Source organism: Pagrus pagrus, assembly GCF_965226575.1.
Source record: "Pagrus pagrus genome assembly, chromosome: 23".
NCBI lineage: Eukaryota > Metazoa > Chordata > Actinopteri > Spariformes > Sparidae > Pagrus > Pagrus pagrus.
This window is the reverse complement of record NC_140205.1, coordinates 12,991,509-13,113,365: the sequence shown is the minus strand read 5'-3', so window position 1 is coordinate 13,113,365 and position 121,857 is coordinate 12,991,509. Positions and strand designations below refer to the sequence as shown.

Sequence of the window (121,857 nt, the reverse complement as noted above, 5' to 3'; positions counted from 1 at the left end):
GGCATTCACTCAATGGAGAACGTCGATAGGCATTTACTCAATGGAGAGCGCCAGTGTTGTGTCAAATCTGTTATCCCACTGATGTTTTTCCTCTTATCAGGGGGACTTGAGCCGGTTAAAAACTGGCGTTCTCTCTACTAGATAACATTTGATCTGCTTTGATTTGCTTTGACTGAACATTGAATAAAAACACGTCAAGTCAAACAAGTCTTACTTGATAAACCACCCTGCACAGATTTATGTCGTACTCATATTTAAAACTTGCATTTCACTTAAACTAATTGTTCAAAACTTAAAGCAACATTATGTAGAAATCCACTGTGCTCCAGACTGAAATATCTCAACAGCTATCGGTTGGATTGCAATTAAACTGAACATTGATGCCCGACTCTGAATAAACTGTAAGAACTTTGATGATCCCGACTATTCATCCAGCGCCTTCGTCAAGTCAAATTTTTAACTTGTTCTATAGTTTGACATATGACCAAATACATGGTGCGTATGACCCCCATCATTCTCAGCTGTACTTTGTGTTTAATGCTAATTTGCAAATGAAACTTATGTTAGACAAAGACAGTATAGTATACTATACAATAGTTTGTTATAGGCTAGTTTAGCTAGATCAATAGCATGTAATCATTACACACATGAGAGTTACTGCAAAATATTGAATGTCTTTTTTTAATTAAAGATGTCTTCAGTTATTGATTTTACAATTTTAACTGTAAGTAACACTGTTTTGGAGAATTGACATAATGTGCAGCAGGATGATGCAGCGACAACACCGGCAGCTGCAGGGCCACAGTTCTTGTAAGCACTTATGTCTGCAAGCAACTTGCAGCAGAAGAAATGCCTTTAAGCTGATTCTGACCTCTGACATCCATGTGCAGACTGCAACAAAAGAAAAAGGTAATTTCACCTGTTGAGATCAATAATGTCTCAAATGATTATTAGTTCTGGTACTGTGCTTGAAAGGCCTCTGTGTTAAGTGGCGTCTGGATTGAGTATCTGCGGCTCCTCTCGTATCACTGCCAGTGGAGGCAACTTTCATTTTTTTAGGTTCACTGCATCTCGGAGCAGAAGATTGAAGATTATTCTGTTCTTTGTAGCAGATTGAGTTTGTGTGCGTGTGTGAGGGAGCGTGTGTGAGGATAGGAAGTTCAACTAATCCTTGATATGCAGTGTAACTTTCCCCCCAAAAATCCAGTATATCTTGTAAATAGACTATAGTGCTGGTTATACAATCCTTCACAGGTAGGTGAGTGGGTTTTTGTCCTCAAAGGACCCTTTGTTCCAGGCTTTGAAGCCTCAGAGGTTCTCTTTTTACTTTTAATTGCAGTTTAAGTCCTTATATAGAATCAGAGTTTCTCATTTTGTAACTTCAGTAAAGGCATATATGTATGAACAAGTGTAAAAAAGGCCATTTATTTTGAAAATATTGTCAACACCAAATGCATACAACAATATAACAATCAGAAAAAGATATATAAGATCACAGAGCTGAATCAGCACCTCTTTAATAGTTTTAAAACATATTTTCTCCTGTTATTTTGACCTTTTTGATATCGACAGAGGTTCAGTGTGTGTCTAATGTGTATGTCTAATGTATATCAGTAGATGGCACTATGTGATCAGAGTTGGACACATGCCAGATGAGGCAACACCTCAGCCGAGTGAATTTGCATTTTCAGTTTGCACTTCCTTCATGATAATGAGTTCCAAGTGTGCAGATAGTGTGAGAGGGAAACTATTTAACATAAAGGCAAATGAGAAACAAGAAAACTTCCCGAGCGATAGTTACAGTCCACTGTCTGAAGTGTTACCCTGGACAGACTGTTACTACAATCGACCAGTAGGTGGCAGCATACCACCACAATTCCATGATGGTTGTTTTCCCTTCCCATCCTCATCACTTTCCAGATGTTGATTCCTCTTGCTTATATTTGTTGGATTTTTCTTTTATTTATTAGGATCTGTAACACAAACAAAAACATGACAATCTTACAAACAAATATCATTGCATGGAAGACAAGATAATACGCCTGTCCCATATTTAACTGGAATAATACTTTTTTTCTTTTTAGCACATCAAATAGAAAACTAACATTTTTTTAATGACATTTTGGATATACTCTATCACTATATCGGGAAATAGTTTAACAAGTAGCCTACTGGAAAAGGTTAACCTTTGATTATTATTATGAATAATAATAAACAAAAAGTGGGCTGTCGAGTATTTTGTTTATAGTCAATAAAAAAATCGCTTTATTAACAGAATTTAAATAAACACTGACACATGGAGTAATGTCACACTGGCTGCAAGGTGTGTGTCTTTCATTAAAAAACAACAACAAAATCACATTCATCTCAATTTAGTAAACAATATACAAAATACAGCATTTTAAATGTTGACAGTAGGGAGAATGAAACAAGACACACTTCTCGCTTTTCTCAGGCTGCATGTTTTAAAACTTGCCCCCCCACCCCTTTCTTTTCTCCAGTTGATAATAATCCGGTCATTCATTTCTTGACCGTGAACGTCTCAGCGGTTTGGAGAAAAAAACAGAAGAAGAAGAAGAAGAAAAGAAAGACGTGACAGAATAAAGCAAACCTTTTTTTTTTTTTTTTTTAAACTACTGGCTTCGGATCTACTAATAAATGAATAAAAAGGCTAAATTACCTCGTGAAGGTATGACGGAGAGGGTAAGAAAAAATTCCTTCAGTCCAACATCTTGTTTTTATTTTATTTTTTGTAATAAAGTGTTTATTTATTTGGCAGCGATTTTAATTTTTTGATGAAAACACGTAATTGCGTTTCCTTTTTGTCTCATAATAACACAAATAATCTGTGAGATATTTACAGTTACATGTTGCACGTCATTTTACTGTATGCACACACTTTCATATTCCATTTTTCTCTATAATCTATTTTATACATTTTTTTAAAAAAGAGGTGCATGTAAATATATATTTAAGGCTCATTTAAAATGTGATGCTGAAGGTCCAGTTCACATTCTGCCATGAAGGATGCTGAAGCTTTTTTTTGTTCCCTGGTGATGACACACATTCACACAAACGTTATGTTTAATTTTGCACCAGTGCAGTTCCTCTGCTTTCATTTCCTTTTTAATATGATGGGTAGTTTACTTGGAAAAATTATTATAAGAGTATTTTAAAGATTAATAAGAGAGGGGGGGAGACGCTTGTGGTCGGATATGGAGCAGGGTATCACAGGGAAAAGTAGGAGGAACATTATGGGAATGTGTATGAATGTTATTATTATTATTATTATCATGGTTCCTGCTTGCTGTTATCTTTGCGTTAAAGCGCCAAGTTCACGCAACAGAGCGCACTCATCTTGCGGTGGAGAGGACACGTCCCGTTACTGGAAGGTGACAACAACAACAACAACAACAACAACAGCGCGCGACTGTCGGTGAAACTTCCCAAACACAAAAGGCGGAACACCAGGACCACAAAACGTTTGAAAAAAACAACAAAAAAAAGGAGGGAGAAGCAAACTTTTTTTAAAAACAAACACTTTCTTGTTTAGAAAGCAGGTGGCCCCTGACGTCACACGGGGTCGCAGTACGCCCAAAAATAACAACACACCTCCGCGCACAAGCAAGTGCCTCCCCTGGGGGGTGGGGTGGGGGGGTGAGGGGGGTGTTTCTAGTCCCAAATATACTTGTGCTTGCCGGGGATACGGCTTGATGTGTGTTTGAATCGTAACGAGAGAAAAAAAAAAAAAGAGAGGAAAGGAAAAAAAAAAAAAAAAAACAAGCCGCGTCTTCCTCGCATTGCGCGTCATTCAAACAGGACTCAGTGTACTGCTTTTCCCCGTGTTGCATTAGTAATAACAGCGGCGTTGACGGGAGACAGCAGGAGAGAGAGAGAGTGTGTGTGTGTGTCTCCGACAGCGGTGCCCAGCGGAGGAATATTCCAGCCTGTGTGTTTTTTTTTTATTTACTCTGCAGCTTGTTGTTCGGCTTTTTGCTCTGCGTTATGGTGAACCTGGACAGTCACGTGTGAAGATTTCTGTGCAGAGTACAGAGGACGACGACTTCTCACCTGGCGTGTCCCTTTGACTTTACCGCGAGGGGGAAATATACCTGCCATTTTTTTTTCTCTCCTGGTAAGTTTTTCAAGCCCAAGAGCTTATTCCTTCTCCGCACTCTTTGACTTTTTGTGTGTGTGTGTGTGTTACTGCCCTGTCCAACTGCACTTGAATTAGGAAGTGGTCCGCCGGCCACAAGTTTCTCTTGTGTTGCTAGCTTTAGCGTTTGTGCAACTTTAGTATTAGTATTAGTATTATTATTAACACTCAGTGGACTTCCGCCGTGCTTTTTAATTAGGGGGCAGCTGTTTACATTTTCACCCGGCAGACCTCGGCTTGCTCATGTGGGGACCTTCGGACAGCTCCGGTCAGCCTTTGCCTGGTCTGAACGCTCAACACTCACTTTTTTTAAAAAAACACACCCGACTTATTGTTAAAATTAAAAAAACCGCCGGCTTGCAAATTGTAGCTCACAAACATTTTTTTTTTTAAATTTAATTAAGTTTCCAAGTGATAAATGTCACATCTGCAAGCTAATTTTCAAGCGTATTCTGTACTTAAACGTGCTGCATTGGGTGATATAATTCATAACTGCACCATTAGATTTGTATTTGAGCCTTAAACGCCTTTTAATAACATATAATGTCAGATTATATATATGCATTGAAAGCTATTTAGAGTCTGCTGTGATTTATTGCTTGTTGCTGAATTGCACTAATTAATAAAAATCTAAAGTAAACAGTAAATTGCTTATGTGTAAATGCAACTTTTTAGATAAAATCTATGTGGCATCTTTATTTGTCAAATGGGATGAATGCATTCCTTCAGTGTTGTAGATTTGATATTATCACCTGTGACACACAGGGCTTGTAAATAGCTTTAAAAGCATTTTTCCATCTTTTCAAAACACCTTTCTTACACTTTCTCAAGCTCGAGCCCCGTGCGTTTAAAAAATATGAAGCAAATAGATTTAAAGCAAAGTGCTGCGGTGTAGTTATCAATGCTTTATCTGCATGATCCATATCTATGATTATCAGCAGTCAACACCTTACCGTGCTTTGCTCGCTCCACTTTTACATCCCATCTTTTTTCCATGTCCAGAAACAAACAGTGAAGCTGGTAGCAAATCAGTTTTCACAATCATTAACCTCCAATATTAACTCATGAAGCTAAACATAAAAAAAAAAGCTTCTGCTTCTATGTCACTCTCTTGTGTCTTGCCACTGTCGCCCAAATATCAATAGATGTAACTTTTTTTTTTTTTTTTTTTGGTAAAGAAAGGATAAGAAGGTATAGTGGGAGCTGCTGAACTCTCCGGGCCTGTCCTCTGATCAGCTTTCACCCCTGGATTAGCTGGATCGACCCTCCTTGTTCGAGCCGCAGGGTGCACAGGTGTTCCCTCCTCAGTTATGCAGGTGTGGGCCAGTTCCCCCCTCACTCAGCAGCTCTCACTCTTCAAAGGCCAGGCGGCAATAAATGCCCCTTGTGAAATATGTCAGCGACAGTGCACAATCAGCCCCTTTGTTGGAGTGCCCCTGTAATCATTTCTTAAAGCAAGTTTAAAACAGTCCATACTCTGGTGTTTACTTGCGAGGTCACTTGATTTTCGTAAAACAGGATGCTTTTTTTCCCTCAAGGCAAAGGGAGAGATGGAGGGAGTCTTGCCATTAGTCTCCCTCCGTGACTGACCGTTGTTGGGAGCAGTGCACTTATTACCCCGACTCTCCCCACTCTGCGTCCATTTTTTGATTGCTGCATTTATCATTGAGCGGTCGTGCTCTACATTATGGTAATAGGAAAATGAATGTCCTCCTCAGGATTAATGTGTATACCCTGTCATACGTTTCAATCATTTATCAAAATTAAGATTCAGCTTTCAGCTCAGTGAACACCAGTTGATGCATGATTTTATCTCAGATATGGAAATTGTTGCTTCCAGCCGAGCTGAAGGAGAAAATGCTTTGCAATTTGTTTTTGCGGTCTTTGTGAAAACTTTGTGTGCGTTTCACTGTGAATGTAGAAAACCTGCTCGCGAGGCAGAGCTCGGCGCAGGAAGTGCAAAAGTCCAGAAAGTGGATTTTTTATGCACAGATCGCATCATTTCTGTTTTGACTCATAGGCAATGAAACACTTGCTCACTTTTGGATTAGCTTTTGAATTGCACCATCACCCATCCCCCAACACCTCTGTAATGAACCAGACTTGCCCGCTCAACCCTTGAGGTGTTGCTGCATTTGGGGGAGAAATGGGGTAAAAAAAAAAATGCAGAAAAATCAAGGGAGTGGTGCACCAGCTTCACTTTTCTAAACATCTCGCCGAGCTCATCCACAGTGTGTTTTCATATCTGGCTAACTTGGCCCCGTCACAAAGCTTAAAGGCAATTAAATGGCAAAATGTCCAGGTTCTATCCCCGTTAACTTCATGGAAATGTTTCCATGACAACCTCCATGCAAGTTAAAGCAACCAGAAGTGATCAAGTCCCTTTCCCCCCCCCCCTCCCTCCCACTTCAGCTCCCCGTCCCTCCCTCCCCCCTGTAAAGAGTGGAATTTGTGTTGACAGTTTTGGCCTTTAATGGCACTTTTGTGCCGCTCCAAAGTATTTGTTTACCGGGATCATATGCTGCAAGCTGTCAGACTCGGAGAGATTGACTTCTTAAGATAAAAGAGTGCATTACATGCTTAAGAGGCCACCCTTTCGCACTGTAATTATCCACATCACAGTAATGATGTTTTGTGTGCCACGGTTACTAAGAGTCTTGAGACAGCTCAGACTTTTTTAGTTACGCTCTGGGTCACTTCTTAAGCCCGACTCGACACTGCTGTTGTTGCGAGCGAGGAACGTTGTGACTGTTTGGCCGGAGAAAGCCGTGCAGGGTGGGGTCAGGGGATGAGGATTAGAGGGGAGATTGCAGGCTGCCCACACAAGGGTGAGCTAAGAGCTATCTGAGGAAAGAGTCAGACTTTTGTTTAATCTCAGTTCGTAGCCTCATGCAGAATTTGTTCGAGTTTATTTTTCAGGGTTTTTTAATGTTTGCATGGCCAAGTTGTATATTTACTCGCCAAAACAATCAAGTGTCAGATATGTCTTGCAGAGATTGTTTTTGCAAATACCACGTCCTACGTCATCATACCTCCCTCCAAGGACTGTAAAGCCACAAACAAATGACCTGGCTCCCGTCAAGCCAAGACGCTTTTATCTGTGTCAGAGAGGGACGTGCATGCAGAGTTATAAAACAAACAGTTCGTTTATGTTCCCCTAAAGCGGTGTGAAATAATTTATGCCTTTTCATAAGGTTTAGAGTTCACCTCTTGGCACCATAGTCTCGACCTTGTGTAGTTAATAGTCTCCCGTCGAGCTGCCTGTAACTCGAGCTGACCTGTCAGTCTGTTTATCCAATAAACTCATGCACTCATTTGAATCTCAGTACACCCGGCTGCAGCCACAGTTTTTTTTTCCTGCCCTACGCTGAGTAAACAATTGCGTGTTTACTCACTGGTCAGTGTTGTGTGAAGGTACGATGGCTTTTTTATTCAAGTCACGGTCGGATGGACAGTGTCCTGGTGTGAAAAAATGTGTTGGGTTTTTGGGGGGGGGGGTCTTGACCTGAATTAAAGATGGAGGGTCACTCGTGGTAAAAGGCAAGGTCACTGATGTCCAGGCCGCATTCAGCCGTCAGCCTGTCAGTCGTAAACAGTCAAACATGATGTGAGACAGCACTGAGGCTATCAGTGGTAGCCAACCGAACCATTGTTTCAAGGGCCTTTTTATTAAGGCATCTTTTTGGTAAACGCATAAAGGTTTGATTTATCATACGTTGCACGTTTGACAGTACAAAAACTGACTAAACGACACTTCTTCCGGTCATCTCCAGCCAGAGTAATGTCTACCAAGTGACAACCAAAGTGTAATGATCTAGAAAAAAATATTAGTTTTTAAATCAGCATAATATTACAGGTAATGTTGAGATATATCCCCGTCATAAACACACACAAAACAGTTACTGCCTCACATCTCCAAGACCTTTCCTCCTTACACAGAGAGACACAGAGAGAAAAAAAATGTTTATTTCCAACATGTTGTGAGAGGGGGAAAAAAAACATGGAGGGGGGGATTCGTGACAGTAACAGTTTTTGACAGGCACATTAGGCTGCAGAAAGAGCATCCAGCTCGGGGCTGAGGGCATATGGTGCTGCCTTCTGCCGGCGTAGCTCTAGACCAAGTTACAACACTCGCGCAGGGTCACGACTGTCTCAGGTTTGTTCCTTCTGTCTCATCTAAATAAAAACAGGGGGGAAAAAAATGGAAAGTGGGGGGTTGGGTGGTGGTGGCGGCGGCATTGAGCGGGTTTGGCGGGCAGGGGTGTCCGTACAGTAGCTGTGTCATTTAGTAAAGGACAAAAGGAATTTTTCCAGTCGAGCCCTTTGGGTCAGGACATAATTTGGTCGAAATGTGCAGGGGAGACGTTTGACATTTTCAGCATCTCTTTTTACATTTGGGTTGTTTCACATCACAGCAGCGCACACTCGGCCACAATTTGTGTTTCTGGCATTGCAAATACACATTTGGACAACAGCAGTTATCTGGTTACAAGCAAGTACAGTGTAGTGATTTTATCTCCTTTCACCATCTGAACACCCAGCTCGCTCTCTTGGATGGCAACCCCTAATCCTCCTCTAAACAATGACCATGTTTTAGCCACACTGGCTCTGTTCGGCTTTCTCCTCTGTAATGTGGAGAGGATGGACTTGGATAATGTGTAGGATGACGCAGGGCTCTGGTCTGAAGACAGCGGATCGGTGGGAGGGTAATTACAGGCTACCGTGCGGCTCTCCGGATTTTCCCTGGATCACAGCTACAGGCCTCGAAGCTGAGCCTCCAATGCTGAGCGAAATAAAATGGCCACAACATATGGAGGTAGCAAAAACAATGGTTTATTTTTATGATATTTGATGAGTGGTTTTTAATTTAGATTGTCACTTCTGGCAAGCAGCAGGGCAGATGGTGCAAACTCGAGTGCCCATTAGAGCCTAAATACCTCCAGGCAGCTGTTGGTCATAAACTTTTTCTTTTTTTTTTTTTCTTTCTCTGGCATGTTTTTTTTTTCTCTGCATTTTCTCTCTTTAACACGGCCCGGGTCAAGAGGAGTCAAACCTGTTACAACACCTGTTTCTACATATGCAAATCTGTTGTTTTGTCATTTCATTAGGCAAAGCAAAAAGACAAGGGTCCCTTGTGGTTGCAAATGCGACTGGCATCGGGCCCAGTTGGCATGCTGCACAGCAGAGAGATGCTCGAGGCGGGGTGAGGGGAGGGACGAGAAGTTGGGTTACCGCAGCGAAGCGACTCAGCCGTCGGATGCCTTCACATTACAGCTTAATCTGGATGGCTTCCTAAAATTCTTAGTCAAAGTTGTCTTGGAATTTAGGGGGAGAGGTAACTCCCCCTCCCATTATCTGTCTTTATCTTCCCTGTAAAGAGTAGCTGTAAGAGAATGACGAAGGACATGCCCAGTAGCCAAAAACTGGCACACGCGTGTCTGGCAACACGCCTCCTTTCCCCCTCACCCCTCAGCGTCCTCGTCTCCCCCCTCCCTCCCTCCCTACTCCTCCTCCTCCTCCCATCCTCATCCCTTCATCATCTGGCGCTCTCCCGCAGCGCTCGCCTCTTAACCACATGTGCCAGTGCCGGGTCTGCTCTTGCTCCGGGGCTAATTGTTCACTGGTAAACTGCATGCTTGTTGGTGGGGGTCTCCCCCCTTCAACCAGACACACTGCTACAAAGCAGGATGGTGGTGGCGGTGATGATGGCGGTGGGTGGGGTGGCGTGTGTGTGTGTGAGGAGGGGGGGGGGCAGATCATGATCTCTCCATGCAGTTTATTTTCCCCGTATAAGTCTGAAGATTGTCGGTTGTAATCCGGCCTGTGCGCTGAATGCAACAAATACACCATGAAATTAAAGGTTATTGCGGGAGCGTAATGCAAAAGCTCTGTTCAAGATTACCGAAGCTGTTTGCAGACCTGGGGAGAGTGAGAAGGGGGGGCAGCAGAGTGTGCTTTTTTTTTCCTGACAGTCCAAGAATCTCCCTCTGAGAACTGGATTGGTTTGTCAGTTTTTGACAGATGTATATTAATGCTCTTAGATTTGCCACCCAGTTGTGTAAAAAGCCTTCAGGACACTTCCTCTAGAGTAACTTTAAAGGTAGAAATTGCATGATTTTTTTCTAGTTGTCCAGTATGACTAACCTGTGCCCAGTCTAATCCATTGTACCTTCTTCTAATCTAGTGCTTTTCATGAGTGCCTTCCTCAACCTAGACCGAAGAGTTAGATGGATGGATGGATGGATTGAAAGACCCTGGGACTAGTCCCTTCACTGAGCTAATCTCATCTGATAACTCGGGCCTTCCTCCTCCTCCCTCTCCTTTCTTTTCTCCCTCTCTCTGTCGTCCTCCTCCCCTTCTCCTCTACCGTGGCTTGGTGGGTCTGATTTGTAGTTCTTCTCCTCTCCCTCTCTCTCTCTCTCTCCGCACAGACGGCATTAAAGCCAGGCCCCACAAGCCCCCTCTGATATGGGAGAGTTCATTAGAGATGTGCCTTTGATGGGCAGCCTTTTCATGTGACTACCGGTTTTTCAAATACCTTGATGTAGAAGCTTAAGAAGGCATTGTGCAGTAAGCCCTCCTTTTGATGCGACTTATTTAGATCTGCATAGTAAATCAGGGGGGAGTAAATAACCAGCCAACAGATGGAAGCAAGGAGATAAGGCAGCGGCGAACAATCGCATTTGTATTTTGTTATGATGTTGACAGCAGCTAAAATTCACTAATCTAGAGCCACTGATCTGCATTTCAAAGAAATCTCATTTAGCAGCGGGGAGGATAAAGTTCCTCTCATTGTGTCTATTTTATTGCATTCTTCGCTAATTTATCTGCCCACAGATTTAACGTGCAGGGCTTGGTGGTAGGAGCTGGCGTCCGCGCGTTGCATAGGGGGTCTTAAATACTGTGAAAGCGGTTACGTCTAGACTGTGAGCTGAGGGTAATTACACGTCTGACCATGAATAGAATGAGTTTGAAGACTCATCTTTCTTCGGGCGGGCCTGAATTGCTCGACTAACACTGATAAGGAGCATTTGGTCCCCACAGAAATATTGCCAGCGACTTTCCATAACGCCTCCCCCCTCTTTTTCCAACACCAAGGATGGTATTTACTTTTAAGATAAAGTTATTGTATACAGTAATCTGACTTGTTAGCATAATGTCCTCTTTCATCCGGGACCCTCCTTTTTCTGCACTGTGGAGGTATTTGTGGTCCGGGGTCTTAAATAGTTTATCTTGACTTAGTGCACGAGCGCTTTATGTAAATATCAGCCTATAGCATTATTAGGCCTTCATGAATACTTGAATGCATTTGCCATATTTATAAGTTGATAGAATTTACCAGTGGTTTTATATTTGGCATAAAGATATGTGTGGTATTTGTAAATCCCCACGAATTGGAGGTCATACGGACTAATAGCATTCCTAATGCTTTTCCAGTGAATAAAATATGACATCTGCATAGCCCAGAGGTGTGCTCGGCAGCAAATAATTTGAGGTAAAGGGGCATTAAGTTGAAATAATGTTTTATATCTAAATTATGTTTCAAATTATTTGTTTTTTTTACTCCACCGTAAGGTTGGCTGTTTGAATCGTCCCATGCAGCGTGGCTCTTTCAAGACCTCCGCACAGTTTTGTTGATCTTACTTTATGTACATATTAAGGTTGTCAAAAGTGTTTTTACTTTTTTTGATACCTTGATAACATATAACAGGTTTAGGGTTAGAGGTGAGATATGATTTCCCCGTTCAACAGTATCGAAAGTAAAAAAAAAACTGACTTATAATCAGATTTTCAAACTAAGTAGTAACATTTTTACAAATATGTTTGTATATATTCAGTGAATTTTTCTGTACCAGTGCAGTGTGCAGGTTGTTAATAATAAAACAAACAATGAAACAGTATCCTTTTTGTGTGCCTAGAACTTTCTTTTCTTTTCTCTTTTTGCCCTGGTATTGAAAGAGGTATCAAATATTGATTTGATTGCATGCCAGCTATTTTTGATTTTGATTTTGAAGTCACTTTTAAGAAAAAACGTGAAACATTTGCAGGTTCCAGCTTCTTAAATGTAAGGATTATCTTCTTTTCTTTGTCATACGTGAAAAAATAAATTATGAGTCTTTAGTTTTGGACTGTTGGTTGGACAAAAGAAGCAATTCGAAGATGTCACTTTGTTCTCCATGAAGCTGTCGTGATCATTTTTTTCACCCTTTTTGACATATTATTGATTAAACAATTGATGCATTTATCATAAAAATATTCAGCAGATAAATTAATAATTAAAAACAGTATTTGTTGCAGCTCCTGTACGCACACAATACAATTTAATCATATGATTATGTAATGCCCTCTTTGAGTCTACACTTGTCAAACTGTTTTATGTCTGTTTTCTCAGTAACAGTGCATTCTTTGGGCGCTCACCCCCTCCCTCCTCAAACCCTCTCACCCCATTCTGAGTAAATGTTGCACGGCAATCTGTGCAACATTTTCCACAAACTCAAAACAGTGAAAAATTATAGCAGTTGGCATGTTTTGTTTTCAGCTGTGCTCTTCTGAGCTGAGGGCTTTTTGTACAGTTCAGAGAGCACATTCCTTAGGATTCAGCAGTCGTTGGTTGCCTGTAGGGGTCATTGGAATTCTGGGAGAATAAAAGAGAGAGAGAAAAAAAAAAATCTTGGAGAGGAACATCCAGGCCGTTTTGTGCCCCTCGTGCCCCCAGCAGCAGCAGAAATTTGCCTCCATGACGCTCTTCAATGAGGGGAATTAAATATTTTCCCCCCTGATGTTCTGAATGTGATGTATGTGCAGTAAAAACGTCCAGAGCAATCTGTGGCTGCAGTCGTGGTATTGTACACTCCTGCTGGAGTGATTAACACAAAAAATAATCATTACTAATGGTTTCTAAATTATACGGATGCCATAACATGTGTACTTAGATGCAGACAGCTGAATGGACCTACATGAGAAATCAATGGTGTCAGGTTAACAGTGTGATTTACTTGGCGGTGAGAGCTCGAGCCTTCCAGGCACTGCACCTTTTCACTTGAGAGAGAGTGAGGGAGTGTGTGTGTGTGTGTGTGTGTGTGGTGGATGAGGTGGGGGGGGTGTGGGGACTGTAGCTGCATCTGTACTGTACGTTGCCTGTTTGTGCATGCACTCACACACACACACACACACATGTTCTCATGCTTCACAGCAAAATCCAGGTGCACTTTGTTGTTCTAAACTTTATTGCTTTCACCTACATACAGTACAATAGTTATGCAAGACGCATTCTAGCCCACACATGTCCGCACCGGCACTGAATGTGCCAAGGAAATGTTAAAAAAAGCAGATCAGCTTTACTTGACTGGATTTGGACTAATAGTATACTTTCTGTTTTGTCTCACCTTCAGGTAGCTGACATCGCTGGATTCCCTCCACTCCTGTGACGGACAACAACAGCAAGTTCTCTCCCCAAGGGTGAGTATTTGAACATGGTCCCTTCATGTCCATCTGTCAAAGAGTCCTCAACCTTGGGAGAGATTAGAGTAGCATTAGCAGTGTCTTTTCAAGGATCAGTGTTAAAATGAACAGTAACCTACAGTGTATTCTCAAGATCATCCATCTTTCAAAGTGAAACTCTTCTGAAGGAACGTCTTAAAATGATAAACTGATTTTGTTTTTTTATCAACACACTAACTGTGTCTGTGGCGGTGCGGTTAGATTATTGTTAGCCCCACTGTGTTCGGGTGATTGTAGTGGCTAGTGGAGGTCAAGGGGGCCCCCATTCCCTCGCTCAAATGTAACAAATCTTCATCTTGTCCACCTTGATAGAATTCCCCCTCCACTGGGCAACCTTTCAGTTGTGCCTGTTTGGTTTTCACACCCCAAGGATTTTCAATCTACTCTAACTTAGAAGTTATGATATGCATTATGGCGGACAAATGTGGGAGAGCTTGGATATCAGTTTTTCTTTTTAAATGTATTTTGTTGATGTCTTGATTGAGATTTGTAGCGGAACATAACAGAAAACGTGAACAGGGTTATTTCAGCTCTAACCTGATGTTAGTGTACCTGGTCTGCATTACTCTGCTGTCTAAACTAGAGGCAGTAATGCAGCTTTGTTCATAATTTCAGTCCAAAACAACTATTTTCCTGTTTTTTCCTTTCAGGATCAAATATGTGCACTCTGCGCCCGTAGAAAACAGCAGACGACACACACTGTAAAGTCCAAAGTGGTAAGTGAAAGCAGTTTTCATTGTTCTTGCATGCCTGATGTCGGTGTTGTGTGTTTTTCCCCCCTGATTAATGTGTCCACTGTAATGACTCACATCAGTCATAACTGCCGGTGCGTTTAGAAAAACACAGTCCTGGGTGCTGAATGACAAAACAGCAGAGCCAGGTACGAGGAAAGTAGACCTATTAGTAAATATTTTTCTTATGGGCTTAGCATTTCAAGCTTCATATTCATGTGTGAAAAGCTGTGTGAAGGACCTAACTTTTCACATCATTTAGCGCCATTACAAATAAAATGGCATCATTTAAAAAGATGTTTTTAAATGTTTTTTGCATTTCTCAAACACAGTGTTTTTTAACAGAATATTAAAACTTACGAGTAACATTTATGGGTGATATCAAATATTATGTTATTCAGTCGATATCCAATAAATCTTCATTATCGATTAATCCGTCTATCATTTTCTCTATTAATCAATTAGTTGTTTGGCCCATAAAATGTCAGAAAATGGTGAAATCTGTGGATAACCTTTTTCCAAAGCCAAAAGATGACATACTTACGTACTACAATGACTCAAACAGATTAATCGAGTATCAATAATTGACAACTAGTTGAGGGATATTTTAATCGTTGCAGCTCTTTTATTTACTAACTATTTGATTGAGGCTTCATCTTTGTGGTTCTGACATGATCATAGCTCCATTTTACAAGCTAATGAGACTATATGGTGTTTGTCACCAGGTAACTATACAAAAGAGTGTGAGGAATCTCAGGTCGCATAATGGGAGTCACCAATTATATCTCCAGCGTGGCCTTTCTGTTGATTGGATCCCTCATATACTCACACAGACACATTTCCAAAGACTTTCAGGGAGTGATGGAGAGAAAAAACACAGTAAAACTTATATTTGTTGGTTTGGAAATATATAATGTATATGAAAAAATAGCAGTATGCACTACTCCAAAGCTTAAACATATACGGTCAGTGTTTTATCAGATATATAAAGTAAACATGTCAAAAAAAAGATCAAGTTTTCGGTCAAATAAGTGTTGCTTGTGTGTTTTAAATGGGATGATTAGCTACAGGTGTGTTCCATGTGCTGTCACACAGATATTTAAAACCGATAACAAATGATTTTGTCTTGTTCTTTATTTTGTTTTCGTTGGTATTTAGTTCCCCTTTTGTGCCAGGGATACAGAAATCTTCATTGTGCGAAACAACTGAACTTGTTTAAAGTCATTCAGCCCTTCCTTAATCTATTTTGAAAGAGAATATGAATCCTGATCATAATTTAAAAACACTGAAATAGTCGAGAGCAGAGAGGTGCAAAGTGACTTTATATTGGTTGGTGATCTTTGCTTTGAACCTGGAAATTGACATGAGTTTATTTAGCTGTTCTGCTTCCAACCTTAGGGAGAATATCTGTTTATCTCAGTATGTCATTGTGCAGTAGCACCTTTGAGGTAAAGATATGATTTAAGTGTATGGGTGGGAGCAAAGTACTGGGTGGCATGGCTGCAGAGCCAGGTCCACCTCCCCAAGAGTCCCATCATTCCAGGGTGGAGCAGAGTCCAGATTTCCTCTCCCTACCTAAAAGAGATTTAAATATTAGTTCTTAATTTGTCTAGTATTCAGTAAAATCTTCAAAGATGAAGTCTTACTGCATATCTGCTGGCCTAAAAAAGTCCTTCTAATCATCGCAAAAAAGTGTAATTGCCCCAACACTGCGAGCTGTTCTTCCAGCGCAGACGTATATAAAAATCTACAGCAATTAAATATATCTTTGGCCGCTTTAAAAAAAAGCTGAAGTTCGGACTGAACAGCCCTCTGCTCACATTTCCAGTTTGAAATTGATTTCTTGTCATAGATCAGAGACCTCTTGTCATTCCATTTCCAATCCTCAAATGGTTTCCCTGAGCCTGCTAACTGTCGTCCCTGCGAGTGGGCAAACAGGGGGAACCTCCACGGGTCTTTACCCTGGGCACTCAGAGCAGTCGAGGGGGTAGAAGCAGAAATCAAAGGGACTCGGATCATTCCCCATTGGCAGCCCCCATTGTCTAGCTGATTTGGGATTGGTGCAGAAGGTGAAAACTGCAGGGTGGAGCGTGGGGGTGGATGGAGATCAGGCAAAGCAACCCCCTTTTTTTCCTAATCTTTATCCACCATTAACCCCAGTGCCCCAGTGTGTGGCTGAGATCAGGGCCATTGGTCAATCCCCCATTCACTGCCACCCAGAATATTTTAAAGTTAAGCCTCCCTCGCTTAACAAAAAAAGTCTTACTCATCAAAGGTTTACTTTCCCTCTCTTCCTTCCTTTCGCTCTCAGTCCAGAGGATCTGCTGCCGTTCTTCATGCACCCTTCTCTCTATGGTCCACTGTTTTGTCTTCACACTTAGGCACGGGGGAGGGAGAGAAGTTTTTGGAAGTTCCCCAACTTTCCATATTTTGATTTAATGAGGTTTGGTTTGGGGCCTGATAGTGTCGTGCTGTGTGCAAATTGGTGTAAAAGTGGACGGACCAATGACATCCTGCCCTTTGCTGATCCCTCGGATTAGGAGCTGTCCTGTTTTTTAAATAGACATCCGGAATCGTACTTAAGTTATATCCGCAGAGGAAATATTTTTCACACCTGATATATATATATTCCAAGCTCTTTTTTTTTTCCTTACTGCTGAGATCGCCCCATATGAAAACCATCAGACATTGCAAATATAACAAGGCTGAATTCAGTCCAGAACTCCAACTCCATCTGAACCTTTCAGATGTCTTTTCTTAGTGTCAGGTATTTACCTCGCATGAATCTGATGTGAAAGAGAAACGACTGGGGGGGAAAAAACAAGAGAGGATGTGGAGGAGCGAAGAAAAGAGATTGCATGCAGAGTGTTTGTCCAGAGTGCACATTTGCCATGAGAATGGAGTTAGAAAGTGGGGAGGTGAGGAGGCTCAGAATGAGTATTGCCATCATTCCTTAAGGAGAAGATAAAGAGGCTCAATGAGTCTATTGATCCTTGTCGCTGCTTCTGCTCCCCTTCTCTCTTTCTTTCTCCATATCCCTCACTCTTAGCTTTTATCCAGTTGTTTAAAATGCCAAATCTTGATACGATTTTGGAAATTATTATCGAGAAAAACAGTACATTTCTCAGCAAAGGCGGTCTCAGCATGCTTTGGGGCCCCTCTAAAAGCTCTGTAAACCTCATAGTAGAGATGATGGATACTTTAGAAATGACTGATTGCAAATATTGCGTGCGCCACCTTAATTTCTAATGAGCAGGGATCTAGTGTTTCTTCATGTTATTCTTTCCCCGCAATTTAATTGGAGGAACCTCGGGTGCGGATGCCGGACCCGATGGCATCTCTCCAAGAGCCCGAGATTATTGTGAAACCTAACCCGAGGCAGGCATGACATCAGAGCAGCCTGACACGAGCTTGAACTCCTCATTTCAGGTGGGAAGAATTACGAGTGGCTTCAGCTCGCAGGTGATCGTGTCCAATGAATCGGTCGCACACAGTCGCGCATTCTTCTCCCGAGGTCGAAATGCTGATTGTCTTGACAGATTGAACTCGTGTGTTATCACCAAACTGTCACGCAGGGCCTCATTTTTCAGCCTGCACACATAGCCCTCAGTTTATGTTAGCCCTTCACAGTCCAGTGTTTTATAATGATATTGACATAAACTGAATCTGCACTATTTTAACCCACTGATGATCTCTATTTATATCAGAGAGTTAGAGTGTGTGGAGCTATCTTGAGCTGCCGTCAAATCAGTGCTGAATTCCTACTATCTGAAACAAAATGCAAACATTATGTTAATATTGTCACATACCGTATGTTATCCACAGAAATTGGTTTCTAGGAAACACATCTGTGTTTTTTGCACTTACATCCACCTCAGAATAAATTGTGACAGTGGGGATTTTGGCTTCCTGTGGTGAAATAAGACTTACATTGTTTAACTAATCAGACACATAGGATTGTTTGTTCTGTTTCATGCCATGTATGTAATGAGATTTAGCTTCATGTGTATTAACATGAAAAGACAGCAGCATTGAAATTGTTTCACTCAGAATGTATTTATATATATTAATATATATATATATATGGCATTATAAGTTATAATTGCATAAGAAGTCCAAACACTTGAACACTTTTTCATTAAGTATTTCCATTTTTGTTGTCTATAAGGCAACATTTTTTAGATTCCGTCTTGAGATGAGTACCATCCTCCTCTTTCACGCACTTTTCTTTCTTTTCTTTTTTTCTTCTTTTTGAGTAAAAAGTTTCTAATCAAACCACACGGTCACAGCCACTGAAAAAGCTTTTACTCCAGAGGCAACAAGCCAAGTCCCTTTGTTCATCGTGATCACTTGATCGCCGGTTGAAAAGGGATACAGGCGGCAGTGAAATCCTACAAGAGCTTGGAATCTTAACTTCCCTGCCGCAAACCACAAGCCCAGACAGTGCAAACCGTTACTACCTGGTTGGAGGCGAAATGGGCAGAAAGCATCCGTGATGTGTGTGTGCGGGAAAAAAAAAAACACACTCACCCAGCATGCTCGATTTGGGTCATAGAGCTGACAGACAGTGGAATGTGAATGTGTGTATGTTGACAAACTCCACTGCACTCTGAATGGGGTTTGTGATTACACCTCATCATGCGTGCTGCATCGGTCCTGTCCCCGGCCCCCCGATCCTTCTCCCTCTCTCTCTCACTCTGCCTCCCTCTCTCTCCCCATTTCTCCCTCTCTCACCACAGTGCCTCTTGGGCAATCATGTGGTCACACTACCTGACTCCTTGCTGCTCAAGAGTGCAGTTGACAAAAACAGCCCGAGGCCCGTCATGTGGAAAAGATTCAGTCGGCACACAGCATACATTCTAACCCCCCCAACTCACCTCACCCAACAACTCCTCACTTTCTCCCGCTAAGTAACCGAGGCACCGGGGTGTTTCCTCCTTCTGCTCACCTGTGAAGGGAAATGGCACGGCTCTCCTCCTGTCTGCGTGTGTGCGTGAGTGGATATTTTTTGCAAGTTTGTGGCCACGGTGCGTGGATGCCGCTAGTACGCTTTCGTCAAACCCCCCCCTGCTCGCTTGCCCTCCCACACTCTGAGAGGTGCAGGCAGTTTCTCTTTGTCAGTCGAGTTGCACTCCTCATGTCATGTAACATAAAGCTGGCGGTCAGTGAGCACTCTCAGCTGTCAGTCAGCTTGGTGGTCCTGGCCTGTCGAGCCGCTCACCTGTGTTTATTGGACAAGACCTGCTCCATACTGCCCAGGGAGAACACCCTGTCTCCCTCCCTATTCTTTTCCTCTTTCTCCTTTTCTCTTTCACTTTGTTTATGTCCATATCTATCATTCTCTTTGTCTGTCTTTCTTGCACAATATTTCACCTCTCTCTTTTATTTTGTAAACCCACTCCTAGCCTTTCCTCCCTGTTCTTCTCCCCCGCTGTCCTGTACAGTTTATTTTCTCTGGCTTTCTTCCCTGCTTCTCTTTTTCTTCCATCCTTTTGTTTCCCCTCTCCCTCCTCTCCCGCTGTCCGTTTTTATTTCGTATTATTTTGGGACCTCTTTGTCAGCCCCTCGCTTTAAAGCTGCGCCGTCTCTTCGGCGGCGGTGTTCATCTCTTCTCTGCACCTGGCTGAGCACACACCGCCGCTGCACCACTGATTGAAACTTGTGTCTCAAAGTTGCTAATGTTCACTGAAGCATTATATTGTAGATAAAGTAAATAAACTAGGTTACCGTGGGAGAAATCTCTGGAATAGACTGCAGCGCGCGCACACACACACGTAACCTTGCACACACATAAACAGACACACATGCATCAAGTGAATGGCTGCAAAAGGTGTCAGTGATGCTGAGGTGCGAGTGGAGTGGGGAGATATTTTCTATGGCTCAGGAATTTCACAAGTTTAATGTTTTTTGAGGAGCTCGCTTCAGTAACAGTTGGATTCAAGGGCCTGCAGTCAAGTGGCCGCTCATATTGTCAGTCCATAGTGTAAAGTCAGTATGCAGTATAACTTTATAACGCGAAGGACATTTATTTTTCCCCGGAAGCCGTACTTAACCAGATAGCTTTCACAGATGTTCAAAAAGTCTTTTAAGAAAAGTTATTAACTCACCCACAGCCAAAGGTAGTCTTGATCATTTCTTTTATTCACGTCTTCTTTGCTCTGAACTCTGTAATTCTACTTTTCTTTTCAGAAGTTCTTTCAAACCAGTCCAATTCAAATGATTTTTTTTTTTTTGTTAGAAGGACTTATTAGCCTGGCTATTTAGCATATTGGTTAAATGCAAAGGGCTGACTCTCTGCGGCTACAGGGGTTTTTTAAACCGGCGTCCACTGAATCATCCCTCAGTTTAGAGCGCTAGCGAGGCACCAAAGCCGCACGTCCAAAGAACATTCACATTACCACCTGGTATTGTTCAAAACTCCCTTGTATGCGCCGTGCTTCCATTCTGTGCAGTAAAGTGGTATAGGTGACATGGTAATACATTTGCATTGTGCCCAGTGATAAATACCCCAACCAGGTCTCACTCACTCTGATGCTTCCCAATGTGGTCGGACAGCGGCTGTATTGTCAAAGGCACGGGGGTCATTCAAAACCTCCCCTTCTGCCTTTTGTCGAATATTTCCGCGCGGGTGATAGTTTTCTCATTTATTTAGTGAATAGTCGACGGGGCGAAGAAGAAAGAGAGTTTTACATTATGGAAATGATGGAATGGGTTATAATCTCCCACATATTCATCATGGCAGACATTGGACCCTTGTGATACTGTCCTCCATTTGGCCATTGTTCTGGTTCTCTTTCCGCGCACTGTTCGCCTCAATGGGCGAAGCAGGCTTTAATCCCGTCTCTCTTTGGAATGAGAATGTTTACCAGCTATCATTCAATAAGGAGCCAGGAGTGTGACACACATCCTTCTGTCGGTAAATGTGTGAATGCGTGAGGAGCAGATACAGAAGAAATGTCCATGTACATGGAGCGATTGGACATTTGTCTCAAAACATTCTTGCCTGATTTCCCTGCCTCACTGTATACATTACATTACATTTCATAAGAAATAAGCCCCGAACAGACCTTTGGAGAACACACAACAACACATTGACATGGCAATGTTGGGTAATTATTGCCTGTAAATAGGGATTAAGGCTGCGGATGTTGACAGTAAATTGGCTCTCAGAGCGTGTGTTTAACACACCTTTGTATGGATCAGACACATTCTTGCAAAGAGTGAAGGTGTCTGCACATAAACCCCCTCCTCCTCCTCCTCTTTCACATGTATTTACAGTTCACCAGTAAATACAGGCTTATTCTCCTCACTCACTTATCTCTTATTGTGAAAGGACGCACAAGCGAGCTAATGAGATTTCTACATATGAAAAAAAAAAATCCAGGGAAGCAAAGATGTTTGTCTGGCTTTTCCCAGCGCTTCCTTCACCCCCCCTCCAAATTGTTTTCCCTTCAAAGTCTTGACAGCGTTAGGGATTAGTGCCATAGCTGCTAACAATCATTAGTGTGTTTTCACCATTGTGCCACGCACTGTTTTCTCCCACCACCACCTCCCCCAGCCTCACCTCCTGCGTGCGTCTCCTGCTTTTCGTGCCGAGCGAAGAAATGAAAAACAATCGTTACGACCTCCAGCGACCCCTCGTGACGCACAGTCAGTTAAATGGTTTGTAAGACGTTTAATTACCAAATGGTATAATCGTTATTCATCTCATCATTAGATGTATGATATTAAGTGAATTGCCTCCCCTGGGTCCCTGTGTTTCACAGATCAATAGATTTAGATGGAGCTTGAAGGGGATGTGGGAGGGTGTGGGGGGCTGTTAAAAACACTTCTGAGGCTCCTGATATGAACACATGCATTGTTTGTGTGATGCACAGTGGTGACATTCACTCATTTATTTATGCAATTAGCTTTTATATAGGTTTAATTATGCTAATTTCCATGTCTGCACCCTGGAATGGCAGTATGTCACTTTTTTTTTAATGGATTTACGGCTCCTGGGTTTATTTTGATGGTGAAAGGACATGAAACAATGGACAAGGTTATGGCACCCTGCGCAGACTTCCCATCGGCAGAGTGCTTGCGTTTGCACTTTGGGACACTTTGTTGGTATCGAGCATTGTTTGAAGGCATTGTGGAGATTGCTAATGCAGCGTGTACACCTCTGAGGCCCAGTAGCCTGCAGCTTGATATCGCCTGTATTCCCAATGTGAATATGGCTGAGTGGTGATCGGGGACTCGCTGCACCACAAGCTGCTATTCAGTGCAGCCGGCACTAGCAGCCCGAGTTAATTGTCCATTATCTACTATTATCTAAGCTCTACCCCTCTCTCTCTCTTTCATTCTCCCTCGCTCACTCACAATTCTAGCCGTCACCACCAGTTTCACTCACTCAATATGCTGCACCCACTGCCTTTTCCCCCCCCTACCTACTCTAGCAACCTCATACCAGTGTTGTAGCCAAGTCCTGGCAACTGAGTTCAAATAGTAATAATGATTCCCTTTGTTCCTGAGGTACCTCAAACAGGATTGTGAACATGAAGTCAGGAAAGCTTCATGTTCATTTCTTGTCTTATCATCTCTACTTGAGTGGGAGGCACTCTTGTGTCTAATATTCCCATCCAGATTTCATTTATTTAGGAAAAGATGCAGATGTAAAGAATATATTTAATTACTACTAAAAGTGTGTTTTTCTCTTATTTAGGATGAATAAACACTATTAATTTCCAAAAGTGGGCTTTCTTCTTCTTCTGCCTTCAGTTTGATAAGGTGATAGATCTATCTGCTGAGGAATCCTCAGAAATTTCACTTGATGGCACTGTTTTCCTTTTTGCTCCAGCTGAAGCAACAGGGCATGTTTTATGTATGCTGGGCACAATGTGAAAAGCCTGGCTGTGCCACAGATATGTGTGTCTTCCCTTCTCTTCTTGTCCCTGGGCACCGAGAAACATGCAGGAACACTGACAAACAATAAAATCATGCACTATACATTTAAAAAAAAAAATCATTGAGCTTCAGATAAAATGGTTGAAAAGCAAGTACACATTGGCACAGTTACTGTACTGTCAGTCATTAATTTTTTGTGTGTTTTGGGAGATTTTCTTTTGCTTTATAGCTCCTCTCTTTAAAAAAGTTCAAGTTTTTTTTCTGTATCTTAAATCTTGACAGCTTGGGAATTGTAATATATATTTTAATGTAAATCTTAACTATAAAAAGCAACTGTAATTCTGTTACCATTCAGCCGTTTAAATTAATTAGATTGCATTCCTCCTGCGCTGCCAGGCGTTGCTTTAATAATTGCATCAACAAGATGATACATACTATAAGGCCTGGAGTGTTTCTGCAGCTCATTTTAATCCACACCTACCTCTCATCCACCACTTGATATAGTTGAATCTTCACCTGCAATTAGTCTCCAGATAATAGACCCCCCACACACACATGCATACACACACATACAGGGTTTTAATTTCTGCTAGTGCTGTAGTTTTTTAATGTTGTAGTACACTTTTTATTTATTTTTAAAGTATAACATTTAGTTAAAAGGGACAAATGGTTGCCCTCTGTCTTTTTCACCCCCTCCTTTCTAAAGTGAGGTTAAACTGAGTTTAAGCAGGGGTTGGATGGATGGACTAGGTGTGTAGGGTGGTAGGGATCAAGCTCATATTAAGTGCTCACAAAGCAAATGGCTCAGCAGTAGGAAGCGTTGGTGTGCTGGCCCTGCCTCATGAGCAGCCTGTAAAGACGCAATACATCACAGTGAAAAATAACTACAGCTTGTATTTCGCCGTCGCGCGCATCATAAATAAAGGTGTGCCACGTATAATTGAGGCTCGTGCGCAGGGAGCTCGGCTGGAGATGAGAAATGGAAATCTGTGTACTGGTAAATAGATAATCACACAAAAGTAATTGAGGTTTTCAAACCCCAATCTAGTCTGCCAGCGTGAGCTCGTTTGCATGTTAATCACGTCAGTGATTTCCCTTCATCACAGGGAAGTCCGCGCACACTTCCATAACCAGCTTTTAATTGCATTTAAAATGTCACAGAGGTGGAACACATGTAATTTAGCCAGAACTGTGTCCAAATTAATGGGTACTACTGAGACGCTCCATTGGACAGGGTTGGAAATGAGAGAGGCTGTCCATTGTTTGGGTCTTCATTAGAGATGCCTCAGTCTTCCACTCGCTCCACGATAACATCTCTATAGAACCTTTTTTGAAGTGTATATCAAGACTTCAAAATGAAATCTGACAAGTATTTTGTGAACGACTTAACACTACAATAGATGCCAACTTCTTGCAAAATAAGCCAAATGGATGGACATTAAAAAGGTGGAAAAAGAGACATCAAAGGGAGAGAGCACAAAGCCAAAGTGTTGGGGCTTTAAATTGAGAAAGAAAGAGAGGACTAGTTTATTTTTCTTTCATCACCAGGTGTTCTTTGGCGTATAAATTACCAAGATGATGTTTCCATAACACAGCTTAGGGCACTCCAGAGAGGGGAAACCTGCAAAACAGACCTATTTAATTTTTCATAGAGGTGGACCATCAGGAGCAATAAGCCAATATTCATCTTCCCCCTTTTCCAGATGCCTTCTACACCACTGTATCTCACCAAAACCGAAGCCCCTCTTTTTTTCCCAAAAAAGAAAAAGTTCTGCCGAGACCTACATGAAAGGAAGGAACTGTTGAAATGTTAATTTTACCATCTGCTGTCGAGGCCTGCTACCTTTTTGTGTGCGTCTGTGTGTGTGTGTGTGTGTGTGTGTGTGTGTGTGTGCGTGAGTGCGTGTGCATTTTCTTTTTTTCCCTGCCTCCTTTAATTCCCAGTAGTTCTGTTCTGTTTCATGAATGTGCTGCTATTTTGGCTGTTTGAAGTCATGGGGTCTCTGCGAGCATGGCTTTGACTGGCTAGAAAATACAATGCCACATGGCGGATGGTGGAGACTGTCCATTAGTTTCCTGTTTAAAGCCGTGGTCCCTCCTGGTAACCCTGTTTCTTATACCAGTCCCCAGGCTCCAGTTACGCTCCCATGCCAACCTCCAGCCTGTCAGTCTCTCCTGCTGACTTGCCCATGCTCTTTCCTTCCTGAGTGCGCGTCTTTGGGGACTTATTTAGTCTGTTTATCTTAATGCTGAGGATTTTAATCACTCATTTACAAGACCCCCAGCACCTTTATCTAATCAAAGTGTTTTTTTTTCTCCTTCAGCACACATTATTGCTAGTTTTCCTGTAAGCTCGATAAACCCCCCAGCACATCCAAGACAGAAAATGAATTTCTCAACAACTGCATCCCGTCTTCTCATCACAAAAGTTGACACTTTTAAAAGCAAAAAGTATATCGCCAGGTTTACTGTGAAGATTTTGCCAAATGGATGGATTCCATTGTGAGATTTGATAGTTGGCAATTAGGGTGAGACATCCTGTGTGCAGAGTTGCTTAGCATTTTCCTTGGCCGGGACCAGATTGTTTAGTCTGCTCTCATTGTGAGCTGTTTCTGAGCTGCAGTTGACGGTTGTTTGCAGAGCGCCGGGGGAAAATGTGAGAGGGGCCAGTGCCTTTTCTCTATTTATTTATTTTCCCCGTCCTTGGAGCTGGAATCTGATTTGTGTTCATGTTTCTCTATTCTCTCTGAGCGGTTTTTAAGTGTGGCTGCTGAAATCTAGACTCTGTATGACCTCACTGCGCGGCCTGTGTTTCATTAATGACCAGCCCTGTGGTTTGGGGAGAGGAATATTTTTCATATGACACCGCCTTGCATTAGTGCGGAGCGGCAGCAGCTGCACAACCACAAAACCATCCAATTTTGTGGCTTTGAAAGGTGTGAAAAGTTCAGCTCCCTATAGCAAGCATTGCATTTATAATTACGCTCGGTGTATGCAAGAGTGCGCGTATATGTGTCAAGGAGCGGAACTACTGAAGACTTGTAAAAGAAACAAAAAAAAAGTCACCTGCTAATGAAACATTTGTCTTTCATTCTCCTTGGCAACTTGTTAAGTAAACAGTGGAGATATATTTCAGAGTGAGACGTTTACACACTTACAGATTTGACATGCTCTGCCTTAGAGAAGCCACCTAAAATAACAAGCAGAAATTCAAAGTGGAGTAGGTAGCATTTTGACAGCTTGATTCACTTGTAATAAATATTTCATTTCAACATGGTTTTATACTGTTTGGACCCTTAGAGTCCCTAATACAAGCAAGTCTTTTTAAGTCCTTCCCTTTTTTTTTTCCAAGTGCCACATCTGGCATAAGAGGTATTTCTTCGCAGATTGATTGATTTCCCAGGCTTTGTTGGAAGCGACTCACGCAAAGCCACACAGCAATTGACTAAGAAGCATGCAACAATTCACAGACACACGTAGCAAGCCCCTGCACCCCTCCTCTTCACCCCCCCCCCCCCCCCCCCCCCCAAAAAAAAACCCAGACACTAGACTACTGTAACTCTGTTTTGTACCTTGCAGGATATTGAATATCCAAAAGGAAACCTCAGATTTGTCCCGTCCCAAAAACAAAGAGCCCTTGTGCTGCCGCCCTCCTCTTTTCTTTCCCCTCTCACTTTAAAACCATACTGGTACTGTCATCATAACACAACAAACTTCTTTGAATACAGAAGATAGCATGTGTTTATTTCCAGCCATTCATCATAGTGCACTCCTATATAGCCCCGGCAGCGTTAAGTGTTGTGTAGTCAGCTTGAAGGCAGGAGGTGGAACAGGGAGAGATTGAGGTTAGTCACCAAGGCTCGGGGAGAGTGAACAAAGGAGAAGATTACCTAATAGTCCTGCTATGTATTTGAAGTGGAGCCTGCTGTTTGTTTGGGGAGGTTCGGGCCTGGATGTGCAGGGAGATGTCTCACAGGCAGCTGATGGGTACTTTTAAGCTGTCAGAAACATCCCCTTTGCTATTCGTCTTCCCGAGTAGATGGCAACAGGCTTCGACAGGGGCAAAAGGCAATACAGAGAGAAAGTTAATGATGTTTCCCAAGTTCGCAAAGTGTTGAAAACGCTGCCTCAAAGTATAATTGGGTGCCTTTTGCGTAAATTAAAAGTCACCCTTGATAATGGTTTGACAAGTGTTTTAGCCCACGGATGCACGCTCATGCTCTATTTTGGGACCTGGTGTTATGAGATCTCTAATGAGTCTGCTCTCCATTTGTGTATGTTTTGTAAACAACAGTCTTGCAGGTTGTCAGTGAGAATAAAGTTCTATATTGTGCTCACGGCAGAAATGAATTCTTAGTCACAACACAAACATCATCAACCTGGTGTAAACTACTTAATTACGTTCCAAGACTGTGTTAAACAAACCGAAACGAGCAGAATTATGTGCATCTGCTAGTAATTTATTTGTTTTTTATCATTTTCTTTGAATAACGCTCATTAAGAGAACTCAACACCCACATAGTGTTGGAAATGTGCACAGATTTCTTTATTAAAGTAAGGTATTGAAGTGAACATCTCTCAAAACCAATAATACACCTTTCTTGTTTAAATCCCTCAAAGATGTTTTTGGTCAAAAGAACTCAAATCATTTCATTGGTAAATTTAAAAAATGATGTCGCTCATTTTCCTTTTTTTTTTAATTCCTGTAAATTGCAGTCATCCTTTCTCCTGTGATTTCTGAACAAACAATTACAACTCCTGATTCCCTGAAATCCCTGCCAGCCGTTTCTGTTTTGATAAATTGTACATCTAGTCCTATTTTCAAAGTCATCAGCGATTGCTTTTTTGCCACTCAGAGTACAGAACATGGACAGCTTTTAAAGGTAGTGAGTAGGTCTGATAAGTGGCTCAATCCTTGTACTAAAGCATTTTTACTGAAGGTTTAATAGCTACTGTATAATGAATTATAATGTATTCTCTCCGATTGCAAATGTCCTCTAATATAGCCCCTCTGCCGTAGCGAAAAAGTCCATCTGAATGTTATTGTGGCCAGCTTTTTAAGAATACAAATCAATTGCATGATTTTAAGTAGTTAGAGTCATACTTTTGTTGTAAATTTCCCCCAATGCCAAATGGAACGCTGCTTGTATAGCCGGAATAGCTAACCAATTTCAAGTAGTGACATCATGGTCAGTTCCAAGTCGACTGTATGTTTTATTGTAAAATACAACTGTTCATCCGAACATTTCAGCCTAGTTTGAACTCATTGAAAAGCAATAGGCTTATGAGTCATCTTGCTGTTCCAATTTAATGGAACATACCTTTCAATGACAGCGTGTACCAGCACATCATCAAAGTGAAACTTCCAAAGTTCCGCTTAACTTGTTGCCGAAATAGTTTCTCGTTTTCAAGAAAATTGCAGTGCGCCGAGTCTCAAGAAGTGTATCAGGGGATCTTCCCTGAAGGAAAAATTGCCACTTGCATACTTGTCTTTGACCAAAGTGAAGCCCTCACCCACTCCAGGGGAACATGTGCTGTTTAGGAAGATATAAAGGAGTAATTTTATTACTCGGTACATCTCCCCTCAGAAGCCATTTCATTTCTCCTTTTCAGCCTCCACAGAAGCCTTTATTTGATCTCATATTCCAGAGTATGACTGCCTCAAACCGGTCGGACTCCGTTTATTTTCATTTGGAAAACACATTTAGTGTTGGAGGGGTGGCAGAGGATGGAAGTGGAGAGCAGGGGGTTCTGCTGTGGAAGGGACTGAGGCAAGTTTCTCTATCACATGTTAATGTCCTTCTGCAGGGATTTTTGCACTGTGCCTGATTGTTGGGAGCCAAACTTTATATTTCGTGCCGCTCGGCGTGATCAGTCCGACTTCTTTCAGTGTAATCAAGCAAAATCTTTCAAATATGTCCAGTTTTAGTCCTCCTCCCCCCCTCACAAATACTTCCTTCAAATAAGTGTAAAGTTTGCATCCATGCAGTGAAACTGATACAGCTGGATACCCTTTACTCAGTGCTTTGAAACTGCAGATCAGTGGGAAAGTGTGCCATTTATTAGGCAGCCCACTTAGGCAGCCCAGATGTAGCTGGTCACTTGAGAGGGAGACGTCCTCATAAACTCTGAGCCTTGAGAGCGGGCACAGCACCCAACTGTAGAGTCCAAATTAACCAACCCACCCACACTCGTTCTTAAACTCCACATCTTTGGCTATTTGCTAAATCCTGAACCAATGCAGCTGTCTTCCCAAATTTCCTGAAAACTTCTCTCCCTTATTTATCATTGTCTTTGCCTGCAGCACCTATATCCTCTCCAGCCCGTCTCTGGTGACAGCACAATGAAAACAATTTTTTGAAAAGTGTCGTTTCAGTGCTATGGAAGTCCCACTCACCTAAATAGTTCCTTCTCTATGTCTGTCTCTGTGTTTTTCTCCTTTTTTTTTGTGGTGGGGGGATATCGTAGCCTCCACTGGGCTCAGTTCCACACAATGAATTACCTCCAGATGTAATTCCTATCCCCCCGCCCTTCGCCCTCAAATTAGTGGCTAGTAAAAATTAGGTTTGAATTAGCCGCGGTGCAGAGAATAGAAGAGTTTGAAATTTCCATATAATGAGTTTATTATTCTTTGCTGGAACGCCGTTTTCCTGAATTAATTTGATCAGTGGGGTTTTAGGTGTTATTGGTGTCTAGTTGAATGGTGTTTTAGTCATGAATGGAGAGCCACTGTGTCAGCGGTAAGTTAGACGGAGGAGGTAATCAGAGGAGAGAACGCTTCTGGAGATGATTTCCAAACTTTCTCCATTATCAAATTCATGGTCAGTGTTTAATGTTTCTGTCATCCCGCATGGAAGTGTTTTTCATCACCACTCACAGATGCATCGACAGGATTCCTCGGATCGGAGATAGTGGTTGTTGCGTCGCATATACAGGTGTTGTGCTCTTTTGACTGCCAGCGAAGCTTGTCTTGCTGCCATTCAACTGTATAGCCGAGGTTCTGGGAATGACAATGTGTTTGGCAGAGCTGGAGCTGTGGGCTCCTCAGACACGACAGATCACTGTCACAAATGGGTTTCAGATTCATCCCTAACAGGAAATCTGAATGCGTGAAACGACTATTGTATATCACTTTTTTATTTTTCTGTTCCATCATCTTGACAACATGGCCAGGAACAGGAAAAAAACATCCTCTAAGAAGGAATGTAATTGAAACCGCAGCTGCCTTTACTATATGATAATATCTACTACTGTGAAAAAAGGGCAGTTGTCTGCCATGCTCGACTCTTTCATCTAATTCCAATCTACTGTATAACAGGTAAACTGCTGTGAGCCGCACTTGCTTGTTTAAATTTACCCGGCTCAGGCGAGCCTTTGATTTCAGCAACTCGTTTAATTCAAATACGCTTTTGAAGAAAAGCTTTTTTTTTTTAAGAAGGTGGGGGGGGGTTGGGCGTTGGAGGCAGCTGTGGTGGTGGGAAAATGAGAGGAGGCACAGGAGGGCCAATTTAACCTCGAGTGTCTGTCGCTAGTCTACCAGCTCCTTCGTTTCAAGAGGCCCGGTCAGCTTGAACTGTCTGACTTCTGTCATTTCGATCTCTTTTTATTTTTCTGCTGTAATGTATACTTTAATTCCCGCCCGCCCGCTGTCTGTGTGTAGCGGCTGCGTCGGCAGAAGCAGCTGGAGGGGAGGTGCAGGTATCATTAAGCCTTGGAGAGGCACCAGCGGAACGCTGCTGAGTGCTATACGTGGCTCCTCGCAGCGCGTGTTGATATTTTTTTGGGCCCAGCGAATGTACAGCCTGGTTTATTTTCAATAGGAACCTGAGGCCGGGGCTTGGCCAGAGAGACCCCCCCCCCCCCTCCGGGCTGCTTACTCGGGCTGTTGATATTGAGTCAAGCAAACACTCTCTCAGGGATGTCCTGTTGGGCACTCAGCCAAAGTCGCAAATGGAAGTCACATGTGGAGACTCCCAAAGGAAGGCAATGAGGCCTCAATTCACACCCTACTTTTTTTCCTTGTATAAGTTTTATTAAAAGCAGTCCTTATCCTTGCATTTGTCTTATTCACTGATTTAGAAATGGCACATTTCCTAAAATAGCTACAATTTCTCAGAACAACAAGCAAAACAAAATCACCACATGTGTTATTGTGATTGCAGTAATCAGGCCCCTCTCTACCTTCATTCACTGCTCTCATCTTTTTGCAGTGGAATACATATGCAAATATATTTGGACACTGTCATTATCAGCCACTTAATAGGCATTTCATTAGGGATTTTCTGAATGCACAGCGCAAGGCAAGTTGCCATGGATACCCCTGGTGCTTAAGTACAGTATATTAAAATGGTGCTGCCTTCCAACCACTTATATAATCACCGGTCCGTAATGGTCTCTGCTCTCTGGCCATAAGCAACGTATCGTGTGATCAGCGTTGCCCAGGACTATAAAAGAGCCCTACCCCCTCATTATGGCTTATTTGGCTTCTTTTATATTTATTTGTAGGCCGGACTAAGTGGCTCATGAATTGTGCTTGTGGAACATTTGTGTGACAACTAATGACTGGTGCTGGTGTGCGGGCTCTGTTGGCTCACATGTGTGGTGTGCTTCTCTTCTTTGAAACAACGGTTATCACTGTGTGGGAGTTTTTGGGGGCAGTTGAACATATTTTAGCAGACGATAAAATCACTTCATTTTGTCTGACTGGCTCTTAAATGTACGATTGAACGATGGAGGAGGGAAGTCAAACAGTTAACCTCCCAACACGAAGTGAACACCATTGATATTAGTAAAAAGTCTTTTTTTCCGCCTGCACCACTTCTGTCTCTTTGTCTTTTTTGCTCTTTCCACTACGGCTGGGTGATTATGGCCTTAAAAAATAATATTGCAATATTTTTTGGCTATATCACGATGCATATCAAATAGATGTATAACTTGATATTTTGATATCTCCTCAAAAACGGTTAATTCATTCTAGGACTGGCTGTCAAAATTAAGTATCACAATATATTTGACCAAATACCTCAATATCTACATTGCGACAGTACTGTAAGGAAGACTATTGGTCCTTTTACAAAATATCGACACAATGAGATTTTTGATGAATAATCATCAGTAATGTGGATATAATATCAAAATATTAAAACAATGCAGCCTTTTATAACCAGGAAAAGACAACACTTAGGCCAAGTTACATATCACAATACCAATATAATATCGATATATTGCCAGCTCTATGTTATTTAAATGGTCATGCGTGCTTTTATTTAAACACATACTTTCAATTCTATCATTAGCCAGCAAGTGTTAGGCTAATGGTTGGCTGTTAAAGGGTTAATAGAGTGATTCATATGGCTGAAGGCAGGGCTGCTCCTGACTGACAGACCTCATGTACTTTGTGGTGGCTTGGTACTAAAGTGATGGTGGCAGAAATGACGAGGAAAACCGCCGCGATGGGCGCTTGACTTTGTCTAATGCCCCAGAGGCGATGCACTTCACTGTGACTTTAATTGAAAATTAATAGTTAGTGGTAGTGGTGAAAACGATAGCAGAGACGGGAAGCAGCATCCCTCGCCACCGTCGTTACAGATCCGCTGCTTCCCCCTACTGCCGCTGCTGCTGCCGCTGCCGCTGCCGCTGCTGCTGCTGCTGCTGCCAGGGTTGGTAACCAGCTGCTGCCACCATCACCCCTCCCCACTGTACCCACCACTACACATGTCTGTCTCTCCCTCTCCTCCCCCCCTTTTCTCTCTCTTTCACTGTTCTGCTGCCACCACATCAAGACGCTGGTGGGCCCGTTCGTCTCCGTTGACCTTGGCAGCAGAAAGCACAGGAAGAAGAGACGTAGGGAGTAAATACCTGAAGGGAGGAGGCACACAGTTGTCACAGATGTGTAGAAATAGGCGGCATAGCGTTCCCCCTAGTGAAGCCAATGTTTCTAAGGCCAGGGGCCTCTTGTTTGTCTTTTCCAGTGAGGCACTCTGAGTAGTTTATTAAAGGGGCTGAAGGAGCTTTCTAGCCTGAAGCCCTGAGCGCTGAAAGAGAAATGGGAGAAATTACTGGCATAATGTGGATGCTTAGAGCAATTAACAGCAGTTGTTTCATGCTAGCCCCCTTTGCCTCTCTGTGTTGCTGTCTTTTTTTCTCTCTCTCACTTGCTTGCTTTGCACTCTTGTCCCCCCCGTCCCTCCACCGCTCTCTCTCTCTCTCTCTCTCTCTCTCTCTTGCTTCAGCTCCCACCGTCTCTCTCGCTCTGCCATGATTGTTTAGTGTTTACCCTCCCTGCCTCAGAGCTCAGACAGTTGACACTAATGAAAATGCTGCATCTTTTGGTCTGTGTTGGTCTCTAAATAATGATATCATACGGCTGAAATATGCTCCAGCGGAGCCCGGGAGATAATGTGCTATTCAGAGGCTGTTAAATCACGCCAGTGCACCGCTCAGAGCTGCAAGTTCAAGTGGTCTTTACCCCGCGTTAGGGGCTACATCTTTTCCTAAATAAATCTGTCATAGTTGCCCTGGGTGCCTCTCTTTAAGACATTAAAGTTCTTGCACTCTCTATAACCCCATGCTGTGGCTGCCTGTATGCCTGCACATGTGTGTATGTGTATAACTATGAATTTAATTTTGGAGTTGCATCTGCAAGATTTAGATGAGTGTTTGTATTTGATTCTGTATATATGGCACAAACTTGTGTAGGCAGATGTATCGAAAAGAAATAGAGAAAAAAAAAAAGGTCCCCTCTTGTATTAAATCTCTCAGGTCCATGTGGCAGAGCGAGCTGGTGGCAGATGGACTGGCTTTCTGCATCTGCTGTATGCAGACTGGGGGCTTTGTACTCCTCTCTCCTGGGGAAGACCGAGCCTTTCTTCTTGCCAGTAGATTCCTGTCTGTTGGAGCGACTAAGGAAAACATCTGTGGCATGCAAGGGAGAGAGAGAGAGAAAAGGAGAGAGAGAGAGAGAGAGAAAAAAAATTGACAAAAGCATTGGCAAACACCATTAGCCCTAAATGTTCCAGCTCATTGCCTGTTGTGCATTGTTTACAGTGGAAGGAAACATGGTGATACATCAGCTCGGCTTCTTCAGCTCGCTTTGGCTGCTCGCCGGCTTCTTAGGCAGCGGGTACCGGCGGTTTTTGCGGTCCCAGTCAGAGATACTGAACTAATTCATTAGGAGAGACTTGTTCACATGTGTGAAGCCTGGTGTAAGACATCTGTACAGACACGTTTGCCTTTTTATCAAGTGGTAAACCAAGCATTTAAAAACTGGCTGGTGAAAGAGCTGTGAAATCTTTGTCAACTTCACGTTATTTAAAACACTTATCATAGGTTCGGTGCTGTGATGTTTAGTTTGGTTTGGTCAGGTACATTGTTTAATGCTTAAAAAGGTACGTAAAGTGTAGACAGAGAGTCTCAGAAAGCATCATCTTGGTGTTTTCTCTAAGATAAAAGTGAGGGAGCATTCGGCATGTGGAGGTCTCCCCACTTCTGAACCTTTGTGGTCTCCCTCCCCTTTCAGATTCCTCTACAAAACGCCTCTTCTGAACTCCCCTCATACACATACACGCACACACACACATATACACACACAGACACACAGAGTTACACCCCCCACCACCACCACCATTCCTTTGCCAATTCTCGCCACCCTCCGCCCCCTCCTCTCCGCTCCCCACGACCAGCCCCCCTACCCCACCGATCAAGCCACTGGTTTTTGTGTACTATTGGTCCTCAGGCGTCAAAACAATCCAGCGGGGCTGCCTGACTTGTTTTAATTAGGCAGCACTGAAACGGCAACTGTCTCTCAGACGTGACCAGGCAGAGGTGCTCTCCCCTCGCACTACTGTAAATACCGCTGTAAATACTTCTCTGGTGATGTCTTTGACAGTAAGCGTCAGCTAGTTTCTCTTTACTTTTTTTTTTTCTTCTTCTTTCCCCCCCTTTTTTTCCCCTCACTTTTGATGCTCTGTGGCATTTTCCCCCTCTCTTCATTTTCGATAATGCTTCCAGGCTTCTGAGAATACTTCTTCAAATGCTTCTTACCGAGGAGAGTGGATTTCTCACTCATTGTTTAAAAGGTAGGTCATTTTATCCGTCACTCTCTCCCTCTCTCTTCTGCAGTCGTGGACTATTTCTGACTTTGTTTTGCTGGATTTGTACTTGTGGTATAGTAGCAGTGTTTTTGGATAGCGTGTCACTTGGTAATGCATGGATGTGATATGGCTAATTGTTTTTAAGAGCCCTATACACTCTCTGCCGGAGCACGGCGTGGAGGCTACCGACTGCCGCTCAGCCCTTCACTAATCCCATTCAGACTCTTTACATCTACACACACACACACTTTGACACGCACACAATCAGAGGTGAAAGGAAAAGCGCTGAACTGCGCTAGAATAAAGCCTGACACACATACCTCTGCGACAAATGCACCTCTCGTAGCAGCGTCCTCCAGCCCTGCTCCCGTCTCCGTTTTTCCCTCTCGTCTCAACGATGCCGGGTAGAGCGAAGCAAGAGAGCCAGTCCGGCAGGTTGTGTGTAAGAGAGTGTGTGTATGTGTGTGTGTGTGTGTGTGTGCACTTGTACGAGAGAGAGAGGGAGGGAGAGTGAAACAGAGAGCGTTCAGAGAAGCAGATGTGCGATCAGAGCGAGAGCAGCGCGAGCATGCAGCCGAGATGCAAGGGGAGAGCCGGCGAAGCATCCTGCGAGGAGCCACAGCACTCCTCGTGTGAAGATCCCCTCACACACACACACACACACACACACTCTCTCATTCACACACAGGACCCACCCACACACACACAGACTACCTGCACACACATTCGCAGCAGAAAAACAAAATTTTCTTTATACTTACTTGCAAAAACTGATGTTAATAAATGTGATCAGATTTGAAAAATTAAAAGAGCAAAAATAGAGATGAAACTAATAATCGCCGCGTCTCTCATTTCCGATAAAATGTGGAATGAAATGATAAGTACTGTTTTCCAGTAATTGTGATATATTTCATCAGCGGCAGGCAAAAGAAATGATGGTCTAATTATTTCCAGTGTGGAGAGAGAAAGAAGCCACCGTGTCTCTGTCATAAATTTCCATTTTGTACACTACCCCCCCACCCCTCCACCCCCATCCATTCACACACACATATGCACTCACACACACACACACACACGCTCCCTCCGCTGTCCCCTCTCCCACTCTTTTCCCTCTCTCCCCCAACTCAAGCCTCTCCTATCGGGCCCGCATGTCCGACCCGCACAGGGGGCCCCCGGTCGGTAATTGCCCCGGTGACAACTGGAAATGATAGAATAATTGTCAGGAGAGGCGTCTGGGCTTTCTTTTTTTTTAATGGGGCGAGGGTGATTTAAGTATGCATGAATGGCACGGCGGTGGTGGTGGTGGTGGTGAGGTGGCGAGAGAGAGGAGAGGAGAGGGAGCGGAGGGGGGGGACTGGGGCGGGGGCTGGCGGTGAGGGGGGAGCAGGCTTGTTTATGATGCCATCCCCCATAAACACGGCTGAAGTGATGACACAGATAGTGTTGCCTCTCCACGGGGTGACACCAGTCGACTTGCGGCCGTCGCTGCTAGACACCCACGGCGTTGGTAGAGGCAAGCACTCTGTTCTCTGGTCAAGCTCTCTGGCACTCCTCACCTTCAGGTAAAAAAAAAAAAAAAAAAAGAGAAAAAAAGTGAGGCAGACTCTATCCATCCATCCATCCATCTATCCATCCATCATCCAACCATCCACCCATCAATCCTGTGTCATCCGTAGTCGACTCCAGGCTCTTGGCTGTGTTTAATGGTTGTGTTTTATTGCCGGGCTGTGTCTCCTCGCCTTCCCCCGCTGGTTCATCCCACTGTGTAACCGTGCAGCCTTGGTCTGCGGGCTCTGTTAATCTGCTGCTTAATTAGTGCTGATGAATGGCTCAGTGTGTGTGCCTGTGTGTGCATGCGTACAAGTGTGCTCGCGCGCGCGTGTGTGCACCGATGTGGCTTTGTGTGTCCGCGCGAGTGTGTGTGTGTGTGCGTGCGACTGTGGACTCACTTGCTGTGGCTCTTGCATTAGTTGGTCGAAGTGTTGTGGTGTTTTTTAGGATACGCTGCCTGCTTGCTTAGCTAATCATTGATCATTAAAATCAAGAGGACAGGGATTCAGCACTATGGTTAAACAGAATAAAAGGGCACCACTGCTGTATAACCTTTCATAAGCTAATAACAATCAAATATTAATCAGTTGCAGATGTGTGTTTTTGAGAGGGCAAAGCTTTTAGTGGAAGTTTGACTTATTTGTTTTTCGCCCATCTCTTGGTGCGGGTGGAGGAAAAAAAAAACTCTTTGGAGCAGATGTTTAGTTTGAAGTGGCGAGAGGTCACAAGACTGATAATCGGTGAAGCACTAATTATCTTTATCAAAGGCGAGTAGGATAATTTGTTTACTTAAATATTGATGAGGGTGAGCAAGGCATGGTATTGGGCTATTGTGGGCATATTATTAACATTTCATAGGGCTTTGTGCAGGAATGCGAAAGGGACTCCTCTTCATAATTTAATACCCTAATGCATAATGAGCTATGTGATTAGTTCACATGGAGAATTGGCCAAACTCCATTTTGAAGGCAGATAATTTACATTGTTCTCCAGAGTCTGGCATATAATAGGTTCTTTAGCGCAATAAAATTAAATGCTACACATTTTATATTTCAGCTTACAAATCCCCCTGGCAATATCCAGTTTTGACTCTTTTTTTTCTGTTGTTTTTTTTTTTTCTTCTTCCTCTTTTCACGTCTGTCTGATTTTGTAATAGAGAAATTGAAGGGGGAAATGAATTTTAAAATTGTTTAACTAAAGCACATGTTTACCTACATGTTTTATTTAGAATGCACACCGGCCAATTAACACCGTTCATTAGCCGAGCCGCGTTATTTGTTTTGAAAGTTTAACCAATCACTTTGTTATGCTAATTGTGATGTAATTTAATTTGAGTTCCCGTAATGATGATGCCGCTATTATCCACATAAATGATGCAGTTAAGCAGCACGGGCCTCATTTGCATGTGCTTGAAGGGGAGAGAGGCTGAAAGGAGCCGGCTCCCGTATCACTCCGCTTTAATTTTCCACCTCTGTTCACTCCTGCCCTATGGGTCTTCCTGGCCTGTCGCTTGCTATTGATGATCAGCACTTTTATCTGAATTTTTTTTTTTATGATAAAGAAACCTTTATTTGTCTGCTAACAGATTCATAGAGAAGATAAATTAAATGATGGAGACATGAGACTTAAAATGTATTTCTTGGCGGATGTATCAGACATTAAACAACACGCCTACACACAGTTGCATGCCCATGACTTCTAATTTTGAATGGTTAGTGTGAGTGGGGGCATTATTCAGATGTGGATTGAATAGTCTGGTGTGTTTTCAGAATGGAGAGGTGCAGTCAGGCAGTGCATGCTGTCAACCAATCTCTGTATATTTTTGTAAAAATCAATTTCTTAATCCTAAGAGGAGCAGGAGTGATCCTTTCTTCTCTGCAGTTTTAAAGTCCCCAACCGGGCATGGAGAAAGTGTGACTAAGCCGGTGTTAAAGACTGCCCATTATCTATTTTGTCGTGGCTTCGTCTTTGGTAATTTTCCTGTGGAAAGATTATTTTTTCTCCTGACCAGTCCCCCCCCCACCTCCACTGTTATGCTCCTAATTGGTTACATAAATCTTGTCTGGTATGAATGAGAAATGTTGCGGTGTTGTCAACTGCAATCTTCACCCTTATTTACCAATTCATTAAGATCTATCGATGCAGGACTGCTGAGGGGGAATGACAACATAAATCAGAGCTGGAGACATAATGGCCCTAATCAACCAGAAATAACTGGAAACGTCACAATGAGCTATGTCTCTGAAGCTGCGCCGGCCGCGGCTGGCTCTCCTGCGCCTGTCCGCTGGACGAGGCACGCTGTGTAGAGGGACGGCAGAGTCAGGCCATCCGACTGTCATTACATCCTCTGATATTTCTCCTCTCCCATCGACAAGGCGCCGGACCGGCGTAAAGAATTTGTCCATTTTCTCTTCTTTTTTGTTTTTCCCAACTCTCGCTCCGTAAGTCCTGGTCGCTTTAGTTCAGGTGGAGGATAAAATGTCTTTTTCTGAGGGGAACACTTCCACGCATGAGGTCTATAAATACACTTAGGTCGGAAGTACCCTGCTTTCACCAGCATGCACCTCCTCTACTCTTGGTTAAGATGATTGGACGAGACAATGAGGCCTCCCCTCTTTATAGGTCAATTAGCCCTGATTAGGTGGGCCGAGTTAATTAATGGAATTGGCAAATATGCAAATGAGAGCCGACTGATCAGCTTTCGTCACTGTCTCGTTCACCCACGGCGGCGGGGCTGTCTCCTGCCTCAGCAGAATGAGGTGGCTGATGGGTAACGTGTAAACGATATGGGACGAGCCTAAATGCAGGAGAAAACTAGTTTCTCTCCTCCTCTTTTTCTCTGTCTGTGAGGGGCGTGCTGCTGCAGTCACATATTTAACAAGTGGGCATTTAAGACATTTGATAAACTGTAAATTAAATTTCATCTTTAAAATATTTTCTCCCTTATTTTACTGAATGATTCATTATTGATTTTAATTGAACAGTTTGATGTTGCCTTGCTGTTCTCCTTTTTTCTTCATAATTGGATAGCCTCTGTACAATATCTGTTTTGCCATTGTCGTATTTCAGAGCTGGTTGTATTCATATAAAATGAATTTGTATTAACATAGTATCATGCACACTATTCATGAGTGCTTCTTGCATTTGATTCTAAGGAGACATTGTGCAGACCGTACAATTGAACATGCACTTTACACCCTTTCCTCTGGCTTTCTTTGTCATTTTTTCCCTCTTTCTGTACTCCACAAACACTGACTCTGACACACACTCACACTCCATTTAGGGACACTTACACACTGTGGCAAATAGTCTGTCTTTTATCTTATTCTGTCTCATCTCCTTATTGTAAATAGAAGAGAATTAAGTTCTGAACATTCTTGACTGAATGTCTCCTATCACAGAACTACGATTTATTGTCAGCTCAAATGAAGAATTGAAATATGACTGAGGGTTTTCTCAATGTAGGGCTCATTGGACAGGAGATAACCACATTTGATTCTGTTGCTTTGAATAATGTTAATCCCGGAAAAAAGCAAAGTCCATTATTCATATTCATCTCTTTTCATTTGGCCCCACTCCTGATTTTGTAAATATGATTTCTTCAGCCCCTTTTTTTCCAAAGCAATCTTCATTCACCGGTGAAACACTTTTGAAATTCCTCTATCTGAGAGCAGAAACCATTACCATACACAGGTTTATAAGAAGTAGTCATTAATGCTCTTTTATGGCGGCCCTTTAGTGCCAAAAAGGAAGCTTTTAATTCTAAGGCACGGCAGCCTGGCTTGCCTTCCTTAATCCAGGGGGGGACTGGGTTTTGTCGAACGTAGCTTCCAAGTGGTCGTTTTTCCATCTCCGACTCACTCGCTTGAAGCTGAAGACTGTAATAAACTGCTTGTGGTGTCGCTGTGCGTTGACAACTCGCAACCACAAGAAATTACAGTACACACCCAAGTACAAACAAACAAATGATCATAATCAAAGACTCTCTGAAGACATAAATTTATGGTACGACTTGCATAAAAGTATTCAAGACGACTGATTAAGTTATTTTATACTTTTTGCTTTTAGATTAAATTCATCATTTCTTAAATGCAGTTCTTCTCCTTCTTTTTGAGTCAGCACATATGTGGCATTTTGATTTATTAAGCAATCTGAAGTATTGAATATGTGAGCCCCTGCCCAGTTACTTCTTTATTTTGTATGCACAGTAACTTATGGCAATGATGAATTAATTTCACTCAAGCACAGAATGTGTGATTATTTTAAATGGTAACCATATCTCCACTTGATCACAGAGCTGTGAGGAGTCAGCAGACTGTGAAATGTAATTTCTATTATTTTATTTTTTTTGGTATTTTGATCTCACAAACCAAAAGAATTTCCAGGCAGCCACCTGAAATGTGAACTGATAATGAACGGACGTCTGGGATCACAGATTTACCGGTCATTTTTTTTTTCCCTTTTTCTTTTTCGTCATCCTAATGAAAACATTTTTTTTTTTTTTTGCAACTCATGCATATAAAATGAGAGAACGGATCAGTGTTCTAGATAGAGACACAGCACTGGAGAACATCCTCACACTGAAAATAGATAGCCCAGAGAGTCAGAACAAAAACCAGTGTCAAGCCCGTTGTGTGTTAACAACATAACGTGTGTGTGTGTGTGTGTGTGTGTGCTTGTGTGTGTGTGTGTGTGTTAAATTCCCCAGTGTTCCCCAGACAGTGTTGGAGCACAGCAGACAGCTGTGTATTCCCACTAGATGGATGGCCAGTGTCATAGTGTGTGTTTACTGCACATGATAGAGCGGTAGACAGGCCAGGTAATGAGGCTACATTAAGGGCTTTTAGAGCTCGCAAACAAAGATGGAGGGCTGCTTCTTTCCCCTTTAATGATAGGTGTGTGTGTGTGTGTGTGTGTGTGTGTGTGTGTATGTGCGAAAGAGAGAGAGAGAGAGAGTGCACGTGAGTGTGAGAGGCAATGAAAGGTTCAATTCGCCTTACACCTTTGTTGTGTCACTTCTCGGAAGAAAGAGGAGAAATTCTCCCAATCTCTGGGCCAAATGTGTCGTCAGGACCCTTTCTCAGATTCAGCACCTGATGGAGGAGACAGATTTGCGTAGTGCAGGATTCGAGAGTAAATATTTGCTCAAGCTGAAGAGGAATAGCAAGCGAGGGTATGGTTGCACAAGGAATGAGACAAAAGCCGGAGTTGGACCGAAGCTTTGCAAATAAAGTGTCTGTCTGTGTCTATCTTTGCTTAATCAGGAAATGCCTTTCCCTTCCATTGAGCCTCCACCTTAATAGAAATGTTGGAGCCATCAGCGATCGTTGGCGACGGTAAATTTAGAGAGCACAGAGTTATCTCCGTCTCTCACTATCTTTCCACCACCCCACAACCTAAACACTTAGTATCACTATCATCTTCCTTCCCAAAGCTATACATCTACAGAATTACCAGCGTATTACCAGGGCAATAACAGCCTTCCTCTCTGTTTCCGATCACGATAATAAGTGGTCTGGGTTCTCCCTCATTGGAAGATTATGGCTTGAGGAAATGGCATCAAATAGCGGGTGTGTTGAAATGCAGGACACCGGCAATTTATGGGATGTCAAACACACGTGCGGGCAAGCCGGCAGCCCTCACTCATGCGGCATTAAAGCCTGCCTGCACCGGCGCAGATCAGACAGAGCGAGGGCCCCGGTCGATACTGTCGCTGGGGGTGGTGCGGCTCCTTCCGACCCAGTTGGTTTAGGACAGGCTGAGCCGGGGTCAGGGCTGGTACCCCTCAGGGAGAGAGGGGTACAGGGCATGGCAGTCGGCACACACAAATGCAGATACACATGTGCATATAGTTACACCCTGAGGTGTCGAGTATTGTCACTCTCTGTCTCTCTTGAGTATTGTGTGTGAGTGTGTGTGTGTGTCTATCTGTGACAGTTCCATCACCCCCACAGTCGGATCCGCAGCTCGGTAGCCCGCTCATCATTGCAGCCTGGCTGTGTTTCTAATTGACATTCTAATTGGCAGATTTGAATGCCGCCTTTAGATGGCTAATTAATTTATCTCACCGCTGTCATTAAGGTTAAAGCACCATCTGATCTCTGCGAATATACTTTGCATATATCTGCATTATCATTATGTTGCAGTTAGACATATTGCACCGATTTTATTTTGGAGGAGGGAGGGAAGATTATGGCGCCGAGATTAAGCCGGCTGTTGGGCTTTTATTGTTTGTGTATTGAATTCAAATTATACGTCCTGATTCTTTTTTTTTTTTTTTGTACCAAATCTACGATGTCTGATTTCTTTTTTTGCCCTTTTCTTTTTATAATATTAATGTTTCATACCTCGGTAATTACATTAAAAGCAAATTTCATTGGTTTGTTAATATCAAAGTAGCAATTTTCCCTGGACTTTCCTTGCATTCAGATGTTATTAAAAATCCTTATTTCCTCGTCTCATATATCTTCCAAGTTTTCCGAACATCCGTCGCCGGTCCGAGAAAGAAAGCCGAAAAAAACGGGAGAGAGAGAGAGAGAGATCCAGGCTCCATTAGAATGTTCATAAAATTGTAGTAAAGGCAATCAGACAGTCTTTCTCTGAATATTTTAAACATCGGGCATGTAAAATTTATGCCTAATTTGAATACTTATTAGCCGGCTGATCTCGGCTGCAGCCTTGAGTTTCTTATGCTGAGATTCATCACCGGATTGGATGTCACATTGTGCCAGTCTTCCCCCCCCCTCCGCCCCCTCCGCCACCTCCACCACCTTCCTCCCTCCCTCCCTCCTTCCCTCCCTCCCTCCCACTCACTCTCCTTTTCTCTCTCTTTCACTCTCATTCTTTTCATCTGTCTCTCTCCGTCACCCCCCACCCTCTCTGCTCCTCTCTCTCTCTCTCTCTCCCTCTCTCTGTCTTTCTTCGGTGTGTCTCTCTCCATCAGTAGTGAGCGGCGCGGTGTTAAACAGGGGCCTGTTTGTTCACAAGCACGCCTTGTCCTGGCCTCTTCCCTATTTACTTGTGTCCCGGGCAGCTGTCGCCCTGCTCTGTGTAACAGCTCAGCCCCTGTTTGTTCTCCCTGCCTGGATCCTGTTTATCCTGGCTGTGGACATCCTTTAAGGCCTGTCCTGTATCTGCCCCTCGTCAAACACACACACACTGGCACACACAAACACATTAAAGGACGTGTACACACTTATATTAAAACTGCATTTACTGGCTGTAGTATACACACGGTACCCATGTGAGCTGGGCGCAGATGCACACACAATCATAATTCTTTTGTTGCATGCGTGTGCATTAGGTTGCTCTTGCAGTTGCTCTTTTCATTCAAAGAAAGCTGTGTTTTAAATTTGTTTTAAACTTCCTCCATAAGGCAGTGATGGTTTTATTAATCCTTTGAAATATTAATTGTCTCAAATGTTCTTCACATTCCAATTTTAAATATTAAAACTAATTATTTTCCAAACAGAGACGGCACAAAACCCATAATTCTGGAGTGCATTTAGAGTTGCCGTTCAAGTGTCTTTTTTATTTTATTGTGAGAACGTCGACTGATGTTGGTGGGGCTCCTCTCTGCCCCAGCGAAGGTACAGAGCATTAAATGCGAGGGGGAAATGATAAAACATTTATTACTGGAGAGAGAGGAGGTAATATGCATAATTTATGCTGTTTTTAGCACAATCATTAGTGATATTCGTGATAGATTTTTTTCCCCTTTTCTTCCCTTCTCTTTTCTCTCTCTTTCACCAGTTTTCCATATCTAATAGATGCAGAGGAAATTAATTCAGAATCCTAAAAATGTATTTAAAATTTTTGTCTTGAATTGTAGATCTCCCCCCCCACCACAAACTTTGATTGCAGCTCAATGTTGGTTTAATTGTGTCCCGTTGAGAGATGTGTTTTAAATGTCACAAAATAAATTAGTGTATATAAGGTTTGATTAAAGAAAAGGGGAAAAGGAAGCCAATGAATGACATATGAGAAGCCTGTGAGGCAGATTTTTATTTAGCCACTGCAAAGATGACAAACCCATTATAGTGCTCATCACCAGCCCTGCACCATGTGATTTGGTAGCCTCCTCCTCCTCTTTCACTCCGCCACCAAATTTTAATTTTGCATGATTAGCTTTGCGTCATTAGGCAACTTCATTCAGATACGACACTCACTAAAAAAATCTGACAGCTTCAAGACGGCAAATATTTTAGGAGTGCCTGCTTCTGTTTTTCTGTCTGTGTTAGCCTGGCTGTCCTAAAGTGTGAGGGTGATATTAAGAATTAAGCTCATTTGTGAATCAGGCTCATTTTTGGCTTTAATTTACCACAAATGTGTTTTTATTTAAAAATGCAAAAATAATGCAACTTTTTATTAAAGCTTAAGATTTATGCACAAATTTTAGTGGATAAAACAGCCACATTTCGGCACCCCTCCCATTTTAAATAGCACCAGGACATGCATCTCTTTGTATTGCTTCATTTACACAATGAATGCATAATTGCTCCTCCTGCATCCTCCCCCCACCTTTCTCCTTTCCCCCCTCCCTCTTCTTTAAATGCTTTAATTTGCAGAGGGGGACTGAGGGCTTGATAATGGAAGCATAAAAAAAAAAAAAAAAAAAAAAAAAATAGGAGGGAAAAAAGGGGGGAATTGTAACAAGAAGAGCCCTAACCGGTGCCTCTTAATCACTTCTAGGTTTTAAATCATGATGATGCAGGAGTCGGCCACAGAGACAATAAGCAACAGTTCAATGAGTCAAAATGGAATGAGCACCCTAAGCAGCAGCCAATTAGAGGCTGGCAGTAGAGATGGGAGATCAAGCGCTGGTGACACGAGCAGCGAAGTAAGCACAGTCGAGCTGCTGCATCTGCAACAACAGCAGGTAAGTTGTGTTTCTCCCCCGTCTCGTCTCTCTGCCGCTCTCTCTCTCGCTCTCTCTCTCACTCTGTTTCCCCCTCGCTCTCCCACTCTGCTCTGCTCTGCTCTGCTCTCTTCTCAGGCAGCGCTGGGGTTTTTCTTCCTAGGCAGGAGGCACAATGAAGTATTATTTTTGCATTATTTTTCTGTTGTTTTTTTTTTTAGCACGTTGGAAAAACATTGTTTATCTAATCGGCTGTTTGTGTTGTTGGTAAATTTTCTCGGTTGTGCTGTCGGCACATTTTTGCCTGAAGCTTTTTGCCTGTAGAGTGATGAAAATGTTTTCCAGAGACTGTTTGACTTGATTTTTGTTGTTGTTTTTGCGCTGGCATTTCAATTTGTATATACAGAGAGCTTGTAGCAGCCATGTGAGGCCATGTGAGAGTGTGTGCGTGTGTGTGCGTGCATGTAAGAGTGTGTGCAATAGATAGAGAAAGGGAGAGAATGTGTGTGTTGGAGCATCGTACGGACCGGTTTGGGTAGTGTGCGTGTGTGTGTGTGTGTCATGGCAGTGCTGTATCCACCAGAGGGCCTCCTAACTCGGCACTAGTTGGAGGCTCACATACAGATGCAGACGCTCCAACTATAGACACACCAGCACCACAGAAACCTTTGACTGGGCCACTTTGTCTTACTTTTCTTAACTAGAAATGAATTTTTAAAACATACTTTGAGATCATTTTCTCTCTGACTGACGTGATGATATTCTTCACTTCTGTTGGTTATTTATTGTATTGATTTTAACTGCATTGCTTCAGGTGGAGGCACCTCGAACTAATCCCAAACATCTTTAACTTTCCCCTCCTCATCCCCATGTTTTATTGTCCTGGCTCTATTCTCCTCAGTCAGAGTAAGAATGAATGAACTGCATGGGGGGTGGGGGGGTCGGGGAGTTGTGAAAGTCAGTCACCAGCTGAGTAAAGGAGTCAAGTGTCTCTCGTGTCTTTTCACGGTGAATGATGGCTTTGACAGTTCGCCAAAAGAGCAGTGGGAGCCGAGGTCAGAGGGCCATGCTGCGGGGCGGATGGGGGACAACGCTGCGGGTCCGTAATGATGCGCGCTGCCCTTTCCATTTGATGGGAATTTTTCATGCAAGTGTGTGTATACGTGTGTGCATTTGGAGGCAGCTGAAAGCCTGTGGTCACTTCAGTCGGTCGGGGGCGATACAATAGATGACGATGTGTTCCTGTGTGCAAAACGTAGCATGTCCTGCAGCCAACCTCTGCCATCCCCCATACCAAACACCCATCCTCCATCCACTGCACAACCCCAGTGGTCCCGCTGGTGGCTGTAACGGCATCATAGCACCGTGGCCTTACCCCCCATTTATCACCACTCTGCCACTCTTCTTATACACACTCACACACCTGATTGGGGTCAATTCTCTAGCTCTCTGTCATCACTCTTTTACATTTGAAGGTATTGGGCAGAGGACTGCTTTCTCTCTGTGTTGATACTCTCTGCAGATAGAGGGTGAAATAGAAAGAGATAGAGAGCAGGATAAGAAGCTACTGTTGTACTATAGTGCAGTAAATTGCACTAGACAGCAGAAAGTATTTCTTTTGTACAAAACTTTGAAGGATTTTATTTTAAAATGTTGTTTTTTGGATAACAATTCATTTTGAATACTAAAAAAATCAAAAAGTGGAAAGCAGGAATAGTGGCAACTGATCTGAGAAATGTTTTGTGAATTTTATTTTATTGAAAATTGCTTACATCTGTGTAAACAGTAAGAGATCTAATATGAGACATTACCAAGATTAGACTGATTGACATAAGAAGAGTAAACTGTGTGAACGTGTGCACGTAAATGTGAACTCAGTAAATCATCTAAAAACAAAGAGAAGCTGTGCGTTTTAAAAAAAGAAGAAGAAGAGAAAAAAAAGGCCAGAGCTCCGAGAGAGAAAAGAAGCGACGTAAGCATAAAGTGTCTAGTTAAGTGTCTGAGATGTACGTACGGCTAAGAGCTCCGTGGTGGTGGGTGGGAAGGTGGGGCTGGGGGTGGTAGTGGGAGTGTGTGTGTGTGTGTGTGTGTGTGTGTGTGTGTGTGACAGTGTGCGCCTTGTAAAGAGGCCAGCCCAGGCCTTCTCCCAGCCCAGAGACAGACACATTGAAATGAGCAGTCCAGCTAACAGGTCTCTGGAGGCTTTTTAAAACAGGGGCCTTGTGCTGTTAACTTCACACACACTTCCTGTGGCGCGCTCACACCGCATCTCTTCAGAGAGCGGAGATGGATGGAAGTTTTTTTTTTTTTTTTTTTTTTAATGCATTTGTTAGCACGGAGCTGTACTATTTTGCAGCTGTTAGCGTGCTGATGTGAACAAGGTGATATTGTGATGCGAATGACAGCATGCATGTGTGGTCATATAGTCATACGTCCATCCATGCTTGCTTTTTCCTTTCCTTTTTTTTCTTTTTTCCTTTTTTTTTTTTCTCATTTTTTTGCACCTGTGTGCAGCTCAAAAAAATTCCAATCCATGTCTGCTCTGAGTCCATTTTGAAGGAAGGCTGTTGGGTGTAATTTTCCACCCATATTTGGAATGACATTGAGTGGTCCGGTGGGTATAGACGCTCCAGTCTCTCATCACGCTGCTGGGGGGATGATTAATAATAAGCACTGATGAATTCTCCACTGTCCCTGTGGGTTCTGCCATTACCTAGCAGCTCCAAAATACCACCTGCAGCTATAATTAGAAAAGCTGCATCTTAAGGTCTCGTTGCCTTAGATTCGGCCAAAGGCTCATAGGACACAGATCAAGACGAAGTTACACAGGAGCCATTTTTCCCATATTCAAATATTGATAGTTTGGTAATTCTGTATATTCAGGTCCTTGTGATAAACATTGTTTTACAGATAATAAGGCCCTTTAAAGTGCTTGTATTATTAAGAGTGTGTTCATTTCAATAAAACAACAAATATAGGTTTAACAATGACATATTAGGTAAGTCAATTAAACTCAATAAATGTTTTTGTAATGCTATCATTAAAGGTGCACTATGTAGTTTTAGGGAAGAAATTTTAATCAGAAGAGAAAGGTCTACCTAAACAAACTGAATTAAAACGAACTCTTCATTTTCATGACTGAATAAACTGAATAGACAAAGTGACCTTTAAGGACAACACAACTTCATACTCTTTTACTTTGTTTATATTTGGCGTACCCTGCCACCTTTCTAGCTTCAGACAATTGAATTGAATTATTGCTTCATGAATATTGTAAATATTAAAACTCTGAGTTTGAATTTATTCTTCAAAACTACACACTTTGTTGGTAAGCAGTCTATAAACTTAACACATTTCTGTTAAGTGCTTAATAAACATGTTTATGATGCAATTATTAACATTTATACAATCTTAATGTCAGTAAGCATCGTATAAGGACTAAGGTCTTTATTATCTATTAACTAACACTGATTTCAAGGACTTTAACATGAAGTGTCACCAATAATTTTTCCCACATGTCATGCACTTACTTATATTTGATGGTAAATCCTGTACACAATCTTTATTGTGTTCAGTGTGAAAGCCACACACTCCGTCTTATCCGTGCATCTGAATAATAACTACTGTGTCACAATTGAATTTTCAACCCCTAATTTCTGTCAGGGTTTCATCACCCTCATTCCCAAGGTTGTCTAAATAGGCCTAATTTGATTTGAGATCACAGATTAGATACCCACTGTATCTGATTGCAATTTGCCAGCTGCAGATATGTATCAGAGCAAATGATGAATGTTGCACAGCCCTAATTACTATGCTAAAATGATCACTATAAAAGCTCCCCTGTTTAAAAAAATGTGCTGAGCTCATATTACCAATCAATTTATCATTGTAGTCAGTAGTCAGTCTTATGTTTTAATATTCAATGTTGCTGTGTATGTACACGGGAGCTATATGCATTGATCTTTGGATCTATACCATAATGTCCCATAATGAGGCTGTTAGTTGATTACAGTGGTCTGTAGACTTAATCCTGCCAAGGTTATCAGTGGGATTGATGAGCCAATATGCGGGACTCACTGCCCCCTCTAAATGGGCTCACTACTGTACTGAAGCGTATTGATATTCAGAGCAAGATGGAGGCTTCGGCTTATCTATTGTGGTCAGGTCAGTTGTTTTAACCAAAGACCTCTGGATATCTGCTGGGACAACCTTCTGTCACTGCAGCCCACTACTCATCCAGATCACTGACTCATTTATCTCAGACATAAAAGGAGAAATCTTGCATTTAATCTTCTTGTATTTCACGTTTTTTAACCGTTATGTCATAAAACTATTCATCTGCTTGTTTGTGAGGGCAATAATATATTTACTTTTACACAAAAATCCAGTTGACAAGAGAGTGACGCAGAGGTCTACATGTTGGTAAACTGGTTAGGTGCATTTTGCACTGTTTTCCTGAACCACATGATACAGCATAATGCAAACCATCCAGCCATATTTAAATGACTGCAGCATTTTGACATAAATTACAATAAGTGCGCCGAGGTGCCATCTTACTTCCAGGCTACCCCCTGTCGCTACACGAGAGTTAGGCAGTGGTCCAACTTGAGAGTGACAGCAATTAACCTGCCTTCCTAGCTGTTTAGCTGGAGGAAATGGAGGGGATGAGAAATCTGACAGCAAGTGATGGGTAATATTTAGGGTTTAGGGGCAAATGAAATTCTCCCCAAAATGAAAGTCATTAGGGAGAAAGTTACCCCACAGACAAGGGACAAAATGACAGTGTGTGTGTGCGCGCGCGCGTGTGTGTGTGTGTGCTCGTTTGACAGGCACCTGAGCTCACCTCCCTCTTATAACAACTGGAGTTTGTTGTTTAGTGCAGGTAAATACTTAATATACTGACACACGGTGTTCACCTACCACCACCTCTCACAAACAAGCCTCAAGCATCTTTCTCTCTCTGCCCTTCACCTGCCTCTCTGTCTTTCTCCCCCCATATGAGAAGACACACACACACACACACACACACACACACACACACACACACTCACACTCACACTCACACACACCTAAGATGCAAATCTGGGCTTTGCCCTTGAGCATAATTTAAAGGCCTAATCACCCAGACTGTCCCTTTGGATGGAAAAGGGAAGGAGGGAGGGAGGATGGTGTCTCTCATTTGCACCCTTACACAAAGAAGCTCATTAGGTTTATCTTTCAGGCCTGAGATTGCCCCACTCAACTGTGTAAATAAGACACCGGCCCTGGCCTGATGCATCAATCACCTCTCAGGACAGGAGACAGACCTCGGCTGAAATATGAACGATTTCATAAAGGGGCCTTTTGTTGAGCATCGTCATCCGTGTGAAGATAAGGTTCCTCTGTAAAGGCTGGAGGAGCATTAGGGAAGCAGCCTGTACTGTATGTCTTTGTAAAATTATTTCCCCTTTTCAGTGAAAAGACAGCTCTTTCCTGGCAATACCTCGTGTCTGACTTATTTACAATGAAAGCCATCCTTCTTTTTATTTCAAGCCCGCCTATCGGCAGACAGTCCCCACAGAATAGTACATACAGGCCTGTGACATATAGGCCTGTAGTTTCCCCCTCTGTGATGACACTAAAGATATAGGGTGTGAATGACAGCATAGCTACTGTTTGCTCACCCTTCCCCAGACAAAACACAGTATTATTCTATTATCTATCTCGACGCCACCTCTTCCTCCTCTGTCTCCGCTTCTCTCCCATTTTTCTCCCCCCTCCGTCTCATTCTTCGGCTCCTCGAAACCGGGCCCGTCCATCTACGTTTAAGACACATTACATGTGGCCTCCTGGAATTTACAGTGGCGCTCTCCCAGTAACTCCATTTCGCACAGGAGTCCCCCGAGAGCGCTGCGAAATGTCAAGCTGCAAGGCTTGAAAGAGAGACGAGGAGAAAGGGACGGCGAGAGCGAGCGACGTGGAGGATGAGTGAGATAGACAGAGTGAAATCTGCTGGAAATAAACACTTATGGGTATTTTATGCTCAAGCAGTTGGGGGCTGTGGAGGAGCTGCGGGTCGAGGGGCAGCACAGGTGGAGAAAAGAACACATGCTGCGAGTGTGTGCATATAGGATATCAGATTAATGCCACAGAGGTCCCTTTTTTTGCTCGTAATATAATTAAATACGAAGTAAAACAGAAACCACATGTACATTAACATTTTCACATACTTTAATGGCAACGGTAAATGCATTAAATGGAAGCTATCATTCCAGATATGGCCTTTTGTCTGACCTGACACATTTTTTCCTGTGTAGGGCATTAGCCGGGTGATAAACGAACTGGGCCGGGGTTAACCACCTCAGTGTAAATAAGAGGCAGGCATTCAATCGCACACACTGTGGCCAGAAGTCCTGCAGTCTCTAGCCAGCCTAGCACGGGCCGGGATCAATGGCCACTTCACAACTCATTTCCTTTTACGCCTCCCTAACTGCCCTGCTCCAGCTCTGGGAAATAAATGGCACTGGATCTATAAGTCCACTCACATAAACACATACACACAGGCATGCATACACACTCGCCACAAACACACACTGTGCATTCTCTGAGTGGACTGACTGAGCAATTGCTTCAGCTCAATACCCCGCACAATAATTTATTTGCTAACCGCCTTGGTGCTGAATGGCGTTTCATCTTTCGTGGCCTCACAATCGAAAACAGGCATTCTGTCATTGTTTGTTGCCACTCCCCTGTCGTTGGCTTAAACAGAGTACCAGTCGTTAATATGGCAGGGTGGAGCGTTACTGTCACCCTCAGCCTGGAAACGTTCATGTAAATGGCTCTGTTTGCCTGAGCTAACAGGAGAAAACACATGTGAGGGGGGTGCTTTCCAATGCATACAAGGTAACGCATTTGCTGTCTAGCTTTTCCTGTAAATGCTTCCCTCCCTCCATGGAAAAAAAAGCCAAGTGGCTTATAGTCATTTGATAGGCCACGACACCGCTATCCATTTAACAGAGCTTAAAAATCCTACATATGCATATGCCGGGGTGTCTTAAGCTGACAACCAAAAGACAGGATTTGCTAGAAGGCAGCTTTGGAGTGTTGTGAATTTAACAAGCATGTCTAGTATTACAGTTCCTCTCTGCTTTAGCCATGAATAGTAACAAATCAGACTCTGAAACGCATGCCTGATGGTTTGTTGTGTGTACCCCCTCTTCCCCTCCCCTCCTCTCTCCCTTCTCTAACTAATATTAAAATGACTTCCAATCTGGTTCAGAGGATGACTAGCAAAACGTGGTAGCATCACTTCCTCTAGATTCTAGGTATCACCACAGTTGTTAACACTCTGCGCTGCTCCGATTACCTTCATCCCTGACCCATTTCTGAATATATAAATTGCTCTATCCTCCTCCCAAGTTGTTTGTAGTTGCATCGCTACCAGGCTGCTCTCTACGCATTGCCTCCAAACACTGTATACATATGTAAGAGAGCCAGCCGGGCTCTGAGTCCTCTCCTTTTCACAGGCTTTTCATACAAATGCAGTAAATAAGCTGAGGCCGTGGGGAATTGAAGGCTCCAAACAGACGAAGTGACTGACATGTCACTTAGCGCTGGCTTTGGCTCTCTTCACTGCAGGCTTTAGAGCTGAAGCTGCTGGGTTTTAGAGTGTATCAGGCAAGGTCGGGTCCTCGCTTTGCTGTCAAGGTGGACTGACATCTGTATCATTTACAACTTTATAATACTGTCAGACATTATTTGCCATGTTTTTTTTTAAAATGTGATCAAATAGAGCAAACAGTTTGTCTGAAAAATCAAGTCCTTTAGGAGGCTAAACTGAACATTTGTTTTGGGGCAGATACAGAGAATAAGATGTACTCCAGTCTGAGGTTAATGATGGAAGTCACACCAGGCATCCAGAGATAGACAGGCCCACCTCTCTCCAGCCTATGTTGCCGCTCACACAGCCTGCCATTCCTCATCAAGACCTAACCGCTGCTTATTTACCCACACTGGGGGGACTTAACTCGCACGAATTGATCAGCGATAGCACTGGAAAGCTGCTTGTTCCACCCTGATAAAAGCGACGCCCATGAGCATATGCAGAACATGCTTTGCGGGCTAGGCGCAGCACTTCAAGCTTGACTAGACACTAAGCTGATATTGGTTTCACGCTTGAGTCCGTGGGCGCAAAATCTTCCAATTGAAACCCGGAGATTTGATTGTTTCTGCATATGCATTTATCAGAAGTTTACATGATAAATATACATTAGCCCGGTGGCTTGGCCATGCGTGGTATTGTTTCAGCGATACTATTCTTCATGCATTCCTTCTCACCTGTTTGGACTTCATCATCCAATTCGGTGTGAACCCGATAATCATAATTTGCACAAAACTTCAAATGGATTTGCATGAGTTTTGTGCATCGTTAGTCTCTCCCGGAATTTTAGTCTCGGAGAGGAAATACTCCTTCAAATGTGTGAAGAGAGAATCCCTCTGAAAGCTGTTTTTCTTTTCCCTCCATCTCCACGGTCTTTGTGTTAGCAGTGTGCCAACCAGCTTGTGTCTGCACCATGACATAATTCCCACACTCAGAAGTTGAGGTCCCTACAGTATGTGTAAAGCGACCCCCACCCCCCTCTTGGCTTAGTCCTGACTTAATTTTGTAATGCCTTCACAGTCCTAAATGATATGTCATTTATCTTTCATACAAATTTCAGCCAGAGGTTTTATTTTTTTAATAACCACTGTAATTGTTCTGCCCTTGTATTGAGAGCTATGAAGGGAGTGATCATGCTTTTGGCGCATTTATCAAAGCCCAAGAAATATAGAAAAAAAAAAACTGCAGCCTACATAGCCGGACTAAGTGTGCGACGGAGTGATAAATTTTCTTGTTAGGAGAAATTACATCCACTAACTTGAGCTACTTCAGCATGAAATTGAAAAAGAAGCATTTCTTGTGAATTTCCATTCTTGATTCAATGAAAGATGTAGATTAGCCCTTTGGAAAAGGGCGGGGAATAAGAATGAGACTAAAGAAATATGGCTCTGCTCACGCTTGCTTGTTCTTAGAAGCGTGATATAGGATGCAGTTGGAAAAAGGCTTTGTTTATGGAAGGAAGGCTCAGTCAGGCTGGTGGAAGATTAAAGAGAAAAAAATGTTTAACATCTCTCTCTCTTTCTCTGTGTGTGTATGTGCTGCGCATTCATGTATTCACACACAAACCTTATGCATTTTTACATTGTTATCACTGGGACTCTCCAAGCCTCTTTGCTTACCTTACCCCAGTCACAGTCTGTGCCCATGATAACTCCCTCTCTCCATCTCGTTCTCACTTCCCACACACACACACACATATGTGCACACATATTTCACCAGTCTTGCAGCTGCTTCTGGTGAATGTGGTGGTGGTGGTTGGGGGCGCAACACTGATTGATAGACGCTGGGTGTCAGAGTGGAAGGCAGATAACTATATCTTCTACAGGACATTTAAAGGTCAAACACACATCGCTGTAATTGGAATATTCACAAGACAACTACCGAGGTACAATGCAGAGTGGAGGGAAGAAAGAGAGGAGGAGGAGCGCAGGAGAAGATAGGTGTTACATAAGTAAAGAGACTGAGAGAGGAGAGGAGGGATGGCGGTGAATGTGATCCATTGCCCTTCCACTAGTAGATGTAGTGGCTATTTATTGAGTTGATCTTTGGGGCGAGTGTGGCATTCATCGAAGGATACATCACCCTCAATGGAGAGCAGTCCTCACTGAGGTGACAGGGGGGTAATGGCAAGACAAAGTAGTCACATAAACTTGTAATGGACATTAAAAGTCTGTCCGCATATTCAATGAAGCCATAGACTATTTACACTTATACATTATTGCTCTTTTAATCTCCCAGTTATTTTCACTGTTAAATGTCAGAAAATTACAATTTCTGTCCAAAGTGCAAAGTTTTATTCTTCAAATTGCTTCCTTTGTCCTATCAAACAGTCCAAAACCCCAAATACTTTTCATTTACTATCATAAATCACAAAATAAGCAGCACATCCTTACATTTAAGAAGCTGGAACCAGCAAATGTTTGACAAGCTTGCTTAAAAAAACGGCTTTCTTTACATCGAACAACAAATTGTTGCAGAAAAATGAACACACTGAAATATTTGTTGTTTACAGTATCTATTATTATGTTGTGTTAAGTTTGTGTCACTAGAGCTACAGGACAGACTCAAGGTTAGCCATGCAGTGGGTAAGGTGAGGTCATTCACAGCTAAGGTCAGGGTGCCCTCGCATCGACCCCAGAACACTTAGACTCAGCACTTAACCTGAGCTGTGCAGGACGAGACAGACAGACACTCATACTATTGACCTGCAACAGCAGAGCCCCCAAGACACACACATGCACTAAGTAGGCACACAGGTTTATGTCTGCACATGCACACACAGAATATGTGACAGCAGCCCCCTTTTTTTTTTAGACAGTTTTGGTTGGCACTCAGTTGATTTCCTGTTTTCCATAATCATTGTTTTGTGTTCTTGAGTGTATATACTCTGTGTACATGCTGTGTATGCCTTTTTACTTAAATGCAGTTTACCTTCCTAGGATGCAGCAACCTTTTATTTACCACTGTAGCCCCAGTGCTTTTGTTTGCGCGCGTGTCTCCTATGTACAGTGCTTGTCAGCACATTCTCAACAGCATCTATCAGTATTGGCATCCGGCACAAAACGAGCTCTTCCGCGGCGCTGCTTGTTTCTCTGGTGCCACAGTCGGATCACTAGTCGCCTCTGGCCATGTTTTTGGAGTTGAAGCGTCTAAATAAGGCCTTGTCAACAAAGACAGACACAAGCGGCGTAAAAAAACAACTTCATTCTGCGTCTGAGAGGGATGATGAGAAAACCCTGTTTGTGCTGGAATACAGCTGTGTTCTAGCTCACTGAACAGCAGCAGTAGGCATAAGGTTCACGTGTAGTGTTATAATATCAAGCTTGTTCAGATAATACGCACAGTATTTTTAAGTGATCGAGGCCACGATTCCAGTCTTTCCCACTGGGCTCAGCCCCTTTTTTCCAAATGAACTATGGCTGGCCCTGAAAGCAACATTTCATATCAGGTATTCATCCAGCTGTGTGACCTCCACTCGCCTGGAACTGCGAGAAGGAGTGGGATCATAATCACCTGAAGAGGAAATCAAGCGCTTCAGGACAGAGAAAGAGTGTGGTAATGGAGAGAGAATGTGTGTATTTGTGTTTTTTGTGTGTCTGCAGGGTCGGTCGGGGGGCCTGCACAGTCGAACACTCATACTTCATGCCAGCTTTGCTTTTGCAATGAGAACACTTGACCTCGCACACACACACACACTGTCCACCTCAGACACAGACACAGACACACACACACACACACACACACACACACACACACACACACACACTCCCACACAAATACCTCTTCTCTCTGTGTGTCTCTCTGTTTTTCTTCCTCTCTGTCCTCTTTGTAATAGTATATTGTAGCAGTGCTCAGTTGTCTGGCTCTAAAGGACTTCCCTAAGAGCAGCAGTAGATAAAGCGCGCTGCTGAATGGGCCTGCTGTCACCTTATCTAAACGTACAGCCCAGGTCAAAGTAAAGACTTTGCTAGAGCCAGCAGCAGAGAGAGAGAGAGTGGGGGAAAAAAAGGAGCATTGTGGAGCAAATTGAATTTCATAAAAGAGGAAGACAATGGACAGGAGAATGGCTGCAGAGAGCAAGAACCTAGCATGTAAATCAAACTCTAAAACCTGATGAAAATGGTCCAAATGCATTTTTTCCACTATGCTCAGTTCAGCTTGAAGGTAGCTGAAAACAATTATCCCCACTCACTACAACAGATATATTATTATATTTGCACAGAATATCCATGGTGATAACAGCAAGAGGTGGATGTTAGCAGCGGCAGTGAACGGCGGCTTTGTTATTGCTGGCGCGGGCCTCCAAACGTCTCAGCAGTCGTGTATCGGCACATATGCTCTCTTCACCTCCCTCTTACAGTTATAAACACACACTTTATCTGTGATGGGCAAAGCAGACCCATGTTTTGTCTTCGTTAGTGGAAAAATAAGTGTGAGGTTACACAATGGAGCTCGACACCTCGAGCCCCTCCACCTCCTATACAAGCTTTTCTTCCTGGGGTAGGAGCGAGCAAATTCATCTCGTCAATCCTCCCGGGAGGGTGTAGCTATGCAGCTCTGTTTACTGTGGCAGAAAGTTAATATAAATTTTCATCAGTGGGGGAAGTTTACACATATGATTCTATTTGTCCTTCATTATTAGCACCTGAGTCTGGGGCTGGGTAGGCATAATTGTCTACAGACACAGGCCAAATAGATGCAAGGGAAAGGCAAATAAGCACACCCCAAAAATAATTTGATGCTTGTGTGTTACAATCCTCCACCCTAGGAATTCTTAATCTAGAGAATCAATAAACAAGGGGTGAGAGACGTGGGAGAGAGGCGGGGGGGGGAGAAAGACAGAAAGATGAAGGGAAGAAATGAATAATGTGATATGAGCGGGGGAGGGAGTGGAGAGAGAGAGAAGAGTTGAATTCAAAGTGCAGTGAAGAGGTAGAGAGGAGTTTAAGAGTGCAAGTGATCAATACCGACTTATTATCCACTTTTTTTTAGATGATGTGCTTTATATGTAGCGGCAGAGGAAGCTGAAGTAGCTAAAAAAAATCCTGAGATAGAGATAACAGAGTAGGACACAGAAGCCCATTGTTCTGCTGGATGGCTTTACCTCCATCCTGAGGCCCAGGCAGATTCTCCATGGACCTCTCGCTCCCTCCCTTGTTCACTGCACACTGTTGATTTATTGAGTCATACATTAAAATGCTCATTACTCCTACACACTTTCCAAATTTGCTTTTTCTCCATTCTTTCTTCCTCTCTAGTTTCTCATGAATGCACCTTATAGGTTTCTGTTGGGAGTTTGGGAGACATTTTGGTGGCCAGCCTGCCACCATTCCTGCAGTTATTTGAGCCAGATGATCCACATTTTGGGCAATATGGAGGGAACCTGGGAAGCATCTACGATGACTAATTTATACACTTGTCAGAAGGCCAAAACATCACAGTTGGCTTAATAGCAACCACAATCTATCATGTAAATTGCAATTCCCCCCCCCCCCCCCCCCCCCCCCCCCCATTTTGAGATCCCTAACCCTTTGCCCTGTAATGCGCTCATTTTTCAGCCTGATTGTGTTTTGGTAGTACATCTTAGGGCAAAAAAATCCAATCCTGTCAAGTTGCAACAGCCTTTTCAACATTTGCATGTAGTTATTTGTATTCCTTCTGCAGTAAAAAAAGAAGTTCTTACTTTGTATTTCCTTTACAAATTCTCAACCAGGCAGAGGTGACTGAAGCCAGGTGTGTATTGTGCTCTGTGTGAGCTTTGTGGAGGCGATAAGGGAACTGAATCTGGAGCCATTGTCGAGGCACCGGCGCGTCATCGCCAGTTCTGACCTTTAGAAAACGGATAGGAGTCTTTCTACTCTCTACTGGCCGAGTTACTTAAGGTGAATGAGATCAATGGCAACCACAGAAGCCAACACACATCAAGCATTGACCCGATTCTAAGAAATTGTGGTAGCTGCATTAATTTACAAGTGAGTGAGCTCAAAGACTCATACATTGTTGCCCTTTCCTTCGCCAGCACCTCTGATAGAACGACATGGAGCTCTAATAGACACAAACTGTATCAACTGAACCTCTGTTTTCAGGACGCTCTGTAATCTCAACACCACCCAGCTGCATCCGTTCTCTTCCTGCGCCAAGACTGTTTAGGGCCTCCCGACAACGCTCCCTGGTCACACTTTGCTTGTTTTCACAAACTCAGGCCCCACTTTTGTATTCAGACATTGCATGGGGCATCTTATCCTTCTCCCCCTTCTTCTTCTCATTTGTCTATCCTCTCCAGCCAGCCCCTCCAAATCCGTATCCATCCATCCATCTGCCCCGAATCCACTTATATAAGAAGATAGGGTGTAAATATTTTGGTGTGGAGTGTCAGCGCATATCTCCCCCGCCAGCGGGCCGGCAGCCTCAGTCCAATCAGCCATGTTTGTTTGTTCAGCTTAAACTGTTTGTGCCTTGTTTTCCGTGGCATGCAACTCTCTCCGGCTTGATAAAGTGTCACACTTTTTCTTTTTTGCCTCTTTTTTTTTTTTTTCTCCCCTTCCCTCCTCCTTCTGTGTTTCCTGGAAGCGAAGATAGATAAGCCTGGTGGTGCTGTGCGTGTGTGTGGGAGTTGTCAAAGCTGTCAGCATGACTGGAGTTGTTCTGGCCGACAGCCTAGCGTTGAACAGCAGCCCTTTAGTCCCTACAACAAACACACACATGCATACACACAAAACATCTGTTCTGCAGCACACCACAGCGAGGCTGTGCTATCGTGATGCAAGCCATTTCTTATTGATCAACGATTGATACGCCGTGTTTACAGCTACTTTCTGGAACATCCTGCAGAGGCCACAGCGCTGCGAGGACTCACTTGTTGAGGGCAACTTTATTTCATACCTGTGTCATCATTCCAATATCTGCTATATCCCTTAATAAAAACAACCCCCTGCGTGACCTGAGCCAGGAAGTGATCTGCACTGTCCAAACACAATGTCACAGCCCCTCAGATATATCAATTCCAATGTCATGGCTGCATATCGTGCAGTCTCCAGGTGGATTTGAAAGAGTGACATTCTTAGCGGATGGCTTATTTCTTCCCCCCTCCCCTCCATCCACCACACACAATAAGCAATCTGGAGATTTGTAATGGTTTGGCCCAGTATTGCAGGGCCTGCTAATGTATTTCATGCTTGTTTAAGATCTTTGCATGCTCCTTACAAAGGTGCATTGTGATAGGTGTTCCTTATTACCCCGTTCTGTATGGAGTCTAAACACTGGGGCTGTGAGAGTGGAGGATAGTGGGAGGGGAGGGGATGAATGGATGGCTGATGTGTTTTTTTTTCTTCACTTCCCTCTCTCTGTCAGTCTCTCCTCACTCTCTCCTTTTCTCCCTCTCCAGCGATCTCTGCATGCCTATTAATGTAGCGGAGGAATGCCTGTGTAAACATTCTTGTTTCTCAGTCCGTTTCGCATAATAGTTGCCTGTATCGCCTTTCTCCTGACCTCACTATCTGAAACCAATTACAGCAGATCCATTTGGGCTGAATCTTATTTTCATAAGGATCCCCATGTCGCGGTCTTGGTTGCTCTGTGTGTTATTTTCCCTCCTCTTGTTTTTTTCCTCTTTTCCAACCTCAGTGATGGATATCAACATCAAATATGCCTCTGAGTGCCTTGTTATTTATATAGCCGGGTCTGGCTCTTTCTCTCTCTCTGTCTGTCTGGCTCGCTCGCTCATTCTGAAGAATGTGTCACATTGTGCTGTTTATACAATGTGTGCATTAATAGACTGGGGATGTCATTTTTTCTTGCATAGCAACCCAGGTTAAATAGACGGTGCGTCTGCACTCGTCTGCGTTTTTGTCCCCTCCAGCAGCTCTCCAGCAAACTTTTGATGACTTTCCTTGGCATTTTGTGCTTTTTTGTGCTCGGAGATGGGCTTCTGCTTGCCATCTCTGTGGAGTGGGAAGTAGGTGGCACAAATTGGTGCTTTTTACTGTAATGGCTGAATACTCAGAGCCAGTGAAAGCGAGGGGGACAGGACTTTTGTTTTTTTAGTTTTTTTCTCCCCTACCTTCCACACACAGACTCTTTCAAAAAGTGTCTAACCCCACTTCCAAGGGAGAGGTGACAGACAGTTTCAGACACGACAAAACCACTCTGGAAAAGTTTGGCCAGTGTTGATAGGGGTCTGTGTTATGTTTGGAGAAGCACTTTTTATGCGCTGGGAGCAGACTTCTCTTCTAATAAGCCGGGTGTAGTTGATCTCTCTGCATCACCTCTCATACCCACACCTCTCTCCATATTTACCTGGCATCGATATTGGAAGTGCCTTTAAAAACATCTCTTTCTTTGTGCTCCTGGCCCGCGTGTAAAATATCGAGTGGCTCTCTTGACTTTGGATATAACACAGCGAGTCATTATTGATTCACACACGGATAAACATTTCCTCCTGACAGCTACGTCGGGTCGCAGTCATCAAGCAGCCTTCCCTCTAACTACTGTGTGCAGGACTCAATAAACCTTATAATTACTTTGATTCACCAATCGTGGTGAGATTAATTAGGGCCCGTGTTTTAATTAGCAAAGTGATTGGCCGCATTCAAGGAATTTGTTTTGTCTTTTTGCCTTCAGTAAAAGGAAGTCAAGCAATTGTTTGATTTCCTCATCCAGTTTGAGGGACAGAGCTGCATGGGAAGGTGTTGATTAAGGCTTGAATAATGAAAATAAATAGTGTTTTTGATATTGTGATGGCATTGGTGTTGTTTTTTCCTGGTTTTAGAGGCTGCTTTACAGTAAAGTAATGTTATTTTCTTAACTTACCAGACTGTTCTTCTACCGTATGATATCGATATCGAGGTGTTTGGTCAAAAACATCGTAATATTTCATTTTGTCGCCTAGTCCTTGCATTTTTGAAGTGTTTCTGAGGAGATTTCATAATATAGAAATATATATTGTGTATCACGATATATAGCATAAAGATATCCCAGTTTTATTTTAAGGCCATATCGTCGACATCCTGTGTTGATGTCTACTTAAGATAGTGCTACGGGCAACTTTTTTAATGTGTATGTGTGTGTTCTTGAGAGAGGCAATGGCTCAGCTTACAAATGTCACATTACACACACACACATTCACACACACATAAAGCGGTGGCGACTAGGCTCCTCTTACCAAGGAGACGGATCAATGCAGTTAGGACCCAGTGCCAGTGTAATGTGTTTGTTTACTCGAGTTCAGAAAGCCTGGCTCCTCCTGAGCACCCAGACAGACAGAAAGCACCCCCCACCCCCACCCTCTCCTGCTCTGTCTTTTCATAATTGATCAGGGGGTGGCTGCGTTCCCTGAGGGGTTAAGACATGGCAACTTCTTCTTTTTTTTTTTTTTCTGCTATCCCTCTCTCTCTTTCTCTCTCTCTCTCTCTCTCTCTCTCTCTCCCGTCTTCTCCTCTTGTTTGCTCAGGATCTCAATGTACTTGTTCAAACATTGTTCCCACCAGCTGGCAGAGCTGCGCCATATGCACGCCCTGTCAAGGCAGCTGTTGTCATGGATACTGGCAAGCACCAGAAAATAAAATGAGCACCCCTGATTCCTGAGGAAGTGTCACTCTCCATCTGAGAATTTTTTTATTTTTTTTTTGTGGTATTATTTCTTGCTTCTCCTCCTACTCGTCCTCTTCTTTTTTCATCAAAAACAGAAACACCTGTGAAGTTGTTGTGTTGTGTTTGTGTGTGTGTGCGTGTGTGTGTGTGCACGCATACGTGTTTTTTTTTTTTTCTCCCACTTGATGCTCATGGGCCTGAAGAATACAAGGTATATACGACAGTGTGGAGCAGCAGCAGCAGCAGTAGTAGCAGCTGTGCACAGTGTTCTTTTCTGCCAGAGTCTTTCATCCATCTGCTCTTGAAGAATCAGAGTGAAGCTGCTCGCCCAGCTGCCACCGTACCTGTGAAGCCGGAGCTCCGCTCGTCACACGCGTTCAGCGCGCAGAGCCGGGCGGGAGGGGATCTGTAATCCCATCAAACCCTAGAGAAATAAATTACGCCACATCCCAGCCTCTCCGATTCTTATCGTCTCCGTGTCGGGCAAACAAATTAAAAAGATGTTGACGCATTTTTACAAGTCACAAATATGATTTTTTCTAAATTTTCATGTGTAAACAGCCGTGAACTAATTTCATCAGGCAGGAAAAGGTCTCCCTTTCTCCATCTATCAGTCTGTTTTTCTGTCTATGTATCACGCTGCTCATAAGCAACCCGCAATACATAGTGTAAAACCTGTGCTGCTAGTTAATTCACTCTAAATGTAATCTGATGTTGATTTTGTCAACTTTAATTACAGCTCCCAGGGACACTTCACATGGTGCTGCCTCTACTTCAAATTGATATTATGAATATGCAAATGTGGCGGTAATTTGCCGAGAGAAGTGGGTATTTCAGTTGAGCACACACTAGACAGGTCAATTCTACTGACGCTCTGCCTTTTTTTTCCTGCCGCACCACCCCCTCCACCCTCTTCTTCATGGGTGCTCTAGACAAACTGTATTTATCCTTGATCACAGCTCGCTGAATTGTTACTAAAACGTATCTACAACGCAGGGTTAACCACGTCAGAATGCAGAAAATACCAGCTGATATTCGACAGGGTTTTTCAGTCAGACATTGTCCCTGAAAATTAGAATAATATCTGCTGTCAGCTGCGGGGAATCTAATAGTTTATTTCCACTGTCTCTTTGCCTCTTTCTTCCTTCCTTTTTTACACACCGCCCTTTTGTCTTGTGCTCCTTTCTTCCCAGGCCCTACAAGCAGCGAGGCAATTACTCTTGCAGCAGCCAGGCAGTGGCCTGAAATCTCCAAAGAGCCAGGACAAGCAGCGTCCACTGCAGGTAAAGCAGCTCCCCGTCTAATCTCTTAAGTCCATCCATAATACATGCTCCTCCGAAAAGAAGATTTCCTCTGTTCCACAAGTGTGTTTGATTTGCCAACGCAATCCTCGGGCCTGCCGTTGGAATCCTAAAGCTGGACGAGAGCAGGGCCCCTGGAGGCTAAGCGTCACACGGACACAAGAAAAACACAACAGAGGCAGATATGAGAGAGCAAAGTTTGATCCACAGAGGTCTTCTGTATATTTTCAAGCAGGGACGGGACAAAACATTGTATTGCTTCCTCTCGCTATATATTATCAATACACTGGTGCCAAATATTGATATTTATATTAAAACATGCAGGTGGTCTTAACTCCTCATGATTTAATTTTCTATAAACTGAATTGCACCTTTAGATGATGTCAGTGGGTTATTTATTCTTCATCAATCACAGAGACATTTTGGTTTATCGCTGATGATTGTTGCAGTGAATCAAGTATCGCTGAATCGCTGCATCTTCACTAGTATACAGTAAAATTGTCAGGGAGGCTTTAAAAACATTTTACGCATACTGTCCATCAAACTGGTCACTTGAAGCGTATCCAAAGATCAGATGGTGGGCTGACAAACCCTTTGACCTGTACGCTCTGCTACACTGCATCCACGAGACGATGCAGAGGTTAGTTATCATTTGAAAGACACATCTGCCTGAGAAGTAGGTTACAAAGACAGCTAATTTTAACTGCCTGTCATTTCCACTCTTCAACGCTAATTTGCCTTATTGATTCGTGGAGCTGTCTATTTCTGTTGTCAGTGATTTGGAAAAGGTCACACACATGCACACACACACACACACACACACACAGGAACAGTTGCACGCCGACACCAAACTCACACACACACATATTTACACATTAACACATTGCTTTCAATCCCCTTTCTTCCTGGTGTTAAGATTTTTCTCGCACTCCTTCCCTTCTGCTCGCTTAAGTCAACAAGACAGTTAGTTAGGTTTTTTCTCTCTTGAATTATGTAAGGCCCCTTGACATCTGCTCCCTGTTTTTATTATTAGTATTTTTTTTATTTTTTTTCATTTAATTTATTTTTAGCGGTTTGAAATTGAAGTGTGGGGAGTTTGTGCCCTCCACTCGGCTAATAAGTACTATCAAGGAGCAATGGTTTACCTCATTAGGGGCTCTGTGCATTTCATTAATGTCAGGGAAATTGGCGTTAACCTCACCCGTTGATATTTTCACAGAGTCTAACAATGGCGACACCTTCAATTGGAGTCACACCCCTGTGTACCTAATTACGCACTGGCGAAGAGATAAGGTTGGCGAAGACTCAGTCATGCTTTTGCATTTAAATAATTCAACTCAACCTCATCAAGAGTGTTAATATCTTCAGTATATATTCCCACACAATGGCATCAGTATTAAAAACATGAATTTAAAGGGTGTTGTTGTTTATTAAGCTGTGAGGGGAAATAACGCCATTGCACTTCTTCTATTTGGGGTCCTGTATGCCAAAGTGAATGGATTCAAACAAATGGGTTCCTGATCCACAAATGCTTGCAGAGTCACCAAGTACAATACATACATGGCAGGAAGAACAATATTGAACGAGAGCAGTGTGGCTGCATGATAACCGTCAGCCCATGTCCGAGCCCCTGCCTCTAATAACACCAGCAGATGGTAAATATTGAATATTTACATTTGCTTACTTCATCCTTGCCTCGCGTTGGCGATATGAATCAATGTGAATCGGAGGGGCCTGCAAATCGGGCCCGTCCTCAGCTCCCTGCTAATCCATCTGTTGATCCAGCTTTTATTAACAGCCTCACCTCTTTGTTCCAAAAAGTCTCCAAGCAGAGAGTCGTGGCAGTGATGCACACTTGCACAAACAGGGCCTCAGACAGTGCATTGTGGTTCGAGATAATTTCTACAGGTGGAACGTGCTGCTGTGTGCCCTTGAATCCACTCATTTCAAATGACATTTTAGCTGTAATACTCCTATTGTGCAAATATCAAAGCAGCAGCAACTCATGATTAAAGGCCTTGTTTTGCTCTTGTTATTGTTCTATTTATTCCTTTTTTATCAGCACCAGATTATTTCATTCTTGTCTTGAGGGAGTTTACCCAATAAAGCTGCATTATTTACCTGGATTATGAGGCCACAGTGGGTGCTATAGTGCAGTATTTTGTTAGCTTGATAAGCGTCAATGGCAATCAAGCTGCATGTTTTCCACCGGAGGAATGAGGCGCATTGATCCCCTTGTATGATTAGCGCAGTAGAAAGTGGGGAAAAAGGATTAATATTACCATGACATCCTGCTTATAGTAGAGATACTGATAAATCCTCTGCCAGTCTTTTCCCCTCTTGTTCTCCCATCTTTGGTATTTAAGAGCGGGAAATGATCCATAGATCATGGCATGTAAATTATTTAGTACACAAGCATCCAAGTGCCTCAGCTTGCAGTTTTAATTACGCGTATTAGCGGCTAAAGGCTCTCGCCTGACTAATTCTATCCGCTCGCTCATCGCTGCTTCTCAGTAGTTGATGATGCGGAGGCAGGCGGCTCTGGCATTCACATGCACGCACGCACACATGTTAAAAAAAAAAACTAAAAAAAAAAAAAACAGTCCCACAAACACATACAAACACACACACAGGCTGCTTCTTCTCCACATTTGCGTAATGTGACAGGTCTATTATTACACAGTAAGCCCACGGGAGCACTCAATAAACACCTATTTCTCCCTGTAAATCCCCCCAGCCGCCGCCATGCTGCTTACACGGCTCTCCCAAGGCACACAAACACCCTCTCGTCTGTGCTCTGTTCTCCCCTGCTCCTTTTTCCCCATGCTCTCCTTCCTCTCCGTGGCAATATAACCCCCACACCCCCTCCGAAAGGCATTTATACACTGACATTTGGAATACAAATAAAGAAACGCGGACAAGGAGAGGCGGAGAGGATTACAGTGGCCTACGAATGTGACAGTTGTTTCGCTCGCACACACACGTGCATAAAGCATCTTCACACAGCGTGCACTCATACACAAACACAAGAGCAATGACAGTTACTTAAAGTTTTTCACGGTGACAGAAGTGACTTTGTGCAAGTGTTGTTAGTTAGTGGCTCTATTGATCATTATTGATAAAGAACAGGGCAGAGCAGGGCTTAAAGCAGCTTAACACATGGTGGGGGAGCAAGTTTCAGTGCTCCATGTTTGAAAGAATGGCTCAAGATTCACTAGAAACCCCACAAAATCAACTGTAATGGAGCTGAGATTAGTTGTCAACTATTAAATGAATCCGTTGCAGTAATCTTTTAAGAGAAAAGGTCAAAATTCTCTGATTCCGGCTTCCAAAATGTGAATCGTTCTCATTTCTTTACTTCTTTAACATAAAATAACATAAAAAAAGTGAATATCTTTGGGTTGTGGACAAAACAAGACATTTGAGGATGTAATTTTAGGCTTCAGGAAACAATCGTTGACATTTTTCGCCATTTCGTGGAATTTTACAGACCAAACAACTGATCGATTAATGAAGAGAGTAGTCAACACATTAATCAACAATGAATCATTAGTTGCAGCCCAGGTACCAGGTGTTTAGATGACTGAGGCTCCTGTTGCAACACAGCCACCACCTCTAGGCACATATAAAACAGCTATAATGACCCCTTACTCCGTCTTGTGGGTGTATCCCAATAGTGAATGTCCAATTCTCAACAGCTGAAAACCTGAGAGCTTACACCGGAGTAACTGTGCCCCCTTTCACACTATCAAGCTGTGAATACCCCTTTTTACAAGACTAATAACCTCAGTGCCATCTGTGCAACGCTCCTCTCTAAGTATGAATGAAAATATTTAAGGTTTTATGGTCGGTGTACGGATCGGGAGAGATGTTGGTTTAAGCCCTGTTTTCTGTAAACTCTGCAGCTTCCTTCCCCGGGCTCAGTCAGATTGGTTTTGGGCACTGGGCCATCCTTGGAAGTGTCACACTCTTAAAGGTCAGGTCCACACTTTCACCACTGAGCCAATATCACCTCGATAGCAGCACTCATCTGCTTATTGGCTTTCATCCGGAACTAGCGCACACACACACACACACACACACACAGATTCAAAGGAAAAGGGCTGCGACGCTAGGCTTGTGTATAGGTTAGCTGACTCCAGCGCGCGTGGCTAAAGGATGGTAGTTCACATTTACATTTATGAATATATCTTTCCGCTGCATCCCCTCTGGTTGGATCTGAAAATAGAGAAAAATTATCACTACGAAGGGGGAAAATATTATGTTATTCATGAGGAAAACTTCTGTTGACTCTGAGAGAAAGAGAAAAAAAACGTCAGCACATTTTAAGTCAAACACCCTTGGTTACTGCTTTTGTAACCAGAAAACAAGATTTTTTTTTTTTCTTTATACACTCCCCATCTCCCACCCCACCTCTCTCTTTTCTCCCCCCCTGCATTTACAACACCTACAGGACAAGATTGCTAAATTGCGAGGACAGAGCAGGTTCATCATTGTGATGCAAAAGAAGTTGAAATGCAACCCCAAGGCGAGGTAGCTGAGTTTGGCGGGGGGATCAAGAGAAAGTGAGAGGGAGGGAAGGATAGCAAAGAAAAAAAAAAAAAGTAGCTCAGACCTTTGATGTAGCAGCAACAAATTTACCTTGTGACAGAAGATACATGGGTGCAATAAACGAGTTATACCAGCCCTTACACATGCAATCAGATGATTCTGGCCAGGGTGTTAATTGGATCCTAACCGGCAGATCTGATACGCCTGGGCCCCGATGGTGAGGGGGGAAAGCCTTTCCAAGTGATGAACTATAATTCACTGAGCTGCTTGAAGCACTTGTAATTTACTGTGTGTCACTGATGAAGAGGCTGATCCAGTGGAGGCCATATTACCTGCAACATCAGAGGGAAGTGTCTACCCCCCTCCACCTCCACCTCTCTCTCTCTCTCTCTCTTACTTTCTTTCTATTTCAGCACTCTCCACTCTCTGCACTTTCTCTTTTTTTTTATTCTCTCCCCCTCTATCTGTCACTCCCATTTACTCCTGAAATATGGGCACCTGCGGGGAGGCATCAGTCAGGAGCGAATTGTGCCAGTTTAATGATAAAGGTGCGACAATTTGTGCCAATAATGACACAAACAATGTGCCGGAGCGATGCGATGCAGCTACAGTGGGCGTACACAACACTGGGGAGGCTTAATCAATGACTATCTGCATGTAGAGATAAATCAATATGGAAATTGTGCTAAGCCCGTCCCAATCTCCTCGGGCTTTTTATTAGAGGCTTTTTACATGATGGGTCTTTATGTTATGATAAATTGCGCTTCCCATGCGCTGCTGCCAAACAGCTATGGAAATTGATTTAGGAAAACATTCAGTAATCCACTTAGCTTCAGTCCTGACAATCTGGAGTATTGATCTCCCTAAGCTGAAAACACGACATGCGTTTGAGTGAGTGCATACACAGTCAACACACTTGAACTTCAGAGCGAGGTCCTCACCAGGCCATCCGCCCCGTAGCATTGGTGGTCCTCGAGTGGAGAGTCCCGGCTATCAATAATCGCGTGGCCATATTTGGCAGTAATTGGCTAGTAAATGAGCAGTGTCAGCTGAGAGGGAGTTGAGAGGTCAGAAGTCTACAAGCTACGAGGGGGGGGGGGTCTGAGTTTGGGACCCCCTTGGGATGCTCAGGAGATTGAGATGAAAAAGGAGACGGGGGTTGGCGGTTGGAGTTTCTCCCATTTCTTTCTCTCTCTCTCTTCCTGTGTGTCAAACGAAGCTAGTGGCTTAATTAGCAGTGACTCTCCCTGCCAAGGATCCACAGTAATTACCGACTAGGACCCTTTCCGTTTCTCATTGCCTTTATCTGAGCAGTGTCTGTAGCGCAGCTCAGCCCCCTGCCCAGCGCTACAGGAACAACCTCTGTCGTTGATAACCGCCCCGCGTTCGTTGCCCCCGCGATGTTTATGGCCGACATCTAATCACCGCCGATTATTACTGCGTTTGAAAAGAAATCGAATAAAAGGAATTCCTCTCTGCTGGACTGCTTTAATTGTTTAAGTTTGAATTCTGATACGGCACTTATCTCCTCCTTTAGGTGATTTGAGTTCACTCGTAAAAAACTGTAAAGATAAAGCGCCACACAGTGGAGTGGACGTAATTGCTGAAAGTGCATTTGTCCATCGGTCCAGATAGTTACACACAGCTGTGTTAGCCAGCACACAGCGGAGATGGCAGTGTCCTGCATTTAATGCCAGGATGCCCAGTTAAATCAAACGTAACAAGAGACTGTGGTGCCAGCTTTTTGCCTGGAAGAGATACCTGAGCTCTCTGTGGAAGAGCTTGACCTTTCACGAGGCGTTGGAGAGGCTGGTTACAGGCTGCCGGTGTGACAAGAGCGGTGTTATGATCCGCTTGTTCTGGTGAGGGGCCCCACCAGTGTTTTCACATCAGAAGCCAATTTAAAGGTCCTTTGTTTTGCTCTCCAACTTCGAGGGTAAAGCACATGGCTTCAAAGTTCATGTCAATACAGCTCATGGCTCTCTTTAAGACGAGGGACGTAAACAAATAGGGGTTCAAATGGTGGTCACCATTAAATAAGCATGGCTCTTACATTCAAATGACTTGTTCAAAAGCAATTTTCAAACTACTTTCGGTCCAAATTCTCTATTAAAAACAGGAGAAGCACCTTTTTTGTTATTAAGGTCCCCAGTGGCCACATCAGCTGCAGCTAATTTCCAACAATTTAATAAATCCTATTAATATTTTTTGAGCGCCAGTGTTAGAAATATATCCTTTTGGATTACAGAGAAACAGAGGCACAGCCCAATTGGATATCATGGCTCGTCTCCAGTCTATCCACGGCGCGCGGATGTTTACGCCACTGCCATCGTGGAGTAAATGCTCATTAATTTTATCCCTTCGTGGCAAAATCATTTCTAGGAGAGGCAATTCAGCCTCCTGTTCCTTTCAATTCACCGCTCCCGTCAATCAAGCCCTCGTGCAGTATCCTGCAAAATGGAGGTGTTATATTCCTGCAATTATCATGTCATATACTCGAAAATGTAAATGAACGTGTGTGTAAAATTAAATTTATGGGTTGTCAGTGAAGAATAAGAACCAGGAGAGCAATTACTTATCTGCTTTCATCTTGGAGCCTCTGATACGTCAAGCAGAAAAGCATGCAGTTAAATGCTGGAATTAGCATTGTGCTGCACTTCACAATGGACGTGGGCCAGTGCCTTTTCTCCCCTCTCTTTCTTCCTCCTGCCTTTTCTCCCTTCTTCTTCTTCCCCTCTTTCTGTCTGGAGCAGCGGTGAAATGAAGATGATTATCGTGCATTACGCCTCAAAAGTGTAAAAAGGAACTTCCAGTTTCATAACCTGGTTTGTTTGCTGTTTAGACTTTCTTTGTTGAAGTCTTGTTTTGTTGCGGAAATCCTGCATTATTCATTTACAGGTATCTGACTATGAATGCTTGTATTTCCCCCACTTACACAACAAGGAAACCGTTTGAAGTGCGATGTAGAATTTATATTTAATTCCACTTTATATATGCATGCGCATACATTTGTGTTAAATCCTACATGTCTAAGCCTGCATCCCTTTTGTGAACCAAAACATCTTTGAGCCAGCATCCAATTAATAGTCTTAATGAGTGCATCACTCATGTTGTTTCTCAGCTGCACTCGTCCTATTGTCATGGCATCCAACACAAAACCAGGAGTGACTGCGGGGGTAATTACTTACCTAGCAAATGTACCTTTAAGGGTTAATAACATTGAAGGTGTAAGCAGAGCATTTGCATAATTACACACGGACTGTTTAATTTGCAACTTTTGACGGCTTTTGTTCGGCACCTCGCTTATTGTGAATGCGTTTTCTTTCCTGCACCCTTTGCACAGAGGAGTCCAGAGAAGAAAAGAGATGTACCACAACATCCTCCTCCTCCTCCTCCTCCTCCACCTCTCCCACCTTAGATGGAGTCCCTTCTCTCTAAGACCCTAATGAACAATGGAGGCAGGATTTGTTTGAATATGAATATGAATGTGCAGCGGGGCCGGCTGGAAGTTGACCTTCAGCTGTGATTTTCAGTTCATCAGGATTAGTCAAGGCGGGCGATCAGGAGCCACTAATGCATAATGACTTCTAAAATGAAAAATGTGTAGTGACCATGCAAATGTCTCGGCTAATCAAAGAGGGGGGAAAACCTGGGGTGGGGGGTTGGCGTCGAGGAGAGGAGAGCTAAACAAGGACGTGTCAAGGCCTGACAGAGAGAGAGAGAGAGAGGGAGCGAGGGAGGAGAGACATGCATGGAAAGTAATCAAGGCAGCTTGATTAGCTGGCGATGAGGACAGGGATGTCTTATTGGCCCCTTGACACACCATATAGGCTGGCTACTGTCGTGGCAGCTCCATGCAAGAGACTGTCGCAATTAGCATCCGTGAAGGTGTTACTACATGTTGATATTTTAATTGTGTTATAGTCGCATAAAGCTCGTCTGTCAAGAATCTTTGTTGACAAGATGCATCTAAAAATGATATATTAGTACATCGTAGTGCCGGAGACATCAAAGTATTTAATGTTCAAGCTGATTTCATTACATTTTAAAGGTCATGAAGGGAAAGAAGAGGAGATTTAACTCACTTCAATCAATATTGAGTCAAGGTGAATCAACTGGTGTGTTTTTGCCGCGTTGGTTATAAAATAATTTACTCGAGTGAAAAGTAAACAGTTTTAGCACAGTATTATCTTCTCTCTCCTAAAGTTGTTAAATTTTTAAGCAGCCACGAGGAGTCGACACTCCACAGTATCACCGTTAGCCCACACTCTCCGGTTAAAGTGCGCACACAATCAAAGAGCGAAGAGAAACATATCCTTTTCCCATTGATCTACTGCCTCAGAAGTCGCTCGCGCTGCCGTTTTCAGAAGAATTTGGCGGAAATACAGGATATGTGTCTTTGTTTTGTTTTGGCTGCAGTTTTGACAGCACATATTTTAATGACTATCACCTTAAAATGACATCCATTTTTTAAAAATGGCACGTCAGCAGAGAGCGAGAAACAGTTGTGCTTTTGGTTGATGTAAAACTTGTTCACTGCAGAAAGCGTCTTGTGAAATAACTTGCTCTCGTCCAACATTAAAAGTAGCTTAGGGTGAACCCCCAACAACCCGCCACATCCCGCTGAGGTGTCCACTTCATCAGTGTAGTTCCTATCAACTTTATGGAGTTGTGCATTTCACGCTGTTTCACAATAGCAGCGCTGATAGGCACGCTGAAGTGGGGGGGGGGGGGGGGGAGTTCAAGGGTCCTGCTAATTAAGGTCTACGTCTATTTAAATCTCGTCCTTTTCCCAGCGGGGTGGAGGCAGAGCAAAATAAGACGAGCAACACAAAGGCACAGCACCCATCTGTCCTTCAGCATCTCCTCTAGGCTGCCAAGCGTCACGGCCATGGGAGGCCTGCTCTCCCTACCTCTCAGTTACCAATTACCACACTCCCAGTAGATCTCTGCCAGTAGGCCTGATGCACGTTTCTAATGATCTATTTTCCCAACTTTCTCCTTTCTCCTCCATTCATTTCACTCCTATTCTTTAATTGTTGACCCTCATCTCCTCCCCTTTCTCAATTTTCTCACCCTTTCTACCTCCCGATCCTGTTGGTCAACTCATTGCACCCCTTCCTCTCTCATCCCTCCCGTCCAGGTTCCAGTGTCAGTGGCCATGATGAGTCCCCAGGTGATCACGCCGCAACAGATGCAGCAGATCCTCCAGCAGCAGGTTCTCTCCCCCCAGCAGCTCCAGGCCCTGCTCCAGCAGCAGCAGGCTGTAATGCTGCAGCAGGTAGACACACACACACACACACACACACACACACACACACACACACACTCACACTTCAATACATGCACCCTCAGACAAAGGGTCATAGGTCATGCAGACACACACACCTTTATCGGGCCATGCCCCATCAGCAGTAGGCTGGTATGTTGGAGACATATATACATCCTGAAAGTTGGCATGACTGTCTGGCGTGTGTGTGCAAACATCAACCAAACCACACACACATTCCCTCACACAACCCTGAGTCACTCTGTGCTCCAGTGTATAGCCACCAGCCGCTCATGCCAACTCACCACAGCCCGGTTGTCCTTGACACGCTTACCAAGAGGAATCTGAAATTGACGCACTTGTTCACGTCACCTCTAATTAACCGTCTCCGGTGTGTCACTGGTTCAATTCCCTGACAAGCATCCATCAGGGACTGGGAGAGTAGGGCACAGAGAGCTGAATGATGGGTGATGGATGATGTAATGTTTGGAATCAGCTCGAGAAGGCGCACACATTCGGCGCAGGCACGTGTCAGAGTTGAAATGCATTTCTCATTCTTAGATTTGATTAAGGGAAAGAGAATTGTTTAATTAAGAATGTCAGTCATTCTGATTATTCCTCTTCATGAGGAGCGCTCAGACTCTACGTTTGGTTTCAGTGCACTGCCTTTTTCACCGCAACTGAAGGCACTCTTGAGTTTACAGTACTATAAGGATTACATGGTCGGTCTGAATCATTTTGAAGGGAATCTGTCACATGGATCATTAAGCATCTGAAATCCTAAATCAACAGGGAAGCACAAGCTCAGTGAGCAGAGAGTGAAGTTAGAAAGATCTTCATAGACCTCTCCTCCAGGCCAAAAAAGCCACCTGAAGATATCATGAAATAAAATCATCCTCTAAATAGCTGTCACAGTTTGTGTGTTAAAGGAATCAGTTTAATGTAGCAGACTTGTTCCTGAGAGGGTTTACTCTGTTTATTTCAGCCACTCCAAAGGACGCCAGTGGACTCTGGCTGCCAAATGCGTAGTTAATATGATGAATTGTTGCCCCCTACAGAATAGTGCGACTATTAAAAGTCCATATGGAGAGGACTGTGAAAGACGCGAGGATACAAATGCCAAAAGCAGGAGGATGTTTTATTTGTAATGTGCAACAGTTGCTGCAGAACTGACATATGAAGTACAGCTGGAGCAAACAGACAAGATGAAGAGGGAAAGGGTCGACTTTGATGGTTCTCTTTTTTCCATTAGAATTAGTCCCCAATATGGCAATACAGTTTTTTCAATTTGATCTTTGACTCCTATAAAGTTTTACAGAGTTGTACTGTATATGAGACAATGTAGATTAACTCATTCTTATCCTCTGCTTGTGTGCATCTGTTTGTGTGTGTGTGTGTGTGTGTGTACAGCAACACCTGCAGGAGTTTTATAAGAAACAACAGGAGCAGCTTCACCTGCAGCTTCTCCAACAGCAACACCCCGGCAAGCAGGTAAAAGAGGTAAGAGCACGACACACACACACACACCTACACCTAAGATAAAATAAGAAAAAGGGAATATTTGATTTCATTCCGTCTCTTCGCCTCAGATTAACCACATCAGATGGTTAATTTGTTTATTAGTTTGATTGGCGATTAAACAAAACTCCCAACTATACTTTTGTTCCTCCTACCTTCACACAGGCTCTGACTGAACACTTCCAAGTGACGTCCACACACACCTAGACATTGCGCTCACTCTCACTGATTTACAGAAAGGAGACCAGAGACCGAGGGTCCTGGGTCCAATTCGTTAGTCAACTGTTTCTATGGGCATCCAAACACATGCGTCCACAGCTAAAGTTACAGCCTACGACGCCCATAAATCACAATGACAGGCAGCTGGTGGACAGACACGGCTCCGTCTCGTCCTCTCCGCCTGCTGAAGAGGAGGGGATGAGCACGACAGCCTCAGCCACATTTGCGTCGCTGCGTTCGAGTGTCACGCGGCGGGCCACATCCAGTCAATACCGTACGTGTTGAGGCAGTTAAATTGATCAGAAAAAAAGGTATCACATAGACGCATACACACACACACTTCTCTCTCTGTGTTGCATCTCTGTGTCTCCTCAAGCAGCCCATTATGCTGCCCCTACAGGAAGCCGCCACTGACCTCCCGGCGGCTTTGTTTCTGTTTGGATTTGCGAATAGAATTTTTCAGGGGCCCCCGCCATCAAATATGGAATAGAAATTGCTCCCTTATTTCTCTTGAGGCAGGCTGTGGGGGGTGGGTGGCAGAGGGGGGGACAAACTACCTCCCTCCATCACTCCATTATGCAGCCTGTTTTCCAGTGAGCGCATCACAAGTTTTACCCCCCACCTCCATGCTTTCCTCCAGGTCCACCATGACACAAACATACAGAAACACATGAGCATGACACGCTGCATGCACATAGACATGCATATAGAGGAGAGGAGAACAAAAACTGGAAAAAACTTGACACTACAGACGAGAAAGACTGAATATAATCCATCAAATCTAATAGTGTGTACTTACTGCTGATTATTACCTGTGTTCATGATTTAATGACAGTCCAACGTGTTACGGCTCAGATTCAAAGCTTTTGTCTCTGCCTGAAATTCACTCCCTCTCAGACTTGTTCTTGCGGCGGTGACTGAGTTTGATGTTTTTCATTTTGTTGTTGTTTTTGTTGTTGTTTTGCACAGGGGCTTACGCAATCGCCTGTCTGGCCCAGCGATAAACAACTCAGTGAGGCAGCGAGGAGAGCAGAGCGAGGGGTGGGTGAAAAGGGGGGGTTGAAGCGTTGTGCATGCGTGTGCACATGTTGGGGTGTGATTGCACTTGTGTCTATGCATTCACACACACTTTATGTTGTAAATCTCTCATTCTGCCAGCTCCCTCTGGCCACATAAGCTGTAACAGACCATCAGCGAAGGCGAGACAATTAACTATCAGGGGTGGTGGTGGTGGTGGAGGCAGGGGGGAGGGTTGTGGGATGGGGGATTATACCAGAGGCTTAGTATCATACACAATCACAAGCCACATACACTGACAGGCTTGAGAGCTGGTATATCAGTACAGCTTTGTGTCTGTTTTAGCGCACTCACTCACAGACATGAACACACACAAAGAGAGGAGAACAGCACTGTGGTACAGCCCAAAAAACAGGAGGGAAGACTAAGTGAACACAGACAGAGAGGGAGAGCGTGCAGAGAGGCAGAAGAAGAGGCAGAGAGGTGTAGCTAAGGTCACGGCAGAGGCGAGCGAGTGCAGACACTTCACACAGCACACAACATCCCTCCGTCTTCTCTCTCCTCTCTCTCTCACACAGTTGTTAATTCCTCTGTAATTTTCCCTCCTCTCTCCGCTCCTCTCTTGCTCCTCTCCTCTTCCTCCTCCTCCTCCTCGCTCCTCTCTCTCTCTATAGCAACAGCAGCAGCAGCAGCAGCAGCAGCTGGCCGCCCAGCAGCTCGTCTTCCAGCAGCAGCTCCTGCAGATGCAGCAGCTCCAGCAGCAGCAGCACCTGCTCAACATGCAGCGGCAGGGCCTGCTCTCGCTGCCGGGGCCCGCGCCCGGCCAGGCCGCCCTGCCCGGACAGACCCTGCCTCCGCAAGGTAAGTGGAGGGAGAGAGGGAGGAGGAGGGGAAATGTGGCCGCGCTAATGTGGAGCATGTGACTTGCTCCAGTGGTGGTCACGTGCTTCCTGTGTTTTGTCTGCAGGTGTGAGCGCTGCTGCCTCTGTCACTGTCATTGTCCCTTTCTTCATCTCCAAGCCTGTCTGTCCCACTCCTCTCCTGTCTGTCTTTGTGTTTCTCATTGGTATGCACCTGCATCCGCCCTGCGTTATCTTTAAGTATGTCTGTATGTCTGTCTGCCTTCCCCTCATTGGTATGCTCTTGTGCCTTCCACTTTGTCCCTAACTCTCCACATGATCATTTTGTTTTAGTCTTCCACTCTTTCTTTTCTCTCTCTTCTTGTCTGATTGTGGCTTTCTTTGTTTCCCTCTAAGCTCTCCTCTGCCTATGTTTGTGTTTGTTGTTTTTTCCATCTCTGTTTCTATTCCCCCCGCTCCCCCAGCCTCCCCTCCTTTCTTCCTCGGTTTTTGTTGTTGTTGTTGTTTACTGCCTTCTCCGAGAGCCAGGGAGGGGAGAAAGAGAAGAATAAAAAAGGACAGGGAGAGAGAGGAGAGCAGGCTCCATTTTCTTCCCCTGAGCCAAGTAAACACCTATGTTTGTTGTTTACCACCAAAATGGCGGAGCTCGAAAAACAACAGGCAGAGAGATGTTAGGAGGAAATCAAAGGAGTGCAATTTTGCCTAATTAGTTGCCAAGCTGGAAACAAGCAGTGGACAAAGCTTGTTTATCTGGAACATTCACAGTGATCAATGTTTTATAGTTCTTCCTCAGTGAAAACACACACAAAATTTGAGACTGAGGACTGGAAGAGTAATCTGTTAACAGGTTAAAATCAGTATCTAACTGAGCAGAGAGGAAGAACAACAGCACACTTGTTTTTATTGATCAGTACAGTATGAGTTCAAGCTCAGGTCTGCAGTGAAGCAGCACAGGATGATAGCCAGTCACTGAGGGGAAGGCCTTGAGTCATGCAGCTTTAGACAACTTTTCAGGCTGTTGAATAAAGTTCAGCTTTTGTCCCACAGCAGTCACAACAGTTGTCTTCCTTGTTTCCCTAGCCGGCCTGAGCCCCGCAGAGCTCCAGCAGTTGTGGAAGGACGTGACCGGAGCCGGCGGTCACAGCATGGAGGACAACGGCATCAAACACAACAACAGCGGCAACACCGGCACCGGCGGGGGTGGCGGCGGCGGTGGTCTCGACCTCTCCACCAACAACTCTTCTTCAACTACCTCCTCCTCCAATCCCGCCAAAGCGTCGCCACCCATCTCTCACCATTCCATCGCCAACGGACAGTCCCCCGTCCTCAACCACAGAAGAGAGAGGGAAAGGGAACGGGAAAGGGAGCGAGAGAGGTAAAAAATAATTGAGATGTCATCCGCCCACCTTTTCTATTCTTTTTTTTTTTCCACAGGAAAAAGGCAGAGAAGATGAAAAGTTTACAGCAGCGCACACAAGAGCTTGTTTGTCTTTGTGCCACAATTCAGTGCAGAAACACATCAGAACTCTCATCCAGAGTGTTTGTCCTCGTTTAAAATAACAGCATTCTTACAACAGGGGAAACCTGATGTTTTGTTTATTTGTTCAATAGTTTATTAGCGTCTTGGCAATATTCAAAAAAATAAGAGCCTTGTTCTCCCAAGGGAGCGCGTGTGCCATTGAACGCACTTAGCTTGCACACAGATATCAAAAGCAGGGAGAGGAAGCCATGCAGGCAGGCACACTTACAACAAGCCTCTCTGGCAGGCAAGACAAGGTAACCTGCTTGTACATTAAGTATTTAGTGCTTTCTCTTTCTTTTTTTTTCTCTTTTGAAAATTACCTTCCTTGCTTGCTTGTCATGTAAACAGAATACGTGATGCCTTGAGTGGCGTTTCCAGGATGTTTATCCTTGTGATGGCGTCTTTTATAAATGCACCCAGCGCCAAAACACTGACTGTTCACATATCTGCCTATCTGGCCCATGCATTATTCAAAGGCTTTTCTTGGGCGATATTATAATAAGGACTTAGGGTAGCGGTGTGTGTGTCTGTGTGGATGCTCGGTAGAGACTCACACTGGAGGTGGAAGTGCTGTGTAATTGGTTTAAAGTAGATGCTATCTCTCCAGTACCACTAAAAGGAGGCTTGAAAAAGATACCTTCAGAAGGAAGACAGAGAGGAAGGGAGGGAATGAGAGGAGAGGGAAGAAAGGAGGGGAAAAAAATACTTTTTATCTGCCTGCGTGCGTCCCGAGGGGTGTGTGGTGTCTCATAATGATCGAACAAGGAGTATTGTCAGGAGCACTGCTTACTAACATGCCACGGATCGATGCGGGGAAAGCCCCTCCGTAAAACCCCAGTGTGAGCTCTGCCAGCACACACACACATATTCATGGACCACACACATACAAGTACAGGCATCAGCTATAAGCAGACAAACACATCTACACACACACACACACACACACACACACCAGTGCCAAGCCTAAAGGTTAAACTGTCATCTTTAATAGGATGTGCTGTCTAGGCAGGGTCGTAACTTATTTGGGTGCCATTTGAAAAACGCCAGCTCCCCCTTCGTCCTCAAAGAACATAAGTTACACAGAGTATTAATCTCCTGATGAAAATTATATGGCTGTCTGGATTTTTAATGTTTACTTGAAAGCGTCCACCCCTCCCACCCCCGTAATGGCTTTACAAGATGGGATGGTGGCAGTGGTGGAGACAAAGCTACAGCTCACTCTAGATTTCCATTGGGGGATTAAGCTGAAGTCACATATTAGTCTCTTAGTCCATGTAGCTGCATATTGTGCCTCTGTTGGTATATTTGTGTGTTTCTCGCTGAACAATTCAGCCAAAACTGACCTGTTTTGACCCCTCTTCCTGCCGACTGTAACCTTAAGTTACAAACGTCCTCGAGCCTTTTACAGATTTCTGCAATGACCTCGATGCTGCCCTCCCCTCCTCACTCTCCTGACCTCCCTCCCTTCTTCTTCTCTCTTTCAGTTCGCTACATGAAGAAAGTGGAGGGACCCACCCCCTGTACGGTCACGGCGTTTGCAAGTGGCCCGGCTGTGAGAACATCTGCGAGGACTTCGGACAGTTTTTGAAGTAAGAATCATACAGCAAAAGGTGTTGCCTCTTCACCTCTCCCTGTTAACACCATGTGCAAGAAGCTGGTATCTATTTTATTGTGAAAGGCACACAGGTTCCCCCCTTATGCCACAGCACCTCCTTTCTGTGTGGGCCTAACAAAGAAAACATCACCGCCTCTCAAAGAGCACATTTTGACCCCGCAGACAGCCAGTTGACAGGGTTCAGCTCAGGCAGCGCAGGATTCAAACCAACTCTGATCCATAACAAATCTCCTTCCCGGCGTGGAGGGGCCTGATAGGTTTGTGAAAAAGCGTCAAAAGCTAATGGCAACTCGCACGGCCGCACACTTACCTCCACAACAAAAGGCCCCCATTCACTGTTGTCATGGTGCAGCCGCCAGAGCAAATGAACTCTTCATGCTCCATCAACAATTTAGTTAATTAGCTCATTTGTAATTGGCCGGCTTTGTTGCCAGGATGTTAGTGGGGGGACATCAAAGGAAGAAGGTGTTTGCAGCACTGCCGATTACAGGTTATCACATTGCCACTCACTGAGTCTCTCTCCCTCTCTCTCTCTCTCTCTCTCACTATCACTCTTTCCCTGGCTCCCTGCTCTCACACAGAGAAGAAAAGAAAGGGAAAGCTTTAATTTGAATATTCTAATTAGATTTGTAATTAACTGTGAAATAACGATCTGGCGAGTGTTTTTCAGGGGCTGTAAATGTCCATGTGAATTCGCATAAACTCCTGAAATCAGGACATTGTTCTGGTGTATTTTCCCCCAAATTATGCATTTCTCTACACTAGTGACTGTAATAAGTTGCAGAAAGCAAAAAAAAAAAAAAAAAAGTACAGATACAAGAAACTAGTCCACCCATGGGGGAGCTGCTGTAGGATTTAGGTCAGGCTTTTACTAATTCTACAGCAGCTTGTGAATTAAAGCTAAAAGGTGCGTCTGTGGAATGAAATGAGTCTCATAAACACGGTGTTTACCGGTCTTTAAAAAACACAGCCAGACGTGACATTAAGCTGGATTTTCACACTCTATCAAGGCATACAATGCGCTCAAAGGAGCCATAATTGACAGCGATGGATTTAAATGAATCAGAGGTGAATATATATTACAACTACAGCCTGACAAGTGTGTTTGCTTATCCCCTGTGGAAAATGCGCCACGTGCTTGTCAATGTCAGTAACAGTTTTCTGCAGAGGACATCCATAGGCATCATCTTGTATCGTTCCAGAAGCTGCTTGCTTATGAAAAGCCAGTTTTCAGCGTGCAATGTGCGTCCAACCCGGACTACATGTGCTTCAGTCCAGGTAGAAGAGTTTGCCTTGCAGCTTGGGAAACAAATGTGTGTGTGAGGAGGCAAGCCTGCTCCGGATTAGCAGGTTTTTCTGATATCTTGTCCTATCACCTCAGTTCACTTACTTAAAGGAGACATCAGCCTATCCCTGTGCACTGTACGCTCCGCTCACACGCAAACAAAACCTAAGTCTGTGTGCTCTGAGGATACTGTGTCTAGGTAGCTTAGCTGGTTATTTAGGTGAGGGGCAGAGATGCAATGTGTAAAGCGGTGTGTCTGCGAATCCAGTAAGCTGGCGAGTCGATGCAAAAGGACGCGTGGTTGTAAAGACAAACTGAGAGAGCGAGGAAGACAGACGGGGAGAAAACAGGTAGATTTCAAACTTGAAAGCGAGAACACAGGTTGGCAGATGGTTTAGTAGGAGCGCGTGCCAGAACATCGGCTGCTACAAAACAGAACAGTGTCTTGGTTCAGCCCCCCCGCCAACACACACACACCCCTGCAAGTCAGAGGCTGGCTCTTATACTGTAACCCAGCCAGCACATGAAAACAGGCACCAACAAAGAAGGCAGTCTCGTCATCAGAACAAAGATGGCTGCTCGGTGGCGTGCCTTGGAGCAGTGATTGTCGGTGTCAGAGGGAGTCCTTTCATGTTTCCGGAGATGCCAGTCGGCTACACACACACACTTTGCACACACACACAGGCACAGTTTAAACGGGGTTACATAAAGCGGGTGTCAGATTTAGATGACAGTTTAGATGTTAGGTAGTTGGGTGTGGGTTACGTGCGCGGGGAGGCGAAAGGGGGGGGGGGGACAAGTCAAGCTGGCGTCTCGCAGCTCGCTGTAGGAGCTCAGCTCAGCGGCGGTGACACGTTTAGTCATCTATTGTTTTGTTGCATGAAGAAACTTGTCAAGATCAGCATTTAATAGCTCCTCAGCATGCTTTTAAGTGTTCTCACCTGGAAAAGGTAGCCGCGAGGTGGCTGGCACCCTGAATTAGCTCTCTGAAGTTCAAAATGAAATGATATTGCTGGGGATGTTTCTTGAGTGGTGGGTGTTGGGGTTTGTGTGTGTGTGTATTTGTGTCAGTTACATGAGAAAGAAAGAGGGAGGAACATAAATGCTATTAGTGCAAGTGGAGCTATTTTTGTGGGGGCTTTTATGGTAAACATAAAGAATAAAAAAGGATTGAGGCTCTTCATGTCATCATTTGCATAGCTGTACAAGCAAGGCTGTAGCCAGAGAGTCAACATTCAGGGGGAGGAAATTCTGGTGGGGGGTCCTCACCCTAGAAAAAACAAAGCATTTTTCCATTCTAAGATATTTAAAAATTCATTATCATATGAGGTGAACCTTTTTAGCTAATTAGCTAGCTAATGCATTGAATGTATGCTAGCTAGCTAACGTTCTGACAGCAGTATAAAATCACAAGATGATAACCATCTATGAAATTACCATTTTTACAGAAATGTTATTCTGGGTTTTTTCAATTTTTCATACATTTGAACGTACTGAAATAGACGGTGTTTGACATTGCTGACGTTGTACCTACAGCAGTTGAGCAATGGCTTCTTGTAGGGTATGGCAACACCACCGTACAAAAACCTCTTTCTATTTCCTGCAGTTTTTGTACAGACTTCTACACTTACGGGATTTAAATCACTCCTGATCTCACGCCCCTCTCAGCTTTTATCGCCCCTATGTCGGCCTTTCACCTTGTATATCAGTGTCCTTGCACCGCAATAACACACAGTGTTTCAACACATAAACACACACTTGCTCCCACACACACACACACTTAACTCCTTCCACTCTCTGTCACCACTCCGCTCTCCTTATTACTGGCAGGAAGGCAGGCTCCATGTTAAAATGGCAAGCTCAGCCGCTAACCTGAACGTTGGTGTCTGTAACCCACTGCTAATTAAACCCACAAGGCAGCAGCCAAGTGTCTTAGTCTCTATTTAATGTACACACACACACACATACACACACAGTGGATTCAGGCAGGCCCCTGGCCCCTGGATAGCCGAGCTCCCCTCTACCCCTCCACATGTCTGCTGCACTGTGACAAGACCTTTAAAACGGAGGGCATTACTTATGCACTACCACCATGGGGAGTGTGTGTGTGTGTGCGTGTGCTTGTTTGTGCACAGTAGTAGGTGTACAGTAGTCACATATGGCTGCTTCTTCCTCTCTTTGTATATGTGTATGTGTTAGTCTGGCTAGTCTAGTGTTGGTGTGTCACATGTAGACAGTTAGGGGGCCTAACTTGCTCTCCTCTGCAGCCCCTGATAATACACACAGACAATTAGCACAAGTGTATCATCCATACATGCTGGCTTGAATAGATTTATTATTAGGCCCTTGGTGGACGTTGATGGCCTATACATATTCATACACACAGCTGTGGGGAAAAACCTTTGAGATGTTTTGCTCCCTTCTCTTTAAGAGAAACTGCAGCATCCAATAAAAAGAAGTCTTTATCTGGGGGTTGAAAAACAGGCGGCTGTGTCTCACCTCTCTCTCCCTCCCCCTCTTATTTATCAGTCTCTTTAGTTGCTGTTATTTGCTCTGATTTCTCCGCTACATCTCTCAATCTCCATCCTTTCCTCCCCCCGTCCTCACAAGGCCTTCATCGCATGAGAAATTCCCTCTTCAAGGCAGAAATCAATGTTCCTCTAAAGCGAGGCATGAACAGTAAACACAAACAGCAGCCAGCCAAGCCTGACAGTGAGACATGTATCCTCCGCCTCTCGGTTTAAAGGATTGTACCTGGTTGTTACAGTTAAGATGAGTCAGTCTGACTCTTATTTTTTTCTGTTTACATTTTCACCTGCATCTCGTTTAGATTTGTTTATGATTAGAGGCAACCAAAAGATCAGAGCTGCAGTGTAATGATAATTTTCTCATGAGTATATGGGCTTGGAAGGAGATGAAATAACAGATAAGAGTAAAGAGTTTTTATGCAATTAGAGAAGACAGTTTATAGCTCAAAGAGAAATACAAAGTGCTTTTTTTGCCTGCATCAGTAAATAAGGTGTTCTTTCATTATTGTTTTCTGTCTGCCTGTCTGTCTCCCCCTCCTCCTCCTCCTCCTCCTCCTCGTTTTTTGTCTTTGTGTGGCATTATTAATGCACAGTAGGACATGCATGCCATTTGAATATTTCATAAATGCATGTAGTAATCTGCCTGTAATCACCTCGCTAACTGGCCGGCAGTAGATGAAGGTGTGCGTGTGCGTTGGCTGGAGGGGCTGTCGAGAGGCCGTAGAACAATCGCACGACAAAATAAAAGAAAAACAAGCTGCTTGTCGATGAGAGGCAAACTTAATAAAGATTCCCCCCCCTCCTTCTTTTTTTTTTTTTGTAATGAGGTATCTTCAGGGACAGCGAGCAGGCCGTGCTGTGCTTTTGAAGCAGCTGTAATTCATGACACACGCCATACATCAAGTGCATAAGATAGCATTATGGGCAGTGAAATGAAAAGGGTATTTGCAACATTAGTTCCCTCATCCTGCGAGGGACGTGATTAAATGATTAATGTAATGCCCCCTTTTTGCATGCGCATTCTGAAACAGCAATTAGGCACAGGGCTGGAGAAAACCCACCAGCTCGTCCCTCCCCTCTCCGCCGTCGCTATCCCTCATCCGTCCCCCGCTCCCCCCCCCCCCCCCCCCCCGCCGCCCCTCCTTTCTTAATGCTACCTCATTCTTGATTTATAATGAAAAATTTCTGAGCATTAGACCTGAAATGGTCACAAAAAGTATAAGCAGGGATGAGATGGAATGGTTTTAAATGGTGTGCAGTGTAATTGAAAGGTACAGAGCTATTGTGATTACAAATGTTCTATTCAGCTTTTGATTGGCAGGCCAAGAGAAGGCGGCTCAATGAGTTCTTGTTTTTGCACGTTGCAGATAAACAAGAAGTGAGGGGTTTTGGGAAGAGAATAGAGGACTATGTGGTTGGGAAGTGTGTGTTTCTGTGTGTTTTTACTGTTTGTGCAAGTTCGTGATAATGTAAGCGAGCGTGTGTGTTCTCAGATAAAGTGAAAGCCAGTGAGAGAGGGAGATTTTGTACTACCTCTAATGCACTGGAGGCAGCGCTGTAAATGATCATTGAAGGGTCTGCAAGCTAACCTATAATTACTGGAGATAAAGTGGCAGCTCTGGCATTTCATAAGCATGCCTCCTCAAAGCTTGCTTTGTGAGTTTGTCACCAATGATCATTTAGATAGAGGCTCATTACCCAGCATCACAACACTTTAGAAACCCCTTTTTCGCCCCATATTTGTGTGCGTGCGCGTCTGCATATGTGCGCTTTAGCAGGAATAAAGGTCTATCTTAATGGCGAGGCTCTTTTGTGTCCTACAGACGAAATCCAATCAAGACAAAAACCCTCATTGACTGTTATGGCTGTCTGGCTGCCTTTTTCTTCTAATGAGGCGAACACACCAGATACATTTAATATGTCTGCTGCCAGATAATGCACCTTCAGTGGAAAGAGCTGCTTTTGTGTGTCAAATGTTGCCGGTGTTAAATTGTGTGTATTGTTTTCGGTAAACGAAGGAGACAAAGCCGTTCTGCTGGGCTAGCATCTTTTATTCTCTGTAAAAAGCAGCAGCAGCGCTCAGGGTGGCACTGAAGTTAGCCATCTTAACTGACGCAGGCCTATTGTCATGTTAAACATGGCACCACACACCGTCATGTTACTTCTAATTACCTCATTTCACTGTGGAACAATGGGTTCTAACAGGTTCCTATAGATGATTGTCCCAGTATAGAAATATTATCATTAAAAAAAAAACAGTGGTGAAGTTGATACTGTAATTACCATCCTCTACAATTTGGATCATGGTGAAAATGAATGTTCTTCTGCTAGCTTTGACACATTGGATAGATTTTAGAGTTGGTTTGTAACATCTCTGTCTGTCTGTCCCTCCACCTCCAGGCACCTAAACAGTGAACATGCCCTCGATGACCGGAGCACAGCCCAGTGTAGAGTCCAAATGCAAGTCGTACAGCAGCTGGAAATACAAGTAAGTTCTGCTCTCAGGTAATAAAAGAGCAGAAACACACCTGAGTTGGAACAAAGTTTGATGTATTGTTACATTTGTACCATTGTCACATTTTACTAAAGCAAACCCATTTCTCATTTAAGCCAATCAAAACTTTATTTTTTGAAAGTTGTGTGAGCAAGAGGAAGGCCACACTGTGGTCTGCTTAATACTTCCAGACAAGCAGGACCTGCTGAATTCAACAAAGCCACTAAACAAAGGAATCCTCAGGCCTTACAACCAAAGCCATTATGGCTGTTTTAATTGAATTAAGCGTGTGCTTTATTTTCTCTGCTTTCTTTTTTTTTTTCATTCTCTTTTTCTTTCCAATTAATAGCGGGCGCATCTCTCCCGGTCTGCTGTGTTAATTAACTGCACTTTGCACCTGAAGAAAGCTCAAAAGGAGGGAACTATTTTCAGTAGGTGGAGCGTGACCTTATTAAGAAGTCATGCTGGCTAGATAATGAGAGCGCTGATTGAGCGACATTATTACTCAGCACTGCCGACAAGCGTTCCTCTTCCTTTAGAAACAAATAGATATGTATGTTCAAACAAAGTGCCAGCTGGGGATGTTCAGTCTGCCAGTCGAAACCAGGCCTTCAGACTTTGCATTGTATTGTATTTTGGGTCAGAGCTAATGAGTTCTCTTCAATATATAAAGTTAATAAAATGGGTCGGTACTCTTGGAAATATTACGAATATGTTACGATGGCAAAAGTTTACAAAGAGATCCAACTCTAACTGCTAGTCTCCGAAGGCCAAGCACTTCCTCCCTCCTTATTTTCTGGTAGGATAAACAGTTTTTGTTTAATTGTTTGGCATGTGGTTGGATCTTAAAAGTAAATAAGTTATGCTGGCGTGCAAAAAAAAAAAAGAGTCATAAAAAGGATTCTGTTATTTATTTAATTTTACTTCATTTTCTGTGTTATGTTGTTCATTGCAAACCAAAGCTATTGAAGCCTGAGCTTTACAGTGTGACCAATTACAGCGGTGCACTTGTGTTGTCTGTCCTGTCTCTTCTCTTCTTCTCCCACCATCCTTCTCTTCCTCTTCTTTTTTCCACGAGAGCCGTCACTAGTAATGAGGCCCAGCTCAGTGCATGTATGTGTGCGTGTATGAATGTGTGTGTACTTGCTTTTCTGTTTCTCTGTGTGTTTGGTCCTCGTGCGTGTGTGTGTGTATATTAAGGGTGTTGGTGGGGGCGTTGAGCCTTTCACATGGTCTAGTCCCTGTCACTCCCTGCGAATTAGATTGATGATAGGCGATGGCCGGGGCCACTAACTGGACCGGGGAGGCGGGGCCACCTGGCACCCTGTTTGGAAGACCCCTTCACCTCTCAGCAGCTGCTGGCTGCGCTCCATCCCCCTAACAGTGTCCACAGGACTTTGAGCAGACACTCAGGACCACCTAATTTATGGCCCGACTAGCTTGTTACTGTCAGAGCCTCGCTGACCTAAATTTTTGCTATTGACAAAAAGATGAAACGCTATTTGTTTTGCCTGACCTGTCTGCACCCCCTCCTCTCTCCCTCCCCCAGCCTCTCATATTCTACATCACCAGCAGAACTGCTTGGTTTATATCAAACCTTTTCTTTCTTTCTTAATCCTCACTGGAATCTCGTGTCTCAGATTCTTCATCCTCCTCTCCTCTCCTCTCCTCTCCTCTCCTCTCCTCTCCTCTCCCCACCCCTCCGCTCTAATCTCCTCTAATGTACTCTCTTCTCCTTCTCTCTTAACAGCTTTCTAAAGAACGTGAGCGTCTTCAGGCGATGATGGCCCACTTGCACATGCGGCCCTCGGAACCCAAGTCATCTCCCAAACCAGTGAGTGCATATTGCTCCGGCTACCGTAAACAAGCTTGGCTATGAATGAGTCCCCCCCCCTCTTCACACACACACACACACACACACACGCACACACACACACACACACACACACACAAACACACACACACACAGAAAATGAACAGTTTAACCCACCCGCCAGTTGAACGAGAAGATGAAAAGGGGGAATGGGATTTTCTAATACCGAGTTACATCTGCTTCTTATCGGTATTGTGCTCGGTGAGAGGACAATAGAGTTTGGAAAGTGTATTAGATGGCAGAGCGGTGGAGTCCTTGGCTAAAACGCAGGGTCATTTCTTTGTGATGGATATAATAGCCAAAACAACCTGTTGGCTGCTGATGACTGTTTGGCTCGGTGGCCGCAGCAGTGCTCAGAAGTGGAATGAGAGAGGAGAAGATGTGTCATTTTAACAACAAACACCTGAAAATTACACCCACGAGTGGCGAAGACGGTGCGATGTTGACATTAATACCCACACTGCTGCTAAAATTGGTCCCAGAAAAAAACAGCAAAAAATCCCAAAATTGTGAAAGGGGTCACCGAAGGAGGAAAATGGTGTCACTACATTTTCTTTCTTTTGGATTGAATGATTACGACTGCATTTCTCCCGTCCTGTATTTGAATTTAATATTAAAGATGATACATTTTTGGCAAACATTATTTCCTCCCAGTTTCAGACGTTTTGAAATATTTGAGAGCAAAACATTGTTAGCGTGTTTCTGCTGCTTAGTAAGTGCCTACTTTCAATAGAATAATTTCCCTCATCACCTCTCATCATAGAATGTAGATAATCACAAGATAGCATAATTATCCCATAATTCCATCAGGAATCAAACTCCCTTTTTATTATTCAATCTCTCTCTCTCTCTCTCTCTCTCTCTCTGTCTCTTTCTCTCTCTCTCTCTCTCTGTAGCTTCATTTTTTTTAATCTTCAAAACTCCAGCAGCTTGGTTCCATCTCGTCCAATAAAGAATTTTGCAGCCTATAATCCACGCCTGAATATGAATGAATGATGCTAATGAAGTATTGCATTACATAAAGCACACATGAAAGAGCAGCTAATTGCATTTGATGGTGGGGGCAATTCAGACAGAATTCTTAAACGAACAGTTAAGTCCTCAGTTTTAAGGCTCCCCCAATTTTTTTTTTTTTTTTTTGGAGGGGAGGTGAGATGAAGATTTGGTGCGTGGAATAACATGTGTGTGCAAAAGTTGACAGACGCGACAAAAGAGAGATTTCAAATGGCAGCATGGATTTACACCCAGTGGGATCACACTGACAGACATTTGATAAATATGAAAAGTCTGTGTTAGCCTATCCTATTTTTTCATTAGCAAAGCCCAGGAACAAACCAAAGCCAGATGAATGCAAGACACCGGTGCACTGTCTCCAGCATGACCCCATTTATTCCCCTGAATCACACTTCATTAAATGCTACCTTTCGGCCATGCCATGGATGGGTGCGAATCAAAGTTAGCAAAGGCTGCAAGTTGGGAATAATAAGATCTCTCACTGCCTGTATTCAGATGAGCGAGAGGTGACAGAGTGCTCTCTCCACCGTCCATTTGCCTGTAATCAATTCTATTTCACACAAAAAGACGGGATGGCACGCCTGCAAACATGTCACGCTTGTTGCCGGGTCTCGTAGGTGCAGAGGCAGCAAAAAGGACAGGAAATGATGTTTTAAAGTTATAAATATACATGCCCGAACGCACACACACGAAGGCATTTATTTTGAATTTAGTTTGCATATTTTGAGGTGTTTTCTGCCACACAGTGTGTGAATGTTTATCAAATTGCCTTTTGAGGAAAACGCAGTTGTTATTTCGTGATGCAGGCGCACTGTCATGACCTCAAACGTTATGAATTAAACAGGGATTTACACTGTGGCACACGTCTGTCATACAAAACAAAAAAGTTAATACAAAGAGAATTATCTGCGTATATAATCAGTCAGACCTATTGATACAGATGTATATACTTTCTCTAACCCATCAACTGTCATCCTTATTCTCTGTACTCAGCCAAGCTCTGTATCTGCACCCAGCCCTTGTCCCAGCACATCACTGTAGCAGCTCATTACAGCTAAGTGGGCATATAATTATCATCCGAAAAGCCCTACATCCACCGGAGTCTCTCAAACTTGACATTTCATCGTATTTATCAACACATGCCACAAATGACCGCCGATACCTTCCCTCCTCAGCCTCGCTCCTCCGTCTCTCAGCGCCTTCGGCCCCCCATTTCCCTTCCATCTTTCAAGTCGGTTCTAATTCAAACTCTCGCAAACGGATGCATTCCACTTGTAGACTCACAATTAAGGCAATTTGGTTTGAATATGTAACGATGTCATTACCATTCCAACTAAATTAGCGCAGAGACTAAAAGGTCAGTTAGGAATTTTCCAGTCGGTTAGAGCCTCTCACATGAGATTTGGGAAGCAAACGCGAAAGTGGTGGAAAAAGCTGGACGATTAGCGAGCACAGTTGGCATTCGTGCCAGAGGTGACTGACGCTCTCTGGTCCCTAATGTTGAAGGAGTGGAGGAGACAAAGACGGAGTGAATGTGAGTGTGTCTGGAGTCGTCATAACTGCACATGCACATTAATTTTTTTTCACTCGGAGAAAGAACATGAACTTCTATGTGTTATAATTCATCGTCCACTGGATGCCTCACCAGATTAGGGCAGATAGATAGATCAGCTATAATCTCTGTCAGAGTAATGACTTCCAGTTGTGTTGTTGATGATGTTTGAAGTTCTGTGATTATAAGTGTCCATCCACAAAGACTAATTAGAATACAGTCTCAAACTCTACCTATCAAGTAAGGCTTTTAAGGAAAATAATACTTGCTTGGCATGTACAGTACAGTACACCCTTTCTGTCTTGTATTCAAGGTGGAGCTCAAATTACTTTATGTACTTCTGGGTTGCTTAAACTATCGTAAAATATCATTAATCTGCAAAGAAACTGGTAATGAAAGTGATCAAATACATGTATTGAAGTAAAAGGAAGTATTGAAGTATTTGCCTTCAAAATGTCACAGAGTGGAAGTATAAAGTAGCAGAAGATGGAAATATTCAGGCAAAGTACCACAAAATTGCATTATTGGTCAACCCCTAATAAAACCTGCTCACGACAAAGGCTTGTATGGTTTAAAAAACACCCAGGCTTTGTTATGAAATGGGGGCCAGTGGTTTTAATTGTTACTATATGTTACTCCAGTTTTATAGAAACTCTTTTAAACTACATATTTGTCAGGATTCAAGCCCTCTCAGCCATTACTTCTACTTGATCACAAAAATATTTGAACATGACAGTAGACCATGACCCGAAAATGGTGACGAAATAATGAAAACAGATGTATTCAAACAGAGTATCTCATCCATTCCAGCACAACAGTATGAAGGAGTCATAGATGTAGACTCAAGTGTTTCTATGGACAGTAATGGCCTGGTATTTACCCATGATGCAGTATTAGCCTTGTATAATTGGTCAGTCAACTGGGTCTAATTACTTTCTCCCACTGCGCAGGCCACTCACTGGCTCCACCTGTAATAGCAGGAATTTTGGCTGAGGTGGCTCGAAGTTGCTGCCAATGTCTCTGGCAACAGAAGTAATGCCAGGGTCACTATAGTAACTTCAGTTCAGCCTGCATACCAAAGGGCAACGTAATGTCATGAGTAGGGTTGTGCTTCTGGACCGGGGTCGATCAATTCACACCTACAGCAAACAAGGTTTTAACTCGCTTATTGCCTCAGCGTGAAAGGATTATGGGTGGTTGTAGTGGAGAGGCAGGCGGGGGTGAGGGAGGGTGGGAGTGATAAATAGAGAGATAAAGAGAGATGGGGCCGGGATAACACGGAGGCTGATCGTTGGATAATCTTGAACAGCGTGCTCTAATTAGAATTCTTATGATACAATTTGGTGGTTGTAATTAGTGGAGATGGGCTGGCTCCTCTCCACGAGCCTTGTTAGTGGAAACACAGCTGTGTTAGAGAGGAGGAGAGCAGACACTCGGCTCTGTCAGAGAAACCACAAAATAATGCCTTCCTCTATCTGTCTCTCCCTCCCTCCCTCCTCCCTCCTCCCCGCTCCCTGCTACCGTCTTTCCTCCGCCCCAGCTCAACTTGGTGTCCAGCGTCACCATGTCCAAGAACTTGCCCTCAGCGTCACCCCCCAACTTACCTCAGACACCCACCACGCCCACAGCGCCGATCACACCCATGGCTGCCATGCCTCAGGTGCCGTCAGTACTGGGAGGAGCAAACGTCCCCAGCATGGGAGCCATGCGCCGACGCCACTCGGACAAATACTCCATGCCCCTTTCGTCAGGTAGGACCAACTACTCAGCACTGCATGTCACACGCACCGCACACACACACACACACACACACACACACACACACACACACACACACACACGATCAGTCAGTCCAGACAATTCACGTTCAAGCAAATGTGTGTACAATATGTTCGAATATGTGTAAATCCCTAAAAAAAAGACGAGATAAAAGTCTTTGATTTTTGTAATCTGAGGAAAATTTGCTTCCTAATTTGCTTGTATAAAATGTGAATTGACCCTGACACACACACACAGACACACACAACACACACACACATAGACAAAAACACATGAATATTAAATTGTGTCACTGATTTGACTTGGATTAAAATCCAATTCAGTCTTTGTTGACTTGATTGTTTTCCCTTTAAACTGAATTTCTATTCATATTTAATGACATCATAATGTTGAAATAGCAAATTACATGTGATAGCACAACCTTGAGCACTGCACTGTTAATATTACTCAACCCATAATGGTGTACTTTTTAACATACACAGACATGCATGTGCACACACACACACTGTCTCGCACACACACATACACTGACATAAACACACACACTCAGAGTCAGAGGCTTGTTGGTCTTAGCACTGTGTGATGTCTGGCTGGTTTATAAAAGCAATCCTGTGTTTAATCACTCTATATGTAAATAGACAAGAACTTCCTCTGTGCATAAATATTGCATGAATGTTAATTAAGTTCAAATAATGGTGAAAAAATACAATATTTATTACATTAAGACGTTCCATGTATTAAGCTTTGCATTTTAAACGGTCTGTCTTTGATGTTTATATTTACTCTCTCTGTGTTTAGTGTGAAGACACATAAATTATTCAACTTAAGCCTAACTAACTACACGGATCTCATTTTATGGATGTATTAGTGTTTAAGATCTCTCGTGAGAGAGATTAATTAAAAATGCATTTTGTTAGACATGGAAAATGCTGATTTGATGTGCCCCCACTAACCCCCCCACCCCACCCTCTTTTTCTCCCCTCTCTCCCCCCCCCCTTTTAATTTGATGAAACCTTGAGTAAATTCAATACCTAAAGGAATAAAATTTACCAATTATTTCAGGTGGTGACACAGTATTTATTTTTCCAGAGATCGCCCCAAACTACGAGTTTTATAAGAACGCAGATGTCAGACCGCCATTTACTTATGCAACCCTCATAAGACAGGTGAGTGGGAAATAAATTAACTTTGCCTGATTAGATTAAAATTAATTGCTGCATGAATCATGGCAGCTCGCTCAATCCGTTGCTGTGTGTGCGTGTGTGTGTCAGTTACGTGGTCTCGTTAGTAAACCATTATTTGATGTCATCTCATTTCAGGCTATCATGGACTCTGCCGACATGCAGTTAACGCTTAATGAAATCTACAGCTGGTTCACACGCACGTTCGCCTACTTCAGACGCAATGCTGCAACTTGGAAGGTAACCTTGATGAACCCCCACGCAGCCGTCCACCTCCTGCACCCCGCTGTGCCCTTTCACTCCTCTTACTGTAAAGACTACTCCTTCATCTCGCTGGTGAAGTCGAAAACAAAACCTCAAGTAAAGCACATATTTACTCAGCCTCTCCAGCGGAGCCCCCTCTTTCTCTTATTTATTTTTTCCGCCATTCTGCCTTTTCTGTTTGGAAATGACAGCCGAAAGAATTATTCTGCCTCAGATATCGTTTTCTAATTTGGTGCAATTAATAGCGGAGGCTTGGCGTGGAGAGGAGAGGTGCTCTGACGCACTAATTATACAGCAGCCACTCCATCATCAGCACCTTTTGTTAACAGAGACACCCCACCTCCTACTCCTGAAACCACCTTCTCTCGCATATCATTGGTTAATTAGGAAGAAAGATGGCTGTTTGCCTGTTAACCAGCTCTCAGCCGCATGAGGCCGTAGACGCATGCACACAGGAGCTCACATGTACACACCCACAAACACATACACTGCGTCTAAAAGAGGGGTTAAGGGTGTGTTCATGTGGAACTAAAGCAGCGAGGAAAGTGAGAATTGGCCTGTCATGGAGGGAGCACTCTTTATTTACCCTCACAAAAGAGCCCATTTGTATATCTGTCCCGACAACTTTATTGTCCTGTCTGCCTTCACAAAGATGGTAAAAAATGTCTCTTCCAGCAGCACACGTTTTAACCAGAAGTGTGTCTGCCTGCTGATAAAGAAAGCCTCGCTCGAGCGTCGTCGGCGTTTTATCCCGTGGCCCCCGCGCGTCATCCGTTAGCCGCCTTTTAGCCTTTGTGGCTGCACAGAGGACTGGAGGGAAAACTCAAAACCAGCCGCTCATCAGTATGCAAGACATGGCGCAGCACTAGATTTAGCAAAGTGAATTAATTTGGATTTGGGATGCAAATGAAGCACATGGGCGTGTGATCACCAATTCAGGAGGGCATGCAGAAAGGATCGGTGCCCTTTTCCAGTTTGTTAGGTACAGTACGAGCCGTGTTTTGCTGCGTAATAATGTTGTGACAAGATATGTTCTCATGTGGCTGTTGTCACATTCGCAGCACTAAACAACACAACACATGCTTATGCCCCTTTTTAGAATCTTTTCTTTCTTTTTTTTTTGGTTTCCTTTGTTCCTGCGGTACAACAGCAATGATATCACAATGACATTAGAAATATCTCAGCGTCTCCCGCCCCGCACAATAACCGAGGTGATCTATTTACATCTACAGCTCCACAATTCCCTTTGTAAGTATTAGTGGGATGATCAGCGATGGGCTTGTCATTTGATTAACGGGGGGAATTTGTTTTAAAAAAAAAAAAAAAAAATAGGAGAAAAGAAAGATATGAAAGGTAGTTTAATATCTCAGCTTGGTCTCATCAGCTCAAAAGAAGGATCTACCCCCCCACCCCACCCTCTCTCTCTCTTTTTCTCTCACCCCAGAAGCTTATTAGTTCTAACTATATAGCATGCATAATAAAACTGCTCATTTGCTCATTAATATTAAAATTATCATATTCAGAGCCATGGGCATTAAGATCAATCAAATCCTGGGATTTTCAGGTCAGATGCGAGATCTGCTTATGAGTTTTTTTTTCTTTTTCTTTTTTTTCTGAATCCCTTTTCTTGCAGAAGGAGCGGTACACAGCAAGCTAAAGGAGATGATAAATATGAGAGGCAGGGATATTAAAGCCAAGGTTATTATTTGTAGAGTCTGATGCATGTTTTAATTATGGTCATATGGTCATATTAATATGAGAGGGCTTTTTATTCTATAGGTTTTCCTTCTTTTGCAATTAATGAAAACACCTTACCGGTTTACTGTATGACAGATATAGCGTGATTTAATTTAAATGCATAATAAATTCGACAGATAATCGTGTCACGGAATCATGTCGTCAACACCAGATGTGACACCACATGGAGGATATTTGGACATATAGATGTCACATACAGTTCACCTTAATCCTCCTTATTCACACGCTCTCAAACACACACACACACACACACTGACAAAAGGGCCTCCAGATGACTGTCTTTCTGTCATCTTTTAAAGCGATGTGTCCATTAAGAGAAATGCTTTTTCTGGAGCAGAAAGGGTTACTGACATCACCATTATCAAGGCCGGCATTACCACTTCTGTCACCACCATAAGCCATTCGCTATGCTGATTACCTCCTTTTAGCCTACTTACTCTGATTGATATGTACTGTGTGCAGGACTTGTAAGAGCATTCGCTCTCACTCAATTTTTACTAATTAAATCAATGGTGCGTGAATGTTAAGAATTTCTTCAAAATGCAAGAAAAAAAATTCAATTTCCAAGCCTTCTTTTTTTTTTTTCTTGACAGTTAATGAATGAATATGATTGGTTTTACCTCATCCCTCTGACCTGTGTCTCTACAGAACGCCGTCCGCCACAACCTCAGTCTGCACAAGTGCTTTGTGCGCGTGGAGAACGTGAAGGGGGCGGTGTGGACGGTAGACGAGGTGGAGTACCAGAAACGCAGGTCGCAGAAGATCACAGGGTACGAATTCTGTCACCTCGCCTCAGATCTAGATCTGAAGGTCGATGACATCTAGAGGATCATAGTGAATCAGAGGCCCCAAATTCTGTTCTTTCTCTTCTTTGAAACACACCTCTGTCTGTCTCTCTTTTCTGCCCCTCTCTTTCTTTATACATACTGTCTCGTCTCTGTTCTTTAGTTACTGATATCTGATATTTCCTTACCCTTATGTTTCCAGGAGCCCATCACTTGTCAAGAACCTGCCCTCCAGTCTTGGTTATGGAACTGCACTAAACGCCAGCTTACAGGTACGAACCAAAAGCCTCAGAGAACCTCTGACTCACCGGCTGCCTGCGTGTGTGTGTGACTGACAGGCAGGACTGCTGCCTGACTGATTGACCAATTGAGTGACTGAATGAGTGTGAACAATAGGCCTCCACATTAGCACTCACACTCATAAGAGCAAGTTTCTTTTGTCAGGCTCTTTCTCTGCTCTTGTGTTTCTATATCTCTTCTCTCACCCCTTCCTCTCTCTCTCTCCTGTGCAGTCAGACTCAGTTGGCCACCCTGTGGTCGGAGCAGGAAGCAGCTCTCCCTCCTTCTTTCCCCTCTTTCCTCCTTCTTTCCCTCCTCTTTCGGCTACAGCAGCCACCCTAGATTGATAGCGGCATGTGCAAATGCAAGGGCATGTGCATTAATATTTATCTAAGCTGTCATAAATGATTTGGCTTCATAGTGTACGCTGGCGAGGTGCTCATGGCAAAAACTTTAAAAATTTAATCACTGTATATAACTTTAATGCGCAGCAGGCGAAAGTGTCAGGAGTTTTTTATTATTTTGAGGTAAAGTTTTCAGGGGGACGTTTTTTTTTTTTTTTTTTAAATAGCCACACCACACAAGGGCATATGAATGGCAGCTGGGGGGAGGTAGTTGTCAGGAAGGTGTCACAGGGGGAAAAATAGCCTGCAACAGCATGAGACAACTGTGTTTTAATAATTACTACGTTAAATCTTATCTTTCCCTCACCTGACAGTTTTTCCTCCCCCCTCCTCTCAAACACCTTACCTGCCTTACCAACAACCTCCCTGCAAACTCTAATCCTCCTTCTCCCTGTCTCCTCCTGCAGGCTGCCCTGGCAGAGACCTCCCTGCCTTTGCTGGGGACCCCCGGCCTCATGAACAGCGGCTCCACGGGCCCAATGGGAGGCAGCTGCCACGGCCTCCTTGGCGGTGACCCGTCCGGCCTGATGGGCGGGAGTCCGCCAGGGCTGTTGGGCGGGAGCCCGCCGGGACTGCTGGGCATCAGCCCACCAGGTACGCTGAGCGGCAGCCCCCCGATGCTGATGCACTCGGCCCACGAGGAGCTCAACGGCTCGCTCGACCACCTGGACACCAACGGACACAGCAGCCCCGGATACTCCCCACCAGCACACATGTAAGTTCCTCCAGATGGAGTGTGGAGTGTGTAATGTGTGCGTTGCAGCTACACACAAGCATGCAGCTATATGATAATGACACGATAACTGGTAGGACTGCACAATGTGGTAAAAAATAAATTGATTCATGAATATGTGACATCTGTTGGAGTCTGTACCAAACAAACATTCTTTCTTACATCTGGATTAAAAGATATTTTGGCGCAGGCATCTCTGCAGCACTACAGTATTTCATTGTGATGCTGTTTTGTCATACATTTGTGCAGCTTCAGGGGATTTGGATACTGCACTTGGCAATACTGTGATTTCAATAACATTCAAATTAATTTTGAAGCTCTGCTGTTTAGGGCTCATTATTTTCCGTTTAAATTTAAAAAATAGAATTAATTGGTGCATTTTTGATCATATAAAAGAGAAAATAAATCGAGGATTAGATCATAACCCAAACTTCAGACTCTGAAGTTTGGGTTATGATCTAATACTCTGACTCTAAACCAACAACAGCCATGGAGTCCACTGACACCCCACCAGAGTGAACACCTTTCACCCCTAATCCCTCCCTGCTCTCTCAGTGCAGTATCTGAGAGATAATTGTGTCACACACAGACTCACACATCTCACATTTTTATGAGGAGCTATCTAAGAATGCACCACATGTTCAACCCCCCACCTCCACCTCCTCTCCTACACTGAGCTCACTCGCTGTCCTTACGCCCTTTGTTAGTTTAATTGCCTTATATTAAACCCACAGTACCAGTATGTTCTTCAGTTCTCCATGACCTGGGGGCAAGGTTCACTTTCTACTATGTATTGTATCATAGGCAGAGTGCTTTCAATGGCACTGTGCTCCTACCTGAGGTGAGCCTGACGTTTTGGATAACAGTTAGTTCTGAATCTATAAATAGGCTCTATTACACGTGCTTCTTTAATTACACCACCGTCTGCATTATAGGGGTTTAGCTGCTATATTTTATGCAAGACTGTTGCTATTAATATTGAGCAAGTGAAGCATTAATTACTTTAAAAATCTGCCCCCTTTTCCCATCTCTGTTTTTAATGGAGTTGAGACAGAAAGCGAGTGTTTTTGAAAAATTGATGCGCGAGTTTCAGGAAATGTCTGAAACAAGCCGAGCCCAGTGGTGTGACACAGGTCTGCGTGAGCCCGCAGTGTGGTGAAGGTACTGTAGCATGCAGGGAAAGATTGTGGAAGTCTGGGACGATACTGATATAGATGTTGATTATGTTGTTGTTTATTCTGCTCTTGTTGTTATTTATTCCCCCTTTAGTGATTAAAAAACTTCTTTTTTTATTAGTTCAGCTCTTTATTACAATATCTTAAGAGAACAAATTTGATCATACCAACTTACAAAACGATGTTTAATAGAATCTTCTCAGCTTTTTGACAAGTTACTGCTTCAAAAGCATTATTATCCAACTACATAGTTAATGATAAAAAATGTTCAGTACCTTTCATAGTCTTACAAACTGATGGCAGGGATGTCACAAGCAAGTCGCTCATGAATGTGCCAGCAAAAATGTGATCAGATAAACATGGACCTCTGCCATTGGTAGATGTCCGACTTGCTGATATTAGTCAACGTGCTGAATATCGATACCGATACCGATGTTCAGACAATATATCGGTGCATCCCAAAGGGAAACGCACACATGGGGCCCATTCTCAGAAAAAAACAGAAATTACACATCAACGATTCTCTTCTTCTGTCCATCAAAGCTCGTGTTGCAAAGTCAGCCGACATCAGCCAACCACTTCTGTAATGGATAAAGGATGCACTCCTCTCTGAGTGAGACCAGAAGAGTGTTTGGTTAGCCCGACCACACGTCTATACATTAATCTATTTGGACGTGTTTACCCCTCTCTGAAATGGGGTGTTAAGTGGAGCAAATCTGCCCAGCTCTCGACAGAATCCCAGTGTTACCACTCCCTCAGCTCATTTAACTTTTAGTAACCGGACGGCATTGACTTTCTCTTTCTCACTCGCTTTCTCCTCCTCTCTGGCCACGCCGCCTTGACACCGACATGAGTGGCTACGGAGGATGAGACGCATTCATCCGTCCCTCCCTCCCTCCTTCCATCCCCGCCTGCCTTTACACAGCTACGACAACCTCAAAATGGAAGAAATGTGTTTTTCATGACTGGCTTTTCCAGGATGTTGTTTAAATAATGGAGCGGCTCGTAGCACTAAACTAAATAGTACATCACCTTGAAGGGCCTTTCTCAGGAGAGGACTCCTCGGCACAACCGAGGCAATCCAACAATTAGACAAACCTCGCCTTCCCCTCAACGTCTAAAGGTTAATGCTATCTGCTTAACCGCAAACCAGATCGCCCCAGGCCACGCTGGGTGTGTGTGTGCGCATGCATGTGTGTGTATGCATGTGCAATACACTCATGTACACCCTAAGGGCTATGCTTAAAAGAAGTAGTACTATAAACCAGAAATGAGTAAAACTGTAAATTAGGGTCTTCTAATGTGAGCAAATGTGCTGCCTCACACAAAATTAAAACAACCAGTGGAGAATATTTGAGTCAGTTAGTTGATTGGAAGAAATATAATAATTTCAGCCATTTTTCAAGCAAAAATGTCAAACATTTGCTGGCTCAAGCTTTGTTAATGTACAGATTTGCTGCTTTCTCTGTCAATTATGACTGTAAATGAAGTGTTTGGGTTTGGGACTGTTGAGTAGACCAACGAAACAATCTGAAGTAGGGCTACACCTAATAACTGTTTTCATAGTTGATTATTTTTTGATAAATTGATCAGTTGTTTGGACTACAATGCCAGAAAATTGTGAAAAATGTTGATTAGTGTTTCCCAAAGCCCAAGTTGGGCCCCTCAAATGTCTTTATATGTCCACAACCCAAAGATATTCAGTTCACTGTCAGAGAGGAGTAAGGAAACCAGACAATATTCACATTTAAAGGTGCACTTTGTCGTTACTTCTGTGACTGAGTTTGAATTTCTTCTCAAACTACATAGTGCCTCTTTAAGAGCTGCAATCAGAGAATTTAGATTTTTAATTTCTTAAAAATTAAATAAGAAATTGTGATCTTTCACAATTTTTGTTACATTTTATAGACAAAACAATCAATCGATAAAGAAAATATTCATTAGTTGCATCCCTAGTAACCAACTTCATCCTGCACTCCAATCAAAGCAAGTTTTAATATCACTTTATTTTATCAGCTGCATCTTGTGCTGCTGTCTCATCTAATTGTTTGGTGACCACCCCACTTTGGTGTTAGTTAATGAATCATAGTGAGATGTTATGAATGTCTTTGATGCCTCGCCCTCGCTTCCTTCGCCTCCCTCTCCTACCCCCACTACCCTCCTCTCGTCTTCCTCCCTCCCCGCCACACCACCTCTCCTGTCCCCCCCCTCAACCTACCATTAGGCCCGTGGACTAATGACCTTATTTGCATCCCTGACATACCTCTGCATGATTGCTGGTGCTAATCTCCGATTGATGTGAGAGCAGGCATCTCGAGAACACGCACACACACACACACATGCGCAAAGCACCACATATTTATTACACCGCAAAGTCCAGTGTTTTACTCCTGAGTGACTCCATAATGGCAGCTAGCCATTAAGCACTAAATGGCTCATCCACATCTTTTAATAAAGTGTCAGAAAGCTCCGGCCTGTGAATATGCTCTTGCATATTTTTCTTCAAAGCCACACAAACACCTAATGAGCTGCATATTCAGATAACAGCAGAGAGCTTCGTTTTGTGGTACAGCTCACATTTAGCCCTGTCAGTTGATCGATGTGATGCATTCAAGTACACATAGATTTAGATTTTTAAGTCACGGTGTTTAAAGGATGATCAGGATTTGTTAAGAGAACCAAGCTGTGGGAGCATTATCCAAGTATTAATGAATTGGACTACAACTCCTCCTGAGGGCAGAATTAAAACTGTGGCTCACTGAAATGACCAATACCCTTCACCTCGAGAAAATAAGGTTCACTCTGAAGAACCGAGAGTCAACATTCAACAAAATGTGGCTGCCCCCTCCACTGTCCATTATTACTTTCACCTTTTGTTTTTATCAGTTTCACAGTCTTTATTGTCATACACTACATACTCAGCAGTAGGCAGGTAGAGAGGGTGGGTGTATTACATGTGTGCGTTTATTCATGTTGGGTACCATCTATTGTATCTTCATCTACATCTTGAACACAATTCTGTAACAAAACACACTAAAATACATACAAAAACTTTATTTTTAGAGCCCAACTGATACAGTTTTTATGGCTGATAGTGAAGTAAAAAGTTCCAATATCGATTTATCTGCTGACACATGCACGCATTTTTTGCAGTGATCCCTCAAATGGGGCTATTAAACACTACAACTACACAAAATATGTAATGGATGCAGGATGTTTTACAGTTTAACAATACATTTGTCTAAAACGACATCAGTGGCCTGAAACGGTAAACTTCACTGGAAATTGCAAATGACAAATCACCCCAAGCATCGTTTTCTGCACTGTGTTCTTTAAAACCAAATGTTTTCATATTGGTCGATATCAACAGCATATACACTGATTCAGTACACCTGTGATAGGCCAATATCAGTCGATAGTATTGGTTGGTCCAACTGTATTATCATGAGTTATAAACAGTTTATTAAACATTTGTATGCTTCTTATAGATGCTAAATGGGGGAACTTAAAGTGATACCATGTACCTCTATTTATTTAGTTTAGTCTAGTTTAGTTTATTTAAAAAAGGACAGCGCAAATGAATATAACACATGGTGATACATGTATAAAACTGCAAGAATTAGCCAAAAGGCAACTTTTATTCTTTACCTTTTTGATGGTGGTTTAATTTTTAAAGTAGCAAACATATCAATTTACAAATGTTAACAATTGTTTTGATTATGAATTAATTCATCAGCTTTTGTTTCAATCAAATGTTTAATCTACTCGAATCTGCTCTATAAAAAGCCATATAATAGGAAAAAGTACCTCTTTGAGTCCAAATAGAGGTCTTCAAGTTGCTTCAAAGCCCAAATATTTTCAATTTGCAGTGATAAAAAGAGCCAATTACCACGTTTTAACAGCTGGAGACAGAGAATTATTGGCATTTTTGCTCATAAATGATAAACTATAAAAGCTGTTCCTGATAAAATTATCTTTTTATTGTCTAATTTATCAGTTTCAGCTTTAGTTGTATTGTCTAAGAAAATCTCAGATCTCTTATAAGGATTTCATTAACTAACATTTAAATGAGCATGGTCTAATTATACTTTTATATTTTATTTTTTTTGCAAAACAACAATAGAATCGACTCCTTTGTCAGAATGAGTCATTGAGCAGACGGCGTGTTGCCAGGTCAGAGGCAGCAGAGTTGGTGTTTCTCTCTCGCTGTAACCTCTGGCCGAGGTGTTTTTCCTCTGCCTCTCGCTGCCTACGTGAATCTCGAGGAGCAGAAACAGAAATATTCATCGCTCCGCTTGCATCCTGCTAAGATCAGCCTCCTCTCTTCATCCCACCACATCAGAATATTAATTTACAGTATTTGGCTCTGAATATTAAAGCCATCTGTACCTTTTAAAATTCTTTTCAAATTCAAAGCCCCACCACCACCACCCCCACCCCTCCTTTCCACTGATGAAGGCAGCCCAGGAGAGAGGCTATGAGACGAGTCCTAACGTACCACCACAAGTCTCCCTCTCTCTCTCCCCACTCCCCTCTTTCAAAGTCTTGGGGGATTTTCTGATGCATCCGATGTGTCAGAAATAATTAGGTTTTGTCAGATTTATCATCGTGGCACAAACCCCTCTCCCCGACTAGGGCCCCAGATCATGTTATGCCTTGTTTGTGTGTGACAGCATTATTATTCTTGTTAGTCGCCCAACACTTTTTTCTCTTTCCGCCCACTCCTGTGTTGTTGTGAAGGGAAAGGCGTCCTGCTCGCAGCGCTGCTTCTGCTGCTTCCTGCCCAGCGCTTATTGACAGTGGCTAAAGATATTCATCCATTTAGAGTTAAAAACATGTATCATGGTGTCCGAGCGAACTGCCGGGGCTGAAGTTGATTAATGGCAGAACCTAGCTGCCGGTTTTTCCTCTTGAGGAGCGACATGCACAGCCCCTGCATATTAACGAGTGGCTGCGCTTTCTATTAACTAGATAAAAAAGCCTCTCCTCTGCCTTTGCTCCAGGGGGCTCAGGGATGAGAAATTCTCCATTATTTATCATGTGGCCTGTTTTTTTTTCCTTCTTCCCTTTTTCCTTTTTCATGTATTTCAACCTGGTGTCATCAGTAAACTTTTAAATGCCAAACATGTCTGGAACATCACAGCTTATCGGCCTTACAGGGGCCATGTTTTTCATGCAATTTTCATGCGCTTACTTACAGTAGACGTGAGGCATCATGTCGAATTAGCGTCTCACAAACAACATGGTTGTTACTTTCACTAGATAATGCATGTAATGGCTGTTATATGCCTGTTTTTTTGATGCACCATAATATTTATCTGTTTGCCGAACAGCACGTTGTGTATTCTGTGCGCAGTAAAGGGAACTAACGACCAGAAACCCTTTCTTTTTTTAACATACTACAGCTGTAATGATCAATCAATTAGTTGCTAACTATTTAATTAATCACAAACTGTTATTTTTACACAAAAAGAAGAAAATATTATTCAATTTCTTTGGTTTCTTTGCTCCTCTATGATAGTAATCAGAATAACTTTGGGTTGTGGACAAAGAAAGACATTTGAGGACGTTTAAATTGGGCTTTGGAAATACTGATAGACAATTTTCATCTTTTTCTGACATTTTATAGACCAAACAATCAATTTATCAGGAAAATAATCAAACGATAAACCAACAGTGAAAATAATCCTTAGTTGCAGACATATTATATACGACATATTATTTTATAGTGATAATTAGTATTTTACTATGTCGTTGAAGAAATTCAAACTCAGTAAGCCAAACTCAGAAACATTTATCTTTTCCATAACTGAATAAACAAGCTGTTCTAAGAGCACTGTTTGAAGCTGAAAAGGTGGCAGGGTCCGCCAAATATGAACAAAGTAAAACAGTATGAAAGTATGTTGTCCTTGAAGGTCAGTCTGTTTATTCAGGCATGAAAACAACAAGAAAATAAATCTACAGTGTACCTTTAATTTATTGTCTTTCTACTCCTTATTGTTTTCTAATAACTGTACATTTTGAGTTCTTGGTCAAACAAGTGCTATTGGCTGCAGGAATTTGTACGTATAAAAATCTAACATTCATCCCAAATGTGATTGTGTCACAGGCCACAAGTTCACGTGAAGGAGGAGCCACTCAACATGGATGACGACGACTGTCCGATGTCACTGGTGACGACAGCCAATCACAGTCCGGAGCTGGACGATGACCGGGAGCTGGAGGAAGGGAACTTATCAGAAGACCTGGAGTGACTAGGATACAGTTTTTGGTCAACGTATCCCTTCACCCAGCCGCACTGTTTCTCTCACACAGACCTCCTGCAAGACTAAGAAACCACTCCACAGTCCAAGCAAACCACAGCTGACTCTCTCTTCGTCTCTCTCACCACTGGGACTATTTATTGAGCATGCATCCGGACGGAGACCGTTCCAAAGGAACTCTTTGTTGCAGCCCTTTGGGATCCCCAAACATGACAGGCATGAGATGTCTGATTAAAAAAAAAATTAACTCTTCGAGACCTATTTCATTAGAGATGGCGTGGCCACATACAGTACAAGGATGATGGACTCATGGATAGGGGGAAAAAAACCTGAAACAAATGAGCAAATCATGTTCCGTTGAAAGCTAGCGGCCTCATATACTGCCAAAAAGGAAGACGTTTTATGTTTGTGAATAACCCGACCCCCAGTAGTTGTTAATGTCTAGAGACAATTGCTGGTTCAATTCAAGTTGTTGCTCTGTTATCATTTGCACAGGAGTAGTCTCAGAAATTTGTGTCACTGCCTGTATGTTGCTACTATTATGAAAACCAGTATATTATTTTTAGCTATTTTCTTTTTTCTTCTTTTTTTTACCATCGTTAATTTCAGAATATGATTTTCGACACCACCAACTGTAAATGCCATTCCCTGAATCACACCATTAACGGAACCGCGGTACCAAAACTGTTGTTGCAGCTGTCCAGAGAAAAAAAAAAGAGAAAAAAAAAAGAAAAAAGTTGGCTTCCAGTCTATTATCTGTTTGTGATTAAAAGTAAAAAGAACTGGAAATTCAGTTGGGGAAAAAAAAACAGTTTGTGTAAAGCACCATTTACAAAACAAATGCATCTCTGCATAATTTTCTTCTTGCTGTTCTCCTTACCTCCTCGTTCTAAAGCTTTGTCTACCTGCAAACAGTCACAGGCAACAGCTAGAAACCAAAGCCAACACTAGCAATGGCCAATAGCTTATAGACAGAAGCCACCAAACTCCTCTTGGTCAGCCTTCTGTGACTTTAAACTAGTACAAAGAGAAGCTTTCGTTCCGCAAACTACCTTCGAATAACCTCTGGGATTGTTTCATTTAGCCCTATACAAAGATGATCACGACGAGTAAGAGAGAGGGGGAATAAATGCTGATTTTGATGTGTAATTTGATAACTCATAGAGCGTCCACTTTGAAGATTTTCTGCCAGACGTACTGTTAGGTAAAAAAAAGGTGATGTGATATTTGAACTGCAGGCATTTTTTTGTGCTTTGACTGGTAGAGAGCAGCTAACTGTTAAAGTGGATGATGACCAAAACAAGACATTTGTGTATTCAATGGAAGTGCAGAAACATTGTGTTGTTGTGACTTTACTTTTTGTTTACTTTGGTTACGCATTGAACACATCAGAAGTCATTGTTTTCTTTTTTTTTTACAATTTTGTTTTTCTAACCTGGTAAATATGTAATGTTCTAAGTGGGACTGTCAAAATAATGTCACGTCTTATTTCTGTGGCTTTTATTTTTTTCTTTTCTTTTTTTTGTTCCGAGCCGCGTCGAAAACCGAAACTGAAAACATCGCTAACCAAACATGAAAAATATCTAGTGAAGCCAAATAAGTCATAATTTCAAGTTGATATGAAATGATGTGGCTTGGTTACCATGTAAAAGCAAATAATAATAGCCATTGCAGAAGAGGATATCTTAGGTGAAAGTTAACCTTTTCTAGGTGATATTTGCTTTAACATCAGACACTCGTTGTGTGGTTCATAGCTTCTAAACTATATAGATACAACCGGTGTCGCCACTGATGTACTCTGTATAGGTAGCCAGCTTTTTCTAACACACTTAGAGACTAAAGAGTTGTTGTGGAGACTACGTCCCGTCATTTCCCTCACAGCTAATGTCATCTAGAAAAGTGTTGTTGCTTTAATGGTCATTTCTGTTTTCAGTAAACCAAAGTTACACAAAATTCTGCCTCCTCTTGTATGGGATAAAGAAATGCTTAGAAAACAACCACACACACCCTGTGCGCGAACAGACACACACAAACACACACACACAGACAGACCCCGAGCTTTTTGCCAACTTTCTTGTTTCAGTTAACTCTCCAGCTGCAGAACACGCACGCTGTCAAAGAACCGACGAGTGGCTTTGTATCGTGCTGTAACGAGCGACGCGTCTGCCTGCTTGGACCAAAGTGGAGACACTGTGCATATGTTGTTTTCGGGTGTTGTGCCAAGCCAAGAAACTGGCTGTAAGAGCTTAACACACAGACACGTGCAGTACTGTACAAACACACACACTCACTCACGCGCACACACATACATGCCAGTTCTACGTCAAGAGGGTACTGGGCCCAGGAACAAAGCTTATCCCTTCAATACTTAGCTGGAGTCAGCAAAACGACTTGAAGACGACGTTCTTAATAATCTTATCACACCAAATAAAAAGGACGCTGCGTCTTTCAAAAAAAAAAAAAAAGGGTTCTCCCACTTACACCCAAAAAGGCTTTCGAAAAGCTTCTACCTCTGCACAACAAAAATTCAGAACAATTATGACAGATTGCACGAGTTATTAGAACGCCACAAGAGCTGTTACACTTTACTACGCTTGTCTCATAGGACGTGGCTCCAACCAACGTTTACATTCCCTGCGTCAAGATATGGAAGATTTGCATTGTAATAGGTTGTCCTCAAACATTTGTAGAATGATAATGTATAGATTACCTGTAAGGGAATATTGTGTTTTAAAAATGCATGTCTAAAAATCATTTGGTGGACTGGAAACAAGAACCAATAAAAAGAATATAATAAAAATCATCGGGACGATGGCCTAAATGTACGTACAATGCATAGGAGTGCATTACCTCAGATATACTGTTTTGGGAGGGATAAAACCTGTCAGCCACAGAATGCATATTACCTGTAGATTTGCATGGGTTTTGTATAAATTAAGTAAAAAAATGTCTAAAATAGTTGCTTGCACATAATACCAGAAAGACCTCCAGAACTGCGATCTGCTCCTCCACTAGATTTTAGGATTGTCTGGATTTTCTGGGTTGATTTTGTCTGTATTTTGATAACTGTGCATACTTATGTAAAAAAAAAAAAAATGTTGGTGGACCCATAAATTTACCAGACTTTTTTCTAAGAGGAAAAAAAATCTCAGTGTTTCTTTTCTGACTTACCTGAATTTTTACTGTTTCTCTCTCATTGCTCGCTAAGAATAGCAAACCTGCTTTTTCTGCATCTGCTTTGCGTAGCTGTAAGGCTTAACCTAATGTGTGTATTTATTGCTTGTACCTCTGTGCATACTTTATGAAGCATTATGTCTGGCAGTTGAGTCATGTATCCTTTCTACTGCTATCCTTCTCTAATAATTGGGAATATGATCCCCCTATGTATACAGTAAATTGGGACTGTAGCAAACATATGTTTATGTAATTGGTGAAGACTTTTTGTTTCGTTTCATTTCCTTTATGATCGAGATTCAACTACTTTTTTTGATACTTTTCATTACTGTGTACTGTGTCCATACGTTAAAGGTTCTCTGACATTAGAAGGTCATGGTTGAGAATTGTAACAGACGTTATTATTTTCTGTATTCATGGCATTTCACTGCTGAATAAAATAAAGGACCAAAACTTGGAATTTGAAAAGCAACTGTCTACCTCCAGCATCAGAGAGTATTTTTTTTTTCTCCCCCTCCACTGTTACACATATATCTTTTATTCTACAAAGGCACAGCCATGAAAATCTAGCTGGCATTACACTTTTAACGTTTCAGGAGCTGCTACTTCAGAGATGTGAAGGGAAGGGGTTGGAAAAAACAATTAAAGTTTAATGTATATGTTACAAGGCTTTGTTCCAGCTTGCAGCACCTAGAGTCTTGTTTAGAAGAGCGGGACAAGGCACTGTATTGCCCACCCCTCTGGACCTGTAATGGGTTTAGCCTTTGTATGATTCAAGTCCACTGCTTTCATGTACCACAAGCATGTCCCAGTATACACGGAAACACTGCTGTGTACGCCTTTTTGTAAGGAGCGACTAGGCCCGGCTAGGATTTCATTTCTCTGCAAAAGTGGTTTTGGCACAAACCGCATTATTAAGTCTGTTGTCATGCTCATGTAAAAAATATCTGCCTTATTACCATCGAGGTTCCGCATCGCGTAGAGCAAACAATGATGTGAAATTTCATCAGACGTCTTCCATTTTCCATCCCGTCTTCAAGAGAACAGTTTTCCTCTTGACACTTCAAACGAGGACAAAAAAAAAACACGCCTTTTAGCCCTTTTTCGATTGATGGATGTTGACTGGTAAAACTCTATGACAGGCCGTGTTGGCTAAATCAACTCCAGCAGGCCTACCACACCTTGTCGGTCATGGAGCAGCCACACACTGACACCCTCATTGAGATTCAAACTGAATCTACCATGACCAATAGGTTGCCCATTAGCTCGTCTGTATGCCGAGAGCCTTCTACACGTTCCGAAGGGTGCTCAGGGACATCGTGGGACCCTTTGAATCATGTCCGCTGGTCATTTAGTCGTAACGCTGATGCATGTTCTTTTTCCTTACCATATGATGTCCCATGAGGGGTCAGAAAACAACAGCATTTTTCATAAAGGAGCACTTCTCTTTCTCTTCCCCCCACCCGCCCACCCCCATGACAGTCCCAGGCATCAGCCATGGCAGGCTCCTGTTATCTCCTCAGCAACGGCGTTCCAGAGCATTAGCTAGCTCGCGAGGCACTCGTCTTCCGTGCTATTTATGCACTTGGAAGTGTTTGTGAATTCAAGTGAGGGATCGCATACGGAGTGCAACAAGGGCCGCTGTGTACTACACAACATCAGAGGGAGCTCCGACATTAAAGTGTGAGAGCGCCTGCTATAGACCCTTCTTTCAAAGGCCATGAAATAATAATGGGTTGTGGTTAGAGAGGTATCCGTGAGTCACACTGGCTGCTTTTCATAAAGTGGAGTTATTTACAGTACGATGAATAAAAGAAAGGGTAGCTGGTGGTGCAAGCCTTTTCCACATGAATGGTGGGGGGAAAAGAAGTCCCTCTAATACACAGTGGCAGTGCAGTACACTACATGAGAGGCCAGGAGACAGAGGATGCACAGGAACTGGAGTTAATTATTTGAAAAAGTGAGTGTTTCAGAAGCTTTGGGGGGGTTATTCAATTTCTTGTTGGGAAATCGATGAGAAAATAAGCTATGTAATTAGTTTAGCATGAAAACAGGAAAAAGAAAACAGCTAGCTCGACTCTTGCTGCATCACACTGCCACTTCAATGTGTGTTCATGAGCTTTGTGAGTCATAATGTGGAAACAACATGGATGCTGCAAAGCAGATGTGTTGTATTACAAAGTGATTTTGTCCCAGGCTTCCCTAAAACCACTAAGATATTGCTTTACCTGATTTGTTATCAAGGTTCATGCTAATAAATCAACTTTTCTAAGTATTCTAGGTCACGCTACGTGTACAGCAACTAATGGCTCCAACCTTACACCATATTACAAACTACATGTGAGCAAAAAATTTATGTACAATACGTGAAGTTTCTGACCAGCAAAGAAGCGTTTGTTTCCGTCCACCATGTTTCTGCATATATGACGTCAAAGTTTTTGCTGTTAGCTGTTGTTACAAGTGGAGGGCGTTCACATTAATTTTCGCTGTTGGAGACTAATGTTTCTGATTATTCTGACACCACATGAATGTGCTACGTGTTTGAAGGTAAAAGAAAAAGTCATCTACACGCAGCTATAAAGCTAATTAATTAGCACATTAACTCTTGGTATACTGTATCTTGTTAAAATGACACATTTTAAGGGTTTTACATGGGGGTTATCCACTGTATTGTTTTTCAGATTAAAGTAATTAGATAGCATTGTTAACTTGTGAGAAATAGAGCTAACGTTAGCTGTTTCCCTCTATATGCTAAGCTAAATGATTGCTATGGTTTATATGAGTGATTTGTTTTCTTGCTGAGAGTTACTGTAGGCGAGCCAATACTACAAATCCCCTCTTTACATCTTTACGTTAATATAAAGCTTATCACAAACACATAAGCTACGATATCACTGCAGTGTTTTACAAAAGATGTAAGCTTTAGAGGTGTTCTGTTACCTTTGGACGGAGCCAGGCTAGCTGCTTCCCCATGTTTTCGGTCTGTATGCTAAGCTAATTTGTTGCTGGTTCACTGCGTCACTTCCTTGTTGAGAGTGTGGAAAATATACAGCTAGTTCCAGCAGCCACTTAGCTTGGCTTAGCACAAAAATATAAGCTATCATATCACCACAGTCTGCTGTTTTTACTCTATTTTTATGTACAGATTCACAAACAAGAACTAACTTGTAAATTAGTGGTGTTTGTCAGTGTATTTTGTTACCTTTGGATGAAGCCGGGCTAGCTGTTTCCCTCTGTTTCCAGGCTTTTTGCTAAACTAAGCTAACCGGCTGCTGGTTGTATCTTAATATTTACCGTAAAGACATTAGAGTGGTATCAATATTCAGGATATATCGCGTGAGCATGTTTCAAACCGTTCCTTGAACCACTTTGACATGGAATAGTTCTCTGAGTACAATGGAAAGAGGCCAAGCGGCGTACATCCTGCCCTTCTGAATTAGACAGTGCATCCTGGCATCATTCGTCTCATCTCCAACACTGACCAATTAGGTCAATTTATGAACCGTCCCCTTGTGGGATTGGGTGGTAAATATCTCACAGTCTCACAGTTTATTGATTAAGAGTGCCGACTCTCTCTCCCTCTGTCTCTTCCTTTCCCTCTCCACCCCTCCTGACCTGACGATGCGTGTCGGCTCCCTAGAAGACCCTCGCCCCAGGCTGCAAAATTGCCTGCTAAATAGTCCGAGGCAATGGCAACGCTAATTGAGATCATCATTATTATAATTGCGAGCCCTGAAAAGCGCGTCTTAAATAATTTGCATTGCTCTCAAGTTGATATTGGACGCAGTGCAAAAATAATTGCATAGCTCGGAGGCATGATGCTCGGTTCGGTGGTGGGCGAGGGGACTCGTGTGCCCGCGCCCCTACCCCACCCAGCTCCTGTAAGCGCCCAGCCGGTGCCTAGCTGGGTGCCACAAGGCGTTGTGCTCCATATCAGATGCCATCAGTGGAGTCACGTGGTTGCCTCTCTAGAGTTTTGAGTGCATTCCTCGGTTTAGGTTGGTCATGTTTTGGCCCAGTTTTACGTAAAAAGCATCCTCACAGTCAGCAGATTTTCACTCACATCAGAAGACAAAGATGCAACTTTCAAATAAGCAAAATTCCCACGAGGTCAGACTGTCTTCGATGCTCGTTCTGGTGTTGTGCTCGCACTTGTCCAAACTCATCTGCCCCATCGTCTGATTTTCCACTCTGTCTGAGGAGCTGCTGAGACGGACAAAAAAACCTGTGACCTCGATACATAAAACTTCACTCATCGTTACATCAGAGGGACCTGACGCTGAGGTGCTTTTCACTTTGTGCGGATGTGATGTGCAGGCACCGGTGTAATGTATGCAACAGAAATGCCTATTTCTCCAACTGAAACAAGGGATTAACCCAACAAAATGGTGAGAAACTGCTGATATTCATGAATTCTTGCCTGTGGCATTATCTACACACACGCATCCTATCAGGTTCTCTCTCACACACACACACACACACACACACACACACACACACGAGCACAGAGAGACTTGACAATAGCCCTAATGAATATGATATGGCAACATGATATAGCTCATTATTTGTTTTCTTTATGCTTTAACAACAACAATAACAACCCTCCCAGGCTGCTCGCGCCCGTGAAAATGAGCACATCAAACAAGAACGAAAGGGTAGAATCAGATTAACTAAATCCTCTTAGAAACAACACACTCGCTGCCTTTTATCGCCTCCTCTTCTTTCACACGTTATATCTCTCTCTCTCTCATATTACGCTCTCCCCTTACATGCTAGTTGTGATAAATCAAGCTGTTTGAGGTGGATAGCGTGCAGGTGGCTGGAGAGGTTATGCTGGCAAAGAAAAAAATCCCAACTATCATCTTTAATCCATGGTAATCACCTCTGGCCTTAATCACCAATTCATAATGGAATTTATAATGGAATGATTTCAATTACCTACCACCACCGGCACCACTGAGTTCTGCAATTAAATTAGGACAATGCAATTGTACGTCTTTGTCTCAAATCTCAATATGTTTGTGTTTAAAGGAGCCCGGCTGCCCTTTTTTTTTTTTTTTTGTTTGTGGAACTTCTGAAGGAGAAGTTTGGTCTCAGCGTCGTGGAAAAAAGAAAGACATTTTTGAAAGCAAAAAAAAAAAAAAAAGACAGGAAAAACCTTGGGAGTTGTTCATGTGGGGGGTTGTGAGGGGTGGTAAAGAAAAAAAGAAATATCTAGCATTAGTGAGGAATGGTGGGTTAAATCACTTACTGAAGATTTTTAATGACATTTCAGTGTTCCTCGTATAATTACTCTTCATCCGAGATGGGACGTAATGCTGTTGGACAGTCGCGGTTCAGGCTCGCTAGCTCGCTTCATTAGCGTGTCATTCCTATTTCACATCAGAGGCTTTAATTGTAATGCTGAATATGCACAGCTCTCCACAGAAGCCTAATCAAAGTGGATCCACTTGTATTATTAATATCAGAAATCAGCCCGCTTGCTATTTTTTTATAAATAAAAGAATACAGACGCATAAATCAGCTGTCATTTATTAGCATGGCCCTGGCATATCCGCCAGACATGCAAGAAGAGCAACCCCACCCCATCTCCGTTCCTCCCCGCATCACTCATCAAGATTTAAAAAGAATAAAAGACAGAGAGGAGAAAAGAAAAAAAAAAGCTGCATTAAATATACATACTAATTCCGCCGTGAAGTAATCAGATTACAAAGCAGGTGACACCGGGCGCAAAAAAATTGGACGGCTGGCAATAACGAGGGGATGGAGAGGTTGACGGGTGGGGAAGGCACAAGGATGGAGATGGATGGACAAATACAAAGAGAAGAGGAAAAGGTGGGGAGAGAGAAGAAAAGATGGGAGGATTAAGGATTTACATTCAAAAGCAAATACCACGAGAGAAAGAGACGACAGTGCAGAAGAAACAGTGTCTTTGAGGAGGGCAGGGTGGAGACTGAGTGTGGCTCTGCACAGGTTGTGCTGACCAGCTATAAAAACCAGCTGTGTTTTGAATCCTGTGGCAGCGAGAGTCAAAGTGCTGCGAACCGCTAATCCACATCAGTGGAGGGCTTTGGTGCTGATGCAGATGGCACATGGAAGAAGTGCAACTGAATACCTGCTCTGGCTCTGAAAAGAGATAGTGAAGCTTTGGGAAAATTAACCTTCACTTTGTGGAGGAGAAGGTGTATTTCTTTTGACGTGTGTGGACTTTTTAAATGGATCTAAGAATGGAAGTATGCAGCGTTAGTAGCCGTTTTGTTTTGCTAGGTGGTGTTCATTTAAAGACCACAGATTAAGTAGGCTTTCTTATGTTTTCTATAGAAGGAAAACAGTTTCTCACCACTTCCTCTGGAGAAATAAGGGGTAGACATAGTGTTCAGAAGCCTATAAGTAAAAGTACCAGTACAACAATGTCAATATATTCAGTTGCAAGTCATTCATTTGAAAGAAATACTGAAGTTTCATCAGCAAAATGTACTTTTATACAGTTGGTGGTTTAATCCAGTGGTTCCCAACCGAGGGGTAAGGCCCCCATTAAGGGTCACAACCTAAATCTGAGTGGTCGTGAGATGATTAATGGAAAGAAGAAAAAAAGTAAGTCTCAGTTATTGAAATGAAACCATCTGAGACGTTTAAAGAGGAAACCTGTCTTCTGTGGAACTGAAATGTGACGGATCGGAAGCCACTTGTTTAGTGAGAATAACAATAAACTTATCAGATATTTGTTTGATAACTGGTGACTACAGCTGTCACAAAAATGTTGGGGACTAAAAAGTAGAACATTTTACTAAGATAAACATAAACTAAAAAGTATGGTAATACTTAACTAAGACATTAAGTAGTTACCTATTAACTAAACATTACTTAATAGTATTTCACTGTTAACAAACAATAAACCCTAGAATTGTTAAGGTTTATAAACATCAGTTTCAACTTTATAAAGGCCATCCAGATAATGTTTATATACTGAACTACACAGTATTTTGTATTATAAACATTAGTTTCAGCTTTGCAATAGACAATTTCTTAACGAATGCTGTATTTAGCACTTCATTGTTTATGAAAAGTGAAATAACTATTATTAACTACTATTAAATTGACCATTTATTCATGATAGTTATCATAACAGGTCATCAAAGGTACTTTAAAATTGTACTAAAGTACAGTACTTGAGTACAATACATGTTGACAGCCCAGGAATATTGTCACATCACGAACAAATTGATGTTTTTTGGATTGCGCCTCCTGAAAATACTCAAAAACCTGAATCTGAATATACACGCATCCTGCTTAAAGTCATCTGCTCACATTATAGTATGAGATGCTTTTGCCAGTTCAAGTCAGGAGCGGGCAACGCAAGTACGTGCACCGAGACAACGTTGTCACATTTAATGTCAGAATACAAGAAAAGTTCTGACAGCTTCAGGTGGATGAGACAGACATGAATAATTAATTAGACATTAACGGGGAGACAGACATTAATTAGGCATTAATGTGGAGACTCTTTGTACAGTCTACCCTCACCTTCTCCACTACTGTACGTGCCTTTCTGTACCTCACCCTCCATCCACCGCACGCTCTCTCTCATCTAACTATTTAGAGTGCAGGTTGAGGTTAAAATTTCAAATTTTGCTCTAGCAGGGTGCATTTTGGTGAGGATTCAAACTGCAAACACCTCTGCAAAACTACTTGACTTTCCTTCCTGACATTAATCTGTTTTGTAGAGTGTGCTGTGTGTTGAGGCGAGGGGGGTGCAGGGGGGGTGGCGCCTCGCTGTACAGGGCGACATGCAAACAGGCCGCCGTATAGTTGCCAAACATCAATTCAGTGTCAACATGTAAGAGGGGAATTCGCCGCTGCTTTGAGAGGTTTGTGTCTGTGTAAACTGCACATTCACCGGCTCATGAAAAGCCTTTATAAACAGAGGTGGAGGGAGACAGAAAGGGAAGAAAGGTACTGTAAGGAGAAAGTAAATTACTTTCCAGTGTACTGTACATGCTATAATCCTGGGAGAAGGCAGGCGGGGAAATGATAGTGGCAGTGGGGGGCAGTGTTCAAGTACAGGTCAGCTCCATTACCTGGGTCCAGCATGTCTGTCTCACATCCTGAACATACATATATAACCCCGGCTTGATGATATTCTCTCCCAATCTCGCTAGTTTCCATTCCGAACCTCTTTGATCTGTGATTTGCATTTTAGTGCCCACGGGGTGAAAATTATTTGGATGAGATTTTTTTTTTTTTTCTTCTCGCTCCCTCACTGCCTTCTTTTCTGCATCTTCTCACTCACCCATTCACCGTACCTGGGGCTTGTAAACTCATCCCTCCCTCCCCTCCCTCCTTTCCCCGGCTCCCCTTCCATCCCTCTTTCCCCCACTGCAGCGCCGCTCAGGATCTCCTTTTAATATCAGCCATGCCCCCAGAACGAAACAAACAAATTAGCTGACGGGAGGAGCGAGTTTCAATCTCGGTTGCTCACCTGTGTGTGTGATCCTTGGGGTGAGGAGTTAGCCCCCGAACAAGCCTCCCAAACAGTGAGAGCATGGCGGGAGACAAATGGGATGAGGCAGAAGTTGGCAGAGGTGGAAAAGTAGATAAGTGCATTAACTCAAGTACTGTAGCCGACTTAACTTCAAGTTTGAGGTACTTTAAATGTAAGATACATGTTATTTACATTTTATGCTACTGTAGCTATAGGCCTACTTTATTTTAGACGGAACTATATTACTTTTCGATATGTATTTGCCAGCTGTATTTAGTATAAATGCCTTTTTTGCTTCCTTTGGATGAAGCTAAGCTAGTTCTTTCCCTGTCTTAATGCTAAGCTAAGCGTCTGCTAGCGGTAGCGTCATATTTGGCGTACAGACACAAGAGTGGTTCAGCTGTTTCCCCTTATTTTGAGTCTTTGTGATTCTTCCCTTGTCTTGATGCTAAGCTTAGTGTCTCGTACCTAACTTTAACTATACTTTATTTCAGAGGAAAGTATATAACTTAGTTAAATGTTTTAGACAGCTGTAGTTACTATAAATGCATTGTTAAAGGAACACAGACATTTAACAAAATTCGCTTTTTGTTATCTTTGGACAGAGCTAAGCTAGTTCTTGTCCTAATGCTAAGCTAAGCTAAGTGTCTGCTAGCAGTAGTGCCATATTTAGTATATCGACATGAAATTGGTTCACTTATTTCATTTCTTGCTGAGTGTTAGTCGAGAAGATCGACACCACTCTCCTAACTGTACAGTAAATGTGAAGATATTGCTAGCAGACAGTTAGCTTAGCACACACACGTGACCTCCCAAAACAACACAGTGTGCTGTGTTTACTCTTTTTTGTACAGATTAAACAAATAAGATGTATGAACGTATTATGTTATCGTTGGACATAGCAAGCTAGCTGTTCTGTTTCTTGTCTTTGTTATAAGCTTAGCTAACCAGCTAACTATAGCTTTAGCCTTATATTTGGCGTAGACGCATGAGCGTGGTATCAATCTTCTCATCTAACTCTTGGCAAGAAAGCAAGTAAGCATATTTTCCAAAATGTCAAGCTATTCCTTTAAAGATTACAGGGTCACACTGGTTTGTGACCCCTTTCAAAAAAAACATTTGGGGCCCTTGTTCAAGGTCCAAAGAGGTAGGTTACAAATATTCACATACATGTAGTTTATTTATTTTATTGTAATGTCACTTTTACTCAAGTACAGTCTCTAACTACTTCTTCCAGTGGGGACATGCAGAAAAGCCAAAAGACAGACATGCATGCTGAAAAAACTGAACCTAACTCTGCATCGTCATCCCACTAAAACATCCTGTGGCTGAGTGAACGAGCCGCAGCACAATTGTCTCTCGTCTGCGGACGAGCAGCTCCATCGCCCCCTAGACCAGACGCCCGTCACAGCAAGTCTGCTTCTAGCTCGCTGCCCATTTGATGTTTTTAAACAATTTATATTTGTTATCATATCAAAGGGGAGGCGTGCGGCTATCAAACGCGCGAGGTACACACTCTCAGCCGAGGGGCCCTCTCACCCAGCCACTCTGCATTCCTTATTCTATTTTATCTCTCTTGGTTTTTGACTAATGTCAGTAACAGCTACCGGTAATAAAATGCTTGTTAGGGTTTGTGCCGTTGCCTCGGAGCGTCGGCTTTGATACATTGTCAGGCCATTTGCCAGTGTTTCCTGATTACCTTGCCACCGACTGCATGTTTATTGATTGGGAGTTAATAAAGCGAGGGCCCTCCACTTATTTCGCCCTCGCCTCCTTTGCAAAAGGTGAAGCTTCCTTTGATGTGGAAGCGATACATTGTCAGGCAACATAAACGCATTTTGTTGTAGTGTCAGCTCCGCTTCTAGCCTCCTTTTTTTTTTTTTTTGCACTGCAGTGCGGAGGCGCGTCGTCGTGCTTCTCACTTTGACTCTTATTGTCATTGTTAGGAATAAATTGAAGGTGTAAGAAAAAACAAATGGTGCCAATTACCTACATTACCTGCAGGCAGTCTGGGTGACTTTATTTTGCTGTCTGTACTGCTGACATCTGATTCTGCATCTTTGCATCTGGCTGTCTTTACGTGTTAGTGCTTTTATGTCTTTATGTGTAGGATTGTCACTGTGAGCCTGTCATCTCTGGACCTGTTTATCTCCTGGCTTCTGTATCTTTGTCCCCCCCCTCCATCCTCCTCCCTCCCTTCCTATACTGTCTGTCCCCATGACAGTCAATATGGTGATTCCATCCCTTACCAGCTGATTGTCTTTTGTCTCCGTCCTCTTTCTCCCACTGCTGTTTATCCAGCCCCTTCCCCAGACGCGGGCCGCCTCGTATGATTTTCTGCCCCTTCCTCCGGCTGTCTCGTATCTCGCCGACCCCCCCAACCCACTCCGAACTCCGGTGAGCCAGCAGTCGTGTCAAATCAAAATAACATCTTTAAAAATTCAGTCAACATTACCCCTACAAACAGCGAGGGCCCTCCTTGTTGGCTATTCATGTATTCAGGTGTACATTGTATCATGGTGGAGATGCATTCGGCGCGCGGGGGAGCCCGACATGGCAATTCCATCAAAATTTGATGTATTCATTCATAGTCACTAGTAAACTCTGTTTGTTTGCAGATAACCAGGATGTTTACCAGGGGCCGGGGCGGACAGGCACATGCAGATCGGTTTCTTATCGGACGAGCTGCGGCCCTGCACCTGCCGGCCATGTAACCCCTGCTCGGTCCCCAGTGGAACAGCAGCCTGAAGACAACGAGACAGGTTCCCACCATCTTATTAAGACAAGGTTCCCACCATCTTCCTGACGCCTCCTTCCCCCGTTCTGTATATCTTGATGTGTGCTTGTATTTTTTTGTGTGCAGCGCTCCGACAAACACCGTATGTGCTCGGCCTAAGAATTCCTCCCCCGCTTCCTCCCCCTTCATTCCCTCTATCTCATCCTCTCTTCCGTATTTACATCCTTGTTTAGTGTCACATTCTTGGGGTCAAACCAAAGTGCTGTTGCCTCGGGCTGGCTCCCAGGCTTGTGTATCATTGTGTTTGCTGATCACTTTCACCGCCTATCATAGCCCGGCACTCTCCCTGCTTTATTTATTTTTTTATTTGTTATGATAAAATACCCAGTAGTGCTGTACAGGCTGCTTGATCCGGAATAATATGTAAATAGGGAGTACTAAGTGTACCCTTCCTCCCCTCCGCCACCCCTTCGTCTTCCTCCTCTTCCTCCTCTTCCTGGAGTTTCTCCCCCCTCCACGAGTCTCTCACATTCCACCGCTCGCTTCCTTGGAACCGTCCCAAAATCTCATCGTGTCAAAATGCATTACGAACATCAAAACATTTCTGTTTACAACATCGCAGTCGTGTCAATTAAATCTGATAAATTATTCAAACATTTATCTTCCCCCCACCATGCCTGGGGAATTTTTAATCAAGCCTCCTATTTGCTTTAAATTAGCACTGTCAAGTGTGCATTTGTGTAAAATCCCTGGTATCATTAAAGATTTATCAATTGGAAATCTGTTTGGGTTGATTTTACTGTTAATTGGCTAGGAGGCATGCTGTGGCTGCAACAAGTGCCCACGAGTTGGGCTGGAGCGGCAGAGACGTGATATCAGCACCCTCGGATAGAGTTGCACTGGACAGATAGCTGCTGCGGTGCTTTTATTTACAGAGCGCCACAAACTGCTCATTCCGACTGCATTATCATCAACAGTTGGACCCGTATTTGTCTTCGACCTTTCATTTTTTTAGTAGGCAGACAAAATTTCAAGATTTATGGTCAAAGGAGCACTTTTAATGTCATTGCTTGAATGTTTTCCCCATAAAAGCTGCTTTTTTCCAACACTGACTACGTAAAGATTGTCGTTGGGAGGCTGCATTCGAGGCCTTACTCGTGTGCTGGATTTCTAGCCCTCTCCCTGGTCTCTCAGAGTTCAGACTTTCAGAGCCTTCAAATAAAA

General features: G+C 43.2%; 1 protein-coding gene across 14 annotated transcripts; it reads left to right on the top strand.

Moving 5' to 3' along the window:
- The first annotated feature begins 3,770 nt into the window (after positions 1-3,770).
- foxp2 (forkhead box P2) lies at positions 3,771-109,886 on the top strand. Of its 14 annotated transcripts, XM_084345519.1 has the most exons (21): positions 3,771-3,949; positions 4,047-4,135; positions 13,549-13,615; positions 14,308-14,373; positions 45,609-45,795; positions 64,195-64,284; positions 73,997-74,134; positions 75,533-75,622; positions 76,829-76,900; positions 77,551-77,737; positions 78,817-79,111; positions 80,743-80,847; positions 87,087-87,174; positions 88,931-89,014; positions 93,160-93,370; positions 94,461-94,564; positions 94,718-94,819; positions 97,250-97,371; positions 97,589-97,658; positions 98,477-98,784; positions 106,087-109,886. In XM_084345519.1, exons 5-21 carry the CDS (start codon positions 45,619-45,621, stop codon positions 106,229-106,231), a joined length of 2,388 nt encoding a protein of 795 aa, XP_084201645.1. In that variant the 5' UTR covers positions 3,771-3,949; positions 4,047-4,135; positions 13,549-13,615; positions 14,308-14,373; positions 45,609-45,618; the 3' UTR covers positions 106,232-109,886. The 14 variants fall into 14 exon arrangements, 13 of the variants coding, with proteins under 13 accessions (XP_084201645.1, XP_084201641.1, XP_084201649.1 ...); XM_084345515.1 differs by lacking the exon at positions 45,609-45,795 and adding an exon at positions 59,127-59,295 and having other exon boundaries at positions 3,771-4,135; XM_084345523.1 differs by having other exon boundaries at positions 3,771-4,135; positions 75,533-75,613.
- Positions 109,887-121,857: the final 11,971 nt, after the last annotated feature.

What these genes read in the sequence shown, in the direction of transcription:
- foxp2 (XM_084345519.1), top strand. Translation starts at nt 45,619, where the DNA reads ATGATGATGCAGGAGTCGGCCACAGAGACAATAAGCAACAGTTCAATG. An exon ending in TGCATCTGCAACAACAGCAG is followed by an intron (nt 45,796 to 64,194) that starts GTAAGTTGTGTT and finishes CTTTCTTCCCAG; the next exon opens with GCCCTACAAGCAGCGAGGCA. An exon ending in CGAGGAGAGCAGAGCGAGGG is followed by an intron (nt 76,901 to 77,550) that starts GTGGGTGAAAAG and finishes CTCTCTCTATAG; the next exon opens with CAACAGCAGCAGCAGCAGCA.